The sequence below is a fragment of the Zingiber officinale genome, chromosome 1B, assembly GCF_018446385.1.
Source record: "Zingiber officinale cultivar Zhangliang chromosome 1B, Zo_v1.1, whole genome shotgun sequence".
Taxonomy (NCBI): Eukaryota; Viridiplantae; Streptophyta; class Magnoliopsida; order Zingiberales; family Zingiberaceae; genus Zingiber; species Zingiber officinale.
In genome coordinates, this window is record NC_055986.1 from 8441743 (window position 1) to 8585921 (window position 144179).

At 37.6% G+C, this 144179-nt stretch overlaps 7 protein-coding genes and 2 long non-coding RNA genes across 16 annotated transcripts; 4 read left to right on the forward strand and 5 right to left on the reverse strand.

The window, feature by feature from the left end:
• Window positions 1–1371: 1371 nt before the first annotated feature.
• On the forward strand, window positions 1372–10891 carry LOC122049177 (acetolactate synthase small subunit 2, chloroplastic-like). 2 transcript variants are annotated; one of them, XR_006130868.1, is made up of 13 exons: window positions 1372–1673; window positions 2977–3190; window positions 3574–3657; window positions 4533–4601; window positions 4704–4787; window positions 4890–5042; window positions 5856–5942; window positions 7052–7156; window positions 7234–7356; window positions 7433–7585; window positions 9500–9565; window positions 10424–10663; window positions 10741–10891. XR_006130868.1 is itself a non-coding variant. In XM_042610609.1 (12 exons), the coding sequence occupies exons 1-12, from the start codon at window positions 1435–1437 to the stop codon at window positions 10505–10507; spliced, it is 1461 nt and encodes a 486-aa protein (XP_042466543.1). In that variant the 5' UTR covers window positions 1372–1434; the 3' UTR covers window positions 10508–10732. The 2 variants fall into 2 exon arrangements, 1 of the variants encoding a protein (XP_042466543.1); XM_042610609.1 differs by lacking the exon at window positions 10741–10891 and having other exon boundaries at window positions 10424–10732.
• Window positions 10892–14278: 3387 nt separating this feature from the next.
• LOC122024785 (uncharacterized protein At2g29880-like) lies at window positions 14279–23521 on the reverse strand. The gene is made up of 2 exons (XM_042583526.1): window positions 23174–23521; window positions 14279–14707 (listed from the first exon to the last, which is right to left on the reverse strand). Exons 1-2 carry the CDS (start codon window positions 23519–23521, stop codon window positions 14279–14281), a joined length of 777 nt encoding a protein of 258 aa, XP_042439460.1.
• A 2740-nt stretch (window positions 23522–26261) lies between these two features.
• LOC122037911 lies at window positions 26262–27775 on the reverse strand. The gene is made up of 2 exons (XR_006127772.1): window positions 27614–27775; window positions 26262–27089 (listed from the first exon to the last, which is right to left on the reverse strand). It is a non-coding gene; the product is annotated as an uncharacterized LOC122037911 (long non-coding RNA).
• A 262-nt stretch (window positions 27776–28037) lies between these two features.
• LOC122037959 (cytochrome b5-like) lies at window positions 28038–29586 on the reverse strand. Its single transcript, XM_042597501.1, has 3 exons — window positions 29402–29586; window positions 29228–29294; window positions 28038–28491 (listed from the first exon to the last, which is right to left on the reverse strand). Exons 1-3 carry the CDS (start codon window positions 29483–29485, stop codon window positions 28232–28234), a joined length of 411 nt encoding a protein of 136 aa, XP_042453435.1. The 5' UTR covers window positions 29486–29586; the 3' UTR covers window positions 28038–28231.
• A 2263-nt stretch (window positions 29587–31849) lies between these two features.
• On the forward strand, window positions 31850–36250 carry LOC122049187 (putative rRNA methyltransferase YqxC). 2 transcript variants are annotated; one of them, XM_042610622.1, is made up of 10 exons: window positions 31850–32203; window positions 32513–32603; window positions 33367–33446; window positions 34211–34313; window positions 34406–34562; window positions 34704–34832; window positions 35083–35169; window positions 35589–35633; window positions 35850–35951; window positions 36191–36250. In XM_042610622.1, the coding sequence occupies exons 1-10, from the start codon at window positions 32119–32121 to the stop codon at window positions 36194–36196; spliced, it is 885 nt and encodes a 294-aa protein (XP_042466556.1). In that variant the 5' UTR covers window positions 31850–32118; the 3' UTR covers window positions 36197–36250. The 2 variants fall into 2 exon arrangements, with proteins under 2 accessions (XP_042466556.1, XP_042466552.1); XM_042610618.1 differs by lacking the exon at window positions 36191–36250 and having other exon boundaries at window positions 35850–36057.
• Window positions 36074–61357, reverse strand: LOC122049205 (2-dehydro-3-deoxyphosphooctonate aldolase 1-like). Its single transcript, XM_042610631.1, has 14 exons — window positions 61117–61357; window positions 60655–60712; window positions 59760–59857; window positions 59569–59665; window positions 58406–58471; window positions 57523–57582; window positions 57331–57405; window positions 40891–40975; window positions 39963–40021; window positions 38719–38763; window positions 37372–37470; window positions 36637–36684; window positions 36502–36549; window positions 36074–36406 (listed from the first exon to the last, which is right to left on the reverse strand). Exons 2-14 carry the CDS (start codon window positions 60688–60690, stop codon window positions 36350–36352), a joined length of 873 nt encoding a protein of 290 aa, XP_042466565.1. The 5' UTR covers window positions 60691–60712; window positions 61117–61357; the 3' UTR covers window positions 36074–36349.
• Window positions 61358–61620: 263 nt separating this feature from the next.
• On the forward strand, window positions 61621–96084 carry LOC122038034 (mannose-P-dolichol utilization defect 1 protein homolog 2-like). 3 transcript variants are annotated; one of them, XM_042597706.1, is made up of 9 exons: window positions 61621–61878; window positions 85164–85317; window positions 85440–85512; window positions 85626–85692; window positions 85814–85873; window positions 89602–89666; window positions 89976–90013; window positions 90423–90431; window positions 95990–96084. In XM_042597706.1, the coding sequence occupies exons 1-9, from the start codon at window positions 61735–61737 to the stop codon at window positions 96082–96084; spliced, it is 705 nt and encodes a 234-aa protein (XP_042453640.1). In that variant the 5' UTR covers window positions 61621–61734. The 3 variants fall into 3 exon arrangements, with proteins under 3 accessions (XP_042453640.1, XP_042453722.1, XP_042453557.1); XM_042597788.1 differs by lacking the exon at window positions 90423–90431 and adding an exon at window positions 95705–95713; XM_042597623.1 differs by lacking the exon at window positions 90423–90431 and having other exon boundaries at window positions 89976–90020; window positions 95988–96084.
• Window positions 96085–102571: 6487 nt separating this feature from the next.
• LOC122038214 lies at window positions 102572–103810 on the forward strand. The gene is made up of 2 exons (XR_006127825.1): window positions 102572–103010; window positions 103347–103810. It is a non-coding gene; the product is annotated as an uncharacterized LOC122038214 (long non-coding RNA).
• A 3791-nt stretch (window positions 103811–107601) lies between these two features.
• Window positions 107602–119840, reverse strand: LOC122049217 (putative protease Do-like 14). Of its 4 annotated transcripts, none has more exons than XM_042610644.1 (10): window positions 119548–119840; window positions 119396–119463; window positions 119128–119283; window positions 118942–119069; window positions 117875–118086; window positions 117085–117166; window positions 115688–115830; window positions 114341–114461; window positions 108495–108587; window positions 107602–107972 (listed from the first exon to the last, which is right to left on the reverse strand). In XM_042610644.1, exons 1-10 carry the CDS (start codon window positions 119823–119825, stop codon window positions 107862–107864), a joined length of 1392 nt encoding a protein of 463 aa, XP_042466578.1. In that variant the 5' UTR covers window positions 119826–119840; the 3' UTR covers window positions 107602–107861. The 4 variants fall into 4 exon arrangements, with proteins under 4 accessions (XP_042466578.1, XP_042466571.1, XP_042466588.1 ...); XM_042610637.1 differs by having other exon boundaries at window positions 119396–119466; XM_042610654.1 differs by having other exon boundaries at window positions 119362–119463; window positions 119548–119791.
• Window positions 119841–144179: the final 24339 nt, after the last annotated feature.

Consider the following 144179-nt stretch of genomic DNA (forward strand, 5'->3'; position numbering starts at 1 on the left):
AAATATTTGAAAATTTTAATTCATGTTTAAAAATTTGTTGCTATTAAATTCGTGTTCGAAAAATTAAATTCATGTTAAAAAAATCATTGCTCTAAATATATCGGGTTAAATTAGTATTTGAGGGCATGAATATAATCAAAATAGGTATGTGAACACATAATAATTAGTTTCATGACAACTTGAGGTTATTTGGTCTTACATAATAATTAATTTCATGTCAATCTAAGGTCATTTGGTCTATCAGGCGATTTTGTCCTAAATAACCTCGGATTGATATAAAACTAATTATTATTTGTTTATCTACCTATTCTGATTATATTTATGTCCATAAATATCAATTTGACCCAATATCTCTGCAGCAGGTGCACGAAGCTTTCGCCATGCGACTTACTTTATTTTTTGCAGGAAGTTGTTTCCAGGATTCGAACCCGTGACCTTTTGGTCACAAAGCCTTACCTTATTTTTTTGAAAATAAAAATATTTAAAAAATTTAATTCGTGTTAAAAAAATCATTGCTTTAAATATATTGAGTCAAATTGGCATTCTAAGACATAAATATAATTATGAGAGGTAGACAAACACATAAAAACTAGTTTCATGTCAATCCGAGATGATTTGGTTCATGGATTGATATGAAACTAATTCTATGCATTCACCCACCTCTCATAATTATATCCATGCACTCAAATACCAATTTGATTTAATATATTCAGAGTAATGATTTTTTAAACATGAATTAAATTTTTTAAATATTTTCATATTCAAACAATTATTGTTCTCAATATATTGAGTCAAATTAGTATTGATGGATATGAATATAATTAGTAAAGATAGACAAATAGATAATAATTAGTTTCATATCATTTAATCGTCCAACTAATTTGATCTAAAATTAATTTTGATAAAAAAATAAATCAGTCGATTGATTTAAAAAGTCAGTTAAAAAATTTAATATTTTGACACGTAATAAAATCGATTTGACCAGTAAAAAATTCAATCAACTGATGATAAAATAAAAAATAGATATATAATTATTTGATAATTTTAAAATTATTCTATATAATTTGATACATGATTTGATAATTTCATAAACTCACAAAATGAAAAGGAAAAGATTCACACGGTATTCATCCGACAAATTTAAATCGTCGCGACTGCCATGTTTTACAGGCTTTTGTGATTCGTATTTCCCCCTTTCAGTTTCCAGTCTCAACCAACGTGACTCAGACTACCTCATTCTTGCGACCACGACAGAACGAGAACTTGAAGTGACTATAATGCCCTTGTGAAATCTGGTCATTACCGACGAAACACGAGTGGTAAAATCGTCCAGTAAGTTTAGTGAGAAAACCCTATATCTGACATCTCGTGGCTCAGATCGCTCTACTCTGCGAGCTTCCCTCCAACACTCGCCCACTCGGTTTCCTCTCACCCATGGCGACCGTTTCCACTCGTCCGCCTCCTTCGAGCGCCATAGCGCCATTCTCACGAGCTTACCTCGAGTCGAGCTTCGTTCTGGGGCTTTCAAGGACCGTGGATCGTTCGAGGGCGACGCTTGGATGGACGAGGCCGAATAAGACGGCTGCGCAGAACCGCGTCTGTGCCGTCCAGAAGCAGAGTGGCGATGCTTTCGTCTCGGTTGCGGATTCTCCGGCTCCTAGAGCAAGTAGTAGGTAAAAAAAAACAATCTGTTTTTGGGTCTAGCGCTGATAGTGTTGAAGATGGCATTTGGTATTGGTTATTTTTTCGAAGTTTGAGGCTCTTTTTCTTTCCATACCCATGAAAAGAATCTTCTTTTTAATTATTATGAGGACTGATAAAAGCCACATTGTATCTGTATTTGTTTTTCTCGAGTCTAATGATCATTTGGAAGCTTTTTTTTCTTCGCCATAGAACTGGTTTCACAATAGCTCTGATACGGCTTATTGGGGGCCATAACATGTCTGACACCGCCTACTGGGGTTGGGGCCGCTCTTTGAATCTGACGCCTCAAACTGTTCTCTCTAGAACTAAATTGATGCTTGCAGAATGCAAAATCACCTTTATCATGAATAGAAGTGCGTTTTGTTCATTAACATCCCAGAAATATTCTTCCATGGAGCATCATAATGAAATTGTCTCCCATGGTAGAAGCAGTACGTTGAATATCTTTTGTTCACCAACCGTAACCTCCAACATACCAAGATGATCGATAGACACAAGATAAGAGTAATATGACATGGTTTGATCTAAGATTTCTCCATCGAGAGGATCCAAGTTTATATATACCATGGGAGGACAATTACAAAGAAACTTGGGGAAAACATTGTCCAAGTCGTATACAAGGCACTCTCAATCTCCTTAGCTCCCTCTCTCAATGATGGTGTAGTAAATTTTTAAAATCTCACCTCAAATGCTCCTTCATCACCAAAAATTGTCCTCAAGATAAAAAAAATTCTTCCTATGTGTAAGCTTTCAAGTCTCCTGTAGCCTCTAAACACACCTCAATATAGACCTCTTGGTTTTAGAATGCTTCCCATATGAAAAACGCATAACCTCTTTGTTGGAAAAACACAAAATGGGGTTTTCATGCACTTGGGATGGTGGGTTGTGTCCAAATTGGTTTGTTGTGCACTAGGCTTTCTGGATCTCATGCCCAGGTACCAGCTTGCATTGGGCCATGCCTAGCATGCTTGTGTTGTGAGTGAGGCTCATCTTGTCAACCTAGCATGGGTTACTCTGGCCTTGCCACTATTCTCAATGTACTCAATCATTATTTCACTTTTGAATGCTTGTGGATGTGCCTGATCAATTGTTTTATTGGTTTTTATGTTTCTTTTTGTTGCTTTATTTTAGTTTTCAGGTATATTTACCGAGCTGATATTCACACTATTCTTTATATTTCACATGTTGAAACCATGCTGTGGCTTTCAATTCTGTAACTTGTCTGGCTAGAAACAACTGAAAGAAATGACACAATATCTTGTGCAAGTGTAGGTTGAGACGACACACCATTTCTGTGTTTGTTGGAGATGAAAGTGGAATGATAAATAGGATTGCTGGAGTATTTGCTAGACGAGGGTACAACATTGAGTCTCTTGCAGTTGGTTTGAATAAGGACAAGGCATTGTTCACCATAGTTGTCTCAGGAACGGAGAAAGTATTGAAGCAGGTAGTGGAGCAGCTAAACAAGCTTGTGAATGTTTTGAAGGCAAGTCTAGTATGCTAGTTATCTAGCTGGATTTATTTAACTTGTGAATTCTCGTTTATGATATTTATCATTTACAGCTTACAGCCATATGGTTCTTAGTTTAATGGGCAACTGATTTTATTTGAATATCTTTCTGCCAAATCTGTCACTGCAGTATTTCAGTTGAGCAGACAATAATGTTATTTCAGATTTACCGTTTTGAGATGGATCATGTTCTCAGATGGATTGACCCTTCCACCAATCAGTCATCATTTGAATAGCTACCTGAAAGTTTTATGTTAATTACTTGTTTTAACTAGTCGGTTTAAGGTTTATTAAGGAACCCTTATTTGCCATATAAATCTCCTCTTTCTTTTGGCCTATGACTTCATGCTTTTTAGTAGGTTGAAGATTTATCACAAGAGGCCCAAGTTGAACGGGAATTGATGCTTATAAAACTCAATGTGGAACCGGATAAACGGCCGGAGGTAAACTTTAAACTTAGATCCTCTGTAGTTGTGGAATTTTCCTACCAAAAAACAGAAGGCTTACAATTCGAGGTGGTATAATGCTTAAGTTGCATCAAGCATATCTATGTAATCATATAACACATTTACTTATTTATTTGAAGCTAAATCTGGGTCCTAGGTAATCTGTGATTTTTAACCTTGTTGTGGTTTTAAAGAGGTATAGAGTGCTAAAGAAAAAAGCGGTTTCCGCCATGCAATGCTAACTGAATTGCTTGATATCTACGGTACTTAACATTTGGCATGGATATCAAACTATGGAATTTAGAGTAAACATATGTGTGATGCTTGTGTGTCTCCATCTCATTATATTGCAGGATGTTATTTGGAGTTTGTAAACTTTGCATTCTTTACTTTTTCTAGATCAAGCAAGCCAAAAAATTGATGTTAGTTGCTACTTAGGCAGGGGTTTCAAATCATGCAAGATGTGTAAAAAAAGAAGGAAAAATGTTTAAAAAATTATAAAAGTTGAAAAGTTGATAACGATGGGAAAAATCTATATCCAACCACTTAAGGAATTACTTGTTATTCAAGAGTATGGTTGGGTTAGTCAATCCTCCCCACGTTAAAAGGTAGCTGGTACACAAAGCTCCTCCCAATGCGGGGTCTCAGGGAAGGGTTAGATCATATTGGATCTATTGTATGCAGCCTTACTCTACATTGCAAGAGGCTATTTCCGCGACTTGAACTTGTGACCTCCAAGCCACACGATAACGAGTTTACCGTTACGCCAAGACTCCCCTTCCCTCCCCACATCTAAGATTAATCAAATTAATTTGATTTGGTGGAAAATATTAACTTTCTTTTTTGTCATATGGGTCACCTTTGTTCTGTAGGTTATGGGTCTGGTTGATGTGTTCAGGGCAAAGGTAGTTGATATTTCAGAACACACAGTGACTATTGAGGTGAAAGCTTTCTAACCTTTTTGTTTGATTGTACACTTCTCATCCTTTGAAGGCTATGTCAGTACTTCTAGGTTCATGTGTGATTACTGACTAAGGCTACAGGTAACAGGAGATCCTGGTAAAATTGTTGCGGTGCAGAGAAACCTGAGCAAGTTTGGGATCAAAGAAATTGCTAGAACTGGCAAGGTCATCAAACATGGGTGGATGAACAACCCCACTCTCTCTCTCTCTCTGGTTCTGTGTTATCAATGTTAATCTGTAAATCAGGTTCCTTATATTATGCTGCAGATTGCATTGAGGCGCGAAAAGATGGGACAAACAGCCCCTTTCTGGAGGTTTTCTGCTGCTTCTTACCCAGACCTTGATGGTAGCATACCTGCTAAACCTCTTCGCAGTACTCCAGTTCCAAAATTCAATGGAAATTCACAGCAGTCTGCTGGGGTTAGTGATCAGATATTAATCTTAGTTCCCTGATTTTCCTCATTCCTTCATCTGAATCCCGCAAGGTCTCATTCTTTATCTGGAAAAGATAGTGTCCACGTGTATTGATAGTGTTGTTTCCGTGGAACAGTTATGTTAAGGACCTTCTTAGATTTGATGTTATGAAACAAAAGGGACAGGAAAATAGTAGGAAACATTTAAGAGGAACTATTGGTCATTTGGTTGTATAAATGTGAAGGAACTAAACATGAATCATATTACCTTACACTGTTACCTTAAAAAACTTACAAAATGTTTAATGCACATGTCATCATCATTATCAAGCCATGCTAGTTCCATTTATTTGGGACTGGCTACATGAATTTTATATATTTTTCAATTTGTCTGATCCTTCTTTCCATGTTTTTGGTGGATTTGGTTATTAAAATGTTTAGTTCATCTATAGATCAATTATCAATGTATAATGTCATTTCTACATGCTATATAGCATGGTTCTTTGAATTTGGCGATTTGTTTCTTTTCTTTCTTCCTTTCTTTCTTTCTTTTTTTTGCCAATTTCGACAATATATAACTACAACATCAAGAAAAACATATATTTTTCCACAAGCAAAACACACACACACACACACACACACAAAGAAGAAAAAGGGGGAAAAGTTACTTCGGTTCTTCCCTTCAATGGATGAAATTACATACACAATATGTTCTTGTAGGTATGAAGTGAATCATTAACTTCTTGCTTATGTGTTCTATTTATTCATTGTTTTCTCCTTTTTATAATACTAAATCTTCATTGTGTTTGATTTTGCCAAGGGAGATGTTTATCCAGTGGAACCTTACGAAGGTTTCTTGGTGAATCAAGTTCTTGATGCGCACTGGGGAGTTCTTGACGAGGATGATGTACGTACTCTTTCTCTTTCTTAATCTTCCTAGTGGGCTGATTAATCTTATAGTGACGACGATGATGTACATACTCTTTCTCTTTCTTAATCATCCTAGTGGGCTGATTAATCTTATAGAAAACTGATTTGTGAAAAATGGTTGAGATGTTTGTATGTCGTGAGCAAATATTCATAGACAATGATTTTGATTGCATTGAAAATATTTTAGAACATAAAATTTCTTTGCATTTTCATTTCTTCCAAGTATATTTGTCGCTGTTGCATATTTTCTGTAAGTAGTCATCAAAAGTTGCCTAAGCAATCGGTGGAGCAAAGGTGATATCGCTCCCCCCGGTCTAGTATCGCTAGCTCCACGGCAAGATACAAGTAGGTAAATCACGGGGGGCATTTTGCCTTAGCATAACGGCCCTTTGCATGGGGGAGGTTAGACACCCAACGAGACATTTTGCATCCGTTGGAAATTGACCTAGACCTATTGGAGCAAACACCCATGCAAGTACTAACTGCGCCAACCCGTGGGGGTAGCTTAATCTTATTCCCACATATACATATGGATGCACATTTCCTTAACTTGGTCACTCATATCAACTTAACTTATAGTAATCCAACTTAATAACTTCAGGCATAGATTGGATTAGAAGAATATGTATTGTGACTTATCTCTCTACATATAAACAAGAAACAGTTTACAAAATTATGTATTTAGATTATTGCTCTGTGCTTGCAAGTCATGAAAATTCTATTATTTCAGTTTTCCTGCATGGAACGGGCTTATGCAAGGGTATTAATCTAGTTATTTGAATATTATACATATTAATTGATTAAGAGATGGCCCCCAGGTATTTTCATTTATGTAATAGATTTATCATGGGAATTCTACATCATACTAGGACTTATTCCAAATCTGACCCAAACTATCCTACTTAGTATTATATGATAAGAAAACATAACTCCAAATCAAAGCCAATACAATCTAGTTTGGCATGAATGCTTGGTCAACCAATTTGCATAATTTGTCAATGTGTCTTCTGTTTATGCACAGACTCTTGATCTGTAGTTATTGCTTAATTTCTAAATTTTAATTATTGCTGATTTTTGGTGGTCCAGTCAACTGGTCTCTGTTCACACACTTTATCCATTCTTGTAAATGATGTTCCTGGAGTGCTTAACGTGGTAACTGGCGTGTTTGCTCGCAGAGGTTACAATATTCAGGTGTTTTTTTTACCCAGGTCTTCATTATATGTAATCTTTAGATTTCATTGGCACTTAATAGATACTTTCATTTCCAGAGCCTTGCTGTTGGTCCTGCTGAAGAGGAAGGTATTTCTCGTATCACCACTGTTGTTCCTGGAACTGATGAGTCTATTGGGAAGTTAGTACAACAGCTCTACAAGCTTATTGATGTTCACGAGGTATGGGTACAAACTTGTTTGTGTAAACTATATGCTTATACCAATCCTTTGATTATGTTTCTTGTGCATTTATCAGGTCCATGATATAACCCATTTGCCTTTTGCTGAAAGAGAACTTATGCTTATAAAGGTTGCTGTAAATACTGCTGCCAGGAGAGACATATTAGATATTGCTGATATTTTCAGAGCCAAAGCTGTTGATGTATCTGATCATACGATTACACTTCAGGTAATATTTCATTTACATTTCTTGGGCCAACACAATTTTCCAATTGCACACCATATCCCATGAACATCTCATCCCATAATTTATGCCACTATTACCACCCTGCATCACATGGTTAGTGCATAGACCTACAAATATCTACCAGAACCAGTCAAACAGAAATTACTCAAATCATTAAATAGGGTTAGCATCCTACCTCAAAAATGCAATTCTCTCATTCTAGAGTTAATTCACTTGAAACTGCTATACTCATCTTTTACCTGAATACATCTGTCACGACTCACTGCTCCTTGATTTCACACTTCAACAGAATATAATTTTACATCACATCAACCAGCCATATAAACAAATCAGAGTTAATCAGACACTAACAAAAAGATCTCAGCTCGCATCTATATGTTCCCACATCAACCAGTTTTTGATGATGCTTAGCATTTCACCTCCTTCCATTGGTTATCAGCACCTAGATATGAGCCTAAACTATTTCAATCAATCCATAAATAAATTTTTTGATCCAATTAAATTCTTTATCTTGATATATATACTTCTGTTATGGCCATTTATCCACTATGCTATAACCACAGTGGGTTATGTGCATTATGCATCTGATGAATGCTGCTTTTAAATGTTTGGAATTATGTTTCACGTTTCTATATGTGGAATTCTGAGTATGCTGCAACCATTTCCAAGTATTGCAGCAGTTCCCTCTGCTACTTATTAGACATTAGTTTTCCCTCAATAAAATTAGGAACCTTATAGATATATTGAAATTTATTTTTATTCATCTGTTGCACTCTCTGTTGTATTTGATCACAACAGATCATTTTTTCTTAACTGTTATTTCCTAAGCATTATTGTCATAGGCTACTCCATTCAACTGCAGAGTTGACTTGGATCTCAGGTAACAAGTTCTAGACGCTGTTCATATTTAAAATATCCTTCATTTTGTAGCCAAATATCAACTTTTAGGCTAGTTTTAGTTGACGTTAATTGAGATGTAGAGTAGGTTTTTAACCAAACAAGTTCTCACACATTTTATAAGTTCTTTAGTTCTTGAATCATCGGACTTGTGTGGCCTTGCAATTTTGGGCATTGAAATTTCTTTCCTTTGGTAGCTATGGAGGAAATACCAAACAAAGCCAAAAACTGGCATATGCTGGAAGCATATACATCAATTTAAATATTAGTCTTCATTTTGATAAACATCCTTGTATTTTAGTCTAAGTGTACTTGTATTGGACTTGCTCTGGTGAACAAATGCTTGATTCAGCATGAAATTTTTTATGAGAAACAAATTGAGAGGTGCTAGTGGCTGTGTACCTAGTGGCACTGGCTTATCTAGTCTGTTTGCATAGTTCTATCGAACAACATGAGTTGGCTTGTTATATGCCATTTTCGTGACTAAAATCTTCACTCACGAATTTATAGGCTCATCTGCATTAGAAAATTTTATAATTACGGTACAATGCTTTTGTGTTTCCTGAAGTTTTAAATGCTATGTTCCATTACAACTTACTGAGATCTTTACAGTGCTAAGCAAGTTCTTCAGTTCGAACTGCAAAGACTTACAAGAAATTGAAGTGAGTTGATATTGTATGTGTCTTGATGTTGTTGTCTTAGTCCACCTGCACTCTAGGTGTGCTCATCAGTCATCATCAATCCTTATAGGCTAGACCTGTCTGTGTATTTGCTGGATGAACATCAGATCAACCATATCTCATCGCTCTTTATTTGCAATAAAAAAGCACACCAAACCAAACTAGTCCATCTGTCGTCAATTATTTTACCTACTGCATTCAGAATAATCTACCTATATTGAACTTGTAATTTTCAATGTATGGATGTCATTTGTACCTCTCATTAGCTTTTACTCTGAGTATTCCGGATTTGATGTGACAATTTCTATATTTAATTCAGCTAACTGGAGATTTGGACAAGATGGTCGCACTGCAAAGGTTGTTAGAACCTTATGGGATCTGTGAGGTTTGTTTATAGTCTTCATTTTAGATCAAAATTATCTTTTATATGTAAATAGAATTTAATTTGTTTTATTTTCTTTTTTCTTGTAGTTTTTGCAGTTCTTGACTTGATCATACACTCTAGTTTCTCTTGTATAGTGCTGATATTATTCGCTGTATGATTGTCATGACAAGCTTGATTCTCTTGATATCTTTTGTTCCAACTTTCCTGACTACTTGTTATTTACTTATTTGTATATATAATTCCTTTTCTGGCTTCACATTATATCACCCGCATGCCAAAATTAAGAATTATTTGTAGGTTTCTTAAGTAATGGCTATCCAGTCAATATGAAACTTTCTGAAGAATGCCACAGTGATTTAGTATCCTCCTCCAATGTACGTGATTAAGATTTAATCTGTAGTTGTTCTTGGCTTTCCTCTTATTGTTAATTTGGAGTAATCCTTTAGCCTGCTGTTGATGTTCTGTAAGGATTTTGGCATGAATTTTAAGATGGATTTTTTCTTCCTTCTGAGCTATTTGATTTCTCAATACGCGGATAGTTGATTCAAAATATTATGATTAAAATCCAGTTTTTAATGTGCTTTTTGCATGATATTCAGATATGTTGTCTATTGAATGTCATATTAACTCTCTAATTCTTGAAACTTATGGAAGTGACTTTAGACAAATTTTGTATTTACAAAAGATACTTGGATTCTTTAACAGAAGTGACCAGTGACTAAATATATCACAAAGAAGCAACCGAATTTGAACTATCGTTTGTGCTACAAATTTCGCAGAACTCATTTAGGTTCCAAAGTTGCAGTTCCTATTTTGCTTTCATCATGTAAAAATGAGCCTTTTCCTCAATTTTTGCAGGTGGCACGAACTGGCCGAGTTGCTTTGATCAGGGAGTCAGGGGTGGATTCTAAGTATCTGCGCGGTTATTCCCTACCACTGTGATCAGATTTGGGCTAGCTTTCCTGAATTTGAAATATCATCGAATTGGTTGCTTGCATCATCTCCCTGCCTTTTATTTAGAAGCTAAATAACCATAAGTGCGCATGGGATGCTTTGCTGTGAGTAGACTTTTCAGCTGTTGGAGGTGCAATCTGATAGGTAGACTTCTGATGCTGTTAATAAATTTCATGAATACACGTTCAATTTTACCGACGTTTTTTTTCTCTCTTTTTTAGCCAATCATTCATTGTCAGATGCACATCAAGTGTGGGAATAGAATCGAATGTGTGTTTCACTGTCGCGTGAGAAGTAACTCTAGCAAATACTTAGGCTGCGTTTGGTAGTCTGTAATCTACCTTATAATGTAATCTAGATTACATTACAAAATTGATTATTTTGTTTGGTTTGATTTAAAACTTGTAATGTAATGTAATCTGGATTACAAAAGGTAGTGAGACTGGATTACAAAGCAAATGCTATGTAATGATTACATTACAAGGTCATTGTTTCACCAAAGTTTAAATGTCGAATTAACTGCACATTCGCTGTCCACTCATCTTTGATACGGCCGCCGACTATCGTCGCCGCTGACCTTCATCGAGTAAGCCTAGACCGCTGGCGCTGTCATATGTGATTATTACGCCGCTTGCCGCCAACTGTAATCACAAGCCAGTAATATCGCGCCGTCGTCAGCCGCTGCCGCCGGTCGCCAGCCGCCGCCGTTGTCAGCCGACCGCGGCCGCCGATCGCCGGCCGTTGGTAGCCGATGGCTACCGCAAACTCTGGCAGAGGTGTGGCGACCGCCGATAGAGGTCACAGGATATTTTTATCATTTTATAATAATATGAATTACATTCCTTATAAAAAATAATGGATACCAAACAACAGAATGTAATCACCTTTGTAATCAAAGATTACATACATTACATTATCAAATATAGTAATGTAATCAAGATTACATTATATTATATTATAAATTTGATTATATTACAAGTTAAATTATATTACATCCAACCAAACGTAGCCTTAAACTTGATTAAAGAGATTACCCAAATTTCTCTCACCCGGTTGAGGGGAACTCTGCATTGCAGTCTCTCTTCTATTATTATTATTTTTTTTTCTTTGGGCTCTGCTTTGCATGGCTGCACTAATTATGCACATGGTGTTGAACCAGGAAAGCTTTTCAACTGTAAAAGAAAATGAACAGAGACAGGATATCAACTAGAATTCTTGAAATTTCCACGACAGATTCTGAGATGCTATTGCCAATTATTGGATATTGAAGTTTTATGCTCTCTGTAATATCATCTTGAACACTATCATATCATAATCAAAATCACAACACCCAACTCGGTTAGTGTTTGCTAATCAGATAGAGAATCCAGGGTGCGTTTGGTTCAAGTTATGGTATATAATCTTAGTTATGTGATTACTAAGTAATCACATAATCAAAGTTATAGGGAATGAAACATAACCATTAGTTGTTTGGTTCAATTTAGATAATCTAATAAAATCTTATTTGTTTGGAGATTTTAGTACATAACTAATATGATATTTTATCATATTATCTTTGATTTAATAATGATAATATTATATTATTAATAGTTATATATATATATATATATATATATATATATATATATATATATATATATATATCATAATGAGACAGATATGTCAAATTTCAATGTAAGGTGGCACCAATGTGAATTACATCGGTCAAAATCCATAGGACTCCTAGTCCAAGAAGAATACCAATATAAGGTGGCAAGCCTGTAATAGCCTTGAACATCAGAACAAACAGTAACGCTCCTATGCCAACAGCAAAAACATGCTGTCCTCTAGGAGTCATTTTTTCGGAAGTTAAAATATTGACACCTTTCTCTGATGTACCACTGACCTCGCTACAATAAATAGAACAAAAAATTTATATCAGTAATATTATTGAAAATGTAACTTTATATTTGCTAGTTATGCATAACATACCTAGTAAGGGACATCAAAGGCAGTGGAACAGCTAAAGAAATGGCTGAAGGTACAAATAAATTCTACACGCAACAATGCACAACAATGAAATGTTTAAATACTATCTTGAATGTCCATTAAGATTCCATAATTTTTAATAGACAAAAAATTGCTTCGGACGAGCTCCAAATTTTCTGTCCAATTTTTTAATGCTGTCCAATTTGGATCAAGTTTTCTTTCGAGTCCTTGCCAAAAATAGTACAGGACCTAGTGAATAACTCAATAAAAATAAGTTGAAGAGAATTTAGAAATTTTAATATGCAAAGTTAGAAGGAAATATATTGAGATCGAGGAGATGAGTTAAAATGATCGAAACCTTGATAGTTGAACCATTTGATACGTGAATTTTGTGGTGTATATTAGATTGTTGAGCTTCAGCAGTTAAAGATAACTAGAAATAACATGACAGAATCAGCATATTAAGCATGTAAAAGTAAACGAAGGTGGCTTTATAAGATCAATCAGGGATGCAAAATATACTACCTCATTGAATAACTCTGCTAGAGGCAATTGTTGGACAGAAAATGCTGCCGACAAAGTAAAGAACAACACATTTTAGAAGACTATCCTTTTCCCTGAAAAAGATAGCAGACTGTACTCCAGTGTCAAACAAGCAAAAAGGGTAGTAGAATGAGGGAAAGGTAGTTGTATATCAGAGTTACATCTGTTGTCCAGTTAGTCTTCAAAAAATTTGCAACCTGTTCTGCTAATGCAAAATTGTTCTATAGAAAATTACACAGAAACTTAATATGAATTTACAAATAATGAAACAAAGATATTATGACAATTTTAACTCAAAAAGTGTCTCAAGAAGACACTAACATGTCTTTGGAGTCATTTAAGTTAAAGAATTTACCTTTTCTGGGACCTTGTGGAACAAGTTAACTTGTTGTTTCACACCAGTTAAAATTTAATTGTTAAATGATACTCTCTAAAATCTACTTCCACACAAGCAGTGCAACAAGACAAAGTTGGTCTACCTAGGGAAGCATACTGCAGCAGTTGACATATTTCTGAACAAATGCTACAGCAACCGATAACAAGAACATGATAGATAGACTCAGGGGGTGCTTGGTTGGATGGTATGAGAGTGAGGAATGGGAAAGGGATTGAAAGTGGGTGTTTGATTTGGGGGATTAGTGGTGGGTCCCATGGATTCATTACCCTAAACATGGGAATGAGTCATTCCCTAGTAAAAGGAGGGGAATGGGAAAGCCCCCATTTCCATTCCCTACTTCTATCAATACTATTCTTATTCCCATTCCCTTCAATGAACCAAGCACCCCCTCGTAGCAATTGGGATCCTGTTTGGTTGGACCATTTTCCATCAATTTCAACTTTTAAGGAATGTGAAAGTCAGCAATAACATAGAAGAAGGATTTATCACATGGATGCACAAAGTTGGCAACAGACAAGGTAGACCCAACACATTAAGCTGATTAAAGTTCAATCCAATAACATCCAAGTTCAATCCAAAAAAAAGATTCATCCAAGTTCAATCCAAACAAAAAGATACATTCAAGTTCAATCCAAAGTATATCAAAACAAAAGTACCAAGAACCTAATTCAAATATTTATTTCATTTTGGATGGATCTCATTGAGCTGCTTTATCACATAATTTCTCCTAAATGCCTTTGGCAATGCAAAGAAATTGTCAATTTTGTGTTCATCCTTGAGAATATGCTCTCCAACATCCATAATTTCTTGCTCAGAGAATTCAAAAAGTTCTATTAGCTCATCATATATCTTCATTTTTCTATCACCACTCTCGGTTGTTTCTTGAAGTATGTGGAAATTCCCTTCATCTCCTCGTTAGCCTCAGTAACAGCAATAACATACTTGTGAATCTCTCCCACCAAGTCATCTAAAGCATCATCAGCCTTTCTTTTTCTCTTTCTAGTGGTTGGCTTCTTGTTTGATGAACAAATTGATGAATCCAGAGTCTCAGATTTCCTTATTGCTTGCTTGACATCATTAGATTTTTCACCTTTGTAACATTCAACAAATATTTCTGCATTAGATGTGTCGACCTCTTCATCGCATAAATTTATCTCTTCTACTGCATCAGCAGGGGTTTCTGCATTATCTCCTGTGGCATGATCTTTCCCCCACATAAACATCAAGTCATCAAGGTGGGGGAACTCTTTGTTCCTTAACCCAATATCAGCTGGATGACTCTAAATTAAAAACATATCATTAGCAAAAAAAAAACCCCCCACAGTTATCAAAGAAATGGAAATACACAAAGTAGAAAAAAGTTACCTTAACCCAATCATCAAAGACATCTTTGTTGGGACCGAAAAGTAGCTAGAGGGGGGGGGGGTGAATAGCTCGTCGCGTGCTAGGTGCTCGTCGTTGTTTGTTTCTTCAGAGATATGCAGCGGAAATACAAGAAACAAAAACACGCAACGCTAACAAGGATGGTTTACTTGGTATCCACCTCACAAGAGGTGACTAGTCCAAGGATCCACACTTACTAACGCACCCTCCACTATGAAACACTCCTTTATGGTAACTACCAAAGGCGGAGAAGCCCTACAAGACTCTCAATACAAGAAGAAAGGGAAAGGTAATGAAATACAAGCACAAGCTTACAATGAGTACAAAAGCCCTAACCCTAGCTTCTTCTTCTTGCTTTTGATTCGCCTCTTGACTTGGAAGAACCTCCAAGAACCTTCAAGAACTGGCGATCTGGAGCTTAGTGAGAGCTGTGGAGTTGCTGGTGAAGATCGTGATTGAACAGTAGAAGTTCTGCCGAAGAAGACGCACGCCAACGACCTTTATCTGCGCCAACGGTCGGATCCCGATCGATTGGATTGCTCCCAATCGATCGGGGAGGCTTTGGATCGATCCACGGATCGATCCAGAACGCCTCTGTGCTCTGGAAATTCGCCTGGATCGATCGGCTGATCGATCCAGGGCTTATCGCGACATACAACACCTTCCCAATCGATCCACTGATCGATTGGGACCTCTGGATCGATCGACTGATCAATCCAGAGGCATTCTGTGCGCTCGCGACTTCCTCCCAATCGATCCACTGATCGATTGGGACGAAGGCTTCTCGCAGGGACACCCCAATCGATCAACCGATCGATTGGGCTTCAGCCAATCGATCGGCTGATCGATTCGGCTTTTGGTTTTTGCCCAAAACCAAGTCCCAAGCCTCCCAAACCAAACTCCGGTCAACTTTGACTTGTTGGTTCATCATGCCTAGCTTGACCTGCTAGGACTCCCTCACCAAGTGTCCGGTCACTTCCTTTGACTCACTTGGACTTTTCTTCATCTTGCCAAGTATCCGGTCACTCCCTTGACCTACTTGGACTTTCACCAGATGTCTGGTCAACCTTGACCCATCTGGATCTCTCCGTGCCTGGCTTCACTCACCAGGACTTCCAATCTGCCTAGCTTCACTCACTAGGACTTCTTTTCTGCCTGACTTCACTCACCAGATCTTTCACCTAGCTTCACTCACTAGGATTTTCACCTGGCTTCACTCACCAGGATTTTCTTCTGCCTGGCTTCATTCACTAGGACTTTCACTTAGCTTCACTTACTAGGATTTTCCTTCTACCTAATATCTCAGTTAGGACTTCTCAGTCAAGTATCCGGTCATCCTTGACCTACTTGACTCTTCTTCAATCAACCTCTTATTATCAAACATCGAAACTCAAACCAAGACTCAAGCTTGGTCAACCAGGTCAACCTTGACCTGAGGGATGTTGCACCAACAATCTCCCCCTTTTTGATGTTTGACAATACCAACACTATCACTTACAATACCACATGTAAGTTAGGCTAATCCCATAGCCTAAACCTTCTTCATGCCACTAGGCAATGAATACATAAGTTAAGCCCTTCATTTCCCCCTAAGAGGGCAAACTCCCTCTAGGTACTGAAAGCCTAACTTACTCCATTTCATTCTCCCCCTATTGGCACACATCAACCCCATCTTTAGGCACACATCAACCCATGCCCCATGTTTGGGTAAAAAAAAAAAATTCACTTGTTGATAACTCTCCCCCTAAAGAGTTGTGCATCGTTGTTCACAACTTCATTCGTTGTGATCAACACGATAATGAAAGTCTCATACCCTTCATTATCCTTAACCCTACATTCTCCCCCAATGTAGCCAAATGCCCATCCTTGAGCATTTTCCACTTAAACCCACTTGTACAATGAGGATATCCACTCTCCATTAAGGTTTAAACGCTCAACCTTGAGCATGTTCTTTAAAAGAAGGTTAACCACCTTCCAAGGTTCATAAAAAATAGTTTTCATGTCTTTAAAGAGTCCCTCCCCCTAAAGACATGGTGGTAACTTCTGTCATTGCACCAACAATGACTTGAAATCCCTAAACCTTTAGGAAACCTAAATTTAGAAGTTTTGAGGTTCAAAAATTTAATATTGAAACAAACCTCAACCTAAACTTCAATTTAGTCTTCCTTAACCAATCCATCCTTGTTTTTAACACGAAAACATCCTTTTTATGTATATAAATATATTTTTAAGGGTTTGGAATGGTTACCTAGACTAACCATGGTTCAAACATGCTGAAATCAGACTTTCCCAGTCAAAATCAGCATTTTTGATCGATTGGAAGTAGTCCCAATCGATTGAACCCTGCTGAATCGATCCACTGATCGATTCAGACTTCTTGGATCGATCGGCTGATCGATCCAGCGAGCTTCTGCTCGCGGGAGAACTTTCCTCAATTGATCGCCCGATCGATTGGGGAACTCCAATCGATCCACTGATCGATTGGAGCTCTGATAGTTGTTGAACTTCTATTTCAGTCAACTTCAGAAACCCCTAGAAAATTCTACAAAAATCTAAAAATCGTGAAAATTTGTGTAGACATTATTTAGGGTATACTTTATCATGGAAAAATAGTTTTCTATGAAAATACATCATATTTTCAAAGATTGGCACAAACTTGAATACTTGCAAAAACTTTAGTGTTTTCTTCAAGTTTGTGTCTAACTATTCAATGGTGATTACTATCAAAAGATAGCCTTCACCAAGATTTTCTAAAATTATTTTAAAAATATTTTCAAAACCAATATCCCATCATGTTCCTTGGGCTTAATGTACATGACTTGTACACTAGCTTTTCCAATGATGGGAAAACACATAACTATGTATTTTGATGAATTTAAAACTCAAAAGAATGCACTAGATCAACATCTTGAGTTTTGTTCATCATCCTAACATCTCACTTGTATCTAATGTGCAATAAAACACATACAAGTCACCTTATGGGTCTTTGTGAGATGTTAAATTTGGTTTTGCCCTAATTTAGGGATCATGCATATCTATCTAGGCATTTTGAGTGGTAAACATCCACCAAGGATGTTACTTGTTGAGTCCACTTGCACTTGTTTGTAAAAACATTTGTCCTTAATTTTAAGGAAATAAACATAATGCATGATAGTGTTATGGCATACATCAAAAAGAAATAATTTTCAAAAGAAAATTCCTATAACTACATGATATATGTATGTCGTGACATGGTATTTTTGTGTTTTTCATCTTAAGGAATGAATGCAAAAATAAACATGATGTCATGACATAAAATGGGCAAACAATCATGGCAAGGTTTAGCATAAATACACTATACCTAGATTACCTATCTAAGTATCCTTAAACCTTAACTAATCCTTAAGTTCTACCCTAGATTGCCCAAAGTGCTTCAAGAAAATGCCAAAACCTAAATTTGCATTTCTAATTCTCTTGATTAATTTATGCCAATTGAAATCAAGCATATTCCTCAAATTGTTGGCATATTTCATTTTTCCACAAGAGTAGTACTTTAAATTAAGGCTTAAATTGCCTTTAATTTCCTAAGAACATACCAAAATCTCAACTTGGTAGTTCTTGTAATTTTCCCAATATGTGCCATTTAAGATTAAAATCAATACTTCTCAAATTTTGACACATTTTACTCTTTCAAGGAGTAGCCATAAATCCATTTCATTTTCAAAGGTTAATAATAACCTTGAAAATGTTCCTTGAGTGTCAATTTCTCCAAAGTTGGGTTAACTACCCTTTTTCTTAGAGTTGACACTCTCTAACCCATCTATGGGGTAGAAAAGATGCTCCTAGGAACCCAAAACCTATTGGTGCTCCTTGGATGCTCTAGGTATTCACTAGGGATAACTTCCCTAGATACCTTCCTAGTGACCTTGTTAGGCTTTTTAGAAGCCTTGGTCACCTTTTCTAGGTCAACGCTAGGGATTGCTTCCCTTGTGACCTTGTTTGTGACTTTCTTAGACTTCTTAGAAGTCTTAGTCACATTTGTTACAAAAATACTCTTAGAGATGACCTCCCTAGTATTCTTGACTTGACCACTAGACCTAGGGTTTGTTCCATAGCTATATGGAACTCTATGGTAAGAGGGCACATCCTTCTTAGCTTTGGGTTTGTATCCCAAACCTCTATGGCCATTGGATGACCTTTGTGCTCCTAGACCTAGGCTATGCTCATTTTGCCCTTTTAGGATATTTTCCATCCTTTTTAGGGTCTTTTCCAATTTATCAAGTCTCGACCTCAAGACTTGATTTTCTACCATTAAGTCCTTAGATTTTGGTTTTTCATTTAACCCATGTGCATTTTTATTTCTAGGCCTATAACTAAAACCCTTAGTGTTCTTGCCTAGATTTTTACCTATATTCCTAGCCTTAGGTGTAGTAGTTTTAGCATGAAAAGCTATATGCTTTTCCTTAACGCTATCATGCTTCATATTTTCATGGTAAATAGCATTAAAATGATATAAGTTAGAACTATCATGCTTTTTACCATAATTTAAAGGGGTAGGCTCAATAAAGGTTACCTTTCTTTTTACCTTGGAGGCTCCCCCTTGACTTGAGCTTCCTCTATGAGCCTTGACCATCTTCTTCCCCTTAGGGCATTGACTTCGGTAATGCCCCTTTTGATTGCAGGAGAAGCACACAATGTGCTCTTTGCTCTTTTTTGTCCCGGGGATGGTCTCCTTGGGCTTCTCCTTGCCCTTTTGTGCCATTTGGCCCTTCTTCTTGGCCAATTTAGGGCATTTACTTTTGTAGTGCCCTTTTTCTCTACATTCAAAGCATATAATATGATTTTTATTAATTGAAATTGTTTTACCTTCACATGTAGGGATGACACTTGATCCTCCATGTGATGTGGATGTAGAGGCTTCCTCTTGATCCGATAGTGATACTCCTCCATTAGATTTGACTTGACTCGCGGAGGTGGAAGCCACATCATCCTCTTCTTCTCTTGATCCAGATGTGGAGGATTCTTCTTGCTCTTGTTCCGGTGTCAATGAAGATTGCTCCCCCTCAATCCTAGAGGTGGAGACTTCACCTTCTTCTTCATCCTCTTGTACATGAAACAAGGAATATACTCCTTCCTTGCTCTTTTGATTGCACTCCTTTGAGGATGAAACTTCTTGGACTTCCTCTTCTTCGGAAGTTGAGCATCTCTCAACTTCGGAGTCTTCCTCCTCTTGGTCTTGATCCAATGAGTCACCCTCTTTGGATTCTTCTTGATCTTGTACAGTGGAGGGGATCTCATGAATCTTTGCCAATTTGCTCCATAGCTCTTTGTCATCTTCAAATTCTCCTATTTTCTCCAAGATGTTGCTCGGCAACAAATTGACCAAAAGTTTGGTCACTTTGTCATTGGCCTCACATCTTTGGATTTGGTCTTGGCTCCACTTGCTCCTCTTGAGTACTTTGCCCTTGGAATTTGTGGGAGCTTCAAAACCTTCCATGAGAGCAAACCATTGCTCTATCTCCACCATTAAGAAGTTTTCGATCCTTGATTTCCAAAAATCGAAGCTTGTAGATGTGTATGGTGGAGCCACCCTCGTGTCAAATCCAAGTCCATCTTGGAATTGCATCTTGAAGTTGAGCTTCTTGAATTCTTTGACTTTGATGAATTTGCTCCAACTTCTTCACCCTCTAGCTTTGCTTGTTTTGTTTGCCCCTTCCGGCGATGATTCCGGTGAAGAGCGACCTCGCTCTGATACCACTTGTTGGGACCGAAAAGTAGCTAGAGGGGGGGGGGGGTGAATAGCTCGTCGCGTGCTAGGTGCTCGTCGTTGTTTGTTTCTTCAGAGATATGCAGCGGAAATACAAGAAACAAAAACACGCAACGCTAACAAGGATGGTTTACTTGGTATCCACCTCACAAGAGGTGACTAGTCCGAGGATCCACACTTACTAACGCACCCTCCACTATGAAACACTCCTTTATGGTAACTACCAAAGGCGGAGAAGCCCTACAAGACTCTCAATACAAGAAGAAAGGGAAAGGTAATGAAATACAAGCACAAGCTTACAATGAGTACAAAAGCCCTAACCCTAGCTTCTTCTTCTTGCTTTTGATCCGCCTCTTGACTTGGAAGAACCTCCAAGAACCTTCAAGAACTGGCGATCTGGAGCTTAGTGAGAGCTGTGGAGTTGCTGGTGAAGATCGTGATTGAACAGTAGAAGTTCTGCCGAAGAAGACGCACGCCAACGACCTTTATCTGCGCCAACGGTCGGATCCCGATCGATTGGATTGCTCCCAATCGATCGGGGAGGCTTTGGATCGATCCACGGATCGATCCAGAGCGCCTCTGTACTCTGGAAATTCTCCTGGATCGATCGGCTGATCGATCCAGGGCTTATCGCGACATACAACACCTTTCCAATCGATCCACTGATCGATTGGGACCTCTGGATCAATCGGCTGATCGATCCAGAGGCATTCTGTGCGCTTGCGACTTCCTCCCAATCGATCCACTAATCGATTGGGACGAAGGCTTCTCGCAGGGACACCCCAATCGATCAACCGATCGATTGGGCTTCAGCCAATCGATCGGCTGATCGATTCGGCTTCTGGTTTTTGCCCAAAATCAAGTCCCAAGCCTCCCAAACCAAACTCCGGTCAACCTTGACTTGTTGGTTCATCATGCCTAGCATCCGGTCACCCTTGACCTGCTAGGACTCCCTCACCAAGTGTCTGGTCACTCCCTTTGACCCACTTGGACTTTTCTTCATCTTGCCAAGTATCCGGTCACTCCCTTGACCTACTTGGACTTTCACCAGATGTCTGGTCAACCTTGACCCATCTGGATCTCTCCGTGCCTGGCTTCACTCACTAGGACTTCCAATCTGCCTAGCTTCACTCACTAGGACTTCTTTTCTGCCTGACTTCACTCACCAGATCTTTCACCTAGCTTCACTCACTAGGATTTTCACCTGGCTTCACTCACCAGGATTTTCTTCTGCCTGGCTTCATTCACTAGGACTTTCACCTAGCTTCACTTACTAGGATTTTCCTTCTGCCTAATATCTCAGTTAGGACTTCCCAGTCAAGTATCCTGTCATCCTTGACCTACTTGACTCTTCTTCAATCAACCTCTTATTGTCAAACATCGAAACTCAAACCAAGACTCAAGCTTGGTCAACCAGGTTAACCTTGACCTGAGGGATGTTGCACCAACAATCTTTTGTTATAATAATATGATGGATCGAAAGCGCTAGAGGGGGGGGTGAATAGCGCTCGTGGCTATTTCTTTTTCCGAAATCGTAAAAGCTTGTTCAGAAATAACGCAGCGGAAAGTAAATAAAGTGGACACGAAGGATTTACTTCGTTCGGAGCCTTGTGACAACTCCTACTCGAAGGCCCGCGATCCTTGATCGCTTCCGATGGGCAACAACTATAATTCGTAAAAGCTATTACAAGCTAAGTACAATTTAAGCAGTAAATAATATTGTACCGACAATAAAAAGACTAAAACTGAAGCTCCGGGTTGTCATTGCAGCACTTCTGAGTTGAGACGTTAGCAGCTTGTCGCACGGAGATTGCTTAGAAGATTGTTGTGTTTAAAGCTGCACCTCAACCCTCCTTTTATATGAGGTTCCGGGCGCCTGGGGCCTTTCCGGGCGCCTGGGGCCTTTCCGGGCGCCTGGAGTGTGACGTGGCCAACCAACTAGGTTGCTCCACGTGGTGAAGTCACGCAGGGGATAAAGTTTGGTCCCGGGCGCCCGGACCTCCTTTTTCCAGGAGCCGCTTCTCCTGCAAAACAAGGTTAGTCCGAGCAATTGCATACCCTGCAAGACAATGTTAGAATCTGATAATTCATAAGTGAAAAAGAGCTGACAGTCTTCGGACTATCCGAGTCTGACTTCGGATTTCCAACCGGAAACCCTAGGTCGACCCGACGCCTACTGTTCCCTCTACGGGGAACGCGTCCTCACCTACTCCCCTCAGGAGAGATTACCTGATGCCAGTCCGGTCCTCCAGACCGACTGGACTTTCCGCCTAGGGTTACCACCCCCTAGGACCTAGGGTTACCGCCCCCTAGGGTTTTTCTCCACCTAGGGTTACCACCCCCTAGGACCTAAGGTTACCGCCCCTTAGGGTTTTCCTCCACCTAGGGTTACCGCCCCCTAGGACCTAAGGTTACCACCCCTTAGGGTTTTCCCTCACCTAGGGTTACCGCCCCCTAGGACCTAAGGTTACCACCCCTTAGGATTTTCCCCTTTGCCTAACCGCAGCTAGGACTTTCCTGAAACACTTATTCAAACATGTTAGATCACACACTAACTTAACTTTGAATCCTTTGCCATTATCAAAACTAAGGTTCGATCGTCGGATGCTTCCCGCACCAACATAATACACTTCTCAATATCGTTCCACCCAAATCCACTACTATGATTCAACATCTCGGTGATAGCATGAAACTGTCTCTTTAGTAGCTTGTATCTTGACTCAATATGAGGAGTAGCCTTCAAACTACTTGATGGCAATTTAGCAGCCATGAGTTTCTCCAAATGCACCAAGTACCCAGTTCGAAAACCATTCTCGCTCTTCCAAGCTGAATCTTTACTCAAGTCAACAAGACAATCAACCAATGCAACATCCTCTTGTTTTGTCCATAAGCCTTTGGTACTTTGAGTTTTTCTTTTGATCTTCGGTGACATTGAACTTTCTACGTTTTCAACTACATTTGGCATCTTTTGGCTCTTTCCTTCTATTGAAAACTGAAATTAAACCATTCAAATAACACATTGTTCTTGCACAAATCATAATCAAATTGTTCAAATGAATAATACACAAAATGCAGAAACAATCATATTGTTCAAATGATTCAAATGGATAATAAATCGAAATACAACATAATTAAAAAGTTCAGTACATGGAAAAGAAACCTAAATTTCAAGAAAGAACATTAAATTTAATTAATTGATGACTGCTAGCTCGTGAACATATCATCTGCAAGTTTGTCTCTCCATTTAGTCCAAGCAGAACTGGTCTCACAATGCTTAATCAGATCATCATCATCATCATCATCACCACCACCACCACTTTCATTTGAATCAAGGACATCAAGCTCAGTCTCTATCGGATCAATTGTCATTTCATACCTTATGAAATTATGGAGAATACAACAAGCAGAAATAATCCTACATTGAGTCTTAACAGAATAAAATGACTTATCTCTCAATATAACCCATCTAGCTTTCAAAATGTCAAAACACCTCTCAATGCAATTTCTTGCTTGAAAATGCTTCATGTTAAAGTATTCTTTGGCTGTCGCTGGTTGGTAACCTTGCCTCCATTCAGTCAAGTGGTACCTTTGACGTCTGTATGGTGCCAAAAAACCTTCCCCATTTGTATATCCAGCATCACACAAATAATAACAACCTATATATATATTACGAGTGAACAAGTATTAATATATATATAGATATATATATATATATATATATATATATATATATATATATATATATATATATATATATATATAGTTGTAATTATATATTACAAATATTTGATATATATATTCGATTTATATATATATATATATATATATATATATATATATATATATATATATATATATATATATATATATATATATATTTTTTTTTTTATATATATATAAATCGGATATATAAATCAAATATTTGTTAAATATATTACAAGTGACTATTATTTTACAATAATTATAACTTAATTACCTTGAGGAATCTTCAAGTCATTCCTCCTACTAATAGCATCCCTTAAGACTCTACCATCTGCCGCAGATCCTTCCCAACCTGGTAGGACATAGCTAAATTGCATGTTCGGTGTGCATACACCCAAGACATTGGTTGCAATTTCACCTTTTCTGATTCGATACTTAGGTTTATCATTTGTTGGCACATTGACATTAATATAAGTCTCATCTAATGCTCCCAAATAACCCTACACTCAAAGAAGTATTATAAAATCAATTTATTTTATTATGTACATTAAATTGATTAATAAAAAAAATGTATAGAAATCATATACTTGTACCTTGAACCATTTCCACCTGTCATCCGTGTAATTTTCTGAGATTGGTTCTGGCTTCTTAAGCAAAATGTTGTGTAACCGCATAATAGAGTTCAAAACTAAATGAAATTGCCTACTAATTGTCTCGCTGGATCTAGTTGTTTGCTGTTTTAGGATCCTATTCTTCACATTATGTGCAATAATGTGAAGAAAAGATATTACAAGTTCATTAATTGACATATTTCTGTTTCCTTTCAATTTCCCTCACGTCGTTAGCAAATAACAAAGTTTGCTTAAAGACCTTCTATCCATCCTACAGTTATCAACACATTGTCGATCACTATGAAAAGTCATCTCATTTATGTTTATAGACCTAATATTATATCTAGACAATGCATGATAAGCATATGATATGCTCCTCCTCAATCTAGCACTCCTCCTCTTAATAGCTAAGACCATTGCCAACGATAAGAGCATAAATAACTTGCTTTCCATCATCATGCGCATAATAAGTACAGAAATCATTTTTATCTCCTGTCTTACTGCTAACTGAGTCATATCAACCTATCATGTAAATAGGACAATGAACCAAATAATAAATTAGCATGGAAGAAAATTTCAAATTGTAAACAGCAAATTACAACAAAAACTAAATAGTTGAAAGAGAATTTGTAGGTTCAACTTACAAGTTGCAAGAACCAAACAAAAACTAAACAACACAAAACAAGTACTAAACAGCAACAACTAAACAACAGGACCTAACCGACAAGATCTGAACTAAACAGCAACTAAATATCAAGAACAAAACAAAAACTAAACAGAACCTAAAACAAAAGGGCAACCCATAGATGACAAACTATGGGACGACAAATTGACCAAATCAAAGTTGATCAGTTCTAGCAGTGTATAAGATCAGTTCAAATTGACCAAGTCATGATGCAACAATCGCTAACAGTGTATAAGATCATACCTTTTCCAAGAAGCCGAGTGGGGATGTTCACGAATGGGACGGTTTGAAAGGGGGAAGCCGCTAGATCGTCGCGAGAGCGAGGAACGCTGCGAGAGGATCGTCTCGGAGAACCGGCGCTAGGTCGCCGCGAGAGGAAAAAGCTCGTGCGTGTTCGCGAGAGAAGGAGCGGCGAAAGGCTAGGGTTTCCGTGCGTGTTCACGTAAGGAGGAGCAGCGGGTTCCCGTGCGTGTTCGCGAGAGGAGAATCGGGAGGGTTTGATTATATTCAAGGGGTAGATTGAAATTTGATAAATCTATAAGGTTATTTTTGTCTCAAAGGGTAAATAACGAAGGGTAATATTATCTTAAATCTTTGGTTAACCAGGGAATCAAGGGAAACCCTAGTTTTATGGGATTTTCTAATTCCGGGCTATATGCCCAAATTGCTAATGTGTCAGGCATGTATCATAACTTAGGAATCATCAATTATCAAAATCAAACAAGGTTTTGGTTGATAGCATTGGATGGATAACCAAAGTTATCAAAGATAACTCTGAACCAAACGCACCCTAAATGATATACGAGCAGTTGTTTGAGTGATTCCATTAACATAAGACAAGTCCTTTGCTGGCCCAAACCCATCCTTTTTTGACCCAATAATCTCTCCAGTATTAGAAGCGCTTTAGGGAATCTAAAACTAAAGTGAAAGGATTGGATGCACTGTTAAGTGCGAGAGTTTTTCCTATTATCTGAAACAAACTTGAAAAGGCCTTCCGCATCCATTTCTTTACAGAGATTGACCAGCTCTGAGGGATGTTCAGTTGTTCACTGCCTTCATTTCCATTTCCTGTAGGACTTGCACCTGAGCCATAAACAACTGGTGTGACACAAGAGTTCTCTTTTGAAACAAGAGCATAGCCATCCCATTGCTGACAGCCTCACCAACAGCACTGGTTTCTGAAAAACAGGTTTTGTATTTATCAAATAAAGCAGAGAGTGCAACATCTCTTTTCTCCTGCAATTTATCAAGGGATACAAGCTCCTTAACTATAACAGCAGCCTCATGTTTCTCCAACATCTCTTGGGTCTCTTTGAGCTGTGTAACATATTCATTCTCCTGATCTTCCAACTCAGCAAACCTTTTTCTTTAGAGACCTCTCAAGGCCATGAAAATGTTCTTCAAGCTCTTTCCATTTCAAGTGCAAAGATATGGGCTCTCAAGTTCAGAAAACACCTGGTGCAATTGTTGTATCTTTGAAGTAGTATATTCAATTAGTGTAGCAACCGACTGTGTATCAGCCATAGAAGAAATACCTGCCAAACAAGAAAATGTATATACATTGATCAGTAAATCAAAAATGAATTAATTCAAATGCTATTAAGAGTCTAATGATGCACATAGACACAGCTACATATACCAGTAGTAAAACATCTGGTAAAGAAAAAACCATAGAAGTCGTTGCCTACTAAATCAAATGATGCAAACAAAAAGGGCGGATCATTGTCCAGATGGAAATCATGGTAACACCCAAAAAAAAAAGTTCTTTTTTTTTTGACAACCGCAATCAATTGCTACCAATTTCATCGATCTCTTATGTCACATCTCGCTTAGATGAGAAAATTAACACCAACAATGATCTGGTCCGAAGAAGGCAGGGAGTGATCGCCAAGCAAAGCACTCAAACCTCGAAACTCGAACTCCAAAAACCAAAATGGAAGAACTGGAGTTTCCCTCAACATACGCAGCTGATTAGCGGAGCAATCCAACGACAATCGACAAACGGTCCAAAAAAAGGCCAATCCAAGAGTCTAAAGAAAGAATGTGAAGGGAAACTCACAGGATTTAGCAGCCGCTAGGGATCAGGGGAGAAGCCGGCGGAAGCACCTTCCGAACCCTCGCATCAATGACCGACAAAGAGGATGCATTTTCTCGGATGCTTTCTCCTTTATATAGAGCGGAGGCTTTAACGAACCGCGGTTGACGGTGGGATAAAGACCGTCGATATTTTCATCGACGGCTTCGATGACCGATGAGTTAAAATGAATTAGATAGTGTAATTTGTCGAGACGATTATTAAAAGTAAATATAATATAAAGGATTTATTTAATTTAAAACATATTGAATATTGTTTAAGGTCCACTTCTGGCATATTTAAAGAATAATTCACTTTAATTTGTTTCCTATATATATTGTTTTCCTTCTTGAATTTACTTCAATTTTCATCCAAGGAAATTAAATTGTTTTCTAATGTAGACCAGATAAACAAGAGAAACATGATTTATTCATTTTTGGAATATAAAGCATTCACTGCTTCAAACACATCTTTAGAAACAGAACACTTGATGAACCAAATCAATTGCATCATCAAGATTCTTTACTCTCCATATAATTCAATTATGCTCAACCAAATATAAAGGATAAGTAGCCAAAGTGAAGTCTTCCAGTTGGATGGCCATTAAGCGTTGGTCTTGGAATAGAAGGTGAGGTAATACCATGCCGCAGAGGCGACCGCGAGGACCAGCAGAGGAAGGAAGTAGTCGGATAAGCTGTAGGATGGTGGTGGTGGTTCTCTATGTGAAGTGGCGGTCGGTTTCGGAGGCCTGTGGTCATCTGAAACATGATCTTCAACGGTGCCGATAAGGTAGTTCTTCATTGAGCTAATGGCAGAGCTGCTGTGACCAACTTCTTCAAATGCTTGGGTGGCATCTCCAGAAGCTTTGATAAATGCAAATGAATCGCCAGTGAAACAACAATTTAGAAGTGATATATAATAAAGGATATCCTATCAAGAACATATACTACACTTGCTTTCAAAAGAATCAACTACTAGTTATAGTTCGGAAATGAAAATTTCAGATTAAAGATAGGAGCAATTCGACAAAGAATTAATGAATGAAAATAGTTTCTTTCTATAGATCTTATAGAAAAACACCATTATTGATATCAGTTCATATCTGTGTCAACTATTTAGAGTTGATTACATGAATCATATATCTCCATTGAGCTCTATACAAGGATATTATCATCACAAAAACAAGATCAAAGATTGTTATTCTTAAGTGTATTCAAATTCTGAATCTAAGACTCTAGATCTAATGTGACTCTCAATGTTTTCATCTAAACTTGGGACTGAGAATGCCATCAATAAGCGATTCAGAGTACCATATGAAATTGTACTATTTGAAACAGAAGTGGAGCCAAAAAAAAAGGATAAACTCTGGAACATAATCTGAATGAATAAATGAACAAAATTTTTGGAAGGAATCAAACACCAAATGTTTCAACACCATGATCCCAATGGTTCCACACTGGAGCCTACTCTTATGATCCCCATAATCCACTTATTACCCCCCACAGAATGCACGAAGGAAAAAAAAAACAATCATAAATCAGGTAAAAAAAAAAGGAAAAAACTTGAATGAGAAAGAACAAAATGGAGCAACAGAAGCACCTGATGCATGAAGCATAACATCCTCTCCACCAGGATGCTCTTCCATGAAGGTAGTCACATCGTATACCTAAATGAGAACCAAAGTCAGAGGACTAAACGACCACTGGATCTTTCAAATCTAGTGCCCTAAAAGTAAAACCCTAAATTTATGCTGAAAAAGAGGAAATTTTGAACCTTGCCACCGATCGACAACCAGCAGGATTGCTTGGTGGTATGGAGCGAGATCTCGGCGGCGGAGTAGGACTTCAGTTCCGCCATGATGGATCTGGGATTTGGGAAGGAGAGGAGGGAAGAGGAGGGGAGAGCTGAAGAATCAAGCTTCTGAGGCCGTCGTCTGGTTGCAAAAGGTCATTGGGATCTTGGCTTTATAGCAGTCGTAAAGTGAAATTTAAAAGTCCAATGGAGTGTCTTGAAATAATCGATAATTTGCGTGGCGGTCGATGATTGGATGCAATTTCAGAGAGCTCTCTTAATGGGATCTTTTCAATAATTTATGGCGTCCGCGAGCATTGGACGTTGACGTTGTTAGGAAGCAAATGAACGGCGTTTGGATCTTGTAGAATACGGCAATTGATCAAATGCGCATGTGCGTTTCAAATTAATATTTATAAAGGCCACATTTAATTTTATATTCTCGCGTTTTAATTTTTTCCTGCCAACTGTCCTCTCTCCTATTCAGAGGACTCGTCCCTCTCTCTCCATTTCTCTTTCCTCTCCTCTCTCTCGCTACATAAATATTGGATCTAGATGACATAAATCCATGCTACATAAATATTGGATCTAGATGACATAAGTCCATATTAAAGTTTAGTACCGATTTTTTATTATTATATTTTAATACATCCGGTTAAAATTTATTGATAAATTTAAATATATCTGATTAGAATCGTTCCATATCTTATTAATTTTTAAAATTATAAAGAGTTTATTCGTATTATCCATTACTTATTTTAACTTTTTTGGAATAGACTTATGATGGATTTAATATGAAATCATTCAGACCCAATGTGAACCTAATATAATTCATATCGGGCCCACACTAGGGTTTGAAGTCGATTCTTTCAATTTTATTTTAATACCCTAGAAGAAGCCGAAATAAGTAATGGACGACATCGTTGGACTCCTTGCAATCTTAAAAATTCACAGGATTTGAAATGATTCCAATCAAACATGGTTAGATCCATTAGTGAATTTTAGATCTATTAGTGGGTTTTGATCAAAATCTACTAATAGATTTAGACATGTTTGATTGAACCTATTTCAAGTTCTGTGGATTTCTAAGATTGCAAAGGGTCTGACGATGTCGTCCATTGCTTATTTTGACTTTTCTAAGGTGTTAAAATATAATTGGAAGAATCAATTCTAAATCCAACGTGGACCCACTAAGATTTAGAGCTGATCCTTTCAATTACATTTTAACACTTCCAAAGAAGACGAAATAAGCAATGAACAATATTGTTAGACTCCATGCAGTATTAGAAATCTACAAGATCTGAAATGGGTCTAATTGGACATGTTTAGGTCTATCAGTGGATTTTGACCAAAATCTACTGATGGATCTAAACATATCCGATTTAACCTATTTTAGCTCCTATGTATTTCTAAGACTGCAAGGAGTCCAACGGTGTTATCCATTACTAATTTTGACTTCTCCGGAAGTGCTAAAATATAATAAGGAAGAATCAGTTTTAAACCTAAACATGGACTAATGTTGAGCCTGATATAGAATCATATCAAATCTATGTTAGAGTTTAGAGCCGATTCTTTCAACTATATTTTAACACCCTAGAAAAGTCGAAATAAGCAATAGACAATATTGTTGGACTCCTCGTAATCTTAGAAATCTACATGACTTGAAAATGAGTTCAATTGAACATGTCTAGGTCCATAGTTAGTTTTGATCAAAATCCATTAATGGATTTAGATATGTTTAATTGGACCCATTTCAGGTCATGTAGATTTTTATAATTGTAAAGAGTCCAACGATATAGTCCAATGCTTATTTTTATTTTTTCGGAGGTATTAAAATGTAAGAGTCGATTCTTTTTATTATATTTTAATATCTAGAGAAGTTGAAATTAGCAATGGGCATAGATATGTCCATTGGACCTATTTTAGATATTGTGAATTTCTAACATGGTAAGGAGTTTAACAATACAATTTATTGCTAATTTCAATTTCTTGGAAGATGCTAAAATATAATAAGAAAGAATCAATTCTAAATTTAAATGTGGACATATTGGGCCGGCAAAAGGAGAGACCGAGGAGAGAAAGAAAAATTCAAAAAGAGGAAAGAAAGAGGAGAGGAAAAAGAAGAGAGATCCTATGGATAGGAAAGAAGAAAGAGTAAAGAGGAAAGAAGAAAGAGTAAAGAGAAGAAAAAAAAAAAAAAAAGTAAATGTGGCTTTTGATAAATATTGAACTAGCAGGTACCTTTTGGTTAATTTAAAAAAGTCTATGCCTCTTTGGATAAATTATTGGGTAAAATAAGTATATTTTTTATATTAATAAATTATTAAAGATGTTTGGATAATTATTAAACTTTTGGGGTGATTTTGAAAATTACCCTTCTGTTTTCCGTGTCTATTTCCGCAACCCTACTGCCAATCCGGTCCTCTCATTTCTTCGTTCTTCTCTCATCCTCACCCTTCTTCTTCTTCTTCTTCTTCTTCTTTCTCCTCTGCTCGCTGCCTTCGCAGTTAAACCCCTCCGTTCCTCAGCCGTGATCATATTACCTCCCCGTTCCTTCGATCTTTCTCTGTCGGTAACGGGCATGGTTTAAAAATCTATCTGGGCCAGCCTTCAATGTCGTCATTGAGCTTCGTTGTTTCGTCGCGGCGGACCGCAACTCAGTAAACGGCGGAGTAGAGCAAAGAAAGACAGAAAGAAAGATGGCTTTATCGCTTCGGATGGGCCGCTTTTTTGCGAGTTGCCTCCTTTCCTCCGCCTTGAAATTCAATCTACGTTCGTTACAATGTAAGAATTGCTTACCCTTTCTGTGAATTATCACTTGCTAGTTTTGTGAATTTATTTGCTACGCTGATTGCTTCATCTATCTCTGCAAAAGACCGATTTTCCCCATATAATTTTTTCTTAACTTTCTATCTGCTGAATCTTATCGATATAGATGGTGTAACGAGTTTGGATAAAAAATGTTGCTATTTCCTTTGTGCAAATTTCACTTTTTCCCCTTTAAAATTTATCAATTTGAGTTTGTTTAGTAGTATTCTCCTAAGTTTCTTGCAAAGTTGATCCTCTGTTTTCTTTTCTGTCTTATTTTTACAGTCAAGCTGGTTAACGATGCACACTCTTGGAATTCGCCCTTGGCCAGGACCTTTGCCACAATAAAAGCCGAAAGGCTCCCTCTACGGAAGAAGTAAAGTCATCGAAGTATCTTTCTTTTTCGTTTTTTTTCTTTGTGTATTCAAGCATATTTTACTGCCAAGAATAGAGTTGGGAATTAGATAAGGCATTAGAATTGTGGCACTAGCTGGATAGTTTCCCGTGCATTTTCACTCGAACCAACTGCATTTATTATTGATGGTTGTTTCTAGGAAACTGCTAGCTTCAAATGGTTCCAGTCGTATCTAAATTCTGAATTATCCTCAGTATTTGTTCAAACTGTGCCAGTTTATGAAAACTAATTCATTGATTGTGCATTTGATATGAGCCTCATTCACATTCTTGTGCAACTGAAAACTGAACATATTTCAACATACTGACGAGTTCACCGAAGAACTTGCATGTGTGTATGATCTCTACGATTTAATTTAGTACCCAGAGATGGCCATTTTTCTCATGGATTGTCTTGTTGCATTCTAAAGCTCAAGTATATAAACCTGGATCATTGAAATGGTAATGGTATATTGAAGAGCGTGATGGCAGATGGGCTATATTGGAAATTGAAATCTGAAAGAAGAATTCTTAATTGCCTTATTCCTAGGTCCTGGATTACCTTATTTGAACCACATCACAGATTCCTGAAAAGCTGTGATTTTTTTGGTCAAGACTAATTTTTTAGGTTATTGGCTACAATCATAACATAATCTAGTTCTTTCTGTATGGTACCTAGGAAATTTTTATCAGATATATTTGTGAGTTTCATAAGATTTACTGTCTTTTCTTTTTTATTTCTCCAGAAGGAAGCGATTGGATGAACTATGCGTCGAAAGGTTTCAAGAGTATAGTCGAACATTGATTCAGTCTTGGATTTTGCAAGGTTCATTATTTATTAATACCGACTGTTCAGTTTTCCAGTATGCTGAACATGATGAATTGTATAATAAATTTGCTGACCTAAAATACTCACCCTAAACTTTTGTATGTTTTTAATTTCATGGGTATCTGGTGTTAGTAAAACTAATATAGATGTAATTTCATAAACTTGATTGATAACAGTGTTCCCGTTTGTCTTTGTTGTGGACTAAAGTATGCTTCCTGTTGTTCCTAAAATGTGCGATTGGAAAATTTATGGCCTACTTTCTATAACTCACTAATTGATATGTTCATCTTGGCAACATGCACAGTAAATTAGTACCACATAAGAACTTGTAGGGAAATTTGCATTCGTTGAAATGGGTCTCATATGTGTAAGTTTTCATAAATTTGATTGATAACTGTGTTCATAAACTTGAATGGCCTAAGTAAACTAATATAAATATACTGTGAGTTTTCATAAACTTGATTGAGATCAGTGTTTCCATTTTTCTTTGTCGTGGGCTAAAGGATGCTTCCTGTTGTTCCTAAAATGTGCAATTGGAAAATTTACAGTCTAGTTTATGTAACTCACAAATTGATATGTTCATCTTAGCAACATATACGGTAAATTAGTACCGCATAAGTATCTTTAAATTATTTGAACTTATTGGGAAACTTACATTCATTGAATGGGTCTCATATGCATGATTCATGATTCACTTATGTCATGATTGTGGAAGGTGATGCACTAACTTATATGGTTTATTGTGGTTTTTTGCTTGACAGGTAAGGTAATTGTGGATGGAAGAGTAGTTAGTAAAGCTGGAACACCTACCTCAGATAGTTCAGTCATAGAGATAAAGGCTGAAATACCAAAATATGTATGTAGGTGATGCTTCTGAACAAACTTTCTAGCTTATATTTTGTGAACTCCTTGAATGTGTGTTCCTAAATTCCTATCCCGTTTTGTGTGCATTACAGAGCAGGATACAAGTTAGAGGCTGCCATCGAGAAACTCAATGTTGATGTTGTTGACAAAATAGCTCTTGATTCAGGATTATCCACAGGCGGTTTTACTGACTGCTTGCTCCAACATGGTGCATCTCATGTTTATGGTGTTGATGTTGGTTATGGACAGGTAAAACAGTTTGTTTGATTCATGATTACAAAAAGTTTGAAGGATCTCAATTTAAATCTTAGCTGCATATGGCATATGAATAGTAAATTAATTATTCACAATTCTTTTCTTTGCTGCATTTATAATGATTTAATTTTGTAGGTTGCTGATAAAATTCGCAGAGATAAGCGTGTTTCTGTAATTGAAAGGACAAATCTGAGATATCTTCCTGGTTTACCACAAGAAGTTGATATCGTGACCTTAGATTTATCCTTCATCTCTATACTTTTGGTATGGGTTAACTACCAAATTCATGGTTATTTATTACATGACTAATCTTCCTGTTTGGTACTTGGGTAAACCCGTCCTCTATGTTTTTCGCTATTTGCATCTTTATTTGACAGAAGATTCTATTTGCTTTTATGTGGTGCACCTTCTTGCTTTCATTTCTAGTATTATGAAACTAGTTAGTGTCTTTTTTTTATCATCAATACATTTTCTGAATAATTTCGTAATCTTTTATGTATTGGACTAATTGTAGGTCATGCCGGCTGTTATCAATGTTATGAAGCCAGATTCCACATTGGTAACATTGGTGAAGCCTCAGTTTGAGGCACGAAGGTCCCAGGTATGGAACATTGATTATTCATATTGATGATTCCGTGAGTTTTTCTTCCATTGGGAACATTTACCCCTATATAATTTCGTAAGTGATCGTTTTTGCCTTCGTTCCATGTAGTAGAAGGTTCTCAAACCCAAGTTAATGTGTTAAATTTTAGAATAAAATACTTAACAATAAAAATAATTGCAGATTAACTCCTCCTCGGTGAGTCACTGTCCTCAACATTAATTGTTGTTACCTTCCAAAAAAAAAACAAATTACTTTGTGCAAAAACCAAGAATTTGACATCATTGTTTTTTTTTTTTACTTTCTCTCCTGTTTTGAGGAGTTTGTTTTGTGTAGAATATTGGCCTGACCTAATTTTAAGGATAATATGGTTTATGATGATTTAATCTTTGAACTCTTACACTTTTTGTTCTAACCAGGTTGGAGGTGGTGGAATTGTGAGAGATCCTGAAGTGCATCAAGAAGTAGGTGTCATTCTCATTAGATACTTTTCAATTAACAAGCCTAGAACTACCAACGCCGAAACATTATAATTTTTTTAGCTTTGGCTAATTCCTCTGCACAATTTTAGCAATCTGAGTGTATGTGTATGTTTTTGTGGATTTACGGTAGACCAGGAACATTTTTGCAATAGCACTGTTGACATGTACAACAATAACACATTCCAGTTATGACTGCAGGTTCTTGAGAAAATAATCAAAGGAGTTGAAGGTTTTGGATTCTGTTGCAAAGGCTGGATAGAGTCTCCAATAAAGGGTGCCGAGGGCAACAAAGAATTTCTAGTATGTTTTCAGCGAGTGACTGTAGAATCGACATAAATTTCTTTATTTTTTCCGGTTCATATCTGATTTGGCATGCAGATTTTGTTAGGGAATACACAATTTTTATGAAGCTGGAAAAAAGATGACAAATTGCATTTTTGAACTTGTTCTTATTGTATAAGCGTAAGAGCATTAGTTTATAACATGCCTAACCACAAGCATTGATCTCTTGATTTTTTTGTACGCCGATGATATTACAGTCTTAATGGTTGGAGCTAGCAAAGAACACAGAGATGCAGAAGTTTTATGTGTGCACACAACAAATTCAAAAATGCCAAAGACGAATGCTGCTCTGGATCGGAGACAAATAAGCTGCTAATCATAGGGGGTTTCATGCCCTCATGATATTCATGTTGAACCTAATCGCGGTAAGGCGTCAGATCGATTTTGAATGCCCTTTTGCCCTTTGTGACCGTCTTCGCATGCAAGAAAAAGGAATTTACATTAAGATGGATATAAACAGAATATGCATGTATCTATAGGCTCATTATTGAAAGAACACAAGTCTTACAGCAATGGCCATGAGCTCCTGAAGCAGTTCCTCCAAATTCCTTAATGGCTGCACCATTTAGTTGGATTAGCAAAAAATAATTTGATGACGGTTAAACTAATGCTTTCTGTGAATTGCTTAATAAAAAGTACTAACCCATTGTGTTGGACCATCGACAGGTGCACTAAGGGGGTCATCGTGTACCTATTAAGAAAAGACCAATAATTGATACTAAATTTGATATAGTTCCTTTACATGCCAACACAGTTTCAACATGAAATAAAACGATGATATTTATGTTATGTTAGTATTTCACCTACAGATAGTTGCAGCTCAAATATTCGAAAGCATGAAGTCAATAAGATGCCAACTAAAGAATCAATAATTATGGCCGAAGCAATTACTAAATTCCTGGTAATCTGTGCAACTCTTCTCAACATTTTTTCAAGTTTAAAAAACTTTTTTTATTAATTCACATCTAAAAAAGTGATAATAAATTAGAACGTCACAATCTTCCCCACTATGATGTCCTTTTCTGAGTCCAAAATTTAACTCATACCAAAATTAAAGCCCAAAATCTAACACATTAAGGCTAACCATTAACTCAAAATTCTTAAGCCCAAGTACGAGTACCTCACTATCTAAGCTTATAAAACTAGCCTGCAAAGTAGCATGTAGGACTAAACCTGCGTGTCACAATTCAAATCGTTTTTCCTTGTTTATGCCCCAACACAGGATTTACATCAAAGACAAATGAGGCAGAGCAATTGTTCAAGTCTTGAAGATAACAGAAAAAGTATCTAAGTTCTTTAATGTGTATACAGTATACCAGTATGACAATAGCAGGACAACTTTAGAAATTGGCAAATGACAAGTGCAAATGGCGTGTACCTCCATGAAAATTCCATCAACACCTACAGCAGCTGCTGTCCTTGCAATGCATGGAATTAGTTCACGCAGACCACCGCTTGCAACACCACCACCATCAAGCTAAAGCAACAGAATGGTGACAACAACAAAAAAAAAAATCACCTAGAAAAAAAACGGCAGTAGAACTAGAAAAGAGTAGCAGAGAACTAGCATATCAGCAGTTGCAAAAGCACCAGCAAATAACAGTTACAAACAGAATCAGTGACTGCCTGAAAGACAATCATGTCCTTTATGGAGGATAACTATACAGATATTTTGTAAAAAAAAATAATTATGGAATGAGTACCTTTTTCTGCTATGAGAACAAACAGCGAGACCAGCACAGTCAAGAACAACAGAGAAAAACTTAATTGGCAAAGGATTTGAAGTAAATGGAGATCAGTTAAAGATCCAAGCTACAAAATCAAATTGATATAACTCATGTAGAAGAGCAACGCTGGATGACAATGGCTGAGGTGTCATTGAATTGCCTATGCTAGAGTGCAAGTCCTACATTTTGAAAGCTATTGCCAATGAATTGTCAGGCCTGAGGTTTAGCCAGAATCCAAAACGTGATTTAAGGCTGTAATAATGCTTTGAAACTCTCTTACTAAGAGAGTTCTGATTCTACCTTCCGAGCTTTTTTTTGGATAACTCGAAAAATCATAACAAGTTGACCAATGACCCAGTCTGCTAAAAATTTGTGTTGGTTTGCTTAGAGTTTATTTGTATACGTCATGTTTTACACTGTCATTGCTTTAGCATTTGAGTATAATTAGTAGTCAACCAATCTAAAGAACATACATTTTCAACCAAAAAGTAAAATAGGGTTTATTCAACACTGGATAATTTATTCAGATTTTTTGGATAGGCACTCAACATTTAAAGGAATATATAAATTCTAAATAGAAAGTATCCATGATTGTTTACTTAGAAGCAGCTGGAAAAGATTCCTCTTGTTTCAAAATGCCCAAACAATGTTTTTATTTTCAAGCCCGTCAAGGCAAATAAAAAGGTAACCCAATGCAGAAGCTCCCGCCATGCGGGGTCCAGGGGAAGGATCCATTGTAAGCAACCTTACCCTGTTTTTTGCAAGAGGTTGTTTCAAGTCCGTCAAGACAAATGAAAGACAAAATTTCAAAATGATTCCTGAAACAATGTTTAGTCCAAACCATTGTTGTACAGAAAATGTGTATTAGTGCTTTATTTCTGGGGTTTTCATTTGCCATTTTTTTAGGATTTTCAGAAAATGAGGACCTTGTTTGGGCATTTTGGAACCTCAGGAACACTTTTTTCAGAATTTACACAAAAATTAATGCAAATCCACACCTTCTTCCCTGCAGGTTGTTGGAGAGAATGTGTAATATCTGCTACCTGTTACAAAGAAATTTTCTAAGCGGAGTTTCTTTTAGAGGAAGTCAAATGAGGAAATAAGATCCTAGTTTGTAAAAGGTACCAAGTAAATTATGATTGGAAAAAATAAAATAAAAATAACACAGTGGATTTTTAAATCATATTTAAAATTGTTGAAAAGTTTAAAATTGTCAAAATCAATTAAAAAATTTATATATTGTCATACTTTTAAAAAAGTAGTGAGAGAGTTTTTAAAAGGTATTTAATTTTTTCTTAAAAGTTGATCATGGTGTTCATTGGGATGACATAGTCAAAGAGCAAGTCCTATTATTGGTCTAAAATCTGACATATTAGAATATTTTTTGATAAATTTCCTTGTGATTCTCTATGTTAAATAATTATCTTTATATGATTTGAGAGTTCAATTTTGGTGAGCATCAAGTGGTATCATAGCCAAATTCATGATTCAGTCTCAGCCTCAATTCTTGTTCCTAACGATCACAAAAAACATTCATTTCAATTCAACACCATTTACTCGAGAACTCCTTTTCATGCAACACTATTCATGTCCACACAGAACACATACTCCGTCATCCTCCAACACACCTATCATCTGTATAGTCAGGGTCCACCAATACCTACTTGCCTTCACCCGCATGATTTACAATACCAACAGCCCCATTCCTTGCCACACATACCATGATCTACACCCACATAGTCTCGCACTAGCAACGTCTCAATTGGAATCTCTCCTAGGTCCAACCATCACAACACAATCACTCCTTATATGTGGCGAGTATGAATAACAAATTTTAGGCGACTATTAGACACCATGGCTGGGGTAGTGCAAATTTTCATGGAACCCTACGTATTTCTATTTGTATAATGCTTCAAAATGAATCATATTGTGGGCAACATACACGTACTGAAGCAATATTTCATTTCTTTGTTACAACTTAAACCCAACACTAAATAAAATAGGTGACTCCTTTCAAGTCTAAATCATCAATGCCTAGGCCAAGAAAATTTCTAAAACAAGTATTTTGCAACTACAATGCGTTTAATAGTTACAAGATAAGCTTATACAAAGTAATGAAACATGATTGTAGAACATACATAATACTTAATTAAGGGAATGGAGTTAGATTCCAAAAAAATTTAAGTTAAACAGACTATTAAGGGAAGTAGAAAATCATTAAATGAAGATTCAAGATCCTTACAACAGGGCAATTTGCTTCTCGCATCCATTCCAGATTGCGCGGATCAACAATCAAATCATCTAAAATCAAATAATATGAATTTTAACATCAAAACATCTAGAAAAATGGAATTTATATCCTATCTAAGATTTTAAAAAATCAACATTTTCAAAAGTCAAACCATAGAAATTGAATTTACCCAAACAGATGACAGCTATACTTATTCAAGAGCTTGTATGAGCCAAGCTTTTATTCAATTCAAAGATAAACGTAAACTAAAGCATGACCTTAGGTCAATAAGGCTTTAAGTTGAGCTCAAACAAGCTTTTACCAAGCTGACCTCCAAGGAAGTCATGATAGCTTGGTTCATTTACTGGAAAAAAGAAATCTATGTTTGGTTAATTAACCTGCTTTCCTTTTGTAGTCAGGCTTGGTACTTCTCTTGCATCAATATTGTTACTAATATTAGGTTACAACAACGGATTTATCCTAAGCCCAACTCTACGATGTTTGTGAACATGAGAGAGATGTTCATTCCACTTTAATACTGAAATAGATTTGTATTAAATTGACAACTAAAAATGAAAAATAGTAAAAATGCCATAGGATAAGTCTGAGACGGAAAAAAATAAGAACTTCTAATCACCATTAGCAAATGGAGGTATTTTCCTAGGTTTGAATCAAAACAGACAAAAGGAAGTGTCTTTATGGGTTGTTCTCAGATGTAAAGATGTATACTTTTGATCGCAGTTGACAGACAGAGACATCTCTTTCCATTAAACCCAAGTCAGAAAAGAATTATCTTAACTCAGCCTGAACCATCAGTGCAATATGATTGTTCTCCACATATCCAATATTCTAGACAATTTATAGAAAGACGCTGAGTATTAAACTACAGATAATTCTAACATAATACTGCAAGTTCTGACAAACACATGAGCAAACTTACTGTATCCAAACATAGTGCCTCTCTCACAAACCATGACATTAGCATTTCCTGCAAGTCTAACTTTTTCTGCAGAATTCACCATAACCTAAAAAAAGGAATCCAGCTTTATCTTGAGATTCCATGTTTTAAAGATGATAGGAAACCACTGAAATGTCATAAACGGACTATCTAGAATTATCAGATTTGCGATACATTCCACCCACCTAATCATTACAATTCATGAAGAAACTAACAGAATTAGAAATTACCTATAACACAAACCCAACACAAACAATAAAACAAAGAGATAAACTTCCTTTCAGATAAAAAATGTATGCTAACTTCACTAATTACCTTGATCAATAACTTAGTTTCCTTCAAGACTGGAAACAAATGAGTAATGTACCACAGCCAAATTCAATCTACCAAAGAAATCACTACTAATACAAAATCCACAAGAAGGTGACTTTAGGCATTTCTATTAGTCTATTCAACAACAAAAAATTCACTATTTTTATCAAATCAATAGATAAGTACCTGTCATGGAAATTAAACATTTCACAATGAACACCAACTACATAATTTTGTTTCATGCGGAAACCAAAAACATTCATAGAGTGCCTGAATCATATTGAAGGAAACATGCATCGTGACTTCACTATAATTTTATGCCAATTTTATTTGAGGAATAGGAATACAAATTAAAAGGCCATCATATCGATGCAAGTAAGATTTGTATATAAAAACACACTTGGCTACTAATATTATAAAATTTATGACCACAATGAAAATGACTTGTCTTGTAACATTAAAGATTTGAATGTCAACAAAGTTGTCCATAATCAAAATGCAATCCCAACCAGGGATGGAGCCACGAATTTCATATTGAGAAGCCGGTATTCTTACTTACTACCCATCAACAGTTCGCACTATGAAGCATAGTGATACCCCCAACTTCTATTTGCCTGACTTACCTAATACTGAATCAACTTTGCCTGACTTACCTACTACTGAATCAACAGTTGCTTAGCTCCAATTGAAACCAAAACCAATTGTCCATGTAAGATCAAAGACTCCTGGAAAAAGAAAGAAACTAAACTAGAGTTACTTGGCTACACTAGCCCTAAGGAGTTAAAAGAACTTTTAGAAGAGGGCAATGATGTTCCTCAAGACTTTATGAATCCTACATACTTGTTAAACTTAATTAACACTCAAGACGATTTGGATTCCCTGATCTCTAGATTGGAAAAATTAGAAATCATAGGAGAAAATCCCACAAAATATTGGGAAAAAGATAGGATAACTGTAAATTAAACATCATTAATCCAAATGTTACTATTAAAGCCCAAGACTTAAAATATACTAATTGGGAACGAGAAGAGTGTAAAATGCATATTACTCAATTACTAAACCTTGGTGTTATACAAAGGTCGGGATCTAGACATAGAAGTCTGACCATTATTATAAATAAAGGAGCTGAACTAAAAAAAGGACAGTCCAGAATGATATTTAATTATAAACATCTTAATGATAATTGTCATGAGGATAGTTATAAAATATCAGACAAAGACCAACTTCTTAACAAAATTCAGAATTCTAAATGATACTTCAAATTTGACATGAAATCTGGATTTTGACAAATAAAAATACATTCAGAATTCTATTGAATGGATTGCATTCTCTTATCCAGAAAGACACTTTGAATGGTTAGTAATGTCATTTGAACTTAAAGTAGTCTTCAAATCTTTTAGAAAAATATGGATGATATATTCCGAGGGATATCTTACGCTACTTGTGTATATTTAGATCATAGTTGTCAAAAGCGCAAAGCGCAAAAAAGCGCTCAAGGGTCTTGGGGCTTAAAACACAAAGCGCAAGGTGAAGCGTGGGCTTTACAAAAAAAAATAAACAAAAGGACTATTATATCTATTAAAAATCTTTAAAAATATCTTTGAAAATCCAAATAACCATAAATAAAATATTCTTTGATGAAGTTATAGATTATTAAAAATCAAAAGTCTTTGAAAATATGATAGATGAAATATCAAATATCAAAATAATCATCTTCTTCATCTTCATTGTCTAAATCTACGTCACCAACTCCATCGCTTGATTTGTATCCATCAGTATCTTCTTCTTCAATTTCATCATCAAGATTAACTTCTTCATTTACAAACTAGTTTGAGCTGAAAATTGCTTTCTTTTTGTTAATGCAAATGATGATGCTCCTTTTGAAGAAGACAATCGTTGCTACTAAATCATTCAATCGTTGTTGAGACAACCTATTTCTTTTTCATAGCCTGAAGAAGAGCATGTGAGATTTAAAATCCTCATTGCAAATGTTTTTAATTCAGGCGTTGATGCACCATAAGACCGCCAATTAGCTTAAAATACAAAAACATATAAATTATAAGATTAACTTTATTACCATAATACCATCCAATATTGATATTGCACAATATATGATTCACAAATTTACCTGGTGATTTTAAAGTTCTTTGTCGGATAGCCATTGGCAAACCAAAAAGTCCCGCTTTCTTGTATTTTTCCAATAGATTCGTGATCTCATCTTATAAATCCTCACCTCTCACCAATCTAAATATGCACTTGTACAAACCCTCCATCACTTCTGTATCATTTTTTATATCAAGGTTTGAGTAAAAACACTCTGGATTTAAGAAATATCCGGTTGCGTGCAAAGGTCGATGAAATTGAACATTCCATCTTTTGTCAATGAATTCAAAAATGCTATAATATTTCTCTTCATTATTGTTAAATGACGCAGCTATAACTTCTTTGGCACTGTCCATTGACTCATAAATATAACCCATACGAGACCTTTTTTCACCATCTACCAACCATAATACTTTCACCAATAGGCCACCAACTTTTAATACAAAAATCATATTTTTCCAAAAAGAAGGCATCAATATCACTTCTGCTACATGTTTTCCTACAACCTCTTTAGAAAATCGACTATTTGCCCACTTTTCAGATGTAAACATCTTTCTCAGATTTGTTTGTTGTACATGAAATCACTTTAAAGTCAAAAAAGCGATTGCGAAATGTATCTTTGAAGTTCTTACCATGTCTCTCTGTCCAGTAAACTCTCTCATCATGCTTAATACTTGTGGTCTGTTGTAAATATAACCATTCACCATCAACGCTCATTCATGTAATTTTTTGAGATGAGAAATTTTGAATATATCCTCGAGCAACAAATCTAAACAATTAGCTGCACAAGAAGTCCAGTACAAATGTGGAAATCAGTTTTCCAAAAGATGACATGAAAAAACAAATAAATTTAGTAAAAAAATTAAAAATATAATCCAAGTATTAATTGAAAGTAACTCAAATTTAAAATATTACCTGCATTAACATTGCAGCTTTCATTATCTAGTACAATCTGAACCACATTTTTTTCTCCAATGCGATACACAACTTTAGAATGTAACTAAAACATCTTGTCGGCTATGTGAGAATAGCTTGAAACATCAACTGATTCAACAAATACACTTCCTTTGAGACCATTCACCAAAAAATTTATAAGAGTCCTACCCTTTTTATCCGTCCATCCATCTGCCATGATTGTGCACCCAAACTTAGCATGAGCCTCTTCATGGGATTTGAGAAGTGAGTTCGTATTTGCCAATTCCTTCTTTAAATACTTGACCCTTACTTCATGATATGATGGAGGTTTCATCCCCGGTCCAAATTGTCCAATAACTTCAATACAAGACTCAAAAGAATCATAATTAGCAGCATTGAAGGGAATTATAGCATCATACATCCATCTTGCAAATTTTTCAACTGCAATATCTCTTAACTTCTTTTTATTTTCATCAAATTATCCTTTATTTTGTGCACATCTTTGTTTGACAATTTCATCATCTTTCATAAAATAAAGATTAATAGGTCCAGTTTGTTTACACTTTTTAGTACTTTGGACCATAGGATGGATGCTTAGATCGGATATTAGTCGTTTCCCTTTCACTTTAGTTTGATGATCATCTTCATGTTCTTCCAAATTTTCCAAATCATCAATATCATCAGAATGAGGAATTTCATCAATTTGATTCTTCAAATTATTTTTTTTTTTGCATGAACTCTCTAATTTCTTCGTTAACATGCTCGGGACATTTCGGACAAGCTTTCACATTTCTATCGTCCCCAACTAAATGTAGCTTGTATCAATAAATTTTGTCATTTGTTATTTTACCACAAAAAATACAATTGACAATATTTGAGTTTTTAGGATCCGAACATGTTGCATAATTCTAAGCAATATCCTTTCGAGTTGATGAAATTGTTGTATTTGACATGGTTAAGAATCAAGACTGCTGAAAATGAAATTAATAATAATCAATCAATAAATAAAATATAAAACAGGAAAAAAATAATTATAGAATATAAATCTAATTTATATGAAATAATAAAATTTATTAAAATTTTAAATTAAAAATATATTTTTTATATATTTAAATCTAATTAATAAAATTTATCAGATTTTTTTTACTTTAAATATATTTTTTAGCTATTTAAATTTTAGATCTGATTTACTGATTTATTTGAATTAATAATTTTTTTTGTTTTTTTAATTTTAAATATATCTTGTATATATTTAAATCTGATTTATATAAATTAATTAGATTTTTTATATATTTAAATCTAATTAATAAAATTTATCAGATTTTTATATTTTAAATATATTTTTTTTATGTATTTAAAATTTAAAGCTGATTTACTGATTTAGTTGAATTAATAAAAAATTTTAATTTGTTTTAATTTTTTAATTTTAAATATATTTAAATCAGATTTATATAAATTAATTAGTTTTTTATATTTAATTTCTTTTATAAATTTTAAATCTGATTTATATTAATTAATAAAATTTATTAGATTTTTAAATTTTAAGAATATTTTTTATAAATTTTAAATCTAATTTATATTAATTAATAAAAATTATTAAAAAATTTAATTTAAATATAATTTTATATATTGGGATAATTTAATTAGACTTTATAAAATCTATTCGAAATACTCCATTTAAGTGAGGAATTCTTTAATTTAATAAAATCCTTATAAAAATAAAAAAATGCGTACAGTGGCTCATGCACAACGGTGATGCCCCGGCGGCACCAAAAGTGTCGCGGGACGCTGTCGACGCCACTAGAGGACTAGAGGCGTCCGGGGATGCTTTCGGCGGCACCGGAGGAATCCGATAATGCTTCCGACGGCACCAGAGGCGTCCGACGATGCCTCTGGTGCCGCCGAAAGCGTCCCGTGACGCGTCCCGGTGTTGGAAACGTCGCCGGACGCCTCTGATGGCGCCGGAAGCATCGCCGGACACGTCTTGTGTCCCGTGACTGTGCAACAATGGGATTTCCTGCCGAAGACGTTGGAAAAATTCACAAATAACATAAATAATAGAAGAGACGAAACACTTACATGGTAGAGGCGATCGAGAAGCACGGACTGAGAGAGGCAGACGAAGAGGCAGCGGCGGTTTGAAGCATATAAAATTTGTTGAAATTTAGGGCTTTAAACTTATAAAAAAAAAAAACAAAAAACGAACAAAAAAGGAAAGTCGCGCAAAAGCGATGCATTCGCTTTTGCGCGACGTGCACGCTTCCTGGAAGTCTTGCGCTTCCGAGTTCTGTGACGCTTGCGCCTCACACTTAAGCAAGCGAAGTGATCACTTTTTACAACTATGATATAGATGATGCCTTAGTGTTCTCCAAAACCAAAGAAAATTATTTTACACATCTTCATATGATATTTAACATATTTGAAAAACATGGTTTACTAATTTCTTAAGTGAAAATGAAATTAGCTATAAACCATATAGATTGTCTTAGGATTGAAATTGGACATGAAAAAAACTCTCCCTCCAAACTCACATAGCTACCAAGATTTTGGATTTTCCAGGTAGGATGGAAGAAATAAAAACTCTTCAATCTTTTCTCGAACTCTTAAATTATGCAAGACTATACCTTAAAGAATATTGGAAAAATAAGTGGTCCATTGTATAATAAAATTTCAGTTACTGGACAAATATATTTCAACCAGTAAGATATTGATCTAGTCAAATAGATTAAAACCATGGTTAGACAACTCCCAGTACGTACCCTACCTCTAGATTCTGACTATTTAGTCATAGAAACAGATGACTGTGAATCAGGATATGGAGGAGTTTTATTTAAAAAATTTTCTTAATATAATCTTAAAACATCTCAATCCTTATGCCGATATAAATTAGGTAAATATAAAGAAAAAAGACATCCCAGTTAGATTCTACAATCTTCGTAGTTATTTACTGCATGAAATCTTTTATGTCATTTATTTATAGTAAGGCAGAAATTACTATAAGAATCGATCGTGAAGCTATAGTCAGCCGATTAAAGAAACTAGAAAGGAATTAGGATCTAAATGATGGATCAAGTTTGTTGATTCAATCATTAATAGAGGATTGAAAATTAATTGAGAACATATATAATTCTCTAGTTGATATACTATCCAGACTTTTACATTAATAATATAATAGTTTGCTTATAGGAAAACTTACTCATGGATAAACAAAAGAAGGTGAGAACTTATAAAGTATACACGTAAAGATGATACTTTTTAATTTGATCTCAAATCAAAGCTAGATCAAGTACAACAATGTCTCATAGACAATATTTGGAATATTCTTACTACACTAGGAATCTTTAGTCACAAAATTGCTATTATTAATGCATTTTCTAATTATTTCATGACAATGGTCCAAAAATCGGTTGGAAAGATATTTTCGTGTTATGCAGTATTTTCAAGTACATAAGCCGGAAACCGTCATCTCCAACTGTGATAAACCTTCTGACAGATGATTTTATTCCCTAGATGAAGCTTTGGACGCACTCAGGGATAGACCGTAACTTCTTTTTGAGTACATTACTTAAATCTCATAAAAAAAATCTAGCCTAATAAGTCTTACTTAATGGCAGCCAGTGATTCTAATATAAATGAAAGTTATCTCCAGTCTACTTCTCAACAAGAAATATCAGCAACCTACTTTCTGTACTAGTTAAAGCATAAAGGCCAATGAATTATCAATCCCATGAAATTCTTAAGGCTATGACCAGAAAAACTTTCAAAAATATTTCCTCAAGGCAGAAAAATCTACTAGAAGATATTTTAACTTATATCCGAACTTTTGGGGATACTTCTACCTTCCAACAATTTATGGAACTTGGTGAAACTCTTAATTGGTTTCATCAAAATTCTACTACGGGTATTACTATAATCTACGGAGAGGAAATACAGTTATCGACTGAAGTATCAGAATACATTTCCCCAATGTGCTAATACAGAGACAGCAGCCCCTAGTTGTAGAGGTCAATTACTTTATTCCTTCCGAAGAGCTAACATTTATTGTGAAAAATTTGAACATAAGAACTACAGGGGAAGACTTATTACTCCTTTCACCCTAATAGACTTTGGGCTTCTAAACTAACTATGGGTCCATGATCTGATTCCATAGAAAACTTTTCTCACAAACTGGGCATAAATTTGTAACATGTTCTAGAAGAAAAAGAAACATTTGTATTATGCGTTTTTGACAGCTCTCCTTCAAAATGACTTAATTTAAAAATAGAACATAGTATCAAACTTGATATCTAAGGAGTTAATATTCACATCCTTCCTTTTTAAGAATATTTTTCAAATCCTGACAAAGACCGGGTATCTCCAAAACCCCTTGAAGAGCAATTAAAACATCGGAGGTCTTCAATTCAAGTAAGTTCTTGGTTATGGGATCCATACCAAGATGCACTTGAATTTACACGGCCAGAGAAACATTCACTGCGAAATGGAAACAAATTTCTTCCCATTTAAATATTCTACCGAGCATTCAACTCTTTGTCACTTTTTCCAAAAGAAAAATAAAGATTGGTATGAGAAAAACAAAACTAGCTCAACTCCCTCACAGGACAGTCATCTTTAATTTTCCCACCCTCTATGGCATAAGTGGAAGAAACTAATCTAATAAATATGATGGAGTTATAAAGCTACTTTGTAAAAAGACACTTTTGAGAACACTAACTCTCAAACTTTTGTTCCTTTCGATGACTCATTCCAAAAGATACCCTAACTTAGAAACACACTTAAACATTCTTTATTATCAGCTGAGTCATGTTGATAAGGAAGGATCTTTAAATGTGCTTCTGAGTCAGGGCATCTTTTGGAGTGAGTCACCGAAAGGAACAAAAGTTTGAGAGTTTGTGCTTTCAAAAAGTGGCTTTTTACAAAGTATCTTTATAACTCCATCATATTTATTAGATTAGCTTCTTCCATTGATCCTATAAAGGATAGTAAAGTTGAAGTTGACTGTCTTGTGAGGGAGTTTTGTTTTTCTCATGCCGTCTTTATTTTTCTTTTGGTAAAAGTGACAAAGAGTTGAATGTTCGGTAGAATATTTAAACGGGAAGAAATTTGTTCTCATTTCTTTCGGTGGTAAATTTTTTTCAATGAATGTTTCTCCGGTGAGTGTAAATTCAAATGGATCTTGGTAGGGATCCCATAACTAAGAACTTTCTTGAATTGAAGACCTCCAATTTTTAATTGCTCTTCAAGGGGTTCGGGAGATACCCGATCTTTGTCAGGATTTGAAGGATATTCTTCAAACAGAAGGACATGAATATTAACTCTTTGGATATCAAGTTTGATACTATGTCTAGCTAGTTCTATTTTTAAATTAAGTCATTCTAGAGGAGAGTTGTCAAAAGAGCATAATATAAATGTTTCTTTTTCTTCTAGAACATGTTGCAAGATTATGCCCAGTTTATAAGGAAAGTTTTGTATGGAATCCAGATCATGAACCATAGTTGGTTTAGAAGCACAAAATCCATTAGGGTGAAAGGTGTAATAAGTCTTTCCCTGCTTGTATCATAATACAACCATTACGTAAGACTTATCTAGCTAGATTTTTCCATCACTTTTAAGTAAGATACTCAAAAAGTTGTTAGGGCCTATCCCTGAGTGTGTCCAAAGATTCATAAAAAAAAAGGACAGCCCGGTGCATGAAGCTCTCACTATGCGGGGTCCCGAGGAAGGATCCATTGTATGCAGCCTTACCCTGCTTTTTGCAAGAGGTTGTTTCCAGGATTCGAATCCGTGGCCTTTTGGTTACAAAGCAACAACTTTATCGTTGTGCCAAGGCTCCCCTTCATACCGAGAATAAAATCCTCTGTAAGAAGGTTTATCACAGTTGGAGATGACTGGTTTTACCTTATCCCAATTTGAATAAAGTCCTACTTGTGTACCTGAAAATACCACAAAACACAAATTTCTTTCCAATCGGTTTTGGACCATTGTCCTGAAATAATTAAAAAATACATTAATAATAGCAATTTTATGATTAGAGATTCTTGGTGCAATAGGAATATTCTAAATATTGTCTATGAGACATTGTTGCACTTGATCTAGCTTTGATCTGAGATCATATTGGAAAGTATCATCTTTACGTGTATACTGTTGAAGTCCCTGAATTCCAAACTTCATAATTTTATATCCATAATTTCTCACATTCTTTTGTTTATCCATAAGTAAGTTTTCCTGTGCGCAAACTATTATATGATTAATGTAAAAGTCTGGATAGTGTATCAACTAGAGAATTATTGGTTCCTTTTATATGCACCCAATTATTTTTTAATCCTTTATTAATGATTGAATCAGCATACTTATCCATCGTTTAGATCATAATCCTTTTTTAGTTCCTTTAGTACTATAACGAACTATAGCTTCACAATCGGTTCTTATATTAATTTCTGCCTTGCTACAAATAAATAACATAAAAGATTCCATGCAGCCAGATCCCCTAATCCACAAAAAGTTAGATCAGGGGATGAACCACTTACAATTGCGGGCAGATCGTGGTCATGATCCGACCACAATTGGTTGGAATCTCTCCCTGGGTTCACCGTCCCCCAGGTTATAGTTTGGATCGGGAAGGGTGGCCGGAGGCCGCCCCCTACTCGGCAGCCTGGCCACATGGATCACAATCAATTGTTGTTGGATTGTGGCTACAATCCGACCGCAATTACAAGTGGTCCATCACCTATCCACTTTTTTATGGACTAGAAAATCTGGTCTCGTAAATAACTACCAAGACTTCAAAATCTAAAGGAGTGGGATGTCTTTTTTCTTTATATTTGTCAAATGCATATCGACATAAAGATTTAGATGTTTTAGGATCATATTTCGAAACTTTTCTAAATAAAGCTCCTCTCCATCTTGATTCACAACTATTTCTATGACTAAATAGTTAGAATCCAAAGGTAGGGTAAGTACTGAGAGTTGCCTAACCGTAGTTTTAATTTGTTTGACTAGATCAATATCTTGATGGTTGAAATATCTTTGTTTATTATACAATGGACCATTTATTTTTCCAATATTCTTAAGGTATGGTCTTGCATAATTTAAGAGTCCGAGAACAAATCGAAGAGTTTTTATTTTTTCCATTTATTTGAAAAATCTAAAATCTTGGTAGCAATGTGAGCTCAGAGGGAGATTTTTCCCTTGTCCAATTTCAATCCAAGACAATCAATATGGTTTGTAGCTAATTTCATTTTCTTTCTAGAAATTATTAAACCATGTTTTTTAAATAAGTTAAATACCATATGATGATGTGCAAAATGTTCTTTGGTTTTGGAGAATACTAAGACATCATCTATATATACACAAGTAGTAGAAAATATCCCTCCGAATATATCATCCATCTTTCTCTGAAAGAGCTACTTTAAGTCCAAATGACATTACAAACCACTCAAAGTGTCCTTCTCGACCAGAGAATGCAGTCCATTCAATAGAGTGGATGCATTTTGACTTGCCAAATTCAGATTTCATGTCAAATTTGGAATACCATTTGAATTCTAAATTTTGTTAAGAAGTTTGTCTTTGTATGGTATTTTATAACCATCCTCATGACAATTATCATTAAGACGTTTATAATTAAATAACATTCTAGACTATTCTCTTTTCCATTCAGCTCCTTTATTAACTATAAAGGCCAGCCTTCTATATCTAGATTCAGACTGTTGTATAGCACCAAGGTTTAATAATTGAGTAATATGTGTTTTACACTCTTCTAGTTCCCATTTAGTATATTTTAAGTCTTGTGCTTTAATAGTAATATCTGGATTAATGATGTTTAATTTACAGTGCATCCTATCTCTTTCCTAATATTTTGTGGGATTTTCTCCTATGATTTCTATTTTTTCCAAACTAGAGATCAGGGAATCCAAATTGTCTTGCTTGTTAATTAAGTTTAATAAGTATGTAGGATTTATAAAGTCCTAAGGAACACCATTATCCACTTCTAAAAGTTATAACCCCTTAGGGCTAGTGCAGCCAAGTAACTCTAGTTTTATCTTTTTGCAGGAACCTTTAATCTTACATGGACAATTGGTTTCGGTTTCAATTGGAGCTAAGGCAACTGTTGATTCAGTATTAGGTAAGTCATCCAAAGTTGATTAAGTATTAGGTAAGTCACGCAAATGGGGATATCACCACGCTTTGTAGTGCAAACTATTGATGGGTAGTCAGAAAGAATACAGGCTACTACTAGAGTAGACAAAAAGACAACATAGTCCTTTGTAAGTAATAAAGCCCGATCAGAAGTATGTAAGAAGTTAAGTCCAAGAATTAAATGGATGTTTTAATGGGGTAGTGGCCTAACCCATATTTGATTAAGAATAATTGGAGTACTAAAAGCACCACAATTGGTGTAAAAACGAATTGGAACATTCTTGACAAATTTAGTGCAAGAAAGTCATTGTCCGTCAAATTGAGTGCTAATGAGGGGAGTGTTGATTTGTAATACTAAGTTGCTTGGTAAAACAGATAGTAAAAGGGGTTCATCAATAGTAGAGTTTGTAACGCCACTATCTAGAAAAGCATGTAAAGTCACTTTATATCCATGGATATTTAAACAACATTGGACTTGTATATCCATAGTGACCAGTATTACAGATACTTGGTGTTTTAATAAAAACCATATCTTTATTATTAGTATCTTCAAAGATTACAATATCTTTTCCTTTATCTAAAGGAGAAGTAGAGGTATTTCTAAGGTGTTATTTCAGTTTCCAATAAGTTCAGGCCAGTTTCAAATACTGAAACTCTGGTTTCTGGTAAGGGTTTTCTTGTACTTCCCCTAACGATATACTGTAGAAATTGTGACTTGAAAAAGTGTGTGAGCAAAGATTACAACATTGCTTTTTGCAAATTTTACACGTTCCTCTTTTACTAATAGAAGGGTAAAATTCACATATGAAACATGGAATACTATCTGTTCCTTCTTTTAAGATCCAATCATGAGGACAAGTTTTTTGAGCAGAACTTAAATCATTATAATTTTGTGGGATATATTGGTGATACATTAAGTCTAAGTCTCCTGATAATGATTCATCTAAGTCAGTTAACTCCTCTTGACAAAAAGGATGAGTCATTACATATTTCTCTGCTATCCCATAAGGATGTTGGAGAAATTAGTTGACCAGTGTATAATTTGCAGAAGAAGTTGTTTCTTCCATATCATCTACTGAAATGATTGAGTAAATTGAGGAAGTACCTAATCATCTGATAGAATTTCTACTAAGTCAAGATTAGTACATCCTATTAATTTTGCTTCTGTACTATAGAGATTTTTTCTATTAGGACAACAAAAGATAAGTGTCCTGGTTCGTTACAAGCAAAACATGTTATGGTGTTTGTATAAGTCTTCTTTAGTTTAAATTTTTCTCACAAATTTTTCTTTGTTAACATAAGGCTTTTTAGCCTTGCTCTTTCTAAAAGATAATATGCTTTCTTTGGCGTGGTCAGAACCGTATTGTTGGTTTTTCTATTGTTTATGTATCAGTATGTAAGTACATTTCTCTTTGAGTTTAGCAAGGATGTGTTGTATCTTTACTCCTAGGTTATCATAGACTACAGGCATATTTTGGCCAGTCAGGACTTATGGATTTCTTTCCCTAAGTCTCCAGGTAGCTTACTAAATAGTCTTTTACCTAGAGCTGAGTTGCAACAATTTCGTGATACAGCAATTAGGGCCAAGAAGTCATTACAGAAAGGTTTAATATAGTTTCAACTAAAAAGTTGGTGTTGTTCTAGATCTCTTACAACTTCTTTCTGTCTTATATCTTATCCTGTATTTGCATCTATTGTTGTTAAAAGTCTATGAATGGCGTAACAGAAATTAAGAATATTATTGCCTTGCGCTGCAATTCTACCGATTTCCTCTAAGAATTTATGTTTAAAAGCCCTCCCAAGCTGCACTCGCCACATCGCCTAAGTAGTTTTCTCCTATTCTAATCATAGAATCTCCTGTTTCTATATCAAGTTCATGTTTAGCTCTCGTTTTACTGAAACTATCCATTGCTCTACAAAAGTATCAAATAACTGAAGGTTACATTCAGTTATATTTAGTACAGAGTGAGTACCAAAGAAGGTTATGGCCTTCTTTTTCCTATAGTTCTTACCAAGGGATTATTATTGGTATAGTGTACCACCTCTCTTCGAGGAGGATGTCCTTGACCATAATCCGTAATGCCCATGGTACTTTGTGGTATCTGACATCTGATACAAGGATCTAGAAGTGGAAGTAGTAGACTCTACAGTATGCATTAAGTCCTTTGCTAATGCTGGAATACTCATGGTATCATCTTCAAATTTTTGGGCTATTATATTTCTATCTTCATCAAAATATAATATCCAATTTTGTTCTAATTTGTGGTGTCTTTTGTCAAATTCTTCCAGTTCTTCAAGTCATCCTCAATTAGCTGAATAGCAGCTACTGATGGCATATAGACATATTCATCTAAGTCTCTAAAGAAGTTTTTGACTTTTTCTGATTTATGCATTAAATTAAAGTGATATGCCTCAATATTAGCTCGTATAATTTTTTGTTTTTGTATTAGTCTCAAATGTTTGGCTATAAGTCTTCTTAGTACACTGACAGGATCATCATCTTGTCTAAACATGAGATTTAAATTATCGTCTTCTAGATTTTCTTGGAAGTAGATTGTTTGTCTTTTCTATCCCTATACATTATTGAAGTTGTTGGTTTTAAGGTTATTTCAGGATTGTCTAAACTTATAGTTCATTCTAATCCTGCTAACGTTTCAGAATCAAATTCTCTTAGTTTAAGAAGATATATTCCTTTAGAAGTGCATGCTTCAATCATGTCTGTGATTGTAATTTTGAAGTGATTATGGATATGATTCATTGCTTTTCCTAAGAATATCATGTCCAATTGTATATTATCACCTTGAAATTGACCATATCCTTTTGCCTGGATGTGTATTTTAATATGTTTCACAAAGTCTCGTATGGTGATAGTGAAATTAGGGTATAAATAAGTAATTCCTAAGTTATTCATATCGACTTCTATGAGTCCTATGATAGCTTTCTCTTTATCAAAGAGACATGAGTCATATAAAACTAATAACACTTTTCCTCCTAATCTGCCTCTTGTAAGTCCTCTAAGACCAAATATAATTTGTATGCGATCTAACAAAGTTCTGGCTGAGGCTTCAGTCATTAAATTTAGTCTTGCTTCTCCTCCATCTGGGAGGCGAAGGGATTCTTGTCTATAATGTCTAAATACAGAAGTTGAAAAGTTAAGTATTCCCTGATTGTATAATCGTCTGGGATTTAAGGCATTTAATTGCTCATTGGAGAAGATATTTAAGTCTTGTTCAATGTCTATTAGTTCTTCTAATATGTGATTACTAGTATTAGAAAAATTATTTCTTCTTGTTAGAATATTATCAAGCCAAGTAGTAGTATTTGTTTCTGTTTGTCCTCTCATTATTTGTGAGGAACTGGTAAATGGTTCAGTTTATGTTCTCATGAGATTCATTATAAGTTAGAAATTTATAAGTACTTTGAGGTTTTCTGATAGTTTTTCCAAGTGATATCTTACTTGAGTCTTTATTAATGTTGTTTAAAGCTTCCTTCCAATCAGTTGTTTTTCTAATATAGAAGTTCTATAATGAAGTGATGTTAATAAGGCTAGTAGGGTATTGTTTTGTTGAACTATGATTTGGTCGCCTTGTCCAGTGAATTCAAGATAGCAATATCCGTTTTCTTTATATTTAGAGAATTGTTTGGCATAATCTAAAGGTTATTCGTAGTATGTATTTTCAAAGTGCAGTTTGTTCATTTATACTTGATTTCCTCAAGTGTAGTATGTAGAAGTTTATGTTCTCCTTCTATTTGAGTTTTGTTTGTTTGGATTAACTCTTTGATTTGAAGTAGAACAGTTATAGATTGAAGTTCAAAGTTTTTAGGTTTATTTTCTTCAATCAGTTTAGAAAGATTTAAAATCTCTTTCTTAGTAGGGATACTAAGTAGATTAAGTTAACTAAATCTTCTATTTAAAGAATCTTGTGCTTCTTTCAAGAAGACTATATTTCTTCTTAGGTCACTTATTATTTAGGTTTGTTGGACCAAGGTTTTATTAGATACCAGTTCCAATAAGTTTTTAGTCAGTAGTTGTTGTGATTCTAAAGTAGTCGCGATACTGAGAAGTAAATGATGGTGTTTAAGTGGGGATCCTCATTATGTAAACAATGAGCATATTTCCAAGATCTAACATAATAATTATGTTGATGTGTTGATCTGAAGTAATAATTTTTCTAACTGGAAATTGCGAAGCTAGATCTAAAAAGTCTAGTCTATTAAATTCTTGAAAGTCTTTTGAACTGGATGTCATTCATGGTCTGAAAGATTTTAGGGCTCCGATACCAAATTTTGTAGGTTGTTTGCCCCAGAAACTTCCTGGCAGCGGCGGCTCCGTCCTGGATCCCAACAACAGATAGTCTAGTTATCTATTATCCATATGTACATGTTTGTTAGAGTCCGCATATAGGTACTTTTGCCTTGGTAGAAATTGTTAAGCCATATAATATTGGAGCATTCACCAAAACATATTCTCTATTGAAATATGTTAACCTTTAGTTAAAACAGAAAAATGAAACCATTCCAGGAAAATGCTTGAATTATAACTTCCTTATATAATTCAACATAAGCAACTTTCTTATGCACACTTTCTTATCTTTCTTTAGCACTTGAGAATCTGCAACTTCCTCAAAGGGATGTCAACATAAGCAACTCGACGCAATAGTGCATGATGAACTCTTAAATCATACTTAAGCCATTAAGCTCTTAGAAGGAAAGTGGCATAAGTATAACAATAATGGTTGATATAAATTCAACAAAATGAGTAGGCACAAGTCACTGCCCAGAATTAAGATGAGATAATGCAGAACACAAGTTCTAAATATTTGAAAGAGCTTGCAGCTTCCATGCTAGGAAATTGCCTTATCAGAAGATAATACAACTTCAATATTGTTGACAATTTTCAATCATTCTGAAAATCATCAGCATGCAGAGATAGAAAACTAAACAAAAGTATGAACTTACTGAAGGAGCACAAAATTGGCCTTTCTTGATATTTATGATTCTTCCGGTTTCAGCTGCTGCTACTAGAAGGTCTGTCTGTTCAATGAGTGTAGCAAGTTAAAAGGAAAGCTATTCTCTGCGGATTAAGGGTACACAGTAAAAGGATAGTAGAATAACACTAGAGATTGATTAATTTCCAGCTGCACATTATACCTGACGACAAAGAAAAGCTGGAATCTGAATAATATCTGCAACTTGGCCAACAGCTTCACACTGAATTTGTGTAAAAGGTTAGCATGTTATATGCATCATGCTATTTTTAAGGATTAATACCTACTGCCAAAGCCTATAGCTGCACATAAATTTCAGATTAAATCCCTGTCAATTTCTAAGAAATTTGTACCTGCCCATACTTTACAAAAAAGAAAAGTAAAAAAACAATTGCCACAAATGGTTAGTCAGATCTCAGAAAGGAAGTGGTGCATGACAAGAAGTTTGCTCCATCGCAAGTTGGGAGACCAGTGTAGAGTTGTGGGAATATCTAGCTACACCCACTCATTATTGGCTGAAGCATTATGGACTAGGGCCGTCAACATATTTAATCGGAATCATGCCTAAGACTTGTTCATTTGTCTTTGAAATATCTAAATATGTGCTATGGCCATCAGGAATGTGCCTAATTTGATAAGGATAAGTAGAAAATCAATTAATTTTCCCCCAAGAAGCAGGCAAACGTTGGTTTGTGAATTCTAGTTTCTTCATAGTGCATTAAAGAGGCCTTTAATGTGAATGAGGCATTTATCGGACATTTCTAATTTAGTAAATTTTCATTGTATTAGGTCCATAAGTCACTGAATATCATATCATTTGCTACAGCATATGATTACATGATCTTTTTTCCAAAACCCTTCAAAAAATATATTTAAGAGATGCCTGCAAAAGAACTTGTCTAGGAATAGCTGATAATACCTAATGTAAAATATTACAATTAGTGAAACAAAGGATTCAATTTAGGGTTTCATCAACAAGAGCACCATGTATAACATTGTGATCAGGGACAATGGTGGCCCAACATAGAATAGAAGAAATTAAATACCTGGCTGCTCTCATGCACATCAGTTATGATTGGCAGATCATATGCCACCTTTACTTTCTCAAGAATCTGCCATTCAAATCCCCTTATGTGAGTTTGAGGAAATTAATAGAAGAAAATATTTACTAGAACTGCAAGCTCAACAGGATTAGAAAAGGCAAGAGAAAGTATTATGATTTTCAATAGATTGTTAATGCAGAGTTCTCAAAGAAAGACAAATAACTTCAAAATTGCAAGCCATGGTTATTTATCTGGCATAATAAATTATTTCAACTAAAATGTGAACTTGCCAAGTGAAAATCTTTCTCTTTGATGTTCCATCAAGAAAAAGTCACTACAATTAACTCAAAGACTGTCTATAAATAACTATGCTATTTTACCATCTTCGATGTGCAAAGTTGGTCAGAAGAGGGTAAGATTACTTATCTGCGTAAATGAATTGTGATAAACTGTGTGATGCATGACATCCATAATTGTTGCATGGAAGAAAATTCCGCTTATTTGATTAGGACAATGATCCTAACTAAGCGTACCAGGAGAAAATGTGAATAATTTTATGAAGTCATTGAACTTGAATTGCGTGGATGATTAATTCACAGTATATAGTTTAGCAGTTTTTTGCATGGATAAGACCAACATATAGGATAAAAACTTTGAAAGCTTCTAAACTTAGTTCTATCAGTTAATAAATACTAGCTACTGGCTACTGCAACCAGTAATAGGGGCTGCATTAAGTCTATAGTTTATTAGATCTCTGCATGGATAAGATTATGGTATAGGATAAAAACTTTGAGAGCTTCTAAATATACTAACTTCAATAATTCTAGAAATATTTGCTACTGAAACTAGCCATTAGGTCAGTCTCTGAAAAGATGAAGTAAAAGAGCCTGAAAGGAAAAGATGTGAAAGTACTACATCAATCGAACTCCCATACCAACAGAACAGGAGAATATCTTTATCAACAATTTGTACTCTTTCCATTTTTAAATACATTATAGGAGGTTTACAAAAAAAAAAATCGCAAGCTATATTCTTTGCTTGAGGTAAAAAAAAAAAAAAAGAGGAAAACTAACATGAATGGTAATATTAATTATTAAACAAAGTTTTTTCAATGTAATCACTAGAACACAACTTTCGTACAAAAAAAAAACAATTATAGATGCTACCTTCAGACCTTGTTCCAAACCAGGACCACGAAATGATTTTGATGAAGTACGATTAGCTTTGTCAAAACTTGACTTGAACACAAGGGGCAAACCAAGCCTGTAAGTTGTCAATCAATAAGCAAATAACCGCATATTACAAAAGATCTACATGTTAAAGTACATAAACATTGAATGAAATATAACAAACTTGCCTTGACGTTATTGCTTTTATATGTTTCGCCATCTTAAGTATGTGCTCCTCAGATTCAATAACATTTGGGCCTGCTAGTAAGAAAAAGGGCTCCGCAGCCTATTCATAGTCCAGAAATTGAGACAAATAAACTTAGGCATTGTTTCTACTAAGTGAAAAAAATATACCCAAGGAATAATGGTATCTTAGTAAAAAATATATAAAAAGAGTGCAATGCTAGATATCTGGTATGCTTATCTTTCCTGAACTAAGAAAGAACAATTGTATCAAATAGGTAAACGTACAGGAACAATGATGAATGCACCTATTCATTACAAAAGAAATTTATAGCCAAATATTTTTAGACGATTTCTTTAGATAATGCATGAAATCATGGCAGGCACACCAGATATGTTAACTTAGTTGATCTTTGGGTTGCAATTTCATGATATAAATGAACTTGTGAAATTCCAGAGTCCTGACCACGTGAGCAGAGGTAATAAAAATTCAAACTAGAATATAAAAAAACTGACAGTCTGACACCTTGACTCCTAATACTTACCAACAAAGAGGCAACTACTCCTAGAATTTACATAGCTGAAGTCCCTGAATTGAGTGATAAGTGTCCCCTATTCAACTTATTCATGTTGATATAAAGAAGTCGAATAGAACTTTTCATCATGCATTATATAAGACATTAAAGAGAACTTACAGACCAAAAGATGCGTCTTAATTATTGCATATACCAAACAACTAGAATTTCATAACCCATCCTGATGCGAAATATAGGAATAGATTCTACTATATACCTTCGTTTAACCGAAATGTCACTTATAAGTATTAAAAAAACATCGATAAGCACTATTTTGGGGATTCAACTATGTAACTATTTGGATATCAAGTTGATAGGACAAAACCTTGAGCTGCTTGAATAGTGCAGAAGGAGATTCCATTCCTTGATTCGGCAGAAGAGATCTGAATCCAGAAACATAGGTATGAAGGAAATCAGAAAATCGAAATGCTCTAAGGCTACTGTCCCTTTTTAACCGATATCTCGAAAGTTGGCGTCCAGGGAAGCAAAATGCAGAGCCAGAATAATAAAATGGAGATATTCAAAAAGAAAAAAAAAATGCAATTCACCGTATGTAAATCACGATCAGCCAAGGGATCATGCTTTTTTATAACCATTTAGAGATGGATCCAAATTCGTAATAACGATCGAAAGTTAAACTTGAATCGAGAGGGCTAAGAAACAAAACAGGGAAAAGCTGCAGCGTTGGTGGGGGACGGTAAGAGGAGAGGAGAGATGATGGGTTGTCGTAGTGGTGGGAGAAAAGACAGAGAGAAGGAGAAGCCCCAGGAGAAGGGAGGAATATTACCTGAACAGAAGAACGAAAGCCCGAGAAGGACAATTTGCGGAAACTCTGGTTCTTTCGGTCCGGCGAAGTGGCAATGAGACAGGGTGACTGCGCTGAAGAGTTCGCGAGCGAATGCCAGAAAGCAACGGCGATCAAGTATTCCGGCGAACTTGGTACCGGCAAGGAAATGGGTGAGGGCAGAGTGAGATCGGGTATGCGCGTGCTTTTTACTTCGGCCGGATCGCAGCAGGAACAAATGGGCAATTTATCTGATAACACCCCAGTTTTGTACTTTTTACAGCACCGTACCGTATCCACATTTCTCAAATTTATCAAATCGTGCTCGCTAGATGGTTAATAATAAAAATACCAAATGAACAAATAATAACAGGCAAGGGACGTGATTTGAAATTCTTGAAAATAAGAATGCGAGAAGGTAAAAAAACGCAAAAGATGGGGGTGATTCGGTAAATTGCTCATTTTTGCTCGACTCACTCACGTCACGTAGTGTCACTGGCCACACCAGCCGCGACCCGTCGTCTTCCACAATCCGCTTGATCCTGCCTTCGTTCTCTTCCACCGGTGAGAAAGAGGGAGAGGAAGAACGACGAGGACGAAGAAGTACAAAGATAGGGGGACATGGAGTTGGAGATCTTAGGCATGAACTTTGGGTGCGTCCTAGGGGCGCTGCAAGCTTGGGAATTTCCTGAAAAGGATTGCCTGCTTCCCCCTAGTCCTGGATATTGTATCGTCGCTGCCTCCACCATCGTCAAACTCCCTCAGGTCCTTCAAATTCCCACCTCATGATCTCCTTCGCCTATATATTGTGATTGCTTGTTGTTCGTGTTGGGTTGTATACCCGTTACAATCGTCAGAACCTCTGTTTCACACTTCTGAGTTTGTGCCAAAATACGACTTACAAACAAGTAGGCTTGAGCAGATAATCTCAAGCTGTCGGCTATAACAAGCCGAGCCCTGTGCCAATTTGATACGTCGCCTTCTCGAGCGGACACCATGAGTTGTTGCCCGTTCTTCGTCGAGAGTCGAAGTTTGATGCTTCCTAGATACCGACTAGATGCCAAGAGCTGCAACACGAACACTGAGTGGATGCCGAGTCCAGCAGAGTGTTGTCTCCTTAAAACAGATTCGTCCCCTCCGTAGTGCTCAGAGGATTAGGTGGACGTCTGTTTCCCAGGATAAAACGACAGGATCACGGGTACAACCAAACATTGGTTGTCATGACGATTTGAACTATACCTGAAAACTCTCACAGATACCTACTGTGCAAAAGTTGCACAGTAGAAAAGAAAGAGTAATTGGAGGGGATTCTTACTCTCAAATATTTTGCTCTTAGACAAGAATAGTGTAAAACGATCACAAAGCACTCATTCTATATTCTTCTTTAAGTCTTCTCCACCTTATATAGACAAGAGTGTTGCAAGCTCGTGGCTTGCATGTTTGTCAAGCAAACCACAACGTGGCTGCTTCACAAGAACACACCGTGGCTTTAGTTTCCAAGCCTCAACGTGGCTTCTTCTTAGCAAGGCAAGCCAATGAATCATGCAACCATAGGTGGCATGCATGTAAGCCAAACATGTGGCTTTGCTTCCAAGTGATACACGTGGTTTTACATGTGTCATTGAGCAATGTCATTGAGTAAATGAAAGAGACACATGGCCTTTTCGTGGACATCTCATGTCCCGATCAGTTTGTACGAGCATTTGAGTTCACAAAAGACCTATAGGATTTGTGTAATCCGGGCCCTGAATTCTCACTTCTTTTACTCGATTTAGTCGTAAAGCCGCTCTTTCATTGTGGGACTGCAACCCACAAGTCGCGTTTCCAGTCAACATTTTCCAACAATCCCCCACATGAATGGAAACAAGGATTTGTGATAGTCTTCGACAGTTGAGTCGAGTATAGGATAGGTAGGTGTAACCCTTTGAACCTTCCCTTGTAAACTCTGTTTGCTCACTGGCAGATTAGTAGACGTGATGTCTTTGAACTATTCGGTCGTTGGTGTAAGCATGGACAGAGTTTTACCCACGACTCTCCCTGATATAGCTCAGATCTTATGAGTTTGTTCGTTCTTGGCCATGAACACGCCTGGTTCTGTGAGAAATTCTAAGAATTGTGCTTCCAATTCTCTTCGAAGCGGCCTCACTTCTTTCTCACATAGGTGATCCCTCAAGAGTTGTCATTTACTCTTCTTGATCATTAAAAGTCTATCGGCTTACCCTGGTCTGGTCACTGTTTCATTGGGCTACCCACAGTGTGTCTAGTCAGTGCAGATTAGTTGGCCCTTTGAACCTAGTTCTTGGGATCTCCAGTCAGCATAGGTTGGGTGTCCTCTGCACTGATTGCTGACAACGGCATCAAGCTCATTCCCTGTGATGAGCTTACAACTAACTCTCGATTTAACCCCTTGGTTAGCGGATCCGCTAAGTTATCCTTTGACTTCACATAGTCAATAATGATAACACCAGTTGAGAGTAGTTGTCTAAACGGGGATTTAGAAGAGGAAATCTATATGGACCAACCTGGGGGGTTTCTGTGTCAGGACAGAAAAACAAGGTCTGTAGATTGGTGAAGTCATTATATAGTTTGAAACAAGCACCAAAGCAGTGACATAAGATATTTGATAATGCATGAAGAAATGTGGCTTCAAGATCAATGAATGTGATAAATGTGTCTACATGAGAACCACAGAGAGTGACTATGTCATCTTGTGCATCTATGTAGATGACATACTTATCATTGGGAGTAATGATAAGATAATCAAATCCACTAAAGATATGTTGAACTCAAGATTTGACATGAAAGACATGGGCCTAGCTGATGTGATTCTAAGAATAAAAAATTCTTAGAATGACAGAAGGACTTGTTCTTAGTCAGTCTCATTACGTGGACAAGATTCTTGAGAAATTCACCAAGGGTGATACTGCGTTGGCACGAACGCCGATAGATATGAGTCAACATCTATCGAAAAATCGAGGTGAAAGTATTTCTTAGATAGAATACTCTCGAGTGATTGGAAATCTGATGTACTTGATGAGTTGTACACGACCAGACTTAGCCTACGCAGTAAGCAGACTGAGCAGATACACGAGTAATCCCGGTATTGAGCACTGGAAAGGGATAACAAGAGTACTGAGGTACTTAAGGTACACTCGTGAATATGGACTGTACTATACAAGATATCCTGCTGTGATCGAAGGATACAGCGATGCAAGTTGGATATCTGATATAAAAGACTTTAAGTCTACGAGTGGATATGTCTTCACTCTAGCTAGTGCAGTCATTTCCTGGAAATCTTCTAAGCAAACCGTAATAACCAGATCCACGATGGAATCTGAGTTTGTAGCTCTTGACAAATGTGGTGAAGAGGCTGAATGGCTACGGCAATTCTTAGAATATATTCCACGTTGGCTAAAACCTGTGCCGGCGATTTGCATACATTGCGATAGTCGATCAGCAATCGGTCGGGCACAGAGCCATCCGTATAATGGTAAGTCTAGACATATACGTGAAGATCCACTTACACCCTAGTGGTTTATTTCCCGGAGGAAGATCCACAAGTTCTCAAGTGTGATTTTGCAAGATAGATTCTATCTCAGATGCAATTGCCTCTTTCCAGTGAGGTCCATCAAAAGAGCCTACAGCTTCTGAGTAACTTCGGGGCTCACTCTTCAACACGAATGTGATAAAATCCGATCTATAGGATTTTTCTACCCGAACTCTTTTACTCCGTCTAGGCTCAACCTCCACGGGTTCCTCGTCATTATCATCTTCTTCTTCGCCTGGTGTTTCGGTTGCCCGTTTTGAGGAGCTAGCATCCTCTCGGGTCTTATATGGAAACACATGCTCGAAGAACGAGGCATTTCTTGATTCTATTATCGAGTTCTTGTGTATCTCCGGTATGTGTGACTCATACACACAAAATCTATACGCAGTGCTGTTTTGTGCATAGCTAATGAAGATGCAATCAACAGTCTTTGGTCCTATCTTAATCCTTTTCGGATCAGGCACCAACACTTTAGCAAGACACCCCCCACATTCGTAAATATTTGTAGGACGGTTGTCTTCCATTCCACAACTCATAAGGACTATTATCTATTTTCTTCCGGGGCACCTTATTTAAAAGGTAATTAGCTGTTAACACAGCTTCCCCCCACATGAACTCTGGCAGTCCAGAGCTTAATAGAAGAGCATTCATCATCTCCTTTAGAGTTCGATTGTTTCGCTCAGCAACTCCATTTTGCTGAGGAGTATAAGGAGCTGTTATTTTGTGTCTAATATTATGTTCAACACACAACTCAACGAATGGTGATACATATTCACCGCCTCGGTCACTTCGAACCACCTTAATCTTTCTATTACGCTGGTTTTCAACCTCATTTTTATAGAGAGTAAATTTCTCTATAGCTTCATCCTTACTTTTGAGAAGATACACATAACAGTATTTTGTGTTATCATCTACAAAAGTGATGAAATATTTATTACCACCACGTGTTGGCATACCTTTTAGGTCGGACACATCAGTGTGGATTAGGTCAAGTGGTTCATTACTTCTTTCAATATGTTGAAAGAATGACATTGTCATTTTCGCTTTAACATAAATCTCACACTTGTGTTTTGGGTCAAGGTGGAATGTAGGTATGCTTTGCATGTTTATTAATCTACGCAATACATCGTAGTTAACATGTCCTAGTCTACCATGCCACAAACACGAAGACTCAAGCATATAAGTGGAAGTGCTTTCATTTTTATTTATCTTGGGCCTAATGGCCATTACATTGAGCTTAAACAGCCCATCAGATACATAGCCCCTTCCTATAAACACTCCATTCTTGGACAGTACAACTCTGTCTGACTCAAAGACAATGCGAAAGTCATGCTTGCTTAACAGTGATCCGGATACTAGATTCTTTCGAATCTCTGGAACATACAGCACATTGTTCAGAGTGAGATCCTTGCCCGAGGTCATCTTCAGTACCACCTTTCCTTGGCCCGTTATGTCTGAGGTTGCTGAGTTCCCCATGAACAGTTTTGTTGGTGCAATATCCCTTAGGTCAGGGTTGACTGGTTTGACCAAGCTTGAGTCTTGGTCATAGTTTCGATGTTTGACAATACATGTAGACACATGGACAATGCAGGTGCAGTTGTTCATAATGGGGAGATTCTGATCAGGGACTGATCAGTGTGAATGAAGAAGAGTTAAGTAGGTATACCTGACTGGAAGGAAACCCTGGTGAGTGAAGCCAGGTGAAAGTCCTAGTGAGTGAAGCTAGGCAGATGGAAATCCTGGTGAGTGAAGCCAGGTGAAAGTCCTAGTGAGTGAAGCTAGGCAGATGGAAATCCTGGTGAGTGAAGCTAGGTGAAAGTCCTAGTGAGTGAAGCTAGGCAGATGGAAATCCTGGTGAGTGAAGCCAGGTGAAAGTCCTAGTGAGTGAAGCTAGGCAGATTGAAAACCCTAGTGAGTGAAGCTAGGTGAAAGTCCAAGTAGGTCAAGAGAGTGACCGGATACTTGGCATGAAAGAAAAGTCCAAGTGGGTCAAAGGGATTGACTGGACACTTGGTGAGGGAGTCCTAGCAGGTCAAGGGAGTGACTAGATGCTAGGCATGACGTATCAACAGGTTAAGGTTGACCGGATGTTGGTTTGGGAGGTTTGGGACTTGGTTTTGGGCAAAAACCAAGTGCTGGATCGATCAGTGGATCGATCCAGGCTCTGGATCGATCAGTGGATCGATCCAGGCTCTGGATCGATCAGTGGATCGATCCAGGCTCTGGATCGATCAGTGGATCGATCCAGGCTCTGGATCGATCAGACCAGTGGATCGATCCAGACCTTTCCCAGTGAACAGAAAGCCTCTGGATCGATCAGTGGATCGATCCAGAGGTCTCAATCGATCAGTGGATCGATTGGGACGCTGCTGCTTCGCGCGATAAGCGCTGGATCGATCCGTGGATCGATCCAGGCGTTTTTCCAGAGCACAGAGGCGCTCTGGATCGATCCGTGGATCGATCCAAAGCCTCCCCGATCGATTGGGAATAATCGAATCGATTGGGATCCGACCGTTGAGTCGTATTTGAGCCGCAGGCGAGCGTTGTCTTCGGCATCTCTTCACAGATTCATTTCAGATCTTCACCAGCTCCTCCACAGCTCTTCTCAAGCTCGAGATCGCCAGTTCTTGAAGGTTCTTGGAGGCTCTTCCAAGTCAAGAGGCGGATCAAAGCAAGAAGAAGAAACTAGGGTTAGGGTTTGTGCACTCATTGTAAGCTTGTAAGCTTGTATTTCTTTACTACCCTTTCTTCTTCTTGTATTGAGTCTTGTAGGGCTTCTCCGCCTTTGGTAGTTACCATAAAGGAGAGTTTTATTAGTGGAGGGTGTGTGTGTTGGTGTGGATCCTTGGACTAGTCACCTCTTGTGAGGTGGATACCAAGTAAACCAACCGTGTTAGCGTTGTGTGATTTGTTTCTGTATTTTCCGCTGCACATCTTCGAAGAAACAAGCAACGCCGAACACCGGGCACGCGACGAGCTATTCACCCCCCCCCCTCTAGCTACTTTTCGGTCCTAACAAGTGGTATCAGAGCAAGGTTGATCTTCACCGGAATCACCGCCGGAAGGGGCAAACATAACAAGCAAAGCTAGAGGGTGAAGAAGTTGGAGCAAATTCATCAAAGTCAAAGAATTCAAGAAGCTCAACTTCAAGATGCAATTCCAAGATGGACTTGGATTTGATACAAGGGTGGCTCCACCATACACATCCACAAGCTTTGATTCTTGGAGATCAAGAATTGAAAATTTCTTGATGATGGAGATAGAGCAATGGTTTGCTCTAATGGAAGGTTTTAAGGCTCCAAGGAATTCAAAGGGCAAAGTTCTCAAAAGGAGCAAATGGAGCCAAGAACAAATCCAAAGATGTGAGGCCAATGACAAAGTGACCAAGCTTTTGGTCAATCTATTGCCGAGCAACATCTTGGAGAAAATTGGAGAAGTTGAAGATGCCAAAGAGCTATGGAGCAAATTGGAAAAGGCTCATGAGATCCCCTCCACTGTACCTAACCAAGAAGAATCCAAAGAGGGTGACTCATTGGAGCAAGATCAAGAGGAGGACTCCGAAGTTGAGAGATGCTCAACTTCCGAAGAAGAGGAAATCAAAGAAGCTTCATTCTCAAGGGAGTGTAATCAAAAGAGCAAGGAAGGAGCATATTCCTTGTTTCATGTACAAGAGGATGAAGAAGAAGGTGAAGCCTCCACCTCTAGGATTGAGGGGGAGCAACTCTTGGTGACACCGGATCAAGAAGAAGGAGAATCCTCCACATTCGGGTCAAGAGAAGAAGAGGATGAAGAAGCTTCCACCTCCACAAGTCAAGATAAATCAATTGGAGGGAAATCAATTTCGGATCAAGAGGAAGCCTCTACATTCATATCAAATGGAGGAGCAAGTGTCACCCCTACACAAGAAGGTATAAATAGTTCAATTAATAATAAGAATCATATTATATGTTTAGAATGTAGGGAACATGGGCACTACTAAAGCAAGTGCCCTAAATTGGCCAAGAAGAAGGGCCAAGTGGCACCTAAGGGCAAGGAGAAGCCAAAGGAGACCATCCCCGGAACAAAGAAGAGCAAGGAGCACATTGTGTGCTTCTCTTGCAATCAAAAGGGGCATTACCGGAGTCAATGCCCTAAGGGGAAGAAGATGGTCAAGGCTCAAGGAGGAAGCTCAAGTCAAGAGGGAGCCTCTAAGGTAAAAAGGAAGGTAACTTTTATTGAGTCTACCCCTTTACATTATGGTAAAAAGCATGCTAGTTCTAACTTATATCATTTTAATACTATTTACCATAAGAATAGAGAGCATGGTAAAATTAAGGAAAATAATGTAGCTTATCATTCTAAAACTACCACACCTAGGATTAGGAAGGTAGATAAAAATCTAGGCAATCACACTAAGGACCTTAGCTACAAGCCTAGAAATAAAAATGCTCATAAATTTAATGGAAAACCAAAAACTAAGGACTTAGTGATAGAAAATCAAGTCTTGAGGTCAAGGCTTGATAAAATGGAAAAGACCCTAAAAAGGATGGAAAATATCCTAAAAGGGCAAAATGAGCATAGCCTAGGTCTAGGAGCACAAAGGTCATCTAATGGTCATAGGGGTTTGGGATACAAACCAAAAGCTAAGAAGGATGTAATCTCTTACCATAGGGTTCCATATAGTTATGGAACCAACCCTAGGTCTAGTGGTCAAGCCAAAAATACAAGGGAAGTTATCCCTAAGAGTATTTTTGCAACAAATGTGACTAAGACTTCTAAGAAGTCTAAGAAAGTCACAAAGAAGGTTACAAGGGAAGCAATCCCTAGAGTTGACTTAGAAAAAGTGACCAAGACTTCTAAGAAGCCAAACAAGGTCACTAGAAAGGTATCTAGGGAAGTTATCCCTAGTGAATACCTAGAGCATCCAAGGAGCACCAATAGGTTTTGGGTTCCTAGGAGCATTTTCTCTATCCCATAGATGGGTTAGAGAGTGTCAACTCTGAGAAGAAGGGTAGTTAACCCAACTTTGAAGAAATTGACATTCAAGGAGCATTTTCAAGGTTTTTGTTAACCTTTGAAAATGAAATGGATTTATTGTTACTCTTGGAAAGAGTAAAATGTGCTATAAAGGAAGAAATTTGAGATGACTTTAAATGACACAAGAAATCAAGTGTTAAGAAATACCAAATTGGGACTTTGGTATTGTCTTAGGAATTTAAGGCAAATCTAAGCCTTAATTTAAAGTGATTACTCTTATGGGAAAATGAAATATGCCAACATTTGAGGAATGTTTTAAATTTTTAATTGACATAATTAATTCAAGAGATTAAAGAAATGTCAAGTTGGGTTTTGGCATTTTCTTAAGGAAATTGGGCAATCTAGGGTTTATGCTTTAGGATTAACTAAGGGTTAAGGATACTTAGATAGATAATCTAGGTATATTTTAATTATGCTAAATCTTGCCATGTTTGGTTGCCCATTATATGCCATGACATCATGTTTTATTTGTGCATTCATGACTTATTATGAAAAACTCAAAAATACCTTGTCATGACATACATACATACATCATGTAGTTATAGGAAATTTTCTTCTGAAAATTATTTCTTTTTCATGTATGTCATAACATTATCATGCATTATGTTATTTCCTTAAAATTAAGGACAAATGGCAGTTATCATCAAGTGGTATACCAAATGACATCCTAAGTGGATGGTCAATATCCACAAGATGCCTAGATAAATATGCATGAACCCTAGGTTAGGGCAAAACCAAAATTAACATCTCACAAAGACCTATAAGATGACTTGTATGTGTTTTATGCACAATAGATACAAGTGAGATGTTAGGAAGACGAACAAAACTCAACATGCTGAGTTAGTGCATTTCCTTGAGTTTTAAGTTCATCAAAACACATAGTTATATGTTTTCCCATCATTGGGAAAGCTAATGTACAAGTCATGTGCATTAAGCCCAAGGAACATGGTGGGATATTGGTTTTGAAAATATTTTTAAAATGCTTTTGGAAACCTTGGTGAATGCTATCTTTTGATAGTAATCATCATTGAATAGTTAGACACAAACTTGAAGAAAACACTAAAGTTTTTGCAAGTTTTCAAGTTTGTGTCAATCTTTGAAAATATGAAGTATTTTCTTAGAAAACTATTTTTCCATGATAAAGTATACCCTAAATAATGTCTACACAAATTTTTACGATTTTTGGAATTTTGTAGAATTTTCTAGGGGTTTCTGAAATTGGCTGAAATGGAATTTCAGCAATTTCAGGCCTCCAATCGATCAGCCGATCGATTGAGAAGACATTTCTCGCGAGCAGAAGCTCGCTGGATCGATCAGCCGATCGATCCAAGAAGACTGAATCGTGGATCGATTCAGCAGGGTTCAATCGATTGGAACCCAACTCCAATCGATTGAAGATGCTGATTTTGGCTGGGAATGCTTACTTTCAGCATTTTGAACCTATTTTAGTCTAGGTAACCATTACTAACCCCTCAAAATACATTTGTATACATAAAAAGAGTGTTTTCATGTTGAAAACAAGGATGGATTGGTTAAGGAAGACTAAATTGAAGTTTATGTTGAGGTTTGTTTCAAATTTTGAATATTTGAACCTCAAAGCTTCTAAATTTGGGTTTCCTAAAGGATTAGGGATTCCAAGTCATTGTTGGTGCAACGACAGAAGTTACCACCATGTCTTTAGGGGGAGGGACTCTTTAAAGGCATGAAAATTATTTTTCATGAACCTTGGAAGGTGGTTAACCTTCCGTTAAGTGGATAATGCTCAAGGATGGGCATTTGCCTACATTGCGGAAGAATGTAGGGTTAAGGAAAAATGAAGGGTATGGGACCTTCATTTGGGTCATTAGACCATGTTAATGCTCCAGAGCGAGTATTATTTGAAAATGAAGGGAATGAGTCCTTCATTATCGTGTTGGTCACTTGTGAACAACGATGAGCAACTCTTCAGGGGGAGAGTTTTTCAACAATGGGGCATTTGTTGAAGTGTGCCCAAAATTGAGGCACGGGTTGATGTGTGCTCAAAGATGGTTGATGTGTGCCAATAGGGGGAGAATGTGTGGTTTAAGTTAGACCTTCATTACCTATGGGGGAGGTCATAGGGGGAGAATGAAGGGAACCAACATTCATACTTTGGCATGAATGGAGTTAAGGCTATGGGATTAGCTTAACTCAGAATGGTCCAAACTTAAAGGTATTGTCAAACATCAAAAAGGGGGAGATTGTTGGTGCAATATCCCTTAGGTCAAGGTTGACTGGTTTGACCAAGCTTGAGTCTTGGTCATAGTTTCGATGTTTGACAATACATGTAGACACATGGACAATGCAGGTGCAGTTGTTCATAATGGGGAGATTCTGATCAGTGTGAATGAAGAAGAGTCAAGTAGGTATACCTGACTGGAAGGAAACCCTGGTGAGTGAAGCCAGGTGAAAGTCCTAGTGAGTGAAGCTAGGCAGATGGAAATCCTGGTGAGTGAAGCCAGGTGAAAGTCCTAGTGAGTGAAGCTAGGCAGATTGAAAACCCTAGTGAGTGAAGCTAGGTGAAAGTCCAAGTAGGTCAAGAGAGTGACCGGATACTTGGCATGGAAGAAAAGTCCAAGTGGGTCAAAGGGATTGACCGGACACTTGGTGAGAGAGTCCTAGCAGGTCAAGGGAGTGACTAGATGCTAGGCATGACGTATCAACAGGTTAAGGTTGACCGGATGTTGGTTTGGGAGGTTTGGGACTTGGTTTTGGGCAAAAATCAAGTGCTGGATCGATCGGTGGATCGATCCAGACCTTTCCCAGCGAACAGAAAGCCTCTGGATCGATCAGTGGATCGATCCAGAGGTCTCAATCGATCAGTGGATCGATTGGGACGCTGCTGCTTCACGCGATAAGCGCTGGATCGATCCGTGGATCGATCAAGTCATTTTTCCATAGCACAGAGGCGCTCTGGATCGATCCGTGGATCGATCCAAAGCCTCCCCGATCGATTGGGAATAATCGAATCGATTGGGATCCGACCGTTGAGTCGTATTTGAGCCACAGACGAGCGTTGTCTTCGGCATCTCTTCACAGATTCATTTCAGATCTTCACCAGTTCCTCCACAGCTCTTCTCAAGCTCGAGATCGCCAGTTCTTGAAGGTTCTTGGAGGCTCTTCCAAGTCAAGAGGCGGATCAAAGCAAGAAGAAGAAACTAGGGTTAGGGTTTGTGCACTCATTGTAAGCTTGTAAGCTTGTATTTCTTTACTACCCTTTCTTCTTCTTGTATTGAGTCTTGTAGGGCTTCTCCGCCTTTGGTAGTCACCATAAATGAGAGTTTTATTAGTGGAGGGTGTGTGTGTTGGTGTGGATCCTTGGACTAGTCACCTCTTGTGAGGTGGATACCAAGTAAACCAACCGTGTTAGCGTTGTGTGATTTGTTTCTGTATTTTCTGCTGCACATCTTCGAAGAAACAAGCAACGCCGAACACCGGGCACGCGACGAGCTATTCACCCCCCCCCCCCCCTCTAGCTACTTTTGGTCCTAACAAGTTTGTCTCTAGTGACTTCTTCGAAGTTGTGGAGTAGCTCCTTTTTGCAGCACACATGTCTAGCGGCTCCAGTATCGATCCACCATTGTCGAGGATCTGAACCTATTAGGTTCACCTCAGAGATCACGACACAGAAATCCATATCCTGTTCTCCTATCAGGTTGGCCTCAGGCTTTTTCTTCTTTGGCCTTTTACAGTCTGAAGCCTTGTGACCCATACGATCACAATTGTAGCATTTCCCTAAGAACTTCTTTTTCATGTTTTGTCCTTTGGGTTGCGTTGTGGAAGATTTGGATGCTTCCGTTTTGAGCTTTGTTCATGCTCAACAACATTGGCTTTTACAGTAGCCTGAGAGAACAGTTTTCTCTCCGAACTCTTGTTGTCTTCTTCTATACAAAGGCGAACAACAAGTTCCTCCAGGTTCATTTCATTCCGCTTGTGCTTCAGGTAATTCTTAAAGTCCTTCCAGCCAGTTGGTAGCTTTTCAATGATAGCTGCCGCTTGGAAGGTTTCGCTCAGAGTCATACCTTCTGAGTGAATTTCTTGTAAGAGTACTTGAAGCTCCTGGACTTGACTGATTACAGACTTCGAGTCAATCATCTGATAGTCTAGGAAACGACCAACAATAAACTTTTTGGCCCCAGCATCCTCTGATTTATATTTCTTGTCCAGAGATTCTGTAAAGCCCGAAAAATTCCCGAATTTATTTTAGAATTATTCTATGATTTTTCTGGAATTATTAGATATTTTTCCGGAATTTTCCGAGTAGCGAAAGTAGCAAAAATAATTAGAACCGCAAAATAGCCTAGGCGGGAATCGAACCCGAGACCTATGATGTGAGGGATAATGTTAGTAACCAGTTGAACCCAGCAGGACCGTGCTGAAAGAAAGAGGAATCAATTATATTTATATTAGAATTGGGCCTAGTTACCCACTTAATATAAATAAGAACTTAAGTTGGGGTTTGGTTTATTTTCAAGTTGGTTCGGCAAACTCCTCCCTCTCCAAACCCTCAACGCCGACGCCACCTCTTCCTCCTCCTCTCTCGGCGCCCAAACCCAAGGACTCTCGGATCATCTTCCGGCGACGACTCCAACACGAAAAAGATTCTTCTCCGCGAGAGGAACGCGAGGACGTAAGCGGTTCGTCGAGAGGATCAGTTTTCCGGGAAACCTAGCGAATAGAATCGTAAGAAAACCTTGCGATTGAGGTAAGAAACCCCTCACCTGCAGTATAATTGCTCTCGCTTGTTAGTTTTGGCGTTAGTTCAGTAGTTTCAGTTTTAGGGTGTGCTTTTAGTGCACACCAAGCGTTCGGTAGAATGCCCAGTTTAGAAGGATGCACCAGTAGGCGTCCTAACAGCATGTAAAATGTATTAGAAACATTTTATTCAGTTTATTATCAGTTATTACAGCTATATGTATCAGATATCCATTGGGTGGGCTCCCACAGTAGCCTCTAGGTTCAGATAACCTAGCTCTAGGTTCGATAATAGATAGAACAAAAAGTAAAATAAACTAATTCAGTATTTTACTTTTATTCAGTTGGCTGTATTTGGATCAGATATCCATTGGGTTGGACTCCCACAGTCGTCCCTAGGTTCAGATAACCTACCACAGTCGCCGCTAGGTTTAGATAACCTAGTAGACCCTACTAAATTCGGACTTGCAAACCCGGTCTAGTTAGGGATGCGCGCCCAGAGCAGGATGTTTAGTATTTTCATCTATTATATGTATAGTTTTCAAATTTGAAACCAGTGATGAGAACACTAGTTTAGCTTTCAGTTCAGTTCAGTTCAGGTTCAGTTTACATGATTTGAGTTCATGTACAGATTTAGATATATGCATGACTAGTTCAGTTTTATGCTCAGTTTATAAGTATATCATGTTCAGTTTAAAGCATGTTCAGTTTTTATGTTATGCCATGCTTTGTATGATACCATGTCATGCCATGCTTGCATATTCAGTATATGTTTCAAACAGCATGATTTAAAATCATATTTGCATCGTATGCATGATTTTGTGAGGTAGATGGTTTCTTACTAAGCTTAAAGCTTACAGATAGTATTTTCCTTATACTGCAGATACAGGTAAAAGGAAAATGGACTAGCAGTGGAGGCTGGAGGTCAATGCAGATGAGGATGTGTGTGGAAGGAACTGGAATAAAAGACCCTCTGGGGATTTAGCATTTACTTTAGCACTTTACAGTTTATTAGTTCAGTTTTCATGTCTTAGGCACTTTTGAACCTTCGCAAGTCTAAGCAATTAGAACTTTAGAAATTCATATCTTCATGCACTTTAAGTTGTTAAAATGCCATGAACCAGTAAACCTTGCTTTAGCTTAAGTTAGAATTGTTACTACATGTTGCTAGAATGTTTATTATACATTAGATAGTTGTAGTGGGAGGTTTTGGCACGAACCGGTCAAATCGATTCGAATCGAACCAGATCGGTCGCCGACCGATCAGGAATGAGTTGGTGTCACGGATCGGTCACCGGACCCGTGCACTAATGAGAGTTGGCAGGTTATGGATCCACCGACCGATCCGAGGCTAACGTAAACATAGGAAGTGCATCGATTGGTCATGACCGATCGGGTGCTCCCGAACGGCTTAGATCCCACCGGGACGAGGCTCACCGATCGGTCGGTCCGACCGATCGGTGAGGTCCTGGATCGGTCGGCAAGGAGCGAAAGAAAAGGGGAAAGCTTGTGGATCGGTCCGCCGACCGATCCAGCCTTCACCGGGGAGGCTTTGGATCGATCACGGATCGATCCAGGCAATCGATCCATGGATCGATTGAGATGCCTGATTGTAGATAACAGGTCATTGGAGATGTATTGGATATCTCCCTTAGCATGTGTATGACTCCTAGGTACACCCAGAGCATTAAGTTTTGATCAGTTTAGCAAAAATTTAAATTATCAGTACAGTAGTTACGTAACGATCGGTCTCGCAGACTAGTCAGTAGGAGGCGGGTCGTTACAGAGTGGTATCAGAGCAGTGTTCCATACTTCCTACACACACATCAGCATTGTACCTGCAGCTTCCAAGTAAGAATACCTCTATTCTCTTTATTGTTCTTGTTTTCTTATTACAGTTCATGTTTATATGCCTACTGTTTGTTAGTATGGGATAGTTTAAACATGATATCAGTAGTTAGATAACTGTGATAGTATTAGTTATACATATGTCCGCTATGTCATTAGAAATGGCACGAGGACGCCCAGCTTACAGCGTTAGTGGCTCAGTTACAGCAGCAGCTAGCTGAACAGCAGCAGGAGATAGCCACCCTCAGGGCTAATCAGCAGCAGGAGCAAGTCCTCTCAGAAGCTAAAGGTCAAGGAGGCTCAGGCATTCAGAAACAACAGGGCCATAGCTCTCATGGCTCTAACCGGAAAGGGAACTTCAGCAACAAGCGCAAACTAGGAGGTTACCCAAAAGGAGGACCAGCCAGCAAGCAGCCCAGATATCCAAAGTGTGCTACTTGTGGGAAATTCCATCTTGGAGTTTGTCGTAAGGGCACACGAGGATGTTTTGAATGTGGACAAGAAGGGCACATGGCCAAGCAGTGTCCGAACAAGACCGGTCTTCCTCAGCCTCAGCCGATGATGGAGCTCACCAACTACACGGATGTGCCTTAGATGGTCCATGATCGTCAGGTGATTAGAAGCCCCATTAACAAAAATCCTGATTTTCTCACCGACGCAGAGGAGGTAGCAAATGCCTCGACAGCTTGTCACAAGTCGGATCGATTTTACAAAGATAATGCAACTGTCTTATTCGAATCAGGGCAACCCACTCTTATGTATCCGTGGCATTTCAGAAATTAGCAACACCTCGGAGGTACTCAATAGTCGGTTCGACAACACTACTCTCGAGACATTATGGCATCTACACGCTGGGCCGGTCATAATAGCAGACAGATAACTTTTGGTGATCCGATAGTGCTAGAAATGACGGACTACGATGTCATCTTTGGAATGGATTTTCTGATCAGATACGGCGCTTCTATAGAGTGTTGGATCATATTCGCTACAGGAGTACAGTTTGAGTACATGAGAAAACCAAAGAGAAAAGCCAGAAGTTTCTCTCAAGATTGAAAGCACAGCATCTATTGGATGCATGGGATTTTTAGCAAATGTAGTCAACACCACCAGGACAAGAACCAACAACTATCGAGGTTCGAGTCGTTTGTGACTACCAGCAGTTTTCCCTGAAGTAGCACTAGACATGGAGATTGAATTTGAGATAGAGCTCATTCCCAGCACAAATCCAATTTCCAAGGCACTGCAACACATGGCTCCAGAGCGGAAGGAACTCTGAGACGTGAGGACAATCTTCAGCGCCTAGTCACTCACCATGGGAGCACCTGTGTTGTTCGTGAAGAAGAAGGATGGAAGCATGCGCCTATGCATCGACTACCGTGCCTTGAACCAGGTCACGATTAAAAATAGGTACCCTCTCCCCGGGATAGATGACCTGTTCGACTAAGGGAGCCACGATGTTCTCTAAAATTGACCTCGGATCAGGATATCACCAGGTTAGAGTCAAGGAAGGTGATATACCTAAAATTGCCGGACCCGATACGGACATTATGAGTTCGTAGTCATGCCTTCGACGTGACAAATGCTCCACCTACTTTCATGGACCTCATGAAGAGTATTCAGAGAATACTTAGACAAGTTTGTCATCGTGTTCATCGATGACATTCTTATCTATTCGTGCACTCGGGAGGACCATGCGAGCATCCAAGACAATTTTGCGATCCTTGAATGAGAACAATTGGTACGCCAAATTCACGAAATGTGAATTCTGGCTCTGTAGCCTTTCTCGGTCACATCATCTCCAAAGATGGTGTTATGGTAGATCCCAAAGAAATAGAAGAAGTAAATCGGAAGAGACCCAGAACGCCGGTGAAATCAAGTTTTCAGGATTAGCAGGCTACTACAGAAAATTAGAGGACTTCTCCAGATAGCCTCCCCTCTCACCGGGAAGAACAAGAAATTTCAAGGTGAGGATCATGAGCGGCAGGGAACTAAAGCGGAGATTGACCAAGGTGCTCTATTTTAGCTATACGAGAAAACATGACATTCGACATCTGGTGGCGCCTCTAAATTGGGATTAGGAGCATGCTGATGCAAGGCAAGGTGATCGCCTATGCCTCCAGACAACTCAAGGATTATGAGTGGAACTATCCTACTCACGACCTTGAGCTTGCAGCGGTGGTGTTCACTCTCAAGATTTGGAGACATTATTTGCACGAGCTCGGTGCAGTGTATAGATCATCAAAGTGAAGTATTTCTTTACTCGAAGGATCTGAATATGCGATGCAGATGGTTAGAGCTGGTCAAGGATTATGACATAGATATCCTCTACCATCCAGGAAAGCTAATAAGGTGGCTCAGCAGGAAGTCCAACGCTACCTTATTATCTTTATATGTCACCACCCCTAAGGAAGGAGATTACAACCTTTAGTCTCGAGCTTATAGTCGGACAGCTTTCCACTAAGTCCTTAGCATCTACCTTGCTTGATGATATCCAGCCAGCTCAGGAGATCAGAAAATCAAGCAAGGGTTAGCGAATCGAAAATGGAGAGTTGAGTGTCCGCCATGGGGTAGTGTCCGTGGTGATGCAGACTTTGTGTTCCGGATCGAGGAACTACAGCAGATTCTAGACGAGGCTCACAGGACTCCCTATGCGATGCATCCTGGTTCCACCAAAATGTATCAAGACCAAGAAACGCTTTTGGTGGCCCGAGATGAAGCGAGATATCGCCAGACACGTCAGCATCTGTCTAACCTGTCGGAGGGTTAAGGCGTAACATCAGCGACGAGGACTGCAGCCTATACTGATTCCGGAATGGAAGTGGAGGATATCTCTATGGACTTTATAGTGGGATTACCCAACCACGAATGGTTTTGACGCCATCCGGGTAATAGTAGACAGGTTGAATCAGCCCACTTCTTAGCTATCCGAATATCCTATTCCATGGAGCGGCTCACTTGTATCTCAAGGAGATTGTCGCTGCATAGAGTCCCACGAACTATTATATCGTGAGCAGAGATTTACATCACACTAAGTGTGTACAATGGGCACCGGTTAAAATTCGACTTTCCATCCTCGACGGATGGTCGACGGAGCGAGTAAATCGTGTACTCAAGATATGCCGAGCTTGTGCCCTAGATTTCAAGGAAGTTGGTGCAAATATCTGAGTCTAGCAGAATTTGCATACAACAACAGTTATCAGGCCACTATCGGCATGACACCTTATGAGGCACTCTATGGGCGGAGGTGCAGATCACCAATCTGCTGGTATGAGAGTGGTGAACAAAAGGAACTAGAGCTTCAGACAGATCTAGTAGCAGAGAGACAGCACAGAGCCGTCAGAAGACCTATGCCGATACACGATGCAGACCCCTAGAGTTTTCAGTTGGGGATACAGTTTTCCTCAGAGTAGCTCCCATGAAGGGAGTCATGCGTTTTGGGAAGAAGGGCAAGCTAGCTCCCAGATATGTGGGACCATACCTTATCACGAAGAGAGTGGGCAAGGTAGCATATGAGCTAGAGTTACCTCAGGAGATGTCAGCTGTCCACAACGTATTTCATGTCTCCATGCTGAAGAAGCATATCCCAGACGCCACCCAGGTGATTGAGCCCCAGTTGGTACAGGTCCGTGATGATCTCAGCTATGACAGTCGGCCTATTCAGATAATAGACCGAGCAGTAAAGAAATTACGGAATAAAAAAGTGCCATTAGTTAAAGTCAGCTGGCAAAATCACACAGCAGCAGAGGCGACTTGGGAGACAGAGGCCAGCATGAGACAGAAGTACCCAGAATTGTTCAACTTTTTATAAGGTATGGGGGATTGTAAAGCCCGAAAAATTCCCGAATTTATTTTAGAATTATTCTATGATTTTTCTGGAATTATTAGATATTTTTCCGGAATTTTCCGAGTAGCGAAAGTAGCAAAAATAATTAGAACCGCAAAATAGCTTAGGCGGGAATCGAACCCGAGACCTATGGTGTGAGGGATAATGTTAGTAACCAGTTGAACCCAGCAGGGCCGTGCTGAAAGAAAGAGGAATCAATTATATTTATATTAGAGTTGGGCCTAGTTACCCACTTAATATAAATAAGAACTTAAGTTGGGGTTTGGTTTATTTTCAAGTTGGTTCGGCAAACTCCTCCCTCTCCAAACCCTCAACGCCGACGCCACCTCTTCCTCCTCCTCTCTCGGCGCCCAAACCCAAGGACTCTCGGATCATCTTCCGGCGACGACTCCAACACGAAAAAGATTCTTCTCCGCGAGAGGAACGCGAGGACGTAAGCGGTTCGTCGAGAGGATCAGTTTTCCGGGAAACCTAGCGAATAGAATCGTAAGAAAACCTTGCGATTGAGGTAAGAAACCCCTCACCTGCAGTATAATTGCTCTCGCTTGTTAGTTTTGGCGTTAGTTCAGTAGTTTTACAGTTTTCAGTTTTAGGGTGTGCTTTTAGTGCACACCAAGCGTTCGGTAGAATGCCTAGTTTAGAAGGATGCACCAGTAGGCGTCCTAACAGCATGTAAAATGTATTAGAAACATTTTATTCAGTTTATTATCAGTTATTACAGCTATATGTATCAGATATCCATTGGGTGGGCTCCCACAGTAGCCTCTAGGTTCAGATAACCTAGCTCTAGGTTCGATAACTAGAAAACAAAAAAATAAAAGATTGAAATTAAGCACTGTACTGGATCGATATCCATTGGGTTGGACTCCCACGCCCTAGGTTCAGATAACCTAGTAAGGTCCCATAATCGCCGCTAGGTTTAGATAACCTAGTAGACCCTACTAAATTCGGACTTGCAAACCCGGTCTAGTGCTCCATCAGGGCCCAAACAAGATGTTTAGTATTTTCATCTATTATATGTATAGTTTTCAAATTTGAAACGATGAGAACACTAGTTTAGCTTTCAGTTCAGTTCAGGTTCGCTTTACATGATTTGAGTTCATGTACTGATTTAGATATATGCATGACTAGTTCGGTTTTATGCTCAGTTTATAAGTATATCATGTTCAGTTTAAAGCATGTTCAATTTATATGCTTTGCATGATACCATGTCATGTCATGCTTGCATATTCAGTATGTTTCAAACAGCATGATTTAAAATCATATTTGCATCGTATGCATGATTTTGTGAGGTAGATGGTTTCTTACTAAGCTTAAAGCTTACAGATAGTATTTTCCTTATACTGCAGATACAGGTAAAAGGAAAATGGACTAGCAGTGGAGGCTGGAGGTCAATGCAGATGAGGATGTGTGTGGAAGGAACTGGAATAAAAGACCCTCTGGGGATTTAGCATTTACTTTAGCCCTTTACAGTTTATTAGTTCAGTTTTCATGTCTTAGGCACTTTTGAACCTTCGCAAGTCTAAGCAATTAGAACTTTAGAAATTCATATCTTCATGCACTTTAAGTTGTTAAAATGCCATGAACCAGTAAACCTTGCTTTAGCTTAAGTTAGAATTGTTACTACATGTTGCTAGAATGTTTATTATACATTAGATAGTTGTAGTGGGAGGTTTTGGCACGAACCAGTGCTGAAATCAGATTCGAAATCAGAAACCCTGATCGGTCAGCCGATCGATCAGGAATGAGTTGGTGTCATGGGATCGGTCAGCCGACCGATCCAGAGGCGAACAGAAACATAGGAAGTGCACTGATCGGTCTACCGACCGATCAGGGTGCTCCTGGAACGGTCGGTAGACCGATCCAGCTGCGCCCAGCAATCCAGAGCCTTCTACCGTGCCAGTGTCAAGCTGGATCGATCACGGGATCGATCCGACAGCCCAATCGATCCATGGATCGATTGAGATGCCTGATTGTAGATAACAGGTCATTGGAGATGTATTGGATATCTCCCTTAGCATGTGTATGACTCCTAGGTACACCCAGAGCATTAAGTTTTGATCAGTTTAGCAAAAATTTAAATTAGCTCAGTTTTTCGCACAATCAGTACAGCAGTTACGTAACGATCGGCCTCGCAGACTAGTCAGTAGGAGGCGGGTCGTTACAGATTCCCACAGTTCCTTTGCCATTTTCATCTCATAATACACAAGATAGAGTGAGTCGGCAAGATTGTTAAGGATGTAGTTTCGACAGAGAAACTTAGAATCGTTCCATTTGTTGATCAGAAGGAGAGTGTTCACCTTATCTACACCCTTAACAACCTTGGGAGTTTCCTCGGTCAAGATACGTGCTAGACCTAGCGTGGTTAAGTAGAAGAACATCTTCTGCTGCCACCGCTTGAAATTCACTCCTGTGAATTTTTTTGGCTTTTCCCCATGATTGATTGGCACATTCCCAATCGGGGCGGAGGAGGCCGACACATGTTGAGCCTGTTGCATCTCAATATTTTCTGCCGCCATAGTAACAAAACGAATCTGTTTTAAGTTTTGTTGGGTTGTATACCCGTTACAATCGTCAGAAGCTCTGTTTTACACTTCTGAGTTTGTGCCAAAATACGACTTACAAACAAGTAGGCTTGAGCAGATAATCTCAAGCTGTCGGCTATAGCAAGCCGAGCCCTGCGCCGATTTGATACGTCGCCTTCTCAAGCGGACACCGTGAGTTGTTGCCCGTTCTTCGTCGAGCGTCGAAGTTTGATGCTTCCTAGATACCAACTGGATGCCGAGAGATACAACACGAACACTGAGTGGATGCCGAGTCCAGCAGAGTGTTGTCTCCTTAAAACAGATTCGTCCCCTCCGTAGTGCTCAGAGGATTAGGTGGACGTCTGCTTCCCAGGATAAAATGACAGGATCACGAGCACAACCGAGCACTGGTTGTCATGACGATCTGAACTATACCTGAAAACTCTCACAGATACCTACTGGGCAAAAGTTGCACAGTAAAAAAGAAAGAGTAATTGGAGGGGATTCTTGCTCTCAAATATTTTGCTCTTAGACAAGAATAGTGTAAAACGATCACAAAGCACTCATTCTATATTCTGCTTTAAGTCTTCTCCACCTTATATAGACAAGAGTGTTGCAAGCTCGTGGCTTACATGTTTGCCAAGCAAACCACAACGTGGCTGCTTCACAAGAACACACCATGGCTTTAGTTTCCAAGCCTCAACGTTGCTTCTTCTTAGCAAGGCAAGCCAATGAATCATGCAACCATAGGTGGCATGCATGCAAGCCAAACATGTGGCTTTGCTTCCAAGTGATACACGTGGTTTTACATGTGTCATTGAGCAATGTCATTGAGCAAATGAAAGAGACACATGGCCTTTTCGTGGACATTTCATGTCCCGATCAGTTAGTACGAGCATTTGAGTTCACAAAAGACCTATAGGATTAGTGTAATCCGGGCCCTGAATTCTCACTTCTTTTGCTCGATTTAGTCGTAAAGCCGCTCTTTCGTTGTGGGACTGCAACCCACAAGTCGTGTTTCCAGTCAACATTTTCCAACAGTTCGAACTTGGGGTCGATGCGATCTTTAATTGTAGTAGATGTGTGTAGTTCTCGATTCACCTCATACTTGCAATTATAAGTAGGTTGCGAACAGAGAATATATTTGATATCCTGAGATAGGAATTGAAGCGGTTGTGTATTTTGGGCTCATTTGGTTTATTCAATGAGAAAGGTAGCTGGTTCTTAATGGTTGTGATAGAGGATCTTGAGGAGCTGAGGCTTTGGATGTATAGTGTTTAACTCAAATTGTTTCTATTTTTCTTTTCTCGTGAGAGTTGTGAGGTATTGTTAAAAATACTTTTTGAAAATTCTTATCTGCATGGAAGCAATGGGTATAACGTCATCTATAGTAAAGGCAAAAACACAAGAAAGATATAAAAGCTTTATAGTGTAATTTGGCCTATTTTTAGTCTTAAGAAAATCCAAAGCTTTATGATACAAGAGAAGTACACAAATTTAGACGAGTCATTTGCTCACACATGTACACAAGTTCCTCCAATCTGTAGTAGTTTTCTCTGTTAACGCCGATTTAAAAAAAAAAACAATCAAAACTTTACCTCATAGGCTCTCTGGACCAGAAGTTCACTTTGAGGAAAAAAAATCTTCCTCGCTACAAGTTCTTTGGTTTCTAACAATCTCGGCACGAATGAGTTGTCATCGCAACTTCAGCATGGTTACCAATGAGCACCATATGCAAAAACCCAAGAGACAACATCCTAAGATAATGTTTTTGGCTGCGATGGCCTTGTTGGGCCACGTGCAAGGCTGATTCTTGCTGGAAAACCTACATGCTTATCATCCATGTCTTGAGGTTTTTCTCTTCAGAAATCAACTGTATGGTACCTATTAACTTAGTGGTGTGCTCATACATTTTATTAAAGCTTTGTTCGCAAGTAAACGAAAAAAGGATACAGTTTCTCATAGAGCTTTAATTGCAATCTAGCAAATTGCAGATACAACTTTGGCTGCTAAGGAGGAGATTTAGTCTATCTTTTTTTTTTTTTTGGGTTTCTTTTAGATATATTCTTGAGAGGTATTGCCATTTCGTCAAAATCAAGTAGGAATTACCTGACTAAGTCATGCTTCTGAGATGTTTAATATCATGTAGTGCAGATGGACTGATTATTCATGAAATTGATTCTTTCTCTCTTCTTGATGAGAACCTAACTTTTGGCAAAAAAAATTTCAAATCTAGTGTTCCAAAGAGATTGAGTTTGGTACTGTTGGTATTAATGAAGTACTAGTTCTTTGTGCAGTTTTGATTACTCTTAATATCTTGGTGATATTGCTTCATTTTATAAACTTTTGTTCTCAAGATAATTATTGTAGTACTTTCATTTTGTTGTTACTTCTGAGATTTATTCATTGCTTGTAATTTCAATCAAAAACTTATTAGTAATGTTGTTCACATAATCCGGTGTGAGATTTTCTTTCTTTGTTTTTTTCTTATGACTAACATGCTTATTTCTAAAATACAGAGTTTTAAATCTTTTCCCTGACACTTTTATGCTTGCAGATACTCAAAATCTTGAAGCACAATAGTGTTAGGGGACTTAGTCTTGTGTCTTTTGAGTTAGAAGTGGTGGGTTACACAATTGCTTTGGCATATTCTATCCACAAAGGGCTTCCCTTTTCAGCTTATGGAGAGTTTCTGTTTCTCTTGATTCAAGGTACATATGCTACATTGTTTTAGGGATGTTCACTAAATAAACTCCCTGAAATTTGTCATGTTTATACTTACTTCTGCATCCTTTTATGACTTAGAAATGAATGCCTTATTTTTTCCTCACAGCTATAATTCTAGTTGCAATTATCTACTACTACTCTCAGCCACTTGGAGGAAAAACCTGGATTAAACCTCTTTTGTATCCTGCATATTGTTAGACATCTAATAGCTGAATATTTTGTTATTCGAAATGCTTTATGATTCTTAAAAGTCTCCAGATCATTTCTTGCTCTCCTTAAGCAATAGTGTTAGGTATTGTGCTATAGCACCAACTATTATAGCTGGTCAGATTGATCCATTTCTTTTTGAAGCCCTATATGTAAGTTTAACTCACTTCTACTATTTAGTATATTTAGTACTATTGCTTGCTACTAGACTGTTGTCCTTGTTATGCAAGATCACATTCTGATTTGCACATCTTGTGACATTTGTCTTTACAGGCTTCACACCATGCCATCTTTTTCTCTGCAAGAGCACCCCAAATATGGACGAACTACAAAGTAAGTTGAAAGTGTTAAGGTTTAACTATAATATTGAATGTCTAGCATATCGCTTAAACAACGAGAATGAGTGCACACGGAATGATAATTGGTTTGTGGATCAGTTGCTATCATATAATATATCCTTTATGATGATTAAACAAATTTGGCTGTTGTGTTTCACCACTCACTTCTGGTACATGATTGGATTGTGATTTAGGCACTTGCCTATCACTTTAAGATTCGTTAGAAGTTTTGTGCGACTATTTATATTGATGATTGTGAATTAATTGGCATGTGGGATAGCAACTATGTATCCACAGAGAAATGATGTTCATCTGAAACTAAAATCAGCACATAAATCTAGAAACTTACCTATAGTTCTCGAATGTCGTGCCTAACATTGTTTTATGTAGTAATTGATTCATACAACCTCCTGTACTTGCAAATGCATATGCAGTACTTTTCCATTGAAGCCTACACATTACCTCTCTTATTACTAATCATATTAGAGGTCATATGTGCCTTTCCATTCCTTGATCATGTTATGCATACATGTTCATAAGTCTTCCATAAATAATTTTGTATCCTGCAATTTTCTATATATTTCTCCAACATACTTTTTATTAGTCTTCATTTATTTGAAATATCCAATTATAGTGATCACGCTCTTGTGAATCTTTTGTTCACTGACAATGTATCATGGACCAAATTATTTTACTCCTTTTCCAAGTCTCTCCAACCTATTTTAACTAGATTTGGAATTTTAGGACCTTCATATATTAAAAGTAAACTCCATTTTTTTCTAAAGCGATTGTCATTTTGTTTCTGTTGCATCATGTATATCTATAGTGTACTAATTTGGTTCATCCAAATTGAAGGACAACTGTCAACCGTACTGCACATTAAGTCAAGTAAATTGCTTTTCCCCTCTCCTTGACACGCGCACCTCCCCTCCCCCCTCTCTCTCCCCCCTTTAAATGTCCGTTCTGCCCCTCTATCTTTTTTGATTTTTTTTTTTTGATTTTTTTAGTTTTATTTTTAAATTTAATTTAATTTATTAATTTTTTCATTCATACTTATAGATTTTTAAATTTTTATTTAATTTTAATTTTTTAATCAATTTTATTTATTATTTTTCATTAATACTTATATATATTTTTAATTTATTTATTTTTATTTTTTAATTAATTTTGTTTATTATTTTTCATTAATACTTATATTTTTTAAATTTTATTTAAGTTTTATTTTTAATTAATTTTATTTATTATTTTTAAAATACTTATTTAGTTTTTTTAAAATTAATTTTATTTATTATTTTTAAATATTTATTTAGTTTTATTTTCTTTAATCAAATGCGTCGGGAGCAGAATTTGGAGGCAATTTTAATTAAGATTTTTATTTTTATATATATTTATGTTTTTTTATTATTACATCTACTCTTCATTTGAAAAAATTATTTTTGTTCCTAAGTTATGAATGTGTTCACTATTAATTATTAGCATTTTTGTTAGTTTTAAATATAAACTAAAAATAAACACAAATTATAAACATATAAAAAAATTATTAAAAAAATAAAACTGATAAAAAAAAATTGATTAACAAAAAAAAATCAATAAAAAATAACAGTATTATGAAAAAAAATAATTAATTAAATTAATTAAAAAATAAAAACTAAATAAAATTTATATAAAACTGAAAAAATAAGTATTGATAAAAATAATAAATTAAATTAATTAAAAAATAAAATTTAAAATATACTGAGAGTTATTTTTAAATAAAATTAATTAAAAAATTAAACTAAATAAAAATTAAATAAAAAAAAAAAAGAAGAGGAGGGCACATGCGTCTTTTGGCAGGGAGAGAGGGGAGAAGGAGAGGGGTGTGTGTCAGATCCGGGGGTGGGAAAAGCAGCTCTCTTAAGTCAAATAGGTCACTCTAGTGTCCATCGATAACTGTATTATAACAAAATGACTGCAGTTCACTTAGTAATTTATGATAACGTCTAATGTACATTTGATGGGACTCGTTGGAAGAACTGACAAGAGTATTTGTAGAATGAAAAGCTGGGTAATTTGCACTCACCTCTATCTGATTGTGTGACACACTTTCAAATTGAGACCTCTTAAGATTCTAAAATTGTGTGACACACTTTCAAATGATTTACTTGGAAAAAAAAAAATATATTTGTGAGAAAAATCTTGAAATTGTTGAAAGAAAGAGATTAAATGAGGAGAGAGGAAGATGTGAAAGAAAATAATGAAGAGGATGAAGAATGGATGAGAGAAAGGAAAAGAGCCTTAAGAGTCTTGTGATTGAAGAGCATCTCTTTGAGAAAATGTTTATGAATATGGTGAAACCGGAGATAATATGGAGAGAAGTGAAGAGAAAATAGGATGAGAAAAAAATGAGGAGAGAGTGTGTCATGAGAGAGAGTGAGGAGAGAGAAAGTATGGTGAGAGAAAAAAGAACAGTGAATATGATGGGAGAGATTGAGGAGAGAGAAAGTATAATGAGAGAGAAAGTGTGTTGAGGAAAAAGGAGTGTGATAAGAGAGATTGAGGCGAGAGAAAGTATGATGAGAGAGAAAGTGTGTTGAGGAAAAAAGGAGTAAGTGTGATAAGCAGTGTTTTGAAAACCGGACCGGACCGGTCGGTCCGACCGGTTGAACCGCGAACCGGCCCTTATTCCGGTCCGGTCCATCATTAAAGCCGAAAAATACAAAAAACCGGTCAAAACCGGTCAAAACCGTTGAAAATCGGTCAAACCCGCTTAAAACCGGTTAAAACCGGTCAAAATCGCTCGAAATCAGTTAAAATCATAGGTTTAATCAGGATTGAAGCATGATTTTTAATTATTAAAGCATGATTTATATATATATATAACGGTTGAACCACCGATTTGACCGGTCAAACCTTAAAAACCTCGACCCGATCATCTCACCGGTTCAGTGACCGGTCCGGTTTTCAAAACATTGGTGATAAGAGAGATTGAGGAGAGAGAAAGTATGATGAGAGAGAAAGTATGATGAGAGAGATAGTGTGTTGAGGAAAAAAGGAGGAAGTGTGATAAGAGAGATTGAGGAGAGAGAAAGTATGATGAGAGAGATAGTGTGTTGAGGAAAAAAGGAGGAAGTGTGATAAGAGAGATTGAGGAGAGAGAAAGTATGATGAGAGAGAAAGTGTGATGAGAAAAAAAGAAGGAAGAGAATGCGATGGAAGAGATTGAGGAGAGAGAAAGTATGATGAGAGCGAAAGCGTAATGAGAAAACAAGAGGAAAGAGAGTGTGATAGGAGAGATTAAGGAGAGAGAAAGTGTGTGATAAAATGATGAGAGAGAAACTATGATGAGAGAGAAAATATAATGAGAGAGAATAAGGAGAGATAAGTGATATGAAAGAAAAAATAAATAAATATATTTTGATATTTGATATTAATGGAGAAAATTTTAGTTTTAAGTCAAGGGTATTTTTGGAATAAGGGAATATTTTGATTGATGAAAATAGGGTAATGGCTCATTGAAGGGGGGTACATGGGAATGAGTTATTACCCAATTTCAAGGATTCATTCCCTTATTTGTATTCCTATTCCTATAATCCAAACATTAACAATGAGAATCAATGATTCACATTCCCATTCCCCACTCCTATTACCCTAAACCAAACGCCCCCTTAGTTCTTAAGACCATTACATCTCACATGAATTTATGCAGAATAAAAGTACTATTACATCTCACATGAATTTATGCAGAATAAAAGTACCGGAGAGTTGAGCTTCTTGACATGTTTTATGAATTTTGATGGCTCTATAGATATGTTCTCCCAAGTGATTCTTGAAAAGAGATTTAACCATTTAATTCTTTTGTGTCATCTTTCATTTAATTCATGTGGGGCAATTCCTTAGCAACTGATTTTGTCAACCTTTTGGCAAATGCATCTTACTGCAAACTAGTGTGTGTGTGAAGATTTAAAGATCAACAAATAATTGTTCAGTCTAGAAAATGATGTTCATTGAGAATCTCATGGACTACCAGATCCTCAACTTCTTGATAGTTCTTGTGCTACTGCTCATGTTCTATGTGGAACTTTTATACACAGTATACTTTTTCTTTATCTTGCAGTGAGAGTCTTCACCAGCATTCAGGAAAATGCTCCAGTTAGTGGTATCCTTTTGATTTCCTAGTAAAATATATTTGATTTTTGAGCAATAGTTTCTCTAGCTTATTAATTTTCACTGCGGCTTATTATCAATCCTAGTGGCTAGTCGCTTGGATGTAGATGCTCCTTTCGTCTCCTTACCTAAGTAGTCAATATATCCGGTATACCTGCAATCAACACGATGACACTCTAATATGGATTAGTTCTGTTTTGTGCACAATCTAATTATTATTGGAGACTAGTCACTTAGGTGGAGAAGCTCCAGTTCTTAAACTCTAGATCATTTTTTTCTCCTTGGCTCAAGCCACATCAGAAGAGTAGTTAAAAAAATTACAAGAGCAACAACTAAGTTGTAGCTCAGACACATTGTAGTATTTTTTTGTCTTCAGTTTGTTGCCATTAATTCATGCTAAGTCATTATGGATTCTGATCCGGCAATAAGACCGGGGGACCCCCTTTGGGGGAAGTCAATGACACATAGAGGTCAAAAGTCTAAGGGCAAGATGAGGTCCGGCCGATCGGGTAAGGGTCGGGTCAACCGGCCAAACGGGTCAGAACAGAATCAAAGACAACCCGGCGGGGAGTCGGGTTTCCGACGCTCATGGTGAACAAGGTCGCCGGGCCGAGCGGGTGGCCCGCTCGGCCGAGGCATAAGGCAGCAATGTCGTGAACAGTCTCAGCCGAGCACACGACCGGGAATCTCCCGAGCGTACCAGTACTTGCGTTCGGTCGGACGTGATGGGATTGCCGAGCGACTGGATGCTCGACGCGGGGAGAGAAGGGACAAAAGGACAAGGGGACATCGAGGAACATCTTCTGACAATGAGCATGTTCGACAACCAAGCCATACGTAGAATCTTACGACAGAAGGTTCTGCCGTCCCATCAGAGTAGTGCTCAGACTGTACCAGTATGGTGTCAGGCAAGCTCCTCTGGCAAGCTCATACTGAGGTATGGTAAGAGGACACGTGTACGCCTCGGTATGTGTGCATAAGTCTCCTCATAGCTCTATATAAGGGTCCTCACACTTCGCCGGAGGTACGCATTCTCTGATATTCAAAGCCACCTCTGCATTTTCCTCTTGCCTGACTTGAGCGTCGGAGGGTCGTCGCCGGGAACCCCTTCCCGGCCCGACTTCTTTGCAGGTTCGCCGGAGCTCCATACGGCCGGTTAGAGATCCACGTCATCGGTTCGGAGAGCGCCACGTGCCCAGCGTCCATCTATTCAGCGTTCGGACAGGATCAAATTGGCGCCGTCTGTGGGAACGCACCTGCATCCGAGCGGAAGCAATGGACGAAGCTGGACAACCGCACACCGTGATGCTCTCCCAGGAGGAGCTCGACGCTCTAATCGAGGCAAGGGCAGCTAAGCTCGTGGAGCAACAGAAACAGAAGGCGCAAGCCGAGCGGCTGGAGCAACAAGCGTTGTCAGCATCAGGAGGCCGAGCGGAAGCACCACCTGTCACGGTTCCATTTCATCGGGCCCTATTCCGTACACCTCCTGAAGTCGCAACAGTTAACCGTGATCAAGGATCTTCATCCGACGAGGCGCCCATGTGAGACAACAGAAAAGGTAAGACTCCTCGAACGGACGCCTCCCCCGAGCGGATCAACCAGCAGTTTTCAGAGGCCATCCTGCGGGACCCTCTGCCAAAACATTATGTGCCCCCGGCGATCGGGGAATACAACGGAACCACCGACCCGGACGACCATCTGGGTAAGTTCGACAACACAGCTACCCTACATCAATACACAGATGGAGTAAAGTGTCGGGTGTTCCTTACCACCCTCTCAGGATCGGCGCAACGGTGGTTTCGGAGGCTGCCGGACGGATCCATCACAAGTTTCAAGGACTTCCGCACGGCTTTCCTCCACCATTTTGCAAGCAGTCGGCGTTATCAGAAGACCAGTGTCAGTTTATTTGCCATCAAGCAAGAGCCCAGGGAGCCACTCAGAGCTTATATCCAATGATTCAACCGAGTGGCCATGGATATTCCAACGGCCACCTCAGAAACGATGATGAATGCGTTCACGCAAGGCCTCGTGGACAGTGACTTCTTCCGCTCACTTATTCGAAAGCCGCCCCGACACTACGATCATATGTTACACCGAGCCAATGAGTACATTAATGTGGAGGAAGCCCAGGCGGCCCGAAGGAAAGAAGCTTCAACCGAGCGGCTAGCCCCTGCCGAGCGGAAGCCGCACGCTGGCCACCAGCCGCCCAGAGGACCGCGAGCTGAAGCAACCCGCCCTCAGCAACATGCAAGATCCCACGCCATTCAAGAGGTATCTGTCGAGCAGCCCAAACCAAAAAAGAAGGTATGGACCCCCATGTTTTGCTCGTTCCACCGGACCAACACGCATAATACAAGAGATTGCCGAAGCCTTCCCCTGATCGCCCACCCCGTGCCCCGGAGTGGCCACCGTCGATCGCCATCATCCGACAGGCGACAACGACACCGTGAAGCCGATCGACGACAGTCTCCCGTGCGGTATCATCCTCAGAGGCACGAGGACAATTCCCGGGTATCTAAGGAGCGGCCTAGGCTGTCCGCCCGGGAGGAAGAAAATAGAAGCAACACGTCCCGCGGCGAAATCAACATCATCGCTGGCGGGCCGACCGGAGGTGATTCCAACAGAGCAAGGAAGGCAAGTGTCAGGCAGCTCCAGATCCATGCGGTCGGCTGCAGTCAAGAACGGGCGAGCGGGCCCGAAATCAGCTTCGGGCCCAGGGACCTTGAGGGAGTCGAAGTGCCACATGACGACGCCCTCATCATCAAAGTGGTAATAGCTAATTATACTATTCACCGCATTTTCATTGATACAGGCAGCTCGGTCAACATCATATTCAAAAAAACTTTCGACCAACTGCAAATTGATCGAGCCGAGTTGCTGCCCATGACAACCCCCCTCTATGAGTTTACGGGCAATGAAGTTCTGCCGGTCGGACAGGTCCGACTGGCTATTTCGTTGGGAGAAGAGCCGCTCAGAAGGGCGCGGACTGCAAACTTCGTCGTGGTCGACTCTCCCTCAGCATACAACTTTATCTTGGGGCGACCAGCGCTCAGTGAGTTTCGAGCGACCATCTCCACCTTCTACCAGAAAATAAAGTTCCCGGTTGAAGATAAAGTTGGAGAAGTGCGAGGGGACCAGCTGGCGGCTCGGCGATGCTACGTCGAAATGGTCCGAGCCGAAGCTAATGCCGCGCGGAAGGCGCCACGGATCGAGGTAAACGCCATAACCGAAAAACCACCCTCTTTGGTTTATGAAGAAAAAGAGGAGGTGCAGATCCACCCGACCCGATCGGAGACCACCACATTCATCGCGGTCGATCTGGAGGCAAGCCAGAAAAAGGAAGTGATCAAATGTCTCCAGATAAACTGCGATGTCTTCGTTTGGTCGACGCATGAGTTGCCGGGAATTTCGCCAAGTATAGCGCAGCATGAGCTTCACGTCCGACCGGACGCTCGGCCGGTGAAGCAAAGGAAGAGGGACTTTAGTGCTGAACAAAACGCCATCATCCGGGCGGAGGTTGAGAAGCTCCTGGAGGCCGGCCATATAAGGGAAGTCCAGTTCCCGAGCTGGCTCGCAAATGTGGTGCTAGTCTCCAAGCCGGGCAACAAGTGGAGGGTTTGCATCGATTTTCGGGATCTCGATCAACAAAGCATGCCCAAAAGATTTCTACCCTCTTCCCCGGATTGATCAACTGGTGGACTCTACAGCCGGGTGCGAGCTGATTTGTATGCTAGACGCCTATCAGGGCTACCATCAGGTGCCGCTCGCCCGAGAAAATCAAGAAAAGGTTAGTTTCGTCACAGCCGACGACACTTACTGCTACAATGTAATGTCGTTCGGATTGAAGAACGCAGGAGCAACTTACCAGCGCTTGATGAACAAAGTATTCAAGGAGCAGATCGGACGCAATTTAGAAGTGTACGTGGATGATATTCTCATCAAGTCCGTCCGAGCGGCTGATCTTTTTTCGAACATGGAAGAGACCTTCCGAACGCTGAGGAAGTATGGAGTCAAGCTGAACCCTCAGAAATGTTTATTCGGAGCAAAAGGAGGACGTTTCTTGGCCTATATAGTGACCGAGAGGGGCATAGAGGCAAATCCCAACAAGGTAAAAGCGTTGCAAGATATGTCACCCTCAAGAAATCTGAGGGAAATACAGCCATACACTGGATAGCGTTATCAAGATTCATCTCCAAGATCGCCACCGAGCCTCCCTTTTTCAAGATCTTGCAAAAGCTACTAAGTTCCACCGACGAGGAATGCGACGGACGTTTGAAGAGTCAAGACATACCGAACTCTTGCCTGCAGCTAGCCAAGCCACTATGGGTGAGCCGCTCTCAGATTATTTATCTTCAACCGAAAAGGCGTGAGGCTCGGCATTAGTGAGGACGAGCGGAGAAGAGCAACCGTGTACTTGAGCCATATTTTAAAACGCTGAATCTCGCTCACTAGGCTCGAAGTCGGCTTTGCTTTGGTCCTCGCTCGGAGACTTCGTCCTTATTTCCTAGCACATACAATCATCGTCCGACAAATTGCCCATTGGGAAGAGTCGCTGAACCCAAGCGTCCGAACGCTCATCAAATGGACAACGGAGTTAATTGACATTCGAGTATCCCGGTCAGCGATAGGCAGGATGCTTAGGATTTTAGTTATCAAGTGCAAAATCCAGCGGCTATGTGGAAAATATTTGTGGATGGATCGTCCTACTCGGCTCCGGAGCGGGATTGGTGTGCTATTACTTTCTCCCAAGAAGAACGGATGCACCTATCCCTCCTGGACTACAAAGCCACTAATAATGAGCGGAGTATGAGGCCTCATAGCCGGCCCAGCGCACATGTAGGAGTCGGTCGGTAACAATCCATTTGGACTAGTCCGCTTCATTTGTGAGACTAAGATGCACGGTGCCAAGCTTTACGTTGAGGCCTTTGAACAACGTAAAGCTTGAACCGAGCATTGTTAATCTCAAAAGTGCCCGAGAGCTGCTCCGTGTGGAGACCCACGGCTCAAGACCCACTTCAGAGAAGTCATCATCCAGCAGATGAGTTACCCCGAGTGGAGAACCAGGCGGCAGATGAGTTAGCCAAACTCGCAAGTTCAATATCACCGGTCGTCATCCAGCAGCCAATCGAACAAGTATCCTTGGTGGCGCACATCGACCGGATGGAGGTCTGGGCGGAGAACCCAAAGGCCTCAACGTAACTCATCTGCCGCCTGGTTCTCCGCCCAGCAGCTCTCCGCCGGGGGACCCCCTTTGGGGGAAGTCAATGACACATAGAGGTCAAAAGTCTAAGGGCAAGATGAGGTCCGGCCGATGGGTAAGGGTCGGGTCAACCGGCCAAACGGGTCAGAACAGAATCAAAGACAACCCGGCGGGGAGTCGAGTTTCCGACGCTCATGGTGAACAAGGTCGCCGGGCCGAGCGGGTGGCCCGCTCGACCGAGGCATAAGGCAGCAATGCCGTGAACAGTCTCAGCCGAGCACACGACCGGGAATCTCCCGAGCGTACCAGTACTTGCGTTCGGTCGGACGTGATGGGATTGCCGAGCGGCTGGATGCTCGACGCAGGGAGAGAAGGGACAAAAGGACAAGGGGACATCGAGGAACATCTTCTGACAATGAGCATGTTCGACAACCAAGCCATACGCAGAATCTTACGACAGAAGGTTCTGTCGTCCCATCAGAGTGGTGCTCGGACTGTAGCAGTATGGTGTCAGGCAAGCTCCTCTGGCAAGCCCATACTGAGGTATGGTAAGAAGACACGTGTACGCCTCGGTATGTGTGCATAAGTCTCCTCACAGCTCTATATAAGGGTCCTCACACTTCGCCGGAGGTACGCATTCTCTGATATTCAAAGCTACCTCTTTGCAGGTTCGCCGGAGCTCCATACGGCCGGTTAGAGATCCACGTCATCGGTTCGGAGAGCGCCACGTGCCCAGTGTCCATCTATTCAACGTTCGGACTGGATCATGTTCGATCATCGACATTGTGATAAAAGGCACAATATTAGGCCAAATAGTTTTATCCCAAAAATCGGAGGCGAAAAAGAAGAAGAAAGATAATTAGACCAAAGAGCATCTTAAGCTAACATGCCCCTTCTCTTTGTTAGGAGATCATACTTTAATGGAAAATGGTGCTACTAAAAAGGTTGTTGTCTGCCAAATCCCCTAAATTTCGGTGAGAACTCATCTCGCCACTTATTGTTCGATTGGAGACATCTCTTACTTATCGGTTATTGTTACTTTGTTTCAAAGCTTTCCAAAATATCCAACTTTATCTGCCTCACATATTACAACAAATTGTAGCATGTCATTTCTGCTCGATTCGAGAAATGGCAACATCAATGTTTTTTGTAGTCAGCACTAAATATCCAGCTCAACATTTTGTAGTTTCATGAAAGGTGATTATCCTTAATGGAGACAAAGCTCAATGAAGATTCTTTAAGTCTAATATTACAACGAAGATTTGCAGGTATGAGTTATGCGCATAATTTTGATTTGTCTAACCATGGCAGGATACTTCTTCTTTGGGACATGCACAAGGTAGATGTGGATATTATCTTGACCACCGAACAATATATACATTGCCGCGTGTATTGTCGTATCTCTAGCAGGGGATTCTTGGTGACTTTTGTTTATGGTCTTCACTCTATTGTCACAAGAAGGCCATTGTGGGAAACTCTTTCTGATCTTGGGGATACTATTTCTGAAGCATGGATGATCATGGGGGATTTCAACTCATTCCTATCAATTCATGGAAAGCAAGGTGGTTCTCCGATTACAAACCATGAAATGAGAGACATGCATATTTTTGCTCAAGCTTGTGGTTTGGTGGATCTTCGGTCTGTTGAATGTCGCCTTACATGGTCAAATGGTAATGTCTCTTGTAAGTTGAATAGAGCTCTTGTAAAATCTTTTTGGCTAATGGCAGATTTCGATGCGTATGCGGAGTTTACGACCCCTGGATGTTTTTTGGATCATTCTTGCACTATTGTTCATATGCTAGCCAAGGACCGCGCCCCAAATAGATCATTCAAATTCCTCAACATGTGGACATTGCACAAGGATTTCTTGAAGGTTGTGGGGGATTCATGGGCAGCTTCGGTGATAGACAATGCACAATTCATCCTAAAGACAAAGTTGTTTCGATTGAAGAAATGCTTGAGGGAGTTAAACAAAAATCATTTTGGTCACATTTCGGAGAAATCTAGGAGAGCAAAAGATGAGCTTGTGGAGATACAAAAGGATATTCTTGATGGTTGTCCAATTCCCTCATATTATAGCCATGTGAAAAAGAAAACTACTATACTTATGGAGGCAGAAAGACAATTTTATCAACAAAGGGCAAAGAACGTTTATTTGAGGAGTTCGGACAAGTGCACAAAGTTTTTTCATGATGTGGTAAGGAGAAACAATAAGAGAAATGCTATCATTATGCTCAAGAAAAGGGATGGGGAACAAACCACAAGCTTAGGTAAAGTTGCAGAGGAGTTTGTTGATTATTTCCATGAGTTACTTGGCCAAAAGGAGTTATGTGCCGAATGGGACAGCAACTCACTCATGGGGCGGAAACTCACAAGAGGTCAATCTGAGAATTTGTGCAAGTTGGTTGAGGAAGAAGAGATTAAAGTTGCCCTACATGATATTGGATGTGGAAAGGCCCCGGGCCCGGATGAGTATAGCTCAAAATTCTTAACTTCTTCATGGGATATTGTTGGTAAGGATTTTGTGGCAGCAGTGCAGGAATTCTTTCAGCATAGCAAGCTCCTCAAACAGTGGAACCACTCTTTGATATCATTAGTGCCAAAAGGAGATCATACGATTGGGGTTTCGGACTATAGACCGATATCTTATTGTAATGTCTTCTATAAGGTAATATCGAAGGTACTTGCTACACGGTTATCAAAGGTATTGGATTTCTTATTAGACCCTGCTCAAGTGGCATTTATTCAGGGACGTTCTATAGGGGACAATATATACCTAACTCAAGAATTGCTTCGGAAGTATGCTCGCAAAAGGATCTCCCCCAGATGCATGGTCAAAGTTGATTTGAAGAAGGCTTTTGATATGGTTGATTGAGATTTTCTCATGGCCGATCTCGTTGGTTTTGGATTTTCCCAACGATTTTGTGATTGGATTAAATTATGCATCTCCACGGTTTCATATTCTATATCATTGAATGGCGGAGTATATGAGTTTTTTGGTGGGAAAAGAGGACTAAGACAAAGAGATCCACTTTCCCCCCTTCTATTTGCCTTGTGCATAGAGATTCTCTCAAGGAAGCTAAAGGAAACCTCCATGAAGTCTTCATTTCATTTTCATCCTATGTGTAAGGAGGTTGGTATTACTCACCTTGTATATGTCGATGACTTGATGCTATTTTGTAGAGCGGATGAGACATCTACCCAACACCTAGTGGATTGCTTGAATCAATTTGGAGGGATCTCGGGCCTAAGAGCAAATCCGCAAAAGACACAACTTTACATGGCGGGTGTAGACACAAGCTTGAAGAACCGATTATTGCAACTTTTGGATTTTCAAGAAGGAAAATTTCCTTTTAGATATTTGGGCATCCCTTTGGCGGCGGAGAAGTTAAGGATTGCGAATTATGGGCCACTTCTTGAAGTTATTGCAAGGAAGATCAACTCATGGCCTCAGCACACTCTATCCTATGCTGGGCCCTTGGAATTAGTGGGGACGGTTCTTCAAGGTATAGAATGTTTTTGGCTTTCTATGTTTCCTATTCCTAGTGGTGTGATTGACAAAATATATGCTCTATGCCGAACATTTGTGTGGTCCTCAAAGCATCCACCCATTTCATGGTCGAAGATTTGCTTGCCTAAACATGATGAGGGTTATGGCCTTAGGGACCTCCTAGCATGGAATGAAGCTTTGTTGTCCAAATTATTATGGAATATTCAAGCAAATGTGGATTCACTTTGGATTAAGTAGGTGCGTCAATATTATATCAAAAGTGCAGATTTTTGGACATGACAAAAGAAAAACTCAGATTCGCCTTTAATCAAGAGACTATTGGAGTTCCGAACCAAGATACTAGATGCTTCAGGTGGCGTGGGAGAGACAAATATGAGGATGATGGATTGATTTATTGGAAATGGAAAGGGGATTACAAATGCATATAATTTCTTCTTGCCAAGAGGGTCGGAAGTTGCATGGAAATCTATGGTGTGGAAGCCGGTAATCATGCCGAAGCATCGTTTTACACTATGGATGCTAGCTCATGGGAGGTTAAGGACCAAGGATCGAATGGAGTATGAACCAAATAAGGATTGCGTCATGTGTTGTCAACAAGAGGAATCTAATCAGCATATCATCTTCGAATGCCTATTGGCTTGTGAACTTTGGTGCAAGGTGAAACAGTGGTTGGAAATCAAGCACAATTTCAATTCTTTTGAGGAGTTACATCAGATTTTTGGTAGGCATTACAAGGGTGGCAGTAGAAGGATGAAGGCCCGGTATCTAGGCATCTCTAGCTCAATCTATTATATTTGGGAAGCTAGAAAACGGGTTGTGAACTTGAAATCTTTATAAAACTCATCAATTGTAGGTTGAATGTTGCTGGTGTTACAAGTGTAATGTTGACTGTGCATAAGGAAAACGGAGACTACTCTCACTGTGCTCATTGTCCGTGGATTTGAAGCTTGCCACTGTTTGTGGTTTTGAAGTCGGGTGTTCGAAGATGTCCGTGTTTTTCAAGTCTTCTCCTCTGCATGTCTTCTCTACTGTACGTGTTTTTCAAGCCTTCTCTACTGTCCGGTTTTCAAGTTTCTTGGCTTGTGAACATTCATGCATGCAAGTTTTGTTTTGTGGCTTGTGATTAGTGGAGGGAATGCATGCAAGTTTTATTTGTGGCTTGTGATTGGTGGAATGTATGCATGCAAATCTGTGTGGTGATTGGTGGTGAGAGTGACTTTTATAGTGAATTGTTGTGGTAAGGGGTGTGTTCTGTGAACATTTTTTTATGGAGAGAGGATGTCAAATTGAGAGGCATGGGAGAGGATGGTGAATAAATTCATCATTATTGATCTATCTAGTTCGCAGCAAACAATTCGCGGTAAAGACGATTTCAAATCCGTTGATGGCTGAGGCTTTGCCAAAAAGTCCAAGGGACCAAAAGGGTGAATAGATCCATCATAATGGTCTATCTAGTCCACAGCAAACGGCTCGCGGTAAAGACATCACCAAATCCGTTGATGACTGGGGCTTTGCCAAAAAGTCCAAGAGGGTTCATAGATCCACCATAAGGATCTATCTAGTCCTCAGTAAATGATTTGCGGTAAAGACAAGGTAAATCTGTTGATAACTGACCACTTGCTAAAAGTGGGGCGACGATCTATGGTAGAATGCTTTGCTTGTGTTGTTTGATGTTGATGATCATTGTCCGTGCTATTTCAAGGAGAATAGTGTGCTCACTGTCCATATTTTGATGCTTCACGTGTTTCTTGGATGCTACATTTTGTCCATGGTGAACGTGGTTCTTCATGCTTGATGACACTTGCCCCACATTTTGATTATTGTTTGTGTTCTTTTCACTCTTACATTTCATCAATTGTAGCACATATAATTGTGTTCATGTGATGTGTGTGAGTGTGATTAGAGGTTAAGTTGACTTTGCTTTATGTATGCATAATGTAATGAGGATGATTATGTAAATGACTTGAGTGATGAATAAGGAGTTCTCTCACCTATGAGGATAAACTCCTAGATACGTTGTATGATTTGATATTCGATTTGAGAGTTTTTACATCTCAAATTAATTTTTATACATGTGTATCAATTTTAATGAAAGATGATTATCCATTTTAAAATGTTTTTCAAATTTAAGGTTGTAAAATACTTTGTAGGCTATGCTTTCTGCAGGAGAGCAGCGTGTCTAAATTGTGTACTTTTCTTCCTTATTCATATCAATAAATTCTCAAAAGGAAGTTTTGGAGTAAATGTCCATAAAATCAGGTAAGTGTGTGCTCCTCTCTAGAGTTAACCGTTGTTTTCACCTTTGATATAATAATAATAATAATAATAATAATAATAATATATGTTAACATTCTTTCGACGTAAATTAGATCATCTGTCTTAAGATTTTCGTGTCCTCATGTCCCCTCGTCAATTAGATGCATTGTATTCTTGAGGTATGATTTAATCCGTCCGATCGATAAGGGGATATAGAAATCTTAGGAAGATCTGATATTCTTTTGATGACTAAAGTCATTTTTTAAAGAAATAAATTATGGAAGATATTTATCCTACCGCAACGATATAAAATAATTCATTTTTTAATAGGATAAATTATGAAAGGTATTTGATCTTTTATATTATAATTGTATTAATCCGTGAGCTACGTTTTCTTGAAAACATAAAGGGCGAGTGGAAAATGAGGTTGATGGGTTATCCTAAACCCTTTTTTGATATCGTTATCTTACGTGGTCTTCAGCTCAAATGCAATCACGAGATTCTGAGCCGAGTGGAGCTTGATGAGTTGGGCAGCGTACAACAGAGGATGGGCTTCTTTTCACGCTCTTATCCTCCTTCCTCTCTCCCTTCATGTTTTCATTACAGATAATAAACACAGCTCCAAAGATTCAATATAATATAATATAATATAATATAAAACTAATAAATAATTTTTATTTAAATGAACTATGACTTTTTTTTTTAAGGAAAGACAGAGTCGCTCCGATTTTTTATTTTTATTTTCATTTGAAAAATTCAACTAAATGAACTTGTACTATTTCTATTATCATTTTCCTTTTTTTTTTTAAAAAAAAGAGTTAATTATTATAGAGATTACATAGCTAAATCAAGTGCCTGAAATACTATTTTAAAAAATTATTAATAATTTGGATTTTATTTTTTAAAACTCAATTTGAATCATACAAACAAATTAATCGTCGCAATAAAAGTCTATATGGATAAATAAAAGAAAATAAATGAAAAGTTTTATAAGCAAATGTAATAGCGTCAAGAATAGAATAAAATAAAATTCAATTAAAAAAAATGATTCCCTCCCGAGGAAAAAATATTAAAAAAACATTCTCATCTTATTTTCATTTTCTTTCTACCGTGGAAAAGTGGAGAGCACAATCTAACACATCAAAAAATAATAACCCTCTTTTGGGATACCTATGACATAGTAGTCCTTTGTATTACTGGGTTCTAAGATTCGCGATGTGCTATGAATCATGTGATAAAAAGATGATTCATTTGCCTCTAGCAATTCCGTCAACTCGTTTTTAGGTCAACACGAATGAGATAAATTACGGATGACTACTAACCATTAATGCATATGGCAAGACATGAGGGGAGGCGAGATCAAATCCTGCGTCTCAAGATTCTCGTGTCCCCGTATCCTCTCATCAAACAGACGAGCTAGATCACATCTTAAGAATGTAGTGCACATCATGAGGATATCATACCCGTCTGATCGATGAGGAGATACGAGAATCTTAAGACAGAGGATCTAATTTGGGAGGAAGGCATGCTGAGAATCAGCATCTATTACAGCAACACCATATATAAAAATCAACTGTATCACACTGAAATCAATCTAAATGGCAATTGATTGAGGATATCTATAACTAATCAACAACTCCATGACATTATTCAATGCGAAGAGCTGTGGCCAGGCACAGGGACAGAGGATCCCTCCCCAGTTCATTAATTAATTCGTTGATCGGTGGAGATCCAGGAAGAGACCAGGTGGGGTATAAGAGGGAGATTAAAAAAATGAACAGGAGATGTCCAAGGGAGAAGAACCTTAACATCGAACCACTTTTCTTTCTTCAACAAACAAAGAAACCCCACAACTTGCACGCCAAATTGGCAATGCCATGCCACACTTGTCCTCAAATAATACTTCACACCCGCGGTATGTGCAGTGCACTGCATCCATCCCAATTAATTAATTATAACACCCCTCTCAAAGCTCTTCTCTTTCTCTCTCTCTCTCCCTTCCTCCAACGGATTCAAGCACAGGTGCTTTAATTTGTCAGTATAGATCTTGTTTCAAGCTCTCGTTTGATCATTAATTTCTGTCTTGCTTATATTTCATTCTTTTGATGCATCGATCATGCATGCTTTAACACTGATCAGAGGTATGCTTTCTGATTGTACTTTTTTGTTATAAAGCAGTGCTTTAATTCTGAGCTTCAGATCAGTACCGTGTTCTTGTCATTTACATTAGAAAAAAAAAACAAGGAAGTACTTAGTTTCTGCTTTTACACCTCTAGATCTTCAAGATCCCAAGTGATCTGAACCACTGCATGTTCTTAAGAAATTTGCTTCTTTTTTTTCTTTTCTTTTCTTTTACAGGAAACTCAAAGACAGATCTCAAAGTCAAACCTGCAAGTAACGATCGAGTATGAGTTCAGAGTGTCGAATAGAAAAGAATCAGATTCGTTTCGAAGCTCATTAGACAGTGTTAATATAATTAACTGATCTGATGGAAAGCAGAGAGAAGAGAATGCATCATCCACTACGAGAGCCTCATCACGAGCACAGAGAGTCCTCTCCTTCGAACTATTTCAGCGTGGAAACGTTTCTGGTTCTTGGCCTACTGACCTTGTCTCTCCTGGTGCTCCCTCTCATACTGCCGCCGTTGCCGCCGCCACCTTCGATGCTACTGCTGCTTCCTCTAGGCATACTTGTTGTGTTAATGATTTCGGCTTTCATGCCCTCGGGCAGAAGAAACATGGCTTCCTCTCATCTGTAAATATCGATCGGATCATAGTGATCGACTTTAATTTGCACAATAAATACTTTTTTTTGGCGATAAATTGTGAAATCTTGAACAAGTTCGGTGGAAAGGATTATGTGAACTGATGACTTTAGAAGTTTGTAGGCCGGGCGGATTTAGGATCTTGGTTCATGTTCAGGTAATAATATAATATAATTAATAAAATAAAAAATATATAAAAATTTATAATCATAAAAAATTATAAAATAATTGATTTATAATTTTTTTTTAATCTTCGTATTTTAAAACCTTTGTACAATCCTTTGTTATTTTTCTCTATATATAAAATAAAATTATCATTCATCCAATCATTACTCATTCTATTGTATAATCTATTTTTCACAATTGAAAACACTCTATTTATTGTCGCAGTGACAATCGTAACCAAAAGAAATTAAAAATCTAAATATCCAACAATATTTATCACTACATTTAGAATGTTGGTCGAATAATCCAACGACATTTACCATATCACTAATAACACAAAAGAAATTAGAAATTGAAAGATTTTTCTTGGTTGTAGCTAGTTGAAGTTAATGAAAAAAATGTGTAAAATACACTTGGATTCTCCTTTGAGATGAGTGTTTTTAATTATTAAATTTACCCGGCATATTACTTGCTTCATCAAAATTCTGTCATTTCAATTTAAAACATGCATGCTTAAATTATATTTAGAGAACATATTATCAATGATAACTTTAAGTCACAATATTATAATACGAGTAACATGCTCAATTCTGATAAAGCATTCATTTGCATGTCCACTACTATCCACATAACACAAAACAACTGATATTTACTTCTTTCTTGACATAATATATTTTTTGATACATGTTGCAGGGAATATTAAGAGCTTCCACGTGTACAAGGAAGTCAATATATGGCCAATGCTGATAAGGAGCAAAGTTAAACTAGGACCACAGGGTCAATTTCAATCAACCTATTTAAAAATGATCCTCCGATCGGTCATCTCATTCGGTCAGAATGGCTTCGTTGATTTGATCACCTCGCTCAGCCAGAATAAGCTCCACAGCTCCTCCAATCGGTCATCTCATTCAATCAGAATGACTTCGCCGATCCGATCGCCTCACTCAGCTAGAATAAGTTCCACGTTTTCACCTATCCTTCGATCGGTCATCTCATTTGGTTGGATCGACTTCATCGATTTGATCGACTTGCTCAGCTAGAATAAGCTACACAGCTCCATCATCTCATTTGGTTAGATCTGCAAAGGCTGATCCAATCGCCTTGCTCAGCCAGAACAAGCTTCATATCTCCTCGTAGGAAATTGATTTGAGCATCGGAATGATTGAACCAAGACAACCTCAACCTCTATTCTAACTCTCTTCTCCCTTTCCTCTATATCTTTCTAGCTTAGTGCGTCCTCCAGGCGGTCCACCCTCCTTGGTGCTTAGCGATTTAGTCAACCTCGAAGGCAGCTCATTGATGACTCACCCTTTTCAGGTAAAAATAATATGCTTAAAAACATAATTCCTTTATTAGCATAATCATGGTAATTACATCGCGGATTCACAGCATTTGTTAGCATATTAAGTTAGTTCTATATCATATATTCATATAACACGTCTTCAAGTTAACTCTTTTCTTGGGGTAGTTAGGGCATTCGTAGTCGTAAATTTCTTAAAGAGATTTATACTCTGTCATATCATTGTTACATCAAAAGTTAAAAACCTTACTTATTTTAAAAATCACTCTCTATTATCATAAAACCTCTCTCTTTTAAAAACTCCACTTCTTTTAAAATTCTTTCTCTATCCTCTCTCAATTATTTTTTTTTATAAATCTGGTCCCAAGATTTTGATATAAGTTTATAAAAAAAATTATAAATCACACTTATATAGTAAGAGAGGGATTTATATTAAGAGATTTATAATATAAATTGTAGGCTATAAATCTCCACTGCACCCTTAAGATTGTTCGTGTGATTTTTTTTTTATTTGCCAGCGTGGACAGTTAATACCCCTCCTTGGAATTAATAAATTTTTTAAAAGTTTTTTATTGAACCAGTGTGGGCAGCTGGGCCTACATCCGCTCTGCCCATGTTTGTAGGTGGTAAAGGAAGCAAGTGCGGTATTTATTCTTCTATTTGTTGGATTTACAAGTTAAAATTGTAACACGCGAAATTGCGATTATGAATAAATCCAATAAAATGATCTAATCGATATTTTAATAAGGGTTTAATTAAAGGATATGAACTTTGTGTAAAAAACTATTATTTGATTTTTGTTATTTATGATGCGTATATGTATAGGACTGAGAGTCATTGAAGGATTATATTAGTGTGGAACGAAATTTCTTTCATCCACTCCGGAAAGAAGAATTAATATAGCTAGCTGTCGTCACCTCTCTCCTTCGGAAGATCATGCTTGTTTTTTATTTTCAGATTTGTTCCAGCGACGTCAACAAATAATGGCGTTGATTGAGAATTTCAGATTAGATTTATAATTAATATTCATCGCTTATATCAATGATAAAAATCCGATTTTTGAATTGTATGAGTCTCTACGATCGAGAGAATACTTCGTTTGAAGAAATCCTTTCGATCGAGTGCATAAGATTTCCAGAAAAAATATTGGTTATGAAAGGGAGATGATGATGTGAACATCTTCTTGGCCTCTTTCACGCATGATTCATTCTATGTGCACTCTTTGTTGGAAAGGGACATCTTCGGGTTGACATTAGAAAGATACTTTGTACGCCCTAGCTGGTCTACGTACATGATGAACCATGCATTATTCCCTGCACGTTTGACAGGGAACTTACTGTTGATGGGGACGATACGGTTGCTCAAAGATAATAGTGGACGTTGACTTAATTTCCCTAATGCTTTTTTTTTTTGAAGATTTAATAAATCTTAAATCAAATAACTCTGTTTATAATTTTTTTTAATGATGTTTTTATGTAATTTTAAATTACTTGTGGGAAAAAGATATTAATTCAAAGGATGGTTTTGAAGAAGAACGAGAAGAAATTAAGTTGCAGAAGATGAATGATAATTTCTTTATGATTGAAAAAAATGATAAATTTTGTAATAGTTCGGTGGTGATCGATTCGATCTCATGAAATTTTTTTATCGACCATCAAGATAAATTGAAAAGTGCGCACAACGAACAATCCAAAAGTATAGTATCCTTTAATTACACGTCCCATTTAGAGAAAAAATTTCTATAAATACGTTATAGCTGTGATCAAACTGTGAATGTCTAGATGATAACCTAAATATCTTACTACGGTACCAGACCCGGAGCAATTTCTTTATGATTGAGGGCATTGAATGAGTGGATTTTCTCTTTAATTAGGTTGAAAAGTTATAATGAACCATGTGCAATACTCATAGCACTAACAAAATAGGACGCTGGGATGAAAAAAATCTATCACAAATATTTTATATATATCCTCGTATCAAATTGAGTGACACGGTTAAATCCAATTAAACAATTGGTCTTTAGTTAAAATTATCTTAATCTAACTTAAATACGACTAGATCAAATAATTATTAATATTTAATGACAGATTAGTGTCTACATGTAAGTAAATCATACACACGTTTATTCCCACAAGTGAATTTACAAACAAATTGCATAGTTAAAAATTAATTTTTATGCAAATTCGGATTAAAGAGAAAGCCAAAAAACACTAAGGATAACTTACAGAAGAACGAAAGCTGAAGTGAGCAAAACGACATTTCTCGATCATCTTTGCGTTGAAATTTTCAACAGGAGTTTGAGGTGCCACCGCATGCTTGACGCCGCTGAAATCTTCGTTTCTGTTACTTTCTTTCCACTTACACTATCGCAAAAATGACTACAATGAAAAAAAAAAAATGCATTCATGTGGCAACACAAATAAACAAGACTAGTCTCTCGATCAATTAACAGATACTCCCAGAAGAGCAATCAATCGAGAAAATCAATCAGCACTGCTACTTTATCTCTTTGTTCAATTATTGCACTCAAAAAATTTCACGGTTGTCAAAAAATGGATGCTCTAGCTTATATAAGATTAAAATACATACAGATTTAAAATTGATTAAAATTATCAGCACTGCTATAGTTGCTTTAAGGTTTTACTTAATCAACAGCTTCCTCTGGCACTACAGTCAATGTGATTGATTTGTTGTTCGATCGCTTCACCAAAACTTTCAGCGGCACCCCTACTTTATCCTCCATGATGTCAATGATCTGTATATACAAAACAATATTTGTTGTTAGTACAATCCGATTTAGAATCTGAAGGTTTGAATTGTTTTTCAAAATTGCAGTGCGCATTCAAAATAAATCATGATGAATCTTAAACTAAAATAACCTAGGCAATTGAATGCGATATCTATATCTACAATCCTGAAGCAACAAACATAATGCACCAAGTCACCAGCAGCAAGGTTGTGGGTGAGGATATAAATCCTTGCCGTGTGATAATAAATTGAAGACTAATAACGGGTATTGAAATTAACATAGGTTGTATAATAAAGCCCCGTATTTAAATGGAAAAGAAGTCACTAAGCCATGAAGTATATGTTATTTCGATAGTGTTGAAGTGTACAGCTTATAGAAGCAAGTATTTCTTTACTGAAAAACAAAAAAAATAAATATAAAAGAAAGTGGCGAGTACTTCATCTTACGTTCAACTATTTAGAATAAAAATAAGTCCTTCAAACATGACTTCAATCATGCAGATTGTTTGCTGAATATCAAGTGTATTACCTCTTTAATGCCTCCAACTGGTCTGCCATCAAACTCAATTACGACATCACCCGGTCGGAATCCTGCACGGTCTCCAGGAGATCCTGGAGTTACCTGGTTGACAATATCATTGCCTCAGTTTGTTTCAGGAACATAACATCTCAAAATAGGGTGGTTAAAAATAATCCAGATTGTGCATGATGGTTTAAAATAATTTACTGCAACAAGCACATTATTGGATGAGATTATTTATTGTCTAAACCAACAGTAGCTGATATGTTGATTCGTAGTGGTAGAAAGTTGACACATTGCACAATCACAGATTACACAAAAATAGCTGTAAGGAAAACTGCAAACTTTAGCAAGACCATAGTAGATAAAGAAAATTCTCTATCTCTTTCCATTTTAAACAAAGAAGATGAGCATTTTTTCTGTACAATTGATTATATGGCAGGAGATATCTTAAGTTATTTAATTGGTCAGACATGTGATTATCTAAGAGAACAAAGTGGTCCAAAAAGTCAAGAATGCAGATTAGACTGCTACAATCAATACATAAGAGAACAACAGTCTCAGCATCAAACTTAATTATAGAGTATCATGGGATCTAGTAAAACAGATCATTATCGTTTCTCTGAATTTGCAAAAGCTGATTTATTGCCATAGAGTAATTTCTAATGTCCAAAAAAAAATGAAGGTTAGTTGTTTCTATCAGGAACTCCGCCCATGATGACCAGTCATGGCCGGTCCCAAGCCCAGATAAAGGAGGAGGGTTGCGTTAGGTTACCAGCCAACGTCAAACTATGGCAAAATTTCATGAATGAATCCATTAAACTATTGTGCTAATGCTAGGTTGTTCCCCGGAAGGAACGCGTTGCAGGGTCCGACTGTAACGTCTCGGCAAGGACCGCTACATCTCCAGAACTCGGGTGTAGTGATAAATATGCAAGAGTTCGCGTTACAGGGTCCGACTGTAACGTCTCAGCAAGGACCGCTACATCTCCATGAGAACTTGGGTGTAGTGTTAAATAGGCAAGAGTTCTCACACCATAGGTTAGATAAGAACAAATATGATAGGAAAACTAATAATCTAAGATTTGGAACATGGAATATAGGAACTCTCACTGGTAAATCAATGGAGGTAGTAGATATGATGATTAGGAGAAAAATTAATATTTTATGTGTACAAGAGACAAAATGGACAGGTGAGAAGGCAAAGATGATAGAGAACTCGGGTTTTAAGTTATGGTACACTGAAAAAAGTAAAACAAGAAATGGAGTGGGTATTATTGTAGATAGTTTGTTAAAGGATGAAGTTGTAGGAGTAGTTAGAAAAGGATAGAATTATAACTTTTAAGATAATAGTGGCGAAAGAAACTATGAACATAATTAGCGTATATGCACCACAAGTAGGATTAGATGAAGCTACCAAATTAAGGTTTTGGGAGGACTTAGATGAAATATTACAAAATATTCCACCAAATGAAAGGATTTTAATAGGAGGTGATCTAAATGGCCGTATCGGAGTGAAAATGAGGAATATGAGAAGGTACATAGGAGTTATGAGTTTGAAACTAGAAATGAGGAAGGGAAAACTATATTAGATTTTGCTATAGCATATGACCTTATATTAGTTAATACGTTTTTTAAGAAAAGAGAATAATACTTGGTCACGTTCAAAAGTGAGAATAATAAATCGCAAATTAACTTTCTTATGGTTAGGAAGAATGATAGAAATATTTCTAAAGATTGTAAGGTCATTCTTGGAGAAAGCTTAACTACCTAATATAGGTTAGTAGTGTTGAATATACGCCTCAAACATAGTATTGATAGAAAAAAAAAATATACAACTCCAAAAATTAAGTGGTGAAAATTAAAGGATAAGAAACAAAATATCTTTAAGAGAAGGTAGGAGTACAAATACTCTAATATAACATGGGATAAGATGGTATCAAAGTTGAAAATAGTAGCTAAGAGTGTACTCGGTGAGTCAAAAGGGACATGCACCACTAAGTAAAGAATCTTGGTGGTGGAATGAGAAAGTACAAGAGAAAGTGAAGGAAAAACGAATAGCTTATAAGCAATTATATATTTGTAAGAACGAGAAAAATTTTAAAAAATATACAATAGCCAAGAAAGAAGCTAAGAAAGTAGTGAGTGAAGCAAAAAAATGAAACTTTTGAACGGTTATATCAAAAATTGGATACAAAAGAAGGGGAAAGAGACATTTATAGAATAGCTAAAGTGAGAGAAAGAAAAACAAGAGATCTTAGCCAAATAAAATGTATTAAAGATGAATGTAATAGGATATTAGTAAACGATAGAGAAATAAAAGAGCGGTGGAAGAGATATTTTCATCAACTTTTTAATGAAGGTTTAGGTGACCAACTTACCTTCGATAATTTAATTAGGTCAAATGAGCATAGAAATTTTAATTTTTATCGTAGAATTCAAACTTCAGAAGTAAAACAAACTTTAAATGAGATGCACAATGGAAAAACCGTTGGACCAGATGATATTCCGATAGAGGTATGAAAGTGCTTAAGGAAACAAGGTATTGAATGACTTACAAAATTATTTAACATGATATTAAAAACAAAAAATGCCCGATCAATGGAGGATAAGTACTCTAGTTCCCTTATATAAGAATAAGGAGACGTCTAAAATTGTGCAAACTATAGGGTATTAAACTAATGAGTCATACTATGAAACTTTGGGAAAAGTAATAGAAAAAGATTAAGGAAGGAGACCATAGTGATGGAAAAATCAATTTGGGTTCACTGGAAGGTCGACAATAATAACACTATTCTTCTTAGACAATTAATTGAAAAATATCGAGAGCAAAGACAAGATCTACACATGGTATTCATTGACTTAGAAAAGGCATATGATGAGAGTCCCAAGAGAAATTATATGGAGAATTTTAGAAAGAGAGGTGTTAGCAGAATATATATTGAACTAATTAAGGATATGCGTGAGGATGTAACGACTGAGTAAAGACTTGGTGGAGTAATCAAGCATTTCCAATAAAGATAGGGTTACATCAAGGATCTAAGTCCCTATCTTTTACATTAATTATGGAACTCACTGCACACATTCAAGACACAGATCTGGTAGTGTATTTGTTTCACGGATGATTATTTGGTAGATGCAGAAGGAGTAAATACTAAGCTAGAATCTTGGAGGCTTAGAAGAAGGTTTTAATTAGTAGATTAAAAAGCGGAATATATGGTAGTAAGTTTAGCGATATTAAACTAAACAATTAGAGATAGGGAGGGGACAGGTTTACTGAGCAGCAGAAATTTAAATATTTAGGATCAAACATGGATGATGGGATTGGATTATTGAGATATCTTGGTGTGGCACGGAGATGGGTGGAGGAATGGGAGGGCGCGTCGCGTGTCATGTGTGAGCTATACTTAAACTTAAGGTGGATATACAAAATGATACAGCCGCATCGTATGTTATGTTACGAGCTAATGGACCGGACACAGGTAATTTAAGTGGATCGTATCAGTGAGCAGGATGAATCAGAGCAAGGCATGGACACATAACAAGGGCGTTGTTAAACATTAGTGTAGATTTAGTGAAAGTGAGAAATACGTGTGACGAGGAGATAACAGTTTTAAGACGTAGGACGTTGCATAACCTGTGCGAACAATCGCCCGGTAGCGCCCGGCTATTATATGTACGAACTACGATACACACGGAAAAAAGACGAAAGGAAGGACACCAAAAAGAAGACTGTGCTGTCTGTTTAGAAAAGGTAGCAAATTTATTTAAAATAATAGATAGAATAAATAACGTATAAGATAGCATCGTAACGGTCGTGGACCGGTTGTGAGGAGGCAGTGTTCATTGTTGGTATCACTGTTGTTGGGATTACATTGGCTAATTGCATAGAATTCGTCGTTCCAGAAATAAACGTACACGGGATGGTTAGCGAGGTATGCATCACGGTGTCCGTGGCTCAGCATATCGTCGGCGTATGCTTGGGTTCCGAAATTGAGCCACGCTTATATCTCACGGTTGATGGACACTCAGTTGGTATTGTGTTGCGCACTTCGGAGAAGTCGTCCGAGGTAAGATTGGTTGAGAGTCTGACGACACTCTGTTGTGAAAGTCTCCGCTGTTGACTCTGGTCTAAGGCCGGTGACGTGTGACCAGGGTGGTGAGGAAGAAGGTCGTGCAGCCGTGGTGAGCAAGCGCGTGAGTCCGTGTGAGGTGCCCGGCGGAGGAAAACCCGGTGAAAACAGAAGGCACGAAGGCGTCACATAGTTACCGTCAGTGGTGAAGCATTAGCAAGGAGATACCAAGGTACCTGTGGTTAGCATGTCAGTCCTAACCGCGGCGTAAGTGAGGCGAGAAGAGAAGTGCGGCTGCGTATAGGTATGCATAAGCCGACAAGTATGTGCTGGGTCGTGAGAAGTCACAGCTAAAGCTGTAGCGGAAGGTGCTACAACCAGATCTGCTGAAGCGTAGGAGTGACATCCGCGTGTCAAAGCCCGGTAGGTGGTAAAGCCACCGACATCAGCCCAAGGAAAATCTGGTGAAGTGTGACGGCTAGTGTCCCAAGATAGAGCTGTCATACTGTGTACGACCAGTAGATAAGGCAGGAGTATCCTTCGAGAGCTGAGCCCACTCCGCACGAGCGAGCGCGAGACACCGCCTGACCGAGTGACAATGAGTGATTTGTCCTTGACCGTGGACAGCACGTATGACGAGTGGGTGAAGGTCGCGGTCAGGAACCATGGGCGTGATCGCCAACGTAGTGGGTCGGATAACTCAACGAGCAAAGCAGCCGAGTGAGCAAAACAAGAGTAGTTCACGTTCATTGGGACACTCCGCCGCCTCCCGGTGATTGGAGAGAAGCGAATGCATCCAATCGCTGAGATTGACACCGGCGTGGATGTGAGCGTCGGATGGCCTTGTCCGGCCGTAGGTCGGTGAGAGCGAGCTCGGTGATTGGCCTTCTCCCGGACTCGCCCGTTATCCGCGTCGGAGGACCACTGATAAGCGCTGGGCGAAGCATAATCGCGATAAGTCCTGCCGTCGCAGGCGCTGCGGGCGCTGGACTGCCGCGACTGCGCGACCAGGCCTCTCGCATGATGGGACAATCGATCACCGCGACGTGCATTCCCGGAGCACAGGCGCCCGATCGAACGAAAGCCAGATCCAAAGGCAATCTGCCCGAGGGAGTAACATGGGTGACACGCCGACGCACACAGGCAGAGTCGATGCCGTCATCGCTGATCAGCAGAACTTCAGCGCACTTCTCAACGAGCTCACGATCTCGAAACCTGATCGATCCAAAGCTTCCTCTCAGCAGCAGCTCAGCTCACACTGATCTGGTTCTAGTTGGTTCGAGGTGGAGGCGCACTGCTTTGATCTTGGCGTCAATCGAAATGAGGAAGAAGCTAGGGTTAGGGTTTTTGTGCATCTCTTGTAAACTTTGCTTGTGTATTCCTTCCCTTTCTTCTTATCTTTGTGAGCTTGTAGGGCTATAAAGCGCCCGGTGGTGCGAAGGAGTGTTCACATAGTGGAGGGTGCGTGAGTGTGTGGATCCTTGGATTAGTCACCTCTTCTTGAGGTGGATACCAAGTAAATCCGTTGTGTTAGCGTTGTATGTTTTGTTTCTTGTATTTCCGCTGCATATCATTGAAGAAACAAGCAACGAAGAGCACGAGGAGCGCGCCGAGCTATTCACACCCCCCTTGTAGCTACATTTTGGTCCCAACACCAACCACACAAATGAATTCGAGGAGGAAGTAATTGCCAGGAGATAGATTAACGTTAACCAAACGTAACTTCAGTATTCAAAAGCAATTCCTTTTTCTTAGAGAATACAAATACTAAGGAAAACTTACCACGGGCACAAGAACTCCTTTGATAACATCAGGAAATGAATCATCTCTCTCCTTGAACTGTGCAATTTTCATTTCATTAAGATCAAGCATCTTCAGTCCAAGCCATGGACGAACCACTCTACTGCACAAACAAAATATTCAGAGATATAAATTCTTCATTTCTTTCATCCAATAATTCACGTACACAATATTAGGCATACAATCAAGGTAAAAAACTTCATAGCACGGTCCATGAATGTCAATACCAATTTCAGTATCAAATCTGTTCAAGAAACACAACTAAAGAGTTCTAGCAACAATTTGAGCCATGTTTATGATAGGAAACACATTCAATTTCAGAAAACTTATGCTACCTTGTTGACAAACCATAGGGGGTTCACCATAACTAATTTGCAAGAACTGCATATTGCATAGCCAGTTGTACAAACAATTCCAGAGATCGTGAAAAATTGAGATAAAATGACATAAAATATGTATGATATAAAAAGTTAACTACTGCAGTGCCACTGTTATTGATGTAAAAATCATAAAATGCACCAGTACAAATTCACATTTATGCTAAGGCTACAGGAAATGAACTTGTATTTTATATTAAAGAAAGGACCAAAATAATGTGCTTATGTGCATGCCCTAAGTTTTAGTTAACCCATAGAAGATAGTGAGGAAGTGTTCATAATTATTGATATGGGTCTTTTTTTAGATAATAGGGAATCTTTTGTGACAATAGAACTAGAAGTGACTCCGATCATTCAAGAATCAAAATTAATTTGCTTTATAAAAAGAAGATATCAATGAACTTGTATGAAATGATGATAGAATCTCTGGACTGATAAAAAAGTAGAACTTTTTTTATCAGTCCAGAGATTCTATCATCAAGTGACTGGAGCTGAAAAAGAAGACCCAAAAAGAAATTCTAGCTTGGTAGTTTCACTAACTATCCAAGGTTGAGCCTTGGGATTTGAAGGAAGACATGAAAAGTCACCTCCAGACACTTTACACCCAATCATTATGGATAACACTTGCATTCTCTGTCTTACCATTGCTGCTGGCCCAGAATTAGCTGAAATGAAGTTTAAGATCCTGCACCTTCTGCATCCAATTTTTAAAATTATACAAAAATAGAATCCTTGACACCCTTATTTTGACAATTTTTTTCAGTCTAAAAATAACCCAACCCTTTTTTGCTAAGACCCACATAAAATGATAAAAATATGTGACTAACGTGAGTAAAGCTACAGCAACAGTAGTTCTGTCAATCAAATAGAAAAGCAAAAGGAACTTGCCAAAAAAAAAAAAGATGAATGACGTTACAAATTTTATTAAGAGGATACAATCAACACTGCATACCCATTCTTCCTAAATTGCTCAATGATTTTGATGACTGAATCAATTGGAACTGCAAAGCTCAATCCATCAGCTGCAGCAACTTTCATAATGTTAACACCTACAACCTCACCATCAAGATTAACAAGGGGTCCTCCGGAATTTCCCTGTAGAATATACATATAAGTTGAGAAGAACAGTGGAAAGAAAGATATATTATTTGATTGGTGAAGCAATAGAAAATGGTAGGGCAGAAAAAATAAAATCAGTAAGGAACAACACGTTATGACCAGACAGAAAATGAACTCTATTTTCCTCTGAAACAAAGAATGGCCATGATGCTGTTTTGTTAAGTCAAGCCAAGAGGCCCAAGACTACAGGAAATTTTAGAAGTTAGGTAAGGAACATTGAGCAGAAGTTTGAAATGAAAAAGAAACAATTAGATTCTTAGGGAAGTCCAATAAAGTTGAATTATGAATCCAAGATAATACTAATGTTTCATTATATCAATCATCTTAAAAACACCATCTTCTTAGGAAAACTAACAAATTTGTTTAGATAAAAAACCAATGCCCATAAATTCTGGTATTTTGAGTAAAAGAAAATTAGCAGATATGTTGTTAATGGTCAACTACACTGGTGCTGAAACACTTGCAAATACCTACAATGTTTCCTCATTAATCAACATCACACTACACATGGCCCCTTCTATACCTCTGAATGCCTTTCAGAGTGATAAATTCCTCCCCTCCACACCTAAATAACTTCAACCAACCTTCATTCCTCCATTGCTCTTTCCTGAAGTCCTCCCACCGCATATCAATCTCATGGAAGAGCACTTTACTCCAAATCTGTGACCATCTCACAACACCATATCAACTCCACCCTCCAACACGTCAACATCATAACTCGACATCAATAGCAACAACAAAAGCGCGATCAAACTGTTGCTCTCCCTATTTTATGCATCAACATGATGCACCCTGAGCTCTTCATAGCCTCATCCTCTCATAGTCATAGATAAAACAGAGGCAACTTCTTATTTTGTGTAAAAAAAATGAATGAAAAACAAGCTCTCTATTGTCAACATGTCAAGATCTTAACCTGAATTAACTGGGTTTCACCATCAAATCATGAGGATAGTCAACTTCAATTCAAGTTGTCAGCATCAATTTTTGTTAGTGAGAAGAATGATTCATTAGCAATGGCATTGGTTAGTTGGTGTTATGCAGGGTGATGCCTTTTGTGGGTAAACTCTTAACAACAAAAAAATTGATACTTCAGCATCTATAACAAAGTAAAATAAAATAAGAACATAAGAAGGTAACATCTCAAACAATAAAAATTAAAACATAAGAAGATACAGAAAAGCATAGCACATGCACCAACTTCAATTAACATGAAAGAGAAAGTGAGCCTGCCTCATTAATTGCACAATCAGTTTGCAAATACTCCCTTCGAATTCCTCCAAGACCCAAATCGCTGCTTTTCCGATCAACACAGCTACATAACAAAGGCAACAGTGAGAAGTTCAAAGTGAGGAAAAAAATAAAAAGGACCTGCAATACTTGAATAAAAAAAATAAGACAAAATCAGATACAGTCACAAGGTTAGGATAATATGATTGCGCTACATCTAATCTTCTTATTACAGCAGAAGATAGTTGGACTAGAACAATTTAAAATAAGATCATCACCATCATGTTGTGTTTGTCCCAACTATTTGGGGTTAAATACTCGAATCTTACACCTCCATTAAGCTCCGTGCGATGCTATATATTACTAGTAATATTCACAGTAGTTGTCATTTCCTATTTCATGCCATTTTACCTGGTCTCCCTCTACATTTTTGGTCCACTCTAATAGATTCATCTCTTAGAACTACAGAATCTAACTGACTGCATTTGAATATGTCAATACCATCTTATCTATTTTCTCTCATTTGATTGGAGATATATCTAACTGCTCCCAGAAAATAATATTTTTATTTTAAATTTTCAAGTAACTCCACGCATTCATTTTAGCTTTTTAATCTCTGCTACAATGACAATTTAAATAAGATGTCATTCATCTTAGCATTTTATCTCAAATATAATAACAATTTCAATAGCATATTAATCAAATTCTGGACTAACTAATAGAAAATGAGAAGAAACTATTACAATATAGCAAAAATGAAATCATCAAAAAATTCATAGCAACATCAATGTACCTTACTATACCAGATGTTATGGTATTTTGCAGAGTAAGTGGGCAGCCCAAGGCTATAACCCAATCACCTGGAAGAAGCTTAGATGATGATCCAAATTTGACTGATGGTAGTGGAGTTTTGGAATGTATCTTCACAACAGCAATGTCAGAAGGAAAGTCTGCATTGATCACAGTGCCTTCAAATTCACGTCCATCTTGTAAAGTCACACCAACCTGTTTATAAAACAACGAGATAGGTAGAAACTAGAAATATGAAGCCATAACGGCAGATTATATAACTTCAAGTCAAACCACACTGTCATCATCTCAAATCTAGTACAAGGCTTTCTTTGATGCAACCAACAACTACAAAGACAATCATAATATAATGATGATGATATACCACTTTGGTTCAGAACCATAGGACCAAAGTAGCTTACTTTACCTCAGGCGATCTTTACTAAATATTCATTCAATTCACTCTGCTGAAATAACCCCAAAAAAAAGTAGTAGGGAGGTTTAAAGGGGACAAGAATCTGGAGGAACGAGCTTTTCTCAACATGAAATTGAGATTTTTTAGCCTATTTATTACGAAGCCATCCATATTTTAGTCAAAAAAAACATTTCAGTATTTGATATGTTGTCCAACTGAAATATTAACACCCTCATAATCAACAAACACCATAGAATCACTAAAGCAATGCATCTAATTGTATATACTCTTACATCTCATCTTAAACAAACTTAGCCTACTCTGACATAAACCAGGCTCAGTTAGGAGTATCAGCATATGACTGTCATTCAAATTTGTATGAAAACAAGCAAACCAAGGAAACTTCTAAAACACAGGTAGGCATCTGACAGTATGCTACCCTACCAAGGCGAACTAAGACTCCAGTAAAATTCTTGATTAATCTACACGGGGGAATCAAATTGCTTATAACTTCACTCAAATAGTATGTGTGACCAAGTTCAAGATATCACAGCTGCAAATTCAAAATTCTTAGTCATCATCCCATTCCCACAAATTTCTTCATCAAAATGGATAAGGCTAAAAGTTCTGATTAAGTTGTAGGTTAGCACACTCACTTTGCCTTTTGAGACCCTTTTCATATTGGCAATGTCTGCTATGCAATGTGCACACGTCAAGATCGTTCCGTCCGGATCAATGATAGTCCCAGACCCTATACTCTTTGCACGCATCGGACCATATAGACCTGCAAAGAAGTATTTAAAAAGTTCACCATTCAAACAATTCCACCGATTGAGGTTCACCTTCAGTAACACATATATTCACCACAGCAGGACCAGCTGCAGCGGCCGCCTTAGCAATAGTGTTCCTTCCCAGACATCCAGCGCAGCATGGCACATCCTTACTCGAATCAGGAGGAGTGAGAGGGTTCGCGGTTGAATAATGTCGTGCAGAAGACTCTAAGAATCAGATTAAAAAATTATGCAATTCCGAAGCGATGAAGGAAAGCTTTTAAGCGCGACTAGTTAGGTGTAAACCTGGAGAAGGGACTGAGAATGAAAGAGCGAACACCTGCGAGAAAATCGATGGAGTCGACGATAGAAGTTGTCTTAACGGGACGGAGATCGAAATCGCTACATCTGCTGAGAAGGGGAGAACATATGTGTGAGAAAGAATATAATAGATTCAGAGAAGAAAAACAAATTGGAGCAGCGGAGGGTTACTTGTCCGATGGGAGGGTCGGTCGGAGGAGGAACCAAGAGTAGCGCCGCCAGCGCAGAAGGCGGTGAGAGCGAGGAGACCAGTGGCGACGCCACGGCGGGGATTTCGAGAGAGAAGGCCGCGGAACATATTTCGCCCTCACCGACGTCAAAAGGAGGCGATGGAGGAGGAGCAGTCGTTGGCTCGGCGGCGAGGCAGGACATAAGTTTTTCCGCAACGCACCGTTTCGATTTCTAGTCCCTTCCGCATTCCACTTGCAGAAGTGGAAATATGAAAACATGAACGGGGCAAATTACAAAATGGTCAAATTTCTAAATTGCCCTCTTTCTAATTAATTAGACGGGTTATACATAAAGGAAAATTCACATTCAGTCCCATTGATAAATAAAATTTTATATACAGCTCTTACTAATAAAAATCTTTATTTCCAATTTCTAGTTAAATATATTTATCTAATTATCTTTAAAATTTTTAAGTATAAAAAATTTAAAAATAAATATAATTCTTTTTAAATTCAGTACATTCAACTAGAATAGAATATATTTTCTATCAAATTGAATATAATTCTTTTTTCATCTCAATTGGATGAAAAATATACTAAATTTTCTTTAAATAATACTCAATTTGATGAAAAATATACTAGATTTTCTTTAAATGATGTTGAATTTAGGAGGAATTATATTAAATAGGAAAAAAATCTTGTTCAATTTAATAAAAAAAATATACTCAATTCTAACTTAAAGTACTGAATTTAATAAGAATTATATTCATTTTAGATTATTTGTATCTAAAAATATATGAGTGACATTTTGATAAAAAAATACACTTGATTTTAGTATAAAGTGTTGACTTTAAGAGAAATTATACTCGTTTTAGTATATTTTCTATTAAATTGAGTACGATTCTTTTTTCACCTCAATTGGATGAAAAATATACTATATTTTTTTTAAATGATACTCAATTGGATGAAAAATATATTATATTTTCTTTAAACGATGCTAAATTTAAGAGAACTTGTATTAATTAGGAAAAAAATTGTACTCAATTCTAGACTTCTAGTGTAAAGTGTTGATTTTAAGAGGAATTACACTTATTTTTAGACCTTTTGTACCTAAAAAAATTTGAGGGGCAATTAGGTAACAATATTTGTATGAGGGAGTTTAAGTAAATAAAACTTTGGTGTAAATAAAAATTGTTATGATTGAGGATTGCATGTAAAGTTAAAGTTATGATTGAAATTTTTTTTCTATAATATATATATATTAAATGGCCTGATTGGTCATCCTAAGTTTAAACTTAAAACTTTTATAATTTCACTGCTAGGCATAAAAGAAACATAAATCACCAAGCTGCTACTTCAAATGAACACAATGGCCATGTCGATTAAAACACAAACCATTATCATTGATGTACCACATGGCAGGCTCATGACTCGATCAACACCAGCCCCACTCAAGCCAAGCTCGGGTCAAGCCAGCAAACTAAGACGAAGTCATGAAACCACGGTCCAACCTGAATCGAGCTTGACAGGAGACCTGGTTTGATGAGTGGGAGAATGGTGTAGATACGTCGTGGGCTAGGATGCGTGAAGTGCGAGGAACGACTCCTCTCACTCTCCCAGGCCGATATAAAATAGTGCCCATATTAGTATTCCAACAGATGTTATGTCTCGATGGGTAAGAATCTTTTGGTCTGTTATAGCTATTTTCTATGTTAGTCTAATAATACTCTGAGTATACTCATCCTAATTTTATGATTAATCCATAAAAGTAGGATAATTTTTGGGCAATGTGATGATTAAAATAGGAGATATTGTCATATGAAATTTTGGGATCAAAATTTGATGTGTTCGAATATATCTTTCATAATATTTTGATCACTTGTACTAATAATTAATAATTATTTATGATTTATTTTTTTTTTGTAGTAACATAGAAACAAATTGATAAAAATACCGACCAACAAATCTCCTTTTATCAAGTGATTACTCCAGGTGTTACTAAAACATTTATCCATGTAATGACTTTATTGCAGCGCTACATATATTAATATGTAGAATTTTCAGATCTCACGTTAGCCTGCCGTCACCCATCTAATTGCACACGTATAATACATTAGGAAAAATGTTATTTCAAAGTAATGGTATCAGTTGTTGTGGCACCTACTATTAGAGACTCCAGCACAATTCAGGTGACAAGTATCCAGGAGGAATGAGCTAAGACTATTTTAAAAGACATTGGTAGTTAATTTGAATAAAAATTTTAAATGACACTTTCATTTAAAAAAACTTCAAAAAAATATCAAACATTATTAGTAAACACTAATAGTAGTAATATTATTAGTTTATTACTCTATAAATTTTTTCCCCTAATTTAATATTCTATGTACTTATGGCTGGACATCCTCATTCTTAAATTCACTCCAAAACTTTTATCACTTCTTTAATGATGAAACTCTTATCATTTCATTCATCATTGATTGTGCCACGATGGATTGCCAAAATTTGAAATTAATTATATATTCAAAACTCCACGACCTAAGTTTTCTATTAGTAGTTTGGTATCAAAATCATTAAAGATGAGCAATCGACCTTTGTTTTGTGTCGGAGCTACACACGAACTTATTCGTCCTACCATCGTGCAACATAGGACGATAATTTCTAAGAAGTTTTGAGCATGATTCTAATCTTAAATTGAGAATTCAGACACGGTTAATTAATATGTAGCCGTTTGAAAGTAAACAAATTTTTAATGATAATTATTTTTATTACTTGATATGCATCCCCTTCAATTTAAAATCTTGAATCCGTCTCTGTCCATATAAACAAACAATGGTACACAATGTCATTTTTCTATAGTCATATGGGATTCCCTTCTAATTCTTTTTGGTGTTTACAACTTCCCAGTTTGTTCATCAACCATGAGGAGGGTTCTACACTTAGCGTCATGCGTTCGTCGTTCCAAGGAATCTTTAACAAAGTCGGATTAGTCTTGGAGGTGTACATACCTAGGCTTCATGGTTGCAGCAACTTAAGATCTATTTGGGAGGAAATGAGGACAGGGTCGGTAAATAGAATGTGATATTTAGGTGGCGTTTGGTTTAGGAGTTTGAGAATAAAGGAATGAATTCATTACTAAATTTTATGTTTGGTTAATGAGAATGAAATTTAAATTTTGGAAGGAAATCCAAAAAAATTGAGTATTGATGAAATCCACATTCTCCCTTGGGTTTTGATGGGAATGAGAATGAGAATGACAATTAAGTTTTTGAATAAAATATCCTTAAATATTCGTTCAATTTTTTTTTCATATCACTTTCTCTCTCCTTTTTCTCTCTCATCATACTTTCTCTCTTCTCATTCTATCATTATAATTTCTCTCTCATCATGTTTTTTCTCTCCTTAATCTATCCCATCGTATACTCTTTTTCCTTATTTTCTCTCATCACACTTTCTCTTTTCATACTTTCTCTCTCATCATATTTTCTCTCTCATCATATTTTTTCTTTCTTCATTCTCTCTCATCATGTTTTCTCTCCCATCATGTCCTCTCGAGGCGGTGCGGTGGCTAAGACATGGATGTTGCCACATGAGATTTTTGGGTGAAAACTCGACGTGTTCGAGCATGCCTCCCCCCATGCCTTGCCACCCGCACTGATGGCTAGTAGCCACCCGTGATTTACCTTCTCCGTGTTAGCCTAAGGACGGGTTGACGGGGGCGCTGGGGGCCAGCGAATCACCTTTTACCACATGTTTTCTCTTCTATTACACTTTCTTTTCTTATTTTTTTTCATCACACTCTTTCTCATCATGCTTTTTTTCCCATCATACTTTCTCTTTTCTCAATCTCTCTATCATTTTCTCTCTATACTTTTGCTCTCATCACACTTTTTCTCTCATCATATTTTCTCTCTTCTCGTCTTCTCCCATCATACTTTCTCTCTCCTCATCCTCTCTTATCATGCTTTTTCTCCCATCACACTTTCTTTCTTTATTTTTTCTTAGCACATTTTTTCTCTCATCATGTTTTTTCTCTCGTCATACTTTCTTTCTCCTTAATCTCTCCCATCATACAGTCTCTCTTTTCATTTTCTCTCATCACACTTTCTCTCTACACTTTCGCTGTCATCATACTTTCTCTCATCATATTTTTTCTCTCCTCATTTTATCTCATCATGCTCTTTCTTATCACATATTTACCTCCTCCGTATTGGCCCTGGGACGGGTTAGCGGGGGCGCTGGGGGTGAGCGTGTTCGTCTTTTTTTTGCCACCATGCTCTTTCTTATCACACTCACTTTCTTCATTTTCTCTTATCATACTTTCCCTCTCTTCATTCTTTTCCATCACATTTTCTTTCTGGTCACACATTTTCTCTCATCATTCTCTCTCATCATATTTTTTCTTTCACATTCAATTTTCTCTCAAATCTAATTTTTTTTTCTTATTTTTCTCTAAAGTTAAAAAAAAGAAATTTTAGTTTATTCCAATAGAAAATATTCAACTAATCAAATATTATTTTTAAGAATGATATCCATACTCATATTCATTCTCATTCTATAATACTATGATTTTTATCCTATTTCGATTTCTAGAAAAGAACCAAACGTCACCTTACCCTTATTTGGGAAGCATGTGAGGGGAGGGAGGGGGGACTTTTACCTTCTCTTACCTCTCAAATGAACTATTTCCTTACACTAGTTACTTTTCGTTCCTTTTCCATTAATAAACCTTCCCTTACCTCGAAGCCGACCCAATAAGGAGGTCCGTTGACATCAGTGACTACTGACCTGATCTGTGCCCAGCCTATTTATAATACTCTGCTGCTTGTATCATTTGAGGAGTTGGCGTCTCCCTTAATCTCAGCTGGATTAATCTTGGCAAATCAATATGTAACCAGATCCATCATCAACCATCTTAATTTTAGTTCCTTGCAAATAAAGGTAACCACTATTTTGTACACATCAAAAAAAAAAAAAAAAAACTCAAGTCAAAACCTTTATAACACAGAATTGATTTATAATTTTTACTTAATTGTAATGTAATTAGGATTTCTATGTGCAACAAAACTCAGACCAAAACCTAGAGTCGCAATTAGGATCCTCTAAATGGGTATTACAAGTTGTTTAGGATAATTTAGGATGCGATAGATCTCAAAATGCATATTTCAGGTGTAAAATGACGCTCTCTCACGGGATTACATTTCAAAATGATGCAACAAAATGATCAAAAAAATCCACTTGGCTGAGCCAGTGAGGCTAAGAGTTATTTATTTATTTATTTTTTAGTTTTGCACCAACCAATTGACTTCAAAGTCAAATTTGTTAAACCATTTTAGGCCGAAATAGGCCCCAAAATGCATAATATTTTAGATGTAAATGAACTCAGACACAGGCTTTTGTCTCAAAATGACACGACAAACTGATTGATTCTGAAACCAACTTTAGACATCGTGCAAAAATTACCGCCAGTCACATTTGATGTCGTACATATGACATCGTGCGAAAATGACCGCCAGTCACATTTGAAGCTATTGATTTTGTTAATGAAAATTACTAGTAAAATGATTAATCAAGTTGGATAATATTGAGTTTGGGATGATCAATTTAGTTCTATGAAAATTTTTCATCGATCATCAAAATAAATCAGAAAGCGTTCATAACGAGCAGTCCAATAACCCAACATCCTTTAATTGTTTGTCTAATTTGGAGAAAAATTTCTTACAAATTCATCATAATTAGGACTCGAACCACGAATACCTAGGCGGCAACCTGAATACCTTACCACTATACCATAACCCCATGGGCTAATGACAATTACTAGTAGCCCCATATCGAAATGGTAACGGTTACAAATGGTCAGACTTATAGATCAAAGGGGTTCGATTCCATAGGGATATTCCTTATAAGGATGTTTCAATGTCTTAAGGATATCCTTGATTGGGATGCTCCTGTAGTGTAATTTATTACATGGATATTCTCGATCGGATGTTTTCAAAGTGTACATAATTGTAGTCTTGTGTGACGTTTCCGGTGGTATTTCCAAAATGAGTATACAATAATGATCTTTTTGGGAATATTTCCGATCTAAAATGTTCCTAAATTGAGTGTAATACTAAAGTCCTATATAATCTTTATAAAGATTTCCCAACCGGAGATGGTCCCAAAGTAAATGCATGACTAAATTCCTAGTGTCATATTTTCGAAGATGTTCCTAGTTGAAGATATTTGCAAAATAAGTGCACGACCAAAGTCCTATATGATTTTTCTATGGAGGTTCTCCGTTAGGATGTTCACAAAGTAAGTGAACGACTTAAGTCTTATGTGATGTTATCGAGTTATCTCCTCTTGGCGTATGCTCAATCAGAAGTGTAGGCCGTGTGGCTCGATTTTTGTATGATGCACTTCCCGCATGGCTAATATTCCAAATGAATATATGGAGGTAGATAAGGGTGTGATCCAATAAATTGTTCCCAATCGAAAAGATGACAACGTGAAGCTCATTTAACATTCACGTTGTAGTAGCTACTACTATTAGTACTGGAAATACCAACTAATCGAACCTGATTTTGATAATGATAAAGGGTTCAAAGTTAAGCTGTGTTGTGATATAATAAGTTTACCTGAGTGTACAAGCAAGACCTAGTTGAGACTAGGCAACGAAATCCTGGTCAAGGGATTGAGCATGAAGTTCTGATCAAGGGATTAGGCATGAAGTTTTGGTCAAGAGATTGGGCATGAAGTCCTGGTAAAGGGATTAGGCACGGAGTTCTGGTCAAGAGATTGGGCATGAAGTTCTGGTCGAGAGGATTGGACACAAAGTTCTGGTCAAGGGATAAGGCATGAAGTCCTGGTTGATTGGACTAGGTAGAATACTTGGCAGATTGAGGACATTGGGTAGAAGTCCTGGGGGTCATGTACACAAGACGGAAGTCTAGGCGGGTCGAGGATTGGACGTCGTCCCGGAAATCAAGGTCAGATGTTGAGCAAAAGTTTATATAAGTACCTCGTGATAGTTTTGATATGATAAACCAAGTCAGAGTTAGGTCATGTTATCTTTTGATGCATTAGGTTTAAGTGTGCAGGAACTTAGGAGCACAGGAAGTTGAGCAAAAGACGCAGCTAGCGAGAAGGACGACATAAGAGAAAGTCGACAGGTCTGGTGCATCTGAGGGACAAGGCGCTGCGAAAGAGTACGTTAACGAACGAGAAGGAAGTGCGTGGTGTTTTCGAGGAACAAGAAGCTGAAGTGAAAGATTGCACGAAAAAGCCGAAAAATGTGTTCGAGTGAGCCCTATTCTAAATTGCCGAAATCATCCAAGCGAGCAGAGCCAGAGCGAAAGACCTGGACTCCGAGCACTCAGACTAGGTCTGGGCGCCCGGACCCCGAGGCAGCCCTAGTCCGGGCACTTGGACGTCGGGGCAGCCAGGGCGCCCTGGGCTTGCGCCCTGGGCTTGCGCCCTGGGCTTGCGCCCTGGGCTTGCGCCCTGGGCTTGCGCCCTGGTCGAGGCTGGTTCAGCCAGTCCGGGCGCTTGGACCTGGTCTAGGCGCCCAGACCTGGTCTAGGCGCTAGGACCAGAAACTTTATCGAGTCACCAATTGTTGTGATCCGTTGTGACGTGGACAAAGTTTTATCGACGGTTAGGCACTGAGAACCCTTTCAAGCGTCCCGATCAATGCTATAAATACAGCCCAGATCCTAGTAGCTAAACATAACACTTGTAAACAATCTTCATTCTATTTATCTTCATAATTTAGTGCTTTAACTGCTGTAAGAGGCTTCTCTACCGGAAGAAGATTTGATAGTGAGCTTTCAGTATCTTAGATTAGCAATTCCCTGATTGCAAATCAAGTAAATCTCTGTGTCTCTTTCTTTTTGTTAATTAGCTTCTTAACTTTTTGTTCAAGTGTTTATTTTAATCAAGTCCAAAGATCGAGAAAGGTATTTCTTATTTTTATCATGCAGGGTAATTCACCCTCCTCTTGCTAGCCACAAGGGATCAACAAGTGGTATCAGAGCAAGGACGCCTCATAAGGAGTAACCACCAATTGAAGCAAACAAAATGATGGTCGGATTGAGCATATATCTGCCTAAGTTTGAGGGGGAGTTCACGAACTGGAAAAAGAAGAAGGAGATATTTTTCAAAAAAGATTTTGACTTATTATTAATAATGAAGTTTGATTTTGTAGCACCAAAGGACAAAGACGAACATCAGTGGACTAAAAAGGAGTAAGCTGACTTCGTGCAAACGACAAGGTAGAATTTCATCTGCTGAGCGTTTTACTGTCACAAGAAGTCAACCGGATTGGAGTTTACGAGTCAGCTAAGGAGCTTTGGGAGAAATTCCTGGAACTAAACGAAGATACCTTGGAGGAAAAACTCGCGAGATGGGATCTGCTCCGGAACTATATCAGCAACCTCCGGTTAGAAGAAGGTGAAACTGTCACACACCTCCACTCAAGAATCAAAGAACTCATCACTGGACTCGCGAATCTTGGAGAAAAGATAACCAACTGAGATTTACTATGGTACGCGCTTAACGCTTTTCTTAGAACTCCTAAATGGTCAACCTTAGTAGATGCATATTACATTTCTAAGGATCTAAAAGTACATTAAAGGAATTATTTTCTACACTTGAAGTACATGAAACTAGATGTGTAAATCTGAAGAAGGAGCTCAAGCATAACATTGCCTTAAGGGCAAAAATAAACGAATCAGAATCTAAAACGTCTCTCGATGATGATGAACGACTTTTATGGTAAGAAAGTTCAAAAAGTTTATTAAAACTAATAAGTTTAATCAAGTACAGGGTAAAAGATGATAAAGAAAGATAAGATGCTACTACTGCAATGAAAAAGGGCACATCAAAGACAACTATCCAAAATTGAAGAACAAGGATAATGACAAAGAAAAAGACAAAAGACAAAAGGGTGACCCAGAAGAAGCACAAGAATTTAAAAGCAACATGGGATGAAACATCGTCATCAGATTCTTATGTCGTAGCCTATGTCGAACTTGCATTGATGGCAAGTCACCAAGAAGACGACAGAGCAAGTTCATCGGATATGAACATTGAGAGCATCGATAAAGGGGAGAGCAACGTCAGGAGAAAGCAACTCTACAGGGGGAGCATCAAAGATCGACAAGGTAAGTCAGGTACGGTCTCTACCTCCTGACCAGTTATTTAAATTTATTAAAATTTTATCAAAAAATTCATGTCAATTAGAAAATAATAATAAAAAATTATGAAAAGAAAATGAGGAGTTAAAATTAACCTTAGCAACATCTTGTCAATTAGAAGATTTTGACAAAATAAAATAAAAAATAAAAAATTGGAAGTAAAAATAAGAAATTTAAAGAATTTTAAATGCTCACATGTGTTGGAACCCCAAGGTTATTTTGATGTGATCAACAAGTTAGGTCCTGTCGTGTTTTTAACCTTGTGTCTAAGTGTTCAGGAGCTTAGGAGCACAGGGAGCCGAGCAAAAGACGCAGCTAGCGAGAAGGACGGCACGAGAGAGAGTCGACGGGCTCGGTGCGTCTGAGGTACAAGGTGGTGCGGAAGAGTACGCGGGCAGACAAGAAGGAGGCGCGCGACGTTTCCGAGGGACGAGAAGCCGAACCGGAAGAATATTCAAGAAGGCCAAAATTGGGTTCGGGTGAGCCTTATTTCGGTTGGCTGAAATCACCCAAGTGAGCGGAGCTGGAGCGGAAGACCTGGACCGAGGCGAGCAGCACCGGAGCAGAGGGCCCAGACCAAAAGTCAACTTTGTTGACTTTTGTGGTCCGAGGGCCCGGACCAGTCCGGGCACCCGGAGCCATTCCGGGTGCCCGGAATTGAATCTTGATTGAATCGCCGTCAAACACGATCTTTTGCAAAGGGGATAAAATTTTAACCCCTCCCAGGCGCTTGGAACCCTTCCAAGCGCCTTGACCAAGACTATAAATACAGCCTTGGTTCAGAAGGTTTTCAATTCATTCAAGAAATTTTAACAACACTTGTGCGCTTCTATTGTTTTGATTAGCTTCCTTCTTTCTGTGCCTACACTGCTGTAAAAGAGGCTTCTCCGCCTGAAAGAGAATTTAGTGTGATCATCTTCCTTGGATTAATAACCTCCCCGGTTGTAACCAAGACAAAATTCTGATGCCTCTACTTTTTCTAGTTCTGTTTATTTAATTTATGCAAGTGTACATTACTTTAAAAGTCCGTGAAGAGTAGTTTGTTTCTATTTGTGTAGGCTATTCAACCCCCCTTCTAGCCGGCCAACGCATTCCCAACAACATGTTCAACAAGTTTGAAATCATAATGGACTAAATTGGCATTTTAGATACAATTAGGGTCAAATTATAAAATTATCAAGGAAATATGTTCCTAGAAAAAATTTAATTAATCCAATTGGTAAGAACTTATATTAGATTCTAAAATCGTGCTTAAATTAAATTTTATATATGTTACTTTTAAATTGAATTAATTTTTTATTTACTTAGAATTATCTAAATAAATTATTTCCTATAATTATTGTTGGAAATTAATGTCTTCTTTAATTTTACGAGAAAGAGAATTTCATCATTTATATGTAGGAAAAAGTTTAAATTTTTCTAGTCATTATATTACTTTTTATGAATTTTCCAACAAAAATATTATTTTTCATTTTAAAAATGCTTTTCAGGATTATCTTTGAGAATTTTATTTTTTCTATGAAAACTTATCAATCTCTCTAACTCAGAAAATTTTTCTAAATTTTTTTTTGACCATTGATAACTTTTTTATGAATTATTTATCTAAATGCTACCTTTTAACATTAAAAATTCTTGAAAAGTTATTTTTTAAAAATTTATTTTCTGCAAAGCTACTTGCTATAATATACACTTAAAAAAAATTTCAAACTTCAAAACTATTTTTAAGAATTTTTTTGTCAAAAATATACCTTTATGTAGAAAAGAATTTATTATTGCTTAGATTAATTTAAAATTTTGAGTGAAAATTTTATCTCTGCTTTGACTATGTCTGTTTTACCGTTTCAAAAAATTTTCAGAATTTTTTCATGATTGAAAAATATTTTTATATTATTTATTCCAAAAATTATTTATAAATTATAAAAATCCAGATTTTTCGAAATTTAAAACTTCATGACTTTCTAGATGCTAGTCGTTACATGTTTTATCCCTTAGACTATGTTTTTAATTTATTTCAAGTTGTGTTCGCAATATACCTCTATTTGTAATGTGATCAAAGGGTGAGAATTATATGTTAAGTCTAAGTGAGGGGTATATTTTTTATTTCTATAAAAAAAATTTTAATTATAAAATTTATACTTGTTACCTTACTGTTATTTGTTTTTTTACCCTATCTTAACTTGAGTTGTTCATATTAAAAAGGGAGAGATTATAAGTACCCCGTTGTAGTTTTGATGTAATCAACCAAGTCAGAGTTAGGTCATGTTGTCTTTTGATGCATTGTGTCCAAGTGTACAGGCACTTAAGAGCACAGGAAGTAGAGCAAAATACGTAGCTAGCGAGAAGGACGATACGGGAGAGAGTTGATGGACTCGGTGCGTCTAGGGGACGAGGCACTGCAGAAGAGTACGTTGGTGGACGAGAAGGAAGCACGTGACATTTCCAAGGAACGAGAAGTCATTGCGGAAGATTGTTTGAGAAGGTCACAAAAATAGGTTCGGGTGAGCCCTATTCCTGATGATTGAAATCATCCAAGCGAGCGGAGCCGAAGCAGGTACCCCGGGCTCGCGCCATGGTCGAGGCTGGTTCAGCTCGGTCAAGGCCCCCGGACCTAGTCCAGCAGTATTTCCAGCCTTCTTTTTGCTCTTTTGCTACTCTGATCACTTGGGTGATCGCGGCCATCCGGGATAGAGCTCACCCGAACTCATTTCCCAGTCTTTTCCTCGAGCAGGCTTCCGCTTCGATTTCTCGTCCCTCGGAATGTCGCGCATGTCCTTCTCGTCCACCGGTGTACTCTTCCGCAACACCTCGTCCCTCAGATGCACAAAGCCCGTCGGCTCCCTTTCCGTGCCATCCTTCTCGCTAGCTACGTCTTTCGCTCGACTTCTTGTGTTCCTAAGCTCCTGTACACTTAGACACAAGGGTTAAACACTAACAGAACCTAACCTGACTTATATGATCACATCAATACTACCACGGGATACTAACAATCTCCCTCTTTTTGATGTGATCAAACCCAAGTTAAGTTAGGGTAAGCAAATAAAAAATAGTTACAAAAATATTTTACAAGTAGAAAATTTTTACAAGTAAAAAATTTTTACAAGTACAATTTTTTTGTTGTTGTACTACTCTCCCCCCTAGACTTAATCTCTTATTACTCTCTCTTTAGATCATATTAAAAATGAGGTACTTTTAATAGTCTAAGAGTAAAAATGATATAAAAAAAAGTTTCTAACTATTTTAAAAAGATAATAATTAATTAAAAAAATATATTTAATTAATTTTTTAACATAAAATTAAAGTATTTTTATAACTTTTAAATACTTAACAGTTAGTCAATTAAATACTTATTTCAATAATTAGATTCCAGGTTGTGACGAGACACCAGGTCTTCTTAGATATTGAAACAGCAACCACTTTCTAGATAAAATCTCTTAAAAAATGTAATATTTAATTTACTTTGAAAGTCATTATTAAAACATTTAATCCAAATATGATTTTGGAACCTAATATAGGTTCCTTCCTATTGGGTTAATTAAAAGTTTCTTAGGTATGTATTTCTGAGAAAATTTCCTAATTTGGCCCTTATGGTATTTAAGTACCAATTTAATCAACTATATTTTCTAATATATTGAATATTTAAGCATGCACGATTTTTCAAATTTTCTATTTCATTTTTCAAGCTTTCATTTTTATTTTTTATTTTATCAAATTCTTCCAATCGATAAGATTTAGCAAGAGTTGATTTTAATTATTTATTTTTTTTCTAATTAACAATATTTTTTTGTTAATAGTTTTATAAACTGAAATAACTTGTTAGGAGGAAGAGACCGTACCTGACTTACCTTATTGATCCAGTGATCCGAAGCTCCCCCTGATGTACTGATTTCTTCGATGTCACTCCCCCTTCATCGATGCTTTCGATACTCATTCCGGACGAGTTTGCTTCGTCTTCTTCTTCTTGGTGACTTGCCACTAGCGCAAGTCCAGTGATGACTTCAATTTCAATTCAGACGGTGTTTCATCCCACGTCGCCTTCATATTCTTGTACTTGTTCGCTTGGGTCGACTACTTGTTCTTGCTCTTGTCCTTGTCTTTCAATTTAGGGCAGTTATCTTTCACATGCCCTTCTTCATTGCAGTGGTATCATCTTATCCTTCTTTTTCTACCCTGCATTTGATTAAATCTTTTAGTTTTAAACAACTTTTTAAATTTACGTACCATCAGTGTTGTTTCACTATCATCGAGAGAAGATTCTGAATCTTGTTCGTTCGCCTTTGCCTTTAAGGCAATGTTATGCTCCTTCGAACCTGCACATCTCATTTCATGGACTTCAAAAGTTAGAAATAATTCTTCTAAAGTAGTTGAATCTAGATCCTTAGATATATAATAAGCATATACTAATGATGCTCATTCAGTATTTCTAGGGAATGTGTTAAGTGCGTACCTTAGCGAATCTTGGTTACTTACATTTTCTCCGAGATTCATGAGTCCAGTGATGAGCTCCTTGACCCTTGAGTGAAGGTGTGTAGCGATTTCACCTTCTTCCAATTTGATGTTGCTGATTTGGTTTTTGAGCAGATCCCGTCTCGTGAGTTTCGCCTCCAAGGTTCCTTCATGTAGTTCCAAGAATTTCTCCCAGAGCTCTTTTGCAGACTTGTAGGCTCTGATCCGGTTGACTTCTTATGACAGTAAGATGCTTAGCAGATGGAACTCTGCTTTTTCGTTTGCCACGAAATCGACTTGCTCCTTTTTTGTCCAGTGGTATTTTTCTTTGCTTTCGAGTACTACAAAACCAAATTCCATTATTAAAAGTAAATCAAAATCAATTTTGAAAAATACCTCCATCTTCTTCTTCCAGTTGGCAAAATATTCCTCAAACTTCGGTGGATAGATGCTTGATCCGGTCATCTCGTATGCTTCATTCGACGATTAGTCCTCTTGAAGCGAACCTCGCTCTGATACCACTTGTTGCTTAGTTAGGCCGGAGGGAGGGGAGGTGAACTGTCTGTTAAGAAAAACTTTCCTCAAACTTTTAACTCAGATTAGTAGTGTACAAAAATAGAATAAATGAACAACAACAAAAAAAAAATGAGACAAAAAGAGTTACTTGGTTATAACCGGGGAGATTGTTAATCCAAGGTAAGCAAACGCACAAAAGATCTCCTTCTTTGAAGGCGGAGAAGCCTCTTACACTTGTTGGAAGTTCAGAAAGTAACTAGCAAATGAATACAAAAGTTGTTGCCCCATTTTCTAGGTCCAGAGGTCTTTTTATAGCTTTTGGGAAAAGTTGTAGCAGCTATAAAATCGTAGTTGCTACAACGTGAATGTTAAACCTTAAATTTGAGAGCCCATAACTTTTAACTCAGGTAGAATCACAAGATACACAATATATCAAATTAAAATCTGTTTAGATATCTATAACTTGTTATCATGTTATGGGGTGGAACCCATAACCGTCAAGTTTTAGGTTAAAAAAATATGGCTAATTTTTTTAGGGAGTCTCTGAATAATTTATCTTAATTTTTTTTCATGTTGCAGTAACTACGGAACCATAGATGTTACAACTGTGTTGCAACTACAATATTGTAACTGCTACAATTGTATCTCGATTGATTATTAGTGACTTTGTTTATATCTTTACTAGTTTTCAAAAGACTATGTTGTTGGTCTTTAGTGTTGGATCGAAAAGAATTTAGATATCTCCACAATAGCATGATATTGTCCACTTTGGGCCTAGGCCCTCATGACTTTGCTCTTGGGCTCTCCCCAAAAGGCCTCATACCAATGGAGATATCTTTTCTCTTATAAACCCATGATTTTTCCCATGTGTTTCTAATATGGGACTATGTTTGCAACCTTGCAACCCCAACAATCCCCCCCTCAAACAAAGGACCATAGGCTTCCCACGTCCGATCCTCGACCCACCAGGTCTTCCTGCCCCTCGGTCTACCCGACCTACTAGGACTTCCTGCCCCTCAGTCTACCCGACCTACTAGGACTTCCTTGCCTAGCCGCAACTAGGACTTCCTGCCCCTCGGTCCACCCGACCTACTAGGACTTTCCTTGCCTAGCCGCAACTAGATACCAATTGTTGGATCGAAAAGAATTTAGATATTTCCACAATAGCATGATATTGTCCACTTTGAGCCTAGGCCCTCATGGCTTTGCTCTTGGGCTCTCCCCAAAAGGCCTCATACCAATGGAGATATCTTTTCTCTTATAAACCCATGATCTTTCCCATGTGTTTCCAATATGGGACTATGTTTGTAACCTTGCAACCCCAACATTTAGAAGATCAACAACACATTGTTGTTGATCTTCTGAAGACCAGCAACACAATCTTCTACAGACCAATAATAATATAAACAAAATCATCGACAATCGATTAAGATACTGTAGTAGTCAACTCCAACTGCTTCTATGACAATAAATAGTAATAGCAACTAACTGATACATTTTTGAATGTCGTAGGTCCATAAGTCAGTTTCATCCCAAAAGTGGTGCTCTAGAAATCATAACTCGCAGAGGTCATAACTTTTGACTCCAAATGAAACAAGGAGCGTACAACCAATCAAATTAAAATTCTTTCAGAGATCTACTATTAGTTATGGGGTGGAACCCGTAACCACCCAATTTCAGGCCTAAAAATATTGTTTAAGGTTTTTTAGAGGTCCAGAATATTTTTTTTTATCTTTTTTGCATCTTCTTTGTTATTATTTTTTGAGTACCACCATGTAACTAGTAAGGGGACTACATTTGAACTCTTTGTCACTTCATAAACCAAGAGGAGCTAGAATGGATGCAATCTGAACTGGTCCATCAGTCAGTTTCGTCCAAAAGTGATTGATGGACATAGAAAACTTAAGATGATTTCAAACGAAAATCTATGTATTCATCTAATTCTTCTGAATATATTCATGCTCTTAAACATCAATGCAATACAATATATTGAGAACAGTGATTTTTTAAAACTAAATTCAAGCATGATAAATAATGTCAAAAGCGTATTATAAGGGTCACCATGATCATACTCACTGACCAACATCACCAATGAACTACTTGGACTTCTATTTTTTTTTTTTTGAAGATATCAAATTTTTTACTTTTTAAATGACAAAGGTCCATCAGCCAATTTCGTCCAAAAGTGACTAATGGATCTCGAGATCTCTATTTGACTTTAAACAAAGACAAATATAGATTAAGATTAAATATTTCTCAAAAAAAAGAGAACAAGATCATTTTATAACATACTGTTCCTGCCTAAGATCGCCAATGAACGAGCTATCAGTGAGCTAACTCGAGTTTGAATAAGTCACTGATCACCAAGAAGACGGAGGAACCTTTGAAGGTGTATGTTGAACCTAAGAGAGAAAGAAAGGAAGAAGAGGAGGGTTAGAATGGAGGTTGGAGGTGCCCAACCCAACCACTCCAACGCTCAAGTTAAGTTCTCACGATAGGAATGGAGCAGAACAATAGGAAGGAGAGTGTATTTCTCTAAGCGTATGTATGTGTGTACCCATAAGTGAGCATACATTTGCCCGTAGATATGAGCTCTTTTTATAACACCACTGAGATGATATTCTCTTTTCATTAATTGGATGTCGTGTTATGGTAAAGAAAACATCCTATCGCTAAAACTTCATTGTATAATATCACTCATACTCTGTATCTTGTATAATTATATCGCTTCATGTGATCTAACAATCTGCGTGTTGTAGCGTTTATGATGTCAACCCACGAGATAGGGGTCTATTAGGCCAAAGGGTTTACCTAACTAAGTAAAAGAGAACTGAGTCGAAGAGTTGAGCTGATTGAGCGGAGTAGTGAGTCAGAGGAGTTGAGCCCCTAGACTCAGGCAGACTGACTGGAGGAATCAGAAAGTTGAGCCGACTGCTAAATGAACTGGAGCTTATCTGATTGGATTGTCGGATCTGTTAGAGTGTATACTAAAAGCCTAGCTTTTGGTATAAACATTTATCTAGAAATAAGAATCACATTGGTCAAATGTCTACATTTATGATAAATGAAGTTGTTCAATTAATTTATATTGTAGATAACATGGTGTGTGGTGTCACACACAGAGGATCATGTTATCAGTACCTTATAAATTATAAACAGTAGCTCACGACCATAATGGAAAGGAACAAACCATTGGAAGGTCGTAGTGTAATTAGGTATTAGTTTATCTTAACTATATAATTACACTAGTACACTTAGAGTGTATTGAGTAGGACCATTAGAGGTCGTTTCTTTTATACTGACTTTATAAAGAAACAAAGACCTCAGTTATTATGGAAGTGTGTGCTCTTAATCCTAATATAATAACAAGCACATATATTTGATATTTATTTCTTTAATTTATCAATGGGTGAGATTTAGTTCGATGAATCAATAAGCCCGATAAGTTGGGAAATGATATCACTTATAGTGTGTGTTGTTGATTATAGAAGGAAACTGTGTCCTAGTGATCTAGGTTGAGAATGTCCCCAAGAGGAGCTCATAAGGATTGTCATGTTAAACTCTGCAGGTGGACATAGTCCGACATGACGATGAAGTTGAGTGGTACTACTCTTGGAGCTAGATATTAATTAAGTGAGTTGTCAGTAACTTACTTAATTAGTGGACATTTGTTATCTTAAACACAGGGAGACTAACACACTCATAATAAGAAGGAGCCCAAAATGTAATTTGGGATTGGTGCGGTAGTTCAATAATAGTTCTTTAGTGGAATGAATTATTATTGATGAAATTAAGTTGTGTGTTCGGGGCGAACACGGGATGCTTAATTTCATCGGGAGACCAAAACCAATTCCTCCTCTCGGTCTCTATCGTAGCCTCTAGTATATAGAGATTTATACCCACCGCATACCCACCTTCTTACCCATCCAATGGGGCCGGCCAAGCTAGCTTGGAACCCAAGCTAGGGCCGGCCAAGACCAAGTGGATGAGCCATGTAGGTGGCCGACCATTAGAATATTTAAAAGGATTTTTATTAAAATTATTTCTTATGTGGATATCATGATTTTAAAAGAGAGTTTAAAAATTAAAAATTTCCTTTTATAGCTTTCTACAAAAGATTAAGAGAAGAGATTAAACTATTTCCTTATTTGTAGTTTAAAAGGATGGTTTTAAGTTTTGGTAAAAACTTTCCTTATTTGTAAATCATCTACATGTTTAAAAGAGAGTTTAAAATTTGAAATCTTTCCTTATTTGTTGATTAAAGGAGGATTTTAAATTTTAAGAAAACTTTCCTTTTTAAGCATGTTCATGATTTAAAAGAAAGTTTAAAAATTAATAATTCTCTTTTATTAGTTTCTACAAAAGATTGAGAAAAGATTTGATATCTTTCCTTATTTGTAGATTAAAAGAGATTTTAATTTTTAGAGATAACTTTCTTTTTATCCACATGTTTAAAAGAAAGATTTTAATTTATTAAATTTCCTTTTTATAAACCAATCATGAAGGGATTAAATTATTGGAGAAATTTTATAAATTTCTGAGACAAATTAGGAAGTTTTAATTAATTAAAACTCTCCTTGTTTGTAACTTTAGGGCTGGCCAAATAGAATTGAGAAAGAAAATTGTTTTTAATTAAATAATTTTTCCTTTTCAATGGAAAAAGAATTAAGGAATTTTTATTAAATTTTCCTTATTCGCCAGATCAAGGATTATAAAAGAGGGGTAGAGGAGGCTTGACTCTATTCTATTTTCTTTCTCTTTTCTTGGCCAACCTCTCTTCTTTTCTTCCTCTTGGTGGTGGCGAACCTTCTCTATTGGCTTGGAGCTCTTGTGGTGGCGGATACTACTTGGAGAAGAAGAAGAAGAAGGAGAAAGCTTGTATCCCTTGAAGCTTGGTTGGTGTTTTGTTCTTCGTCCTTGGTGAAGCTTCTTTGTGTTGGCCGAACCTAGCTAGGAGGAGAAGAAGGTGCTTGGTGGTTTCTCATCTCGGAAGATCGTTGCCCACACAACGTCCGAGGTTAGAAGAGGAATACGGTAGAAGATCAAGAGGTCTTTCTAAAAGGTATAACTAGTAATTTTTCTTTCCGCATCATGCTAGTTATTTATGGAAATAATACCAAATACAAGAGGCTTACGATTCTAGTATTTCGAATATGTTTTTCGAAGTTGTGTTCTTTTGTTTTATTTTTCCTTGTGATTTGATTGTTCTTTTCGGTTAACCTAAAGTTATTTTAGGAAATTAAATATTAGATTTCTATAAAAGGTTTTGTCTAGTCGGTGGTGGTTGCTCCCATATCCAAGAAGGCCATGTGCCTCGCCACGATCGGGAACCAATTATGGAAATTAATATTTAATGGAATTAATAACTTAAGGTGATTTGGGTCGAACGTGTTAAGTTCCGCAGGAGATCCAAGTCAAAACCTAAAAGAACAAATAGATTAAGTTTTGGATCAAACGTGTTAAGTTCCGCAGGTGATCCAAAATTTAATTTAAAAGAACACATGGTAGCTAGGAAAAGGTTCAGACCTTTGTACAAAATTTTTGTACAGTGGAACCTCTAGGCTTTCCGAGTAGCAACCAACAATTGGTATCAGAGCTAGGGTTTTGCCTCTGTGTATTTGGTATTAGTTTAATTATGCACATGTCATACATAATTTAGTTAATAGTAGGATGTGCTAACTTTGTGGATGCAGGATCCAACTATTATGGCTTTTAGTTACTATGTGTGTGATTGGACCCTTGGACATGTCAAGGGCATTTATCGTGTGTGCATGATTGTATTAAAATACAGGAGCTGTATTTAGTTTTATTAGGATTTTATTTTGATCTAGATACATGTACATTCCTTTTATGGAATATAGGATCAAAATGTAAAATTCTATTTATGTCATGGATCGAATCTTGCAAAGCGTGGAACCTTCTAAGGACCAGAGGCGCAGTGGAACTAGGAGCAAGTTGGATTAAACCCGGTGGCGGTGGCCAAATATGGCAGCAGCTTGGGATGATAACACTGGAGGACAACTAGAGATAAAAGCCATAATAGTTGAAAATTAGATTTTCTATTTATTGCTTTTATATTGTCCTTAGTAGTATACATGACTAGTAGGCTAGCATAGTTAAAATTCCTCGTTTATAAATAACTAAGTGGGAGAGGATTTTAAATAAATCTCATGGTCTCCATTCTTGGTTTGTAAGTGATGCAAATAAGCGTTGGCTCGAGTGCCTTCCTCCATAACGGATGAGCTTGTTTGTGGATCACTAGCAGACTTCCATTTTGGATGACTATAGGAAGTTAATTAAGGCGTGTGATCTTCCCCAACGGAAGGGCATAATCTTATTAATGGACTTAGTGTCAAGTAATTGTATACACTTAGACACATCTAATAGTATCCTCCCCATCGGAGTCACTGCTATTATTTGTGTGACCAAATGAAACCAACTATTAATTTGTCATAAAACTAGGTTGACAAGATAATAAAATTAAAGAGTTAAAACCCCTCTTACAAATGATTGATTTTGTATACGTCCACACTAACGTGGCATACAAAATTAACGGTGTTTGAGATAATTTTATTTGTCATAAAGATACGTTGACAAGATAGTTAATGGGTAAAACCCTCTTTTTACAAATGTTGAATTTGTATACGTCCACACTAACGTGGCATGCAAAATTCACGGTGTTTGAGGTGTTGGTAAATTTAAATAATATTGTTTGAGGAATCAATGTTATTTTAAATTCAAAGAGTTTTGACCAAATATTTGATTAAAGACAGATCAACTATTAATTTTATTCGTCATAAAGTAAAGTTGACGAGATAATAAAATTAATGAATAAAATCTCCTCTTCGATTTTGTATACACAAAATTCATGGAGATTTTAAGGAGTTGATCTTGACCAAATGTTTTTGTGATTCTTAGAATGTTTGTCAATCCCTAGTAGTTATACTATAGAAAAAGACTTAGTAGTCCCAATTGTAATGATTTGAAATAGGACTTGGACATTAATGTAGTCTGTCTTCTTAGAACTAAGAACAATTTAGGTGTATTTAATTCATTAGTTGAAACATGTCTAGTGATGTTATCTACCAGAACCTGGAGTGTAGATACAAGATGCCATTAATCATGTCTGCAATTCATTGCAGGGTTCCAGGAAACCCGACAACTAAATGAAAGGTAAATCACCGTCCACATGGGCACTAATGTAAAAGCAGTGGGAGATGTTTATCCTTTGATAAGAATAAAATATGGATTTTAAGTAATTGTCCTTACGTACCAAGTTTAGAAAGAACCTGATTTCAGTTTCTAAACTATTATAGATATTATGTCTATTTTGATAACAAAATTGTTATCAAGAAAAATAGGAAAGTTATCTATTCTGGTATGATGGTTGACAATTTATAATCCAATAACTCCCACGATGCAACAAATGGAAATTAGTAACACATCTTCTAATTTTAAGAGAAAGCAACCTTCGGAAATGAACCAATTATATCTTTGGCATCTAAAGCTAGGTTATACTTGAGTAGGATTCATTGGTAGCTGATGAACTTTTGGGTTCATTGGTAGTGGAAATCTTTCCAACCTGCGAGTCTTACTTGGAAGAAAAATAACCAAGAAGCTTTTAAGTCCAAGAGGTATGGAGTCAAAGATATGTTGAAATCGGTTCATTCTGATTTGTGTGATCCTATGACTATCCAGACAAGAGGTAGTATTGAATATTTTGTCTAATTTATAGACAACTATTCAAGATACAAATAAATTTACTTAATGTACCACAAGACTAAGTACTTTGATTAGTTCAAAGAGTACAAGGTTGATGCGGAGAAATAAAGTAAAAAGTCACTATGGAAGATCGTAGTGGCAAGTACCTCTTGAGAGATTTTAGGAGTCACTTATCATAAGTTGGATTTCAATCCCAACTAATACACCCTAACAGAATGGTGTAGTAGAAAGAAGGTAAAGAACTCTTATGGAATAATTAGATAGATGATGAGTTATTCAGAAAATTACCAAATTTGTTTTAAGGATAAACTCTGAAAACGAAAGTGAATATAGTACCTTCCAAGTTAGAACTCTCTACTCATATAGAATTGCTGAATAGGTGAAAACCTATTTTGAAGCATATTCAGATTCGGGTAATCCAGCACATATGTTAAAGAGAGACAATGATAAGTTGGATAGGAGTTCACTTGTTTGTAAGTTATCCTAGATAAACAAAAGTAGGTTTATAGTCTTAAAAATCAGAAGGTCATTGTTAGCATCAATGATTGATTTTTAGAAAAGGACTATATAATGAACCACGTGCTCATAAGTAAATTTGTTCTTAAGGAAATAATAAAGGACATGTCTAACCTAGTACCAACTGTACAAGATGAGATACCACAAGAAAACTGCAACACGTATCACAAATGATACACAATTGCATAAAGTGTCTTGTCATAGTGGGAGGGTTGTTAGGCAACCTAAATAGGTTCATGTTTTGGGAGAGTTTTGGACTCGATCCCTGAAGGACATAAACCTGATCTCCGGACATATGACGAAGCACTCCAAGATGAATATGCAGCATCTTGGCAAAGAGTAATGAATAATAGAATTAGAATATATGTATTCTAATAAAATCTGGAAGCTTGTAGAACCACCAAGTGGTGTAAAAGCCTTTGGGTGTAAAAGGTCTATAATAGAAAAAGAGGGATAGACAGGAAGGTAGAAACCTTCAAAGCAAGGCTTGATGAAAAAGGAAACTTTTTCACTGGTAGCCATGCTTAAGTCTATCCGGATTCTTTTATCTATTTGGCAAGTGGATGTCAAGATAGCATTCCTTAATGGAAGTCTTGAAGAAAGCATCCATATAAAGCAACCAGAAGGGTTCATTGCAAAGGGCTAAGAGCATCTTGTGTGCAAGCTCAATCAGTCTATGGACTGAGGCAAAGCTTCAAGGTCTTGGAACATCCGGTTTATCAAAGTAATCCAGACCTATGGATTTATTTAGTAACCGGATAAGTCTTGTGTATACAAAAAGTGTGATGGAAACGTGGTGGTATTTCTTGCACTATACGTAGATAACATTTTTGGTAGTTGGAAACAATATCAAAATGTTATCAGAAGTAAGGGTATGGTTGTCCAAACAATTCGATATAAAGGACTTGGGAGGATGTATATATTCTTGAGATCAAAGTAATAAGGGATCACAAGAAAAGAATATTTTACTTATCCCAAGCTTCATACATCGGAAAAAATCCTTGCTCGTTTTAAGCATGCAAAACTCCAAGAAAGGTCTCTTACCTTTTTAAGCATGGAGTAACTTTATCTAAAGATATGTCTCCGTAGACATCAAAGGAGATAAAGGAAATAAAGACAGTTCTTTATGCTTCGGCTGTCAGAAGCCTAAAGTATGCTATGCACGAGATCAGAAATCTGTTTTGTCAAGGGCATAGTTAGCAAATATCAAAGTAACCTTGGACAAGGACAGTGGACTGCAGTACCTTAGATGCACTAGAGATTATATGCTAGCTTACAAGGCGATTAATTTGGTCCTTGTGGGTTGCATGGATTTTGACTTCCAATCGGATAGGGACAATAATAAGTCAACCTCGGGGTTTTGTGTTTACTTTAGGAGGTAAAGTCATAACTATGGAAGGGTGATAAGCATAGGTGTTTTCGACTCCACCATAGAAGTTTAGTATATGGCAAGCCTCCGAGGTAGCCATAAAAGTGAATGACTCAATAACCTCAAGATGGACTTAGATATGATTTCGGTTTGTCAAAGATTATTACAATTTATTGTAATAATATTGGTGCGGTAACTTGAAGAAACCATAAGTCTATAAAGGCAAGTAAACACAATAGGTACCACCCAATACGAGAAATCGTATAAACGAGGAGAAGTTGTTGCAGCCTAGAATGCATCAGATGATGACCTATAGATCTTTTCACTAAGGTCCTTAAGGCGAGAGCTTTTGATGGACATGTTGAAGGGTTGGGAATCAGATGTATGACAGCAGATATGGCAGCTTAGTCTTTTAGTATAAGTGGGAGATTGTTAGAGTGTATACTAAAAGCCTAGCTTTTGGTATAAACATTTATCTAGAAATAAGAATCACATTGGTCAAATGTCTACATTTATGATAAATGAAGTTGTTCAATTAATTTATATTGTAGATAACATGGTGTGTGGTGTCACACACAGAGGATCATGTTATCAGTACCTTATAAATTATAAACAGTAGCTCACGACCATAATGGAAAGGAACAAACCATTGGAAGGTCGTAGTGTAATTAGGTATTAGTTTATCTTAACTATATAATTATACTAGTACACTTAGAGTGTATTGAGTAGGACCATTAGAGGTCGTTTCTTTTATACTGACTTTATAAAGAAACAAAGACCTCAGTTATTATGGAAGTGTGTGCTCTTAATCCTAATATAATAACAAGCACATATATTTGATATTTATTTCTTTAATTTATCAATGGGTGAGATTTAGTTCGATGAATCAAT

Coding starts and splice junctions, on each gene's coding strand:
- LOC122049177 (XM_042610609.1), top strand. CDS start 1,435: ATGGCGACCGTTTCCACTCGTCCGCCTCCTTCGAGCGCCATAGCGCCA. Junction 1,674..2,976: donor GCTCCTAGAGCAAGTAGTAG/GTAAAAAAAAAC, acceptor GTGCAAGTGTAG/GTTGAGACGACACACCATTT. Junction 3,658..4,532: donor AACCGGATAAACGGCCGGAG/GTAAACTTTAAA, acceptor TTTGTTCTGTAG/GTTATGGGTCTGGTTGATGT.
- LOC122024785 (XM_042583526.1), bottom strand. CDS start 23,521: ATGCCAAATGTAGTTGAAAACGTAGAAAGTTCAATGTCACCGAAGATC. Junction 14,708..23,173: donor TTGAGAAGTGTATTATGTTG/GTGCGGGAAGCA, acceptor TTTTTAATTTAG/AGTCATCCAGCTGATATTGG.
- LOC122037959 (XM_042597501.1), bottom strand. CDS start 29,485: ATGGCGGAACTGAAGTCCTACTCCGCCGCCGAGATCTCGCTCCATACC. Junction 29,295..29,401: donor GGTTGTCGATCGGTGGCAAG/GTTCAAAATTTC, acceptor GTTCTCATTTAG/GTATACGATGTGACTACCTT. Junction 28,492..29,227: donor TGTTATGCTTCATGCATCAG/GTGCTTCTGTTG, acceptor CATTTATCAAAG/CTTCTGGAGATGCCACCCAA.
- LOC122049187 (XM_042610618.1), top strand. CDS start 32,119: ATGGCTTTATCGCTTCGGATGGGCCGCTTTTTTGCGAGTTGCCTCCTT. Junction 32,604..33,366: donor AGGCTCCCTCTACGGAAGAA/GTAAAGTCATCG, acceptor TTATTTCTCCAG/AAGGAAGCGATTGGATGAAC. Junction 33,447..34,210: donor TCAGTCTTGGATTTTGCAAG/GTTCATTATTTA, acceptor TTTGCTTGACAG/GTAAGGTAATTGTGGATGGA.
- LOC122049205 (XM_042610631.1), bottom strand. CDS start 60,690: ATGGAATCTCCTTCTGCACTATTCAAGCAGCTCAAG. Junction 58,472..59,568: donor GTTTGGAACAAGGTCTGAAG/GTAGCATCTATA, acceptor TTTGAATGGCAG/ATTCTTGAGAAAGTAAAGGT. Junction 40,976..57,330: donor GCCAATTTTGTGCTCCTTCA/GTAAGTTCATAC, acceptor TCCTTTTTTTAG/GTTATGGTGAATTCTGCAGA.
- LOC122038034 (XM_042597623.1), top strand. CDS start 61,735: ATGGAGTTGGAGATCTTAGGCATGAACTTTGGGTGCGTCCTAGGGGCG. Junction 85,318..85,439: donor TCTGTTTCTCTTGATTCAAG/GTACATATGCTA, acceptor TTTTCCTCACAG/CTATAATTCTAGTTGCAATT. Junction 85,874..89,601: donor AAATATGGACGAACTACAAA/GTAAGTTGAAAG, acceptor GAATTTATGCAG/AATAAAAGTACCGGAGAGTT.
- LOC122049217 (XM_042610637.1), bottom strand. CDS start 119,825: ATGTTTTCATATTTCCACTTCTGCAAGTGGAATGCGGAAGGGACTAGA. Junction 118,087..118,941: donor AAAGGGTCTCAAAAGGCAAA/GTGAGTGTGCTA, acceptor TTTTATAAACAG/GTTGGTGTGACTTTACAAGA. Junction 108,588..114,340: donor AAGGAGTTCTTGTGCCCGTG/GTAAGTTTTCCT, acceptor ATTGTCAACCAG/GTAACTCCAGGATCTCCTGG.